The 144,179-nt window shown below is 45.9% G+C and overlaps 2 protein-coding genes across 4 annotated transcripts in view; one reads left to right on the top strand and one right to left on the bottom strand.

Moving 5' to 3' along the window:
• Positions 1-32,690, top strand: part of C10H4orf19 (chromosome 10 C4orf19 homolog) — a 77,252-nt gene extending 44,562 nt beyond the window's left edge. Inside the window, exons 2-5 of one of the 2 annotated variants that reach the window (XM_036201088.1) lie at positions 10,404-10,453; positions 11,779-11,959; positions 28,834-28,887; positions 30,650-32,690. In XM_036201088.1, the coding sequence (XP_036056981.1) occupies positions 28,856-28,887; positions 30,650-31,547 (930 nt within the window). In that variant the 5' untranslated portion in view covers positions 10,404-10,453; positions 11,779-11,959; positions 28,834-28,855 and the 3' untranslated portion in view covers positions 31,548-32,690. The remainder of the gene's footprint in view (positions 1-10,403; positions 10,454-11,778; positions 11,960-28,833; positions 28,888-30,649) is intronic. The other variant, XM_036201087.1, reaches the window with a different exon arrangement.
• Positions 32,691-47,492: 14,802 nt separating this feature from the next.
• Rell1 (RELT like 1) lies at positions 47,493-113,826 on the bottom strand. Of its 2 annotated transcripts, none has more exons than XM_036200853.1 (7): positions 113,607-113,826; positions 80,065-80,292; positions 78,265-78,336; positions 71,760-71,817; positions 68,499-68,735; positions 66,235-66,373; positions 47,493-49,507 (listed from the first exon to the last, which is right to left on the bottom strand). In XM_036200853.1, exons 1-6 carry the CDS (start codon positions 113,692-113,694, stop codon positions 66,238-66,240), a joined length of 819 nt encoding a protein of 272 aa, XP_036056746.1. In that variant the 5' UTR covers positions 113,695-113,826; the 3' UTR covers positions 47,493-49,507; positions 66,235-66,237. The 2 variants fall into 2 exon arrangements, with proteins under 2 accessions (XP_036056746.1, XP_036056747.1); XM_036200854.1 differs by having other exon boundaries at positions 47,493-49,504.
• Positions 113,827-144,179: the final 30,353 nt, after the last annotated feature.

Genomic DNA, 144,179 nt, shown 5'->3' with positions numbered 1-144,179 from the left:
ATTTCTTCCTTTGTATTTTCTTCCAAACAATATGATTGCATATTGTTGATGCCCGACATATAATAAACTTACTTTATTTACTTATTTTTTTCAAATAAGTCATCAGGTAGACTCCTGGTGTTTCCTTTATTCCTTTTGTGTTTGAAGCTTCTACCATTTGCTGGGACTGTCCAAACTATCAGTGAGTCCTGGACATCCTGGAATAAGATCCATAAATATATATAAAATAAAGGACAAGTGAGAACTTAGAAGCTCTCACTCCTTTGAGCTTTAGTTTGGTTAATAACAGTTATAGGTGGGCTATTTCCTTTGTTGTTTATTCTTCGACTGTGTTCTAGAAAAGAGAATTGAATCAACTTGCTTCAGGTGCGTGAGGCGGCCTCTTCGTCCTCTGGGTTTTGTCTATAATCACCAGTCAAGCTTGAGTTGATTTAAAGCAAAAAGAATGTATGTACTGTCTGCCACGGGCCCACTGGGAGTTTACCCGACACATTCCATGACATATCAGACAGCCACGGCCCTGACTTCACATGCTAATGTAAGCTTTTTGGTTTGTTCATTTTTCCGAATTGTTTTTCTTTGTTCCTTAAAGCTATGCTATTAAATTGTTAATAATTAATAAATAAATTTAAAAAAGATTAAGAAAAGATCCAACAAAGTCTGCAATCCCCACATTAAAGATATATGTAGCACAGGATACTTTTGAAAGTTTTAGAAACTCTTTAGTTTTTTTGTTTTGTTTTGTTTGTTTTTAATCTAATTTGGATCCTGTTGTCTGTGTTGTCTACACAGAAAACCACTGAATCTTCTTTTGTGTTTAAGATTGAAAAAAAAAAAAAAAAAACAAAACTATGTGTGTTCCTGTGTGCCTGGGTGTATGTATGTTCACCATGTGGACAGAAGAGGCTATTCCAGAACATGCTGTTGGCCTCTGAGCCATCCCTCCAAGCCTGTAACTGAGTCTCATCTTCCAGCACCTAATGGAAGCCCCTTGATCTCTACACAAAACGTTGATCTTGGGAAGTTACTCTGGATCTGTACTGAAACTCACCTGTACATGCTAACTTCCGGAGAAAGAAAGATGAAATCAGTGATCCTGTGAGCCAGGTGTGAGAATTCCATGTACCAGGCTTTCCTCAGAATTATAGATCAGTGAGGCACGCCTGAAAACCACATCTCTGTTTCAGAGAGGCAGCCGCTCCCCAACTGACCCCTGTATGCCCAGCATTGGATTCCTACATTTCTTCTGAGGTCTCAAGGCCTTTAGAGTGTTTAGCTACTGAGCATGGGCTATATCTGGGGCACTATTCCAGCATCTTGGCATACGTCACCTCCCATCCCATGGCTGCCCAGGAACTGTATTCTGGCTATTCTCTTGTCTGCAGGAAAGGCAACTGAGGGCTTCCTCAAGGTCACATGACCTAGAAGTGGTTTCCCTACATGCTTTTCAACTACTGTTAACCTTCTCCTGGGAACATCCTACCCTCTTGAGACTGATTAACTCACAGCAGGGGAAGTTGTGACTGTTAATGGGAGGTTAGTGGCCTGTGGCTGAGGGGAAACTGCCCGGGTGCTTTTGCCCTTCAAGCACTGAACCCAGAAAGCTTGTGCTACAGCTAGCCAGGACTGGCTGTCGGGTTCTGGAATTTCAACAACTTGTTGAGATTTTAGTAACATTTACAACTGAATTATTTAAAAGTAGAAATAAATAAATTATATTTAAAAATAAAGCTAGTAAATACCAGAACCTCATCATTTCTGAAATGTTTTAACATATCTACTTAGGGGTTTTGTGTCTGTTGAGCCTGTTGAGGGCAGTCTTCCAGAGTGGGGTACTTTGTGTTGTCTTAAACTTTGTGTTCAGGGGTTCAACATGATAAGCTTCAAATCAGCCACCCCGGCAACTTTTACACCACAAAAATTGACAAATGTTGTGAATTAGGACTTGAATTTTTTATTGTGTTGCCTGTCTGTGATTAGGAATGTAATGAAGAACCATTATTTTAAATTAAACTTGAAAGTAGATTGACTCTCTTGCCATCGAATGGGGAAAACACCCCCCAAAAATTGCATGAAGAAATTTTTCTTCTAATTTTTAAAAATGATCTGACTTGGGCTGGAGACATGGCTCAGAGGTTTAGAGCACTGGCTGCTCTTCCAAAGGTTCTAAGTTCAATTCCTAGCAACCACATGGTCCCTCACAACCATCTGTAATGAGATCTGGCGCCCTCTTCTGGCCTGCAGGCATACATGGCAGCAGAACACTGTATACATATTAAATAAATAAATCTTCAAAAAATAAAAATGATCAGACTTAGCAAAGACCTGCTCATGTTATCAACAAGTGAAGTTTCTGCCTGTGGCCATTCTTTCTGTTTATTCTAAACTATTCAATGGAAACACCAACTGGCATTCATATCAGAACTACACCTGTTCTATCAGTTGTGGCCATAGGGTTGTGTGTGCATGGAAGAGTGAGACAAAACCTTCCAATCATATTATGAAGATTAAATCAGTGTGTGTGTGTGTGTGTGTGTGTGTGTGTGTGTGTGTGTACATGTGTACGTGTGTACATGGTACTTGTGTGTGTGAGTATATGTACATGGTACATGTGTGTGTGTGTATGTATGTGTGTGTGTACATGTGTACATACACATGCGGGGGCTACATCCATGGCCATACCTGGCTTTATATGTGTGTGTTGGGGATCTAGACTCAGGTCTCCATATTTGCATAGCAAGTGCTCTTTCCCTGTGCAGCGCCCCAGCCTGCAGTTTATTTTATGGAAGTGTGTTTATAGTTGTGTACCACATGCTTTGTGCTCCTTATTTATCTTCATCTTTCTGTCAAACCAGTTGTTAACCATTTGCCAGCACACCACACCACTGCCTGTAAAGTATAATTGCTCTGCAAACTTTGCACCTGCCTGAGCCACAGAGTGAAAAACCTTTCCAATAGCATCACTCTGAATAGAGTTGAAACAGCAATGTGGTTAAAAACAACAAGAAACAAACAAACAAATGTATGCTGGCTGTGTCTCATGTGGAACTTTCTATATGTTTCCTCTATTAAGAGTGAACACTGTCAAGAGATCTACAAAGAACCCAAAAGCAGGTAGCAAAGAGGTCTTATGTTTTGCTGCAGTGTACACAGGCACCCCCAACATGAAGATTAGAGAATCCCTTTCCAGCCATCTCTGGCTTAAGGAATAGAATTTTCCCATGAAGAACAGTAAACGGATACGCTTCACAAATTAGTGTGTTTGGCTAAGAAAATGTTAAGGATTAAAATGTAGTCATTTTTGCCGCGCCTATGTTTACTGAGAGTGAACTAAAAGAAGAGCTGATCAGTTCCTAGACTTGGTTTACTTCCACCCTGAGCCACTTTCTGGAGGTACCCTTGTGATCTGTGGGTTGCCATGCTTGTTTTTATATACTGAGTGATGTGTCTACCTGAATTCCTTTTGAACGGTTCCCACAAACTGTTTCCACATCCACATTCCACACCACACAAGGTGGGGCTATTGGTTGCTTTTCCCATATAAATAAGCGAATGTTCTTTGACCAGCAGAATTTTGAGAATTTCCCTCCTTCCCAGTTTGTACTTACAAAAATCTAGTATTTGTTATTAAATGAAAGCGGGGGATGGAGTGGATGGGGCGGGGTAGGAAAGAAGTCAGGAGCAGGGAGAAAAGGAGATGATGGAGAGATAAACAGCCAGGAATTCGTGCAGTATTTTCTGGGAAATTGCTTCCCTTTCATGGGAGTTGAATTCTTAAGAGGGAGGGATAAAAATAATACCTGAGCAAGTTTATTTGATTCAAGGACGACAGGCTTCTAATGGAGACAAACGTTATATGCAAAGCTCTTGGTTCCCTTAGAAAAGCAGTCAGCTTGCCAGACTGTGAGTAGAGAGTACTTACGGCGCACGTTTCCTACTGGTGACCAGGCAGAAGTTTTTTTCTTCACGTTTTAAATATTCAGATTATGTCAGGCTCCTTATTAGGACAGCCATTCTTACCTAACTCATCACAAAGATGCTAAAAGGCAACTTTAGCGAAGTTTTGATCTCTTGGGATTTTGCTATTGGAGAGGGGCATGCCATGTAGGATTTTTGATTGTTTATGTGCTCCCCTGACATGGCATCTGAGGTGAAATACTTGACCCATACAGAAATGGAAATTTTTTATGTTTTGTTAGAATGTATTAATTAGATAAGTGGCTTTTATTATGGCATTTCATACTTATACATAATATACTTTGATCATATTTGCATACACATAACCTTACCCTTCCTTGTCCCTCTCCCATTCCCAGAAATCTTTGTCCTAAATTGTTCTTCAACTTTCGTGAGTTTTTTGGGGGGGGGGGGGGGATAGAGAACTGACACACATCAAATACACATAGTAGTGATAGCCTTATAGACTCTGAGCTTGAAAGGTGCAAGAACTTTACCAAAACTGTCAGGGATAGCCCTATAGACTCTGAGCTGAAAGGTGCAGGAACTTTACCAAAAATGTGAGGCTCTAGAGAAGAATGGTTAATGAACTGGCTGGGAGTCGCCCTTGGAATAGTTTGTAGTTGCTTATAATATTCATTGTAGCCATCATATGTTCTCAGGGAAATAGACAAACGTGCCATGTTGAATGAGGGGGTAGGACATGAAGTCACATATATTATAAAAAATTAACCTGCAATTGGATATAAAAATATACGATTTGAATAGGAAATTCCCCCTCACAGGCTAAATGCTTGGTCCTCAGTTGGTGGCAGTGTTTTGAGAGTCTGGAAATTTTAGGAGGAAGGGTCTAGTTGGAAGAAGTAGGTCACAGGGGAGGGTGTTTGGATGTTATTCTTGGTCCCTTCCTCACTCTGTCCATTATGAGAAGATCAGCCTCTGCCATACATCTACCAACATGATGTTCTGACCAAGCTGCCAGAGACTGAAGCCCCTAAAATTGCCAGCCAAAATGTAGCCACCTTCTCTGCAATTGTTCTTCCTGGGATTTTGGTCATGGCTTCATAAAAATTACATCATGGGGAGAAAATCGAGCACATATCACAAGATTAGCTTGCTCTGACTAAGGCTAAGCCTTTTTTTTTTCCTTTTTCCCAAACTTTGTGTGCTTATTATGCATATGTATATATGTATGTGTATATGTGTCTATTTTATATGTATATTGGTTCTATCTATAAATATATACATATATTATTTTCGCTTTTTGAAGCAGGATGTTGCCATGTAACTCAAATAAGTTCTTTAAGACTTTTGACAAGATTTGAGATGTTCGGGAACAAAACAGAGGATTTTGTGCTTAAAAATATATGCATGTATGTATAGATATTTGTTACTGGAGGAAGCCAAAGGAATGAGGAGGGAAAAAAAAAAAAAAAAAAAAAAAAAAAACAGATTATCTAGGGCTGGCCAGCCTAGCCAATCAGGAAGCTCAGCAACCAGAGACCTGCTTCCAAGAGAAGTGGAGGATAGTAGAAGACACTAACGTAAACCTCTAGCCTCCACACCAATGCACACATGAATGTATATTCACACATGTACACACATAAACACACATACACTCATACCACACACATGGACACAAGGAAAAAAGACAGAAAATCGAATTGTACAAATACTGAGGACTAAACTTTTAATATCCATCAGAGATGGCTCAGCAGTTAAGAGTACTTGCTGCTCTTGCAGAGGACTAGGGTTTGGGTGTCACCCACATGGCAGCTCAGGACCATCCGGAACTGCACTTCCAGGGGACCAGACTCCTCTTGTAGCTCCTCCAGGAATGGTGCGCCATGTGGTGCACAAACACAGAATGCAGGCAAACACTCATACACACAAATTGAAAATAAATACATCTCAAAAACTGAAATCCATCAGTAGATGAGTGAAAGGCAGGCTCCCTGTTGAGACGATTGGGCTCTGCTCTAGGAACAGGGCCCTTCTTTGCACTGTGGCAATTCTAGATGTAAATCACCACTTTGTTCTCCTGCTCCAGCTCACGGTCCCCTTTGATCATGACTTCACACCATGAAAAGATACTTCCTTGTGCGAGGCAAGCAGTTAGCTTCTCATAACCCCGGACAACAAAGGCCCCTCTGTGAGGAGCAGGAATTCCTCTTGGAATACGGAGAAGGCCCCCAGCTGAACCGTATCCAAGGAAGATGTTGCAAAGCTTGCAAAGCTTGTTGGGAGAAAGGAGCCCTGCATGAGATCTTTTCTTTCTGCTCAGATAATGACCTTGCTTAGGGTTGGGGGTGGGAAGCCATCAAAGGAAAACAGAGGCCCAACCTGAATGTGTTTGCCAATTACAAGGAAAAGCACCCCCGGTGCCAACTCAGGCTTATCATGTTCAGAATTTAATGCCTTTTAGAAAGAAATCGGTTTCCCTCTCATGAAGCGAACAGAAGGTTATAGGAAAAGACTGTCCACTTTGTGATACAAACTGAGGCAAAACCAATCTACAATTAAGTCACGGCTGGCTCAGTTCCCCTCCATCATGCCCACCAAGGAAGCCAGCATGGTGCTACCAGTTATATGCTAGTCTCATGGCCTGGCATTCAAGGCCCCTCCTGACTAACCTGAGCCCATCTTCTAAATTTAAATCCTACCCAGCTTCCTTTTCGCCACCCACAAACCTTCTCCATGCACCATCCTCGAATCCTTCCACTCTTCCCAGGCCTTGTGGGGAGGGTCTCTGGAATGATGATACACTTCCTATGCGTGAGTCGGCCATGTCCCAGGCCTCTAGTAAATGGTAGCTCTTCTTCGGCCCTTCTCTAAGCAAAAATCCCCCTTCCTGTTACAAGTACTTGAGCCCTCTGGTAATGACATGAAAAAGCCAGAAAATTGGGTAGTGATGAGCAGGAGAGGTAAGGAGTGCCACCCCTGTCCCATAAGAGGGCCTCCTGGAAACCAACCTCTTCATTGCATCAGCAAAGAACAGGAGCGGAAATGGTGGCTGCCATATCTGCACCTTATCGCCTGTCAATCCTGAGTTGCCCGTGAGCTGCATACCTCAACTGAAGGCACAAAGGCTCAGAGACATTGCGAGATCTGCTCCTGGCAACACAGCTTGTTAGTGGTGAAGCTAAGATTCCAATTCAGAACTTTCTGGCTGTGGGGCTAGCCCCGTCTTTCCAAATGAAAATGCCTTTTCAAAGATGTGCAAACTTGGAGCCACATTTGCCCCTGACATCTGTGGGGAATCCAGTGGTGTCGGGAAAAGTAAGAAATTCCCCTTCTGAGATCAGATGTGGTTCCTTCCACCTGAGAACCACACAGCAAACAGTACAGACTCTATTCTGTCTGTGGGCAGTGGCTGGGGAAATACCAGCAATACAAAACTGTTTACCAACAGACAAGGGACGTGATGCCTGTAGGGGTTTAATGTCCTCGAATGTGCTGGGAGGAAAAAAATATCACTAAAGAGCTCTAGCCAGTAGAATATTCAATGTGCTTTGTCCCCAAAGGCTGATATGTTAGAATCTACTCACACACGTATTTTAAGAACATGCAGTGTGGCTGTGTAGTGCCGGCGGGGAACCAAGCATCTAACTATTTAATTCTCAGTAATTTAAATTAAAATAGCCTTGTATGGTCAGCAGTTATCATTATTGGACTGTGTAGCTCTGGAACATTGCAAAAGGTTGACAGCACTTTGTCCATAATCTGTATCACATCACCCACCGGGTCTCACGCTAACTTATTTATGTTTTGACTGTAAGCCTTATGTCTTGAAGTGTAAAGGGAATTTTTCAGGGTATTGATGAGCAAGGAGGCCCCGAAGGAAATGAAGCCTTTGAAACACTGAACACACCAGGCTGACTAGAAATAGAATTAGATAGTCTCAGAAGTTATTGGGGAAAGCTGTGGGTGTTGCGTAATGGAGGCCCTGGAGGGTGGTAATGATTTGACAGACAGCCCCGAGCCACCCAAGGCTCCCTGCCCGGAGGAGCTGGATGAGAACTGTGCATTCTAAGACTGGTCTACCCGTGTATTTGGATCCTGGCTTCAATTCATTTTTTAGATTTGTTATTCTTTTGAGTGGTGTGACGTATACGCTATGGGTGTGCAGGTGCCCATGGAAGCCAGAAGAGGGGCATCAGACAGCCCACCTAGAGCTGGAGTTACAGACCATAGTGAGATGCCCAATGTGGGTGCTAGGATCCCAGCTCCAGCTGCTCTCTCACTGCTGAGCCATCACTGCAGGCCTTGGTAATGTCAATGCTGCTCTCTCAAGGGGTCTGTCTATCCTTCGCTCAGATGGAAGCATACCTGTCAATCACTTCCAGCCATTTCCTAGGCCATTCTGTCTCTGGTTGCAGTATCTGTCTAGCCACCATGTGACACGCCCAGTGGTGGGTCCAGGAGAGTGACCTATTGACCTTTCATGGTTTTAGCCCTTAACACCCACTTGACTCCGTCACATCTCACTGTACACCTGTGAGCACGGAAGAGTAGCCTCCGGCAGGATAGTTCAATATCTTTTTCAAAGCAAAAGCATCAATTCCCCTGGGACAGCACACCAGGAAATAAGACTGGCATCCTCGGCACTGAACCCTTGCTGGGCCTCCTCTCAAACATCCCCACTGCCCCTTCTGTTTCTTCGGCCCCAAACTTTCCAGTCCATCCATGTAGAGGTGTCTTCCCTCTGACAGTCTTTCCTCACGGAGTGTTGCAGACCTCCAGGTAAACCCTTGGCCTGCCCAGGCTCCTCACTGATTTGCTCCTGAAACATCAAGAATCCAGAATACTCATTCCTCCTCACAGGAGGACTGGAGCAAGCCGCAGAGTATTTACCGCAGCTTCCTGGTACCTAGACACAAAGCCGGAGTTCAGAATTCTTTGTTGGCTAAGTAAACAGCACCCCTTGCTTCCTCTTTGTCAAGCTCGGTCTGCCTAAAGGCCTTCCTGTCATAACTGGCCATCACTAGTTTCCCGTCTGCCTGACTCAGAACCATCAGCATCTCAGAGCTGCTCTGTCCGGTGGTGCCGGTCTCAGTGGTGAGCCTCTCCAGGATATGTCCAGTGTTATTTATTCTATGCACCACAGACCATCTGAGTTATGTGTAAGCACTCTTGCCTCCTTGCTCTCCCAGTATAGGTGGACCGCTCCCTGAATGCATACACTTCACCTTACTCCTGCTGTGCTTACCAAGGAATATGTCCACAAAATGCTCATTGGTAAATAATGAGGAGTGCAGTAAAAATTAATAACAATCGGATGAGGGATAGTCAGTGAATGTGTTCAAGTTTTAGGGAACTGTTGCATAATAAAAATAGATACTGACTGGAAAGACATGGCTAACAATGTGAAACTGAATCACTGAATGTATGTAACTGGTGTTATATGGAAGGTTAGAGCTCATTATCTTGTTAGTTACGTGAAAGCAGAATAAAAGCATGTCTTGAACGTGTCCGTATATAGTGAAGTATTTTACTAAATAGAGAAGTGAAAATCTGAACATTTCTTTGCCTTCTAAATTCTATACATCATTTTCATTATAAGCAAAGATATTTTCTAAATTATGTATTTTATTGAATGGCTATACTTTTACTCGTTGAAACATTGCTTGATATTATCCCCAAAGAGCAAATTCATTTAATTCCTCTCCCTCCCTCCTCCCTCTCTTCCTTCCTCCCTCCCTCCTTCTTTCTTTAGTTGAAACTCTGTCTATCAGAGTGGAGGCATATTGCTAAGCAGTGTTTATGAGCACTAACCACAAGAATGTTAATATGTTTAAGCTACTATAACAAAACACCCTAGACTGGGTGGTTTATAAACAACAGAAATATCTTTCTCATAGTTCAGGAGACTGGGAAGTCTAAGGCCCTAGCAAACTGGTCTCTGCCAAGTTCCTATGTCCTAGATAGCAACCTTTTTATTGTGATTTGCTTGGTGAAGGGCCAGAGGAGCTCCCTAGGGCCTCTTTGTAAGGACCCTGCTCTCATGATCCACCTACCTCTCAAAGCCCCACCTTTTGATGCTGGGGATTGTTCCAACATCTGTCTGAATTCTGAAGGGAATGCAAGCATTCATGTCTTCAGATGTAGTAGATAGCATTAAGAAGTCCAGCATGCCCAGTGTGTGATGAACAGTTTACATGTAGTGACATTTAAATCTCATTACAATCTCATTTTATGAATGGGAACACTGAGATGTTAGTTAATTGTTGATTGATTGCTAAGTGCCCAGAGCTGGGCTGCCAAGTCAGGCCTAACAAGCCTCAGACCTCTTGCCTGCCTGGGCTGTTTCAGACCAGAAACCCCACGGCAACATCACTGCCCTGCGCCCCTCAGGAAATGCCATCTTCTGTCATGTTCTCCACGCAGCCCCGCTGTGAAAATGTGGCAACAAGTGTCCCTCAGTTTTCTGCTTTGTTTTGTTTCAGGAAGAGAAGTTAAACACCCAGAGAAGCCTAATGGGCGAGCTCCCCGGCAGGTAAGCTGGCATTTTCCATTTTATGCTCTGTGGGGTGGTCTGTTCTTTATACTTTCCATTAATGTTATACCACTCAGGATAGAGATTCTCTTTTGTTTCCTGTAACACTGAAGCCAGCGGACAGAGCAAGTCTCCAAGTCTGTTTCTTTCTGGCTCCTTCAGATCTCAGTTCAAGGATATGATTTAAAGTTTTTTATGTTATTCTTGTTTTAACATTTTTTTAATCTTTACGTTATTTTATATGTGTGTATGCACATGTGCCTGTGCAGCAATCAAAAGACAACTTCTAGGAATTGGTTCTCTTCCTCCACCACATGAGGCTTGACCTGGGCCTTGAACTCAGGCCCTCAGTCTTGGCAAATGGTGCACTTACCTACTAAGCCATCTTGCCAGCTCCCCTCTGCAGCTCCTTGTAATTATTATTATTTTTTCTTTACTTTTATTGTTAGGAAGAGAATTGAAAATGTGTGTGATAAGACAGCAAACCAAATCTTCACAGTGAAAGATTCCCACTTGCCCAAGGAGGTTGGAGCATCTCTAGTGACGTTCACATCCCCCAGCACACTGGCTCTAAGTGTCCATCATCCCTGGACTGCAACCTCAGCCCCCTAGGAATCTGTCAGGAATGCGTCTTATTTAGGCCTCACCCCAGACCCCTGAATCAGAAGCTACCCCCAATGCCCAGACCTTGGGCGACTCTGGTGTATCAGTCAGGTGAGGGACCAGGTCCTGGGTTTCACCTTCTGCTACAGTTTGAATATGAAATGCAGCCCTCGGGCTTGTGTATTAAGGACTTGGCACCCACCCAGCTGGGTGGGAGTGTTTTGGGGAGGTGCTGGATATTTTAGGAGGGGACTCCTAGCAGGAGGAAGTAGGTCCCTAGGGGCATGTCCTTGGGGACTCTATCTTGCAATATGGCACCTTCCTGGCTCTCTCTGTGTCCTGGCTGCTTTGGGGCACGTGTTTCCACAGCCATGATATTCTGCCTCACCTCACGCCCAGAACAGTGGGTCAGCTAACCTTGGCCTGAGACTGGAAAACTAAGCCACAGTAAACCCTTCCTCCTTTTAAATAATCACCTGGGTATTTGTCACAGAGATGCCCCCAAGGAACCCATCACATTTTCCTCCTGTTTATTTCTGACTCTCCTCCCTGTACCAACTAACTTGCAGGACCATCTCCTACATTTCAGCTGCTGGGCACTCAGCCTGTTGCTACCCTACTCCGTGTATCTCAGCCATGGTGCATCCATTATCCTTGTTCCTTCTGGAAAGTCCTAGACCATCATGCGGTCCCATTTCTGCAGGGCTTCTTTATCCTTCCAGATTTGTGCTGGCTGCCTGTCTACCCTGCCTGCCACTGAGTTGGATGGTGTGAGGACCTGGCCTTCTAGCCACCCTGCATCCCTCACTACTGTGGGCCCACATGTGTCCAGGGACACATTTCAATCTCCTTGCATGGCTAAGTCCCGGACCGTTCCATCAACTGTGGGTTCTAAATAATAAGGTCAGGCCACCGGCTCTTAGTGCACTAAATTTCTCATGCTCAAAAGTGTCGTGTGACTGGTTCTGTTTGTTTCTAGCTGTGTTATAGACTCTCCAGCCCCTAGGACTCTCATCTAATAACCAATAAAGTCAATCTATTTAAGTTTATGCTAAAAAGTACACCGGGAAAATCACAGGCAGACATGATGATAAGTGTCTAAACTGGGAGGTAAGATCAAAAAGTAAAGAAAATAGCCCCTGGCCGGGTCAGGAAAGAGGTGAAGAAAGCTGTATGGCCAGGAAAAGAAACAGGCAGTGGTGCATTAGAGGGTGCAAGTGTCTGCGCATGCCCTTTACTCTCCAAGGCTCTTAGCTTGAAGGAGTCCTTACAGTCAGGGCCTTCAGCTCACTACAGTCCCGTGCCTTCCCTGTAAGGTGCTGTAAACAGGGCCTTGGTGGATTCCAAACCACTGCTCCCAGGTCGCCATCCCCCTCCCTCACATTTTCAGAGGCTTCTCGGTACACCCGGCCTTGTTCTATGTTTCTCTTTCAAGGCACCTTATTTGAAAATGTGGCACATTCACCATGTAAGCTCATTGTAGGCTAGCATCACTCCAGGATGAAACTTAGCTCTTGCATCTGTTTCTTCTGTGAGGCACACCACAGCTTTCTTTAACTAAGCACCCACGGGACAGCACCTCGGGGCTGTGCTCAGGGGCCTTTAAACAGTGAAACAAACAAAAAAGGGAACACAAAATGGACTGTAGAGAATGCGCTTATCCAGAATAATAATTCAACCAAGGAGACAGAAAACTACCCTGTATGAGCTTCACGAGAAGCACAGAGGCCAGATGGTTCTCATTTTCGCTGCTTGGCCCGTCCGTGCCCGTGTGTCTCTGCCACACAGCATCGTATAAGGAGTAGTGTTTGAGTTACTAATAAATTTTGTCACATGAGCAACATTTGAAAATATGGGACCACAAGAAATGAGGATCAAATATAGCTGTGTCACTTAGCAGCTGGTATAAGAAGCGCTATGTAAACCTGGTGTTTTGACCATCTTCATTATTACATGGTATTAAATATCCTGAGGCACTGGGCATCTCTGGGGAGGTTTTAGGTGGAGCAGTGATGGTAACTGTGCAGACGTGTGGTCTGAAAGGTTCTTACGGCTCTGTGTGGCTAATGTGTTGGAAGGGGACATGAACAGTTGCGGAGACAGACTAGGAAATGGTACTGTAATGGGGTAGTAACAAAGAGATGATACTGCCTTAGAACCGGGCATAAGAAATGGCCATGGCTGGAAGGAATGGGTCAAGGAGAGAGCCAGGCCAGATGGCATGTGTCCGTAATCCTGTCTGAGGCAGGAGGATTGACATGAACTTGAGGCTGGACAGGGATATATAACAAGACTCTGTCTCAAAGGATGAGAGGGTGGGAGAGAAGAAGGAAGGAAGGACAGAAGGAAGTACAGATGGACAGCTTCCTTCCTACTGCATTCCCCTTGGGATGTGCTCTGAAAATTCACCAGTACCTCCTGCTGCCTCCAGCCCTGGTGGATAGGTCGCTACCCTATGGCCTCATCCAGCCTCAGAAAGGCAATCACATTGGATAACAGCTTCAGCACGTTAATTTCAGGGACACACACACAGGACTCTGGAAATTACGCATCATTTATCCCAAACATGTGGCCATGTATCATTGTATCTTTGGAGACTTTAAGACTGTGACCTAAGCTTCTCTCCGGGTGGCTTCCTCCAAAATGTCCTCAGAGTTTGCACGACTTGGCTTTTCCCAGATGCTTCCGGATTCCTCCATAGTGTCTGCCTTCTCCCAGATAAAGCAGAAATTCCAAAATGAGACAGAGCCTGTGTTGGAGACGCACCCCAATGCCCGTGTGGTTTCGGGGTGGATGTGGTAGAAGGGCCAACTGTTTCTGTTCAGGGTCTATGTGACTGAGCACCCAGCAGTTGAGGGTATCCTCACAGTGACCACAAACATGGCAAGAGCTAGCATATATCAAGAACTCACCTGCCAAGCACACTTGACCGGGTGTCCTAGCCGATGTCCTATTGCTGTGAAGAGACACCATGACCACAGCAGCTCTTATAAAAGAAAGCATTTAATTAGAACTGGCTTACAGTTTCAGAGGGTTAGTCCATTATCAACGTGACAGGAAGCATGACGACACACAGGCAGATGTGGTGCTGGAGGAGCTGAGAGCTCTACATCTGGATCCTCAGACAGCAGGAAGAGTAAGTCACTGGGCCTGGCTTGAGCTTCTGAAACCCCAAAGCCTACCCCTAGTAAGAAACTTCCTCCAACAAGGCCACACCTCCTGACACCTTTCAAGTGACACCACTCCCTAATGGCCATGCATTTAAATATATGAGCCTATGGGGTCATTCCTATTCAAATCACCACGCCAGGCCTATCATGTGTTTGTATGGAGTCATCTTCAGAACAACCCTATAAGACTGGATGTTACTCTTTCCCCCACCTTGATGTTGGCAAAACTGAGATTGAGCGAAGGTTTGTGGTGAACTCAAGGCCACCCAGCTTCTAACAACCCATTCCAGAGCCCACTGACTCAACTAGAGCAGCAGACCATCTTCTGTGCATCACTGCTAGGGCCCCTCCCCCTCTTCTAAAATCCATTAAAAAGCAGCACACTGCTTTCCCTTCTCTGCGATCTCTCCCAGAGCACCTCACTTCTCTCCCAGAGCGCCTCACTTCTGAAGTAGTTGTCTAAGTTTACTCATCAAGCAGTTCTCCACCTCTGCATACCAGCTGGTGCAACACAATCCAACCAACTTCCTGCTTGAGCTGCCCCGAGATAGCACCAGATGCCACAGGTTAAGGGCCAAGGCCACGAGACTGCCCCCACTTCACATGCTGGTTACAAACCTGGACCCTGACCATGTGGCCAGGCAGACATAAATCAGGGTTTTCAAGGTACCCTCCTTGGACTCAGTAGTTTGTTTGAATGGCTCACAGAACTGAGAAAAATTGAGTTACATTTACTGGTTTGTTCAAAGAATATTTGAAAGAATTGGACGAGCAGCCGGATGATGCAGAACAAAGCCAAGGTCTAAGAGGACCACAGAGCAGAAACTTTTGCCCTATGGAGTTGAGGAGCACCACCCTCACAGCACCCAGGAGCATTTATACACTACACAGGGGCATTTATACACATTTTGGCAAACCATACTGCCTGTGGGATTTGCAGAGTTTAATCTCTATCTAATTCTAATTTCCAGTATCTACCATCACTTCTAACACATGCATGCGCGCACGCGCGCGCGCGCGCGCACACACACACACACACACACACACACACACACACACACACACGCACGCGCGCGCGCGCACACATGCATACACAGAAACAGATAGAGATAGAGACAGAGACAGAGACAGAGGGAGGGAGGGAGGCGAGAGAAGAGAGACAGAGAAACAGAGATATCAGTGGATGATATTGAACCAACCCTAACCTCTCCTTGGTGCTGCAGTGAGGGTAGCATCCTAAGGCTATCCAGGGAACCCGGCCTAAATCATCTCAGCATAACCCCATGTGGTCAGCAGGGTTCCTTATGTCAAGAGGCCACTAGGACTTGGGAAATTCCAAGGGCTTTTGGAGCTCTGTGCCAGGAACCAGAGATAATGATCAATTCTATTTGTCATAACCCCCTATATGATTTTATGTGCACCTTGACATGCCCTTCTGGTGAAGCAGCCTTAGAAGTAAAGTTGATCATAAAAAATAAAGGCGAGGGACAGGTGCTGGAGAGATGGCTCAGCAGTTAAGAGCACTGGCTGCTCTTCCAGAGGTCCTGAATTTAATTCCCAGCAACCAAATGGTGGCTCACAGCCATCTATAATAGGATTTGATGCCCTCTGCTGGCATTCAGGCATACATGCAGACAGAACACACATGGGGGTGGGCAGGGCAGGAGGAAATGGGTCAAACAAAGCAGGTGCTGAGCTTTTTTTGTGACTTAGTTCAGAAGCTGGATATGTGGTACTTGCCCGTAAACTAGCATTTGGGACCCTAAAACAGAGATGTCCTGAGTTCAAGGCCAGTCTTGGCTATACAGTGGGACCATGTCTCTAAATAAATAAATAAAAATGAAAACGTATAGCAAAGAATCCTATTTGAACTATACAGGGTAAGTGGGAAACAAAGCAATATTTCTTTCAGATTTTAAAAATTACCTCAAGAAAACTATTCTCTGAAGACTCTTCAAAGTGTATGAGTCTGTAGTCCCAAAGATGAAATGTCATCTAGGGGGTCATGGCCTGGGTCTACCTAAAGCTGCACTTTTATCACCATGGTGGGTGATTCTCTCTAAACATCCTGAGTTTGGATGCTGTCATTTCTTGGGTCTTCTAAGCAACAGGGTTCGTCACTGATGAAAGTCCATGGGGGTATATGAAGGTCCGTGATGATCAGCTGAGCTCTCTATGAGAGCTTTCTGTGGGACTTCCACAGACACATTTGGCTCTTTGTGTCTGTGGGGTGTAGAGCCAATTGTGTCTGTGGAGTGTGTGTCCATAGATTCTGCCACCTGCTGACGACGGGAAGTATTCAGGAAAAGTCGTCACAGGGCTGTTGACACATACTGTGTAGTCACACCTGGAATGGTAGTGAGCATGTGGAAACCTGTCCAGTCTTCCCTAAATAACACAGAGCAATAACTGCACACAGCATTCCCATTGTGCTGGATGTTATAAATTATCTCCAGATGATTGAAATGCTAGAAGCAAGGCCACCACCAAAGAATAAAGGATATAGGAGGATGTGTGTGGACTATACGTAACTACTACACCATTTTGTGGAAAGGACAGGAGCAGAAAGGGGTTTGAGGGACATCTCCCATGGATACCAAAGGACAGCTGTCCATCAAGGCCAGTGGGAAATTTGCATCATCCACTCTAAGAGCTGTAGGTATTTATCTTAAGCAACTGAGTTGGAGCTTCACAGAGGCTGTCCTGTGCCTAGTGAAAACCAGCCTCACTAATAATGGGGCCCAACACCTATACCAGGACCAGAGTGCCTTCCCCACCCCAGCAGAGGTAAGGGGCATCTAAACTTGTTCACTAATGTCTCTCACACCTGTTGATGATATTGGGGATTCCCTAAGATCACTAAGCATGGTATGAAGGTCCTATGTCCCTTACACTTTTTCTAGAGGGAAATTTTGGGTGTCTACTACTAAAGGGAGTCAAAGGAGGTTGGGAGGGGTTGAGGAAACCTGTCCTGAAGTGACTTTACAGGGCAAGCGGGCTTGGGTGGGAGACAGAAGACAATAGAGATAAGTAGTCCCAGACTAAAGTCCTCCATCACCACCCTTGGCTCCGCCCCTGTGACCCGCCCTACACAAGGCACGTTACACGTGCCATGCACGTTACACGACACTGGTTCTTTCAGGACCCAAGACCAGCGATTGTCACATGACTAGGATTTAGTCACATAGCCAGTCTTCCTTTGACAGCGAGACTGTGCGTAATAGGTAAGGTCCTGAAGGGAACGGTCACACCTCCTTTCCAACCCAGGAAATCCTACGTGGCATGTAGTCATTTGGTTATGCAGGCACGGGAAGAACTGGGAAGCAAATGAGACGAGGAAGTGACACAGATCATCCACGCAGGTAGATCTTTCCACCTGCTGTGATTTGAATAGTTGTCCTGTCCAACTCATGTTGAACTTTATCCCCAGTGCCACAGTGCTCGGAGTTGTGGGATCTAGAGAGGTGCTGTTAGGGGTAGTGGAGTCATAGGAAGACCACAGGAGAGGGTTCCTAATGAGGAGGATCCTCTCCTCCCTTGCCTGCACTCACCCTCTTATGCACACTCATCTGCTGCATCACTCCCATTTTCTCTCCAGCGTTCACCATGTAAAACCTTCTGCCATGCGCTGATGTAGCCGGAAGGCCTCTTTGTCTCCCTCTTTGTCCAGTCCAGCACTGCCATGGGTGGGCTCTAAGTGCAGGGGAGCTGCAGGAATAGAGTTCCCTGAAAAATAGCTAGGCAAAGGAAGGAAAGGAGTCTGAGAGCAAGCCGACCTTCCAAGATGTGCTCTTCAAATGAATTCCACATTTTATGGAACTTGATTTTCTTAATTCTTTCCGGCTACATGCCAGGGAGAAGAGGCCACCCATAAATTAGAAAATGTGCTAGGATGGATCTCAGTTGGTAGGGTGCTTTCTAAGATACACAGAGCTCTGAGCTTGATCACTAGCACCATGGAAAACCAGGCATGGTGGTACGTGCCATGGTACAGTGGCCACTAGAACTAACACGACACATGTGCCTGGAATATTCACCATGTTCTTTGCTGGCCAACCTTACCATGGCAAGCACCTGCACTACTTGTAACCTGACTCTTGTGTTTCTGAGGCCTTGCCTATACCAAGTGAGTGCCTCCCTTGAAATTGAACAATTAGTAACCACTCTAGCCTGCCATCTGGTGGTAAGCAGATGAAATGACAGTTGGAACGTTCAAGTCAAGAGAAAAGCAAATTCCATTTTGCAAAAGCTACTGAACACAAGCTGAGGAGAAGGTGTAGGAAGGCCAGAACCTACCAAGATAGATAATAGGAAGTGGTCATGTGGAAAACAATAACCACTTCATTGGTAATGGCTCCACTATCTCACCAACCTTTATAGCATTTATTCCCACTTGAAAGGCTTGTAAAGTGAAAAAGAATTAAAATCAGAAAGTCCTTGAGCCAGCATTGGATGCATAGCAATCACACACATGTTACCTGCGGTGTTTATTACATTTTATTTTTAATTACATTTGTCTTGGGTATGTGTACATGAGTGTTTATACCCGCAGAGGCCAGAAGAGGGCATCAGATTACCCCAAGCTAGAGTTACAAGTAGCTGTGAGCCACCTGATGTGGATGGTAGGAACCAACCTCAGGTCCTCTGGAAGAACAGCAAGCTCTCTCTGCCACCTGGAACCACCTCTCCATGCCTTGCATGTTTATTCATAAGTACTGGTGGTCCTCGGTCATGATAGGAAATGCTCTGTATCAGTGGTTCTCAACTTATCAGTCATGATCCCTTGATGGAGATTGCCAAATGACTGTTTCACAGGGGTCTCCTAAGACCATTGGAAAACACAGATGTTTACAATATGATTCGTAACAGTAGAAAAATTACAGTTATGAAGTAGCAATGAAAATAATGTTATGGTTGGGGGTCACCACAACATGAGGAACTGTATTAAAGGATCGCAGCATTAGGAAGGTTGAGAACCACAGCTGTCCATGCTTTCATCTCATTATCAACCCTGAGAAGCGAGAACCATTGCTCTTCCTGGTTTGCTGATTAGACAAGTGACTCTCAGAGGTAAAGAATGTTGTGGAAAGGACTCCTCCGTGGAGCAAAGGAACTGGAGCTCAACTCTGACCCGAAGCTGTTCACTTGTGTGTGCATTCAACTGCCAGGGTGATGCAATCAGTGCTTGTAGAAATCTGATACCATTCCATGCTCTTTACCCACTTCCACCCTTCATACATACCTCACTGCCCGCACCCCCACAATGCACACAGGGTTGGGGGGAAGGAGAGCCTGAGAGCATGAGAGACTATAAGCTTTCCCAGGGAGCATCTCACAATACCGTTGTATCCCCAGACCCTAACATAGTGCCTGGTAGATACCAGAGGCTTGGTGTATACTTTGGAAGAAATGAAGATACTGTACAATGCTTATCTGCCAATGGTTCGTGAAATATGTATCATTTGTTTTTACTTATGTATATGTGTCTGTGTAAGTATATGCCATGTGCCCACAACCCAGAGGCATCAGATTGTGTGAAGCTGGAACCACAGTAGGCAGTTGGTAGCCTCCCAGTGTGGCCACTTAGAACTGAGTTTAGGCTCCTGTGGGAACAGCAAGGGCTCTTAACCATGAACCTTCCGCCGCCCCAGTCAAGCATTTGCCTTAAAGACAGTGAGCTAATTACTAAATCAGAAAGGAAGGTGACATCAGATTTTAAACAGAAGACTAGACCAAATGAAATGTTTTTAAGATCTGTCCAAATGACTGCCATAGAGTAAAGAGCACATCAAGACAAACAGTGGTATTATCAGGATATTTGAAGAGAATGTGTTCCCACGTGCAACATAAACAGCCAGGGTCCTGTGGACCCCGCAGCAGTAAAGCCGGGGATCAGGACCTGGCCTGTTCCTCTTGAGTTCTGAAAGTGGAAGCATCACAGTGGTGGTATAGACACCTCCTCATGTGGACATCCCTGCCGAGGCCAGCTGTGGAGGCAGCCTTCTGAGTGATGCAGTTCCAACAGGCCCAAGGCAGCCTTTCACTGAGAAGTGCCCATGAAAATCCAGCTGTGTCTCCTGAGGAGGTAATGGCATTGGCTTCTCAGTTTCCTAGTCCAGATGTATGGGGGTTTGAATAAAAATGGCCCCCATAGGCTCATAGGGAGTGGCACTATTAGGAGGTGTGGCCTTGTTAGAGTAGGTGTGGCTTTGGTGGAGGAAGTAGGTCACTAGCAGGTGAGCTTTAAGGTCTCAGAAGCTTAAGCCAGGTCTAGTGTGACATTCAGGCCCACTGGCTCACTCTCTTCCTACTGTCTGCCAACCTGGATGTAGAACTCTCAGCTCCTTCTCCAGCACCATGTCTGCCTGCATGCTGCCATGCTCCCCACCATGATGATAATGTGTGGGAGCCTGTTTTCAGGTTCCTTGTGGCTTTACCCAGCAGGTCTGCATAGAGGATGATTAGGACCACGGGCCTGAGTGCAGGTATCTGAAATGGTCTGCACTTGGCTGTGCTGGGGGAAGAGGTCTTTTGCTCAACCCCTTGGTATCTCTATAAATACCCTGGGGCAGAGACAGTCGGGGGCCATTGGAAAAGGTTCCAGGCCCTCTCGAGGCTGTCCTTTATTTTCTATCTGTTTATCTCCACACTATAAATCCTTCTATCTAATATTTCCTGCTGCTCTCACTCAAGAAAACTCTGGGGAACTGTGGGGTTGGTGAGTAAACACCCCACAATAATGGATTAAACCTCTGAAACTGTAAGCCAGCCCCAATTAACTGTTTTCTGTCCTAAGAGCTGTCATGGTCACAGTGTCTCTTCACAGCAATAGAACCCCTAGTTAACACAAGGTGTTTCAGAAGGCCCAGATGTCTGGACTTGTTTCAAGCTCCCAGGTACTCATCACCTTCTCCAAGGCCCACCACATGAAGAAGAGGGTCCATTAGATGCCCCCCACCCTCAGAGGGTTTCCTTAATCTGAGATGCTCATTCCTTCCAACAACTCTGCTTTTTTGCACCTGTGTCCTTATCTTAGAGTCCTGGGGCCTGAGTTGAAGAGACCTAAGTCAAAATACAATAACGTTAGGGAGTAAGACGGAGAAGAGGGGCTATAGGAGAGGACCCTGGAACAAAGCCTTTCTCCACTGGGTCAGGATCATGATTTGGGACCCAGTAGGTCTCATTGTTCTCTCCATGAGGTTATGGGCTCCTTTGCAACCACTGAGCAAGTTCCTCAGTGCAGGGTAATATAGATACCACTAGGACTCCACTCCAGCATTAACAAGTGTGTATGCCAAAGCAAATCACAGGCAGATGGTGGTGTGTGACGGTTCTCCTCTCCCACTGTCACATCTGGATGGTGAGATCTGGAAGAGATGCAATAGGTTCCTGGTGACAAAGACATTAAGGACTCAAGAGAAGAAGCATCCCTCCCATGTCTGTGACACTGGAGATGGAGTTGTGCCTAGGGTGCAGACTTCTGACGTCCAGGCATGAACTACACCTGGCTAAGTGTGTTAGCCCCACAGTATAGCATTGATGTGTAAGACTCCTGATGATAAGGGCCATCCTCTCCATCATATTTTTCCCAAAGCATCCCACAGCATGGGTTCTAACAGTTGTTAATAAGCTTACTATGAAAGTAAGTTGTGTGAGCTAATATTTTAGGGAAATAATGGGTTAACTAAGTAACACTCTTGTTGCTGAAGCTTTTCCTGTGTCCTGCCCAGTCAGCAGCCACTCAGACCCAAGTAAACACACAGAGGCTTATATTAGTTAAAACTACTTGGCCATTAGCTCAGGCTAACTACTGACTAGCTCTTACACTTAAACTCAGTCCATTTTTGTTAAGCTATATGTCGCCACTTGTTCTGTGGCTTTACCTGTGTGCCATTACATGCTGTTCCCTGGGTGACAGGCTGGTGTCTGTCTTCTCCTTCCTAGAATTCTTTCTGCTAGTCCCGCCTATACTTCCTGCCTGGCTACTGGCCAATCAGCATTTTATTAAACCAGTGTACAAAAGCATCATTCCACAGCACACCATTCTTTGTTATAACTCTGAATGTATTCATCTTTATCTCTGCTCACCCCAAGCCTGTTTGACCAGGGAGCCTCTTTGGGGGAGAAAACCTAAGTATGTCTGTAGATGGAAATTTCTCCTGTCCTGCCTTGCCCAGCATTCCAGATGAATCTCTCCCACTTGTGATCCTGCAGCTGCTTATAAATTAATCACTCAGAGGCTATATTAATTACAAACCATATGGCCCCTGGCTTCAGCTTCTTACTAGCTAGCTCTTTCATTTTAGATTAACCCACTCCTATTAATCTGCATGTTGCCACGTGGCTGTGGTGTTACCAGTCCGCCGACATCTTGTTGCTCCTTGGGCAGTAGGGCTCCCAGCTCTCTCAATTCCAACCTTCTCTCTGTATCTCTGCTTGGATTTCCCGCCTGCCTCTAAGCTGCCTTGCTATAAGCCAAAGAAGCTTATTTATTAGCCAACCAGAGCAACACATATTCACAGCATACAGAAAGACATCCCACAGCATATGTCTCTCTATACAAATGCCCCATCCAACCCAATCTTCAGCAATACTTACTGATATCTAAAGCATGCCATCTAGCGAAGGTGTAAAGTGGAGTATTTAAGGGTATGGATAATAGTTGCCCTACATTCTTTCAACTTCTCAATCGTAACAGAAGCTTGATGCCTTTAGGTAGGAAAAAGTCATCCCTGTGAGATTCTGAAGTCCACAGCTCATCTTCTAACCCTTCTTCACATTTGGAGTCAGCGTACTCTCACATTGGGCTAGCTTCTCTTGTGTCCTCTGTGAACAGCCACACCTACTGATGTTTCAGCTATTCCTCCTGAAACAGAAGCTCAGGACCCAGGAGTGGCTCCCTAAATACTTGGCCACTTTGCCCTCTGGCCAGGTTCTGGGAAATCAGATTTAGAAAACAGATTCTGTTTTCAAGTTATTAGCAAGTTTTCAAAACAGAGTTGAAATGTTAAGTGTATCATTTTACTACAGGTTTCTCACAAATAGCCTCCCCCCCCCCAAAAAAAAAAACCTCAAACTATTTCTTGGGAGTGTCTTTAAAGTCTCATTTTATAGGACCCCTGAAGCAACATGTCCTTGATGCTTGGGAGTGTACCACAGAGGAAGACAGTGACTGTGTCCATCCCGCTCAGTCTATGACTTGTGATTTAGGACCACTGGGTAGGGACTGTGTGTGATCTGAACCTGGAAATGAAAAGACCCTCTGTTGGAATGGCTTATCCAATGTGATATCCCAAGGTAGTACACATATGGAACCCCAGCACTCAGGAGGCTGAGGAAGGACCATAGTGAGTTCCAGACCAGACTGGACTACATAGCAAGACTCTGTTTCAAAACAACAACACACAAGATAGCCAGCCCCTTTTTCCCCACCTGTCACTCACCGGTCATTCCTCCATTTGACTAGTGAGGATGAAGTGTTCCATGCATTTGTATACAATATTTGAGGTAGATGTCTAGGGCTTCCCTCTGAGAGGAGGGCCAGCCTGAGGACAAGGGCCCCATCTCTGACTGTTTGGTGCCTCTGTCTTGTGTAGGCCCGATGCAGGTAAATTTATAAGCTCTGTGGCTATGACATGTCCAGATAGTGTTTCACAGCCCTGCTCCCCATCATCTGGCCCTTTCATTCTCCTAACCTCTCTCGTTCTCTGGGCCTTCATTAGGGAGTCTTACTTGGATCCACTATTACTAGGAGGAGTAACAAATGGCGATCTTCCTAGTTCCCTTACCCCGTGTATGTTTGTTAGCTGCTGGCTTCCTACTTGCGGGACAGACCTGGCCCTTTCTCTTTTGAATTCATCTCACTGTGGTCTTGTTGCTCACGTTTTCTTCAGTGGGCTAGAATTCTTGATAGTCTTATTTGTTTTCATGGTCTGATGACTCCAGATTGGGCCAGTAGAACCCCCGTAAGCTGGCTCCAAGCAATCACTCTCTACACCAGCTCTTACCCCTTGGTGCCCCGATGAATATGGTCAATTTCTCTTTTAGAAAACTCCAAGGCTCCCCCTGTCCTGCTCCCCCCACCCCCATCCCCATTGTGAAACAGGATTTTCCTGCCTGGAGATTTCACCACTCACTAATGCAGCCCTGACCGTCTTCAAACACAGGGCTGTTTAATTTCAACACGAAACACGGGACAGAGTCAAGCAGTATGTGGGAGTCCAGGAGCAGGTGGCGCCAGCAATAGGTAGACTCAGCCATCCTAATGGTATTTGCTTTTCCCCTGTGTAAACCAAACCCTGGCTACAAAAGATGTGCCCTTTGCTTCCCTGTAGCTGTTTATATCACTCCAAAGACAAAGCAAATTTGGATTCCCCTTAGCTCTCCAGGGCTCCCACTGTAAGTCAGGCAGCTGCTTCCAAAAGACAAGCAGGAAGAAGGTGGGTAGCTTGCTCCTTCAGAACTCAGTCTTCCTTCAAGGGCTGGTATTTTTCTAATTCCATGCATGATGCTGGAGGAGGGATGTTTCCCCTTTGCTCAGAGAGTTCCTTTTTTCAGGCAAGAGGTGGATGGGATATTGATATAGGCACGGGGAATGGATTGAACTTGATCTCATGTGTAGAAGGGAGAATAATTGCAGATATGGGTGTGTGCAGGAGGGGGTGGGTGAGTACATTCGTCCCCACCCTGTTTACCTGTGGGTCATAGAACCTTGCACATTAGAGCCAGTTGAGAGAAGGAATGTCACCAGGAAAGGAAATCACCAAGTGGAAAGAGAGGGCAGGCAGGACCTGAACCGCGAAGCATTTCCCACAGCTCAGGCTGGTACCTGATTCAAAAGTATGGTTCTCAGGTAGGAGACTAGACGTGCAGGAAAGCCAAGTGGTGGACTCTAAGGGAGGAGAAAAGACAGGAAACTGACCCTAAAGAGGGAAAAAATTACCCTGTAATTGCAGGGTTTGGGAGCGCAGTGTGGATCCTATCTCCCAAGGAGAGATGGGAAGCCTGAAGACTGCAGGAAACATACACGCAGTCCAAGGGCTAGGCTTCAGGCTCTAGTCTGCCCTCCTGGGGATGTCGGTGGTTTTGGAGGAGTGTTAAATCCCAGCCATTGCATTTCTAAGCAATTTACTCTGTGGCCTGAGCCCAGCAGAAGGTGAGAAAAGGCTTTCAAGCTTCACTAGGTAGTAGATCCCCAGGATCCAAGCAGCTACTAGGAAGCTGGGATGGACCAACACCCCCAAACCCCGGCCCCCCCCCCCCCCCCCCCCCCGCCGCCCCTGAGTGCTTCTTTCTCCCTCTCTTCCGGCTGCTAAACTAGAACTCCAAAAGCTGACCTACTCATCATGAATATTCATTTATAGGGCTGCCTGAAGTCTGTCCTTTGTGGGTTCTCAAACACTGCTGAGCCCCCCTTTCCTTTTCTTCTTTGTCTTTACTAGTTACCTTCCTGTCTGGATTCTTTTTTTTTTTTTAAACAAGACTCCAAAGTAAGCACAAGTACTGCAGTCAGAATTTCAGCACCAGTCCTGAAATGGGGAGGGAAAGGTTGGAGGAAGGGAGAAATGTGCATGGTACTCTCCAATCTAACCTATTTATCCATCTCATCTATGAGTTAGAGCAGAAAGTGAGGCAGTGGGGAGCTAGAGCTAGGAGCATAATCCTAAAAGTCATTGTGTGTACATGAGTGTGTGTGTGTGTGTGTGTGTGTGTGTGTGTGTGTGTGTGTGTTTACATGCTGCTACTTAAGCATCCCATCCCTTCTTTCTCGGAAGGACTGTTGTACTTGGGTCTATGTATGTTTTGCACTTGATGTCATGATTGACAGACATGCACCATTCATTGGTCTTTATTCCAGAAACAGCTGCTTCTTGGTGTGGCTAATGCCTGTGTCGTGGCAACTAGATTGCACGTCTTGTGAGTCCAAGATGTATGTCTTTTAAAAATACAAATGAGGCTTGGAGAGCTGACTCTATTGGGAAGATGGATCAGAAATGAATCTGTGACATGTCTAGAAGGACAAGTGAGAGAGAGTCGAGAGGGAAGCTGAAGAGAGATGGCTGTGTGGCCAAGCTGACCTGCACAGTCAGGAGCTCAGGGATTTGGGGCTTGGGAGAAGTGGGGTGGGTCTGTAAGCACTTCCTGTGCTGCTGGAAAAAACTGCTACAAACTTGGGGTTTTCAGACAAGCAGCCAGAGCTTGTAGAGCTGGCATCAGTGGGTTGCATTAAGGACCCTGAGTGTTACCAGGGCCCTGTCCCTATCACTTCTGCCTCCATAATCACATCGTCTCTCCCTCTTCTGCCTGGGACCAAATCTCCTGCCTTTGGCTTAGGAGCACAAATATAACTGAACTTTGGAACCTCCCCATATTGGGGTCCTTAACTTGACCTTAAATTACCTCCACATTTGTTTGATCGGTTGCTTTGGCTGTGGTAACATTCACAGATCCCAAAGATTCAAGTGTGTATATCTTTTAGGAAACGACTTTTCTACTTACTCCATAGGTACTGATTTTATCACCATAGTAAATTGAAACCCCTGTAACTAACCAACCAACCAGCCTGTAGCTCATAGCAGCTGCAGATGTTTCCCCTACTGATTGAGTACTGTTTATTATATTAGTATATTATAGAGTATCATCCTGGGGAGTCTATAATTGAAAGAAGGTAGGAAGGAAGGAGGGAGGGAGGGAGGGAGAGGGAGAGGGGGAGGGAGGAAGGCAGCCACAGGCAAATCATCTCTCCTCCAAATGAACTTTGCAGACAAAGGAACTAGGTTGAAGGTCCTGGTGTCCATTTGTCTTCTGAAAGGCTATACACATAAGAAACAGAAAACCACTAAGAGGTCCTTCTGTTTCAACACTTGGGATTCACTGAGGAATCCAGCAGGCCAGGGTGGCCAGTTTTGCATGAAAAGATTTTGTTCAAAGGGAAGTGATGGAGAAAATCCAACCTGGGAAGGAGCAGGGCACAGTGAACAGGTGGGAAAGGACTCTACCACCTTCACTAAGAATCCCCAGGGAATGGTATTGCAGGCATGGTGTTGACTGGCAAGCAAAGGGAACTCATGAATGATGACTGGGATTGTCCTGGCTGTGGAGATGGCAAATCAGGAGCACACTGGTTCAGGCTAAGCTAACACTGGTGTCCTGCTCAGGCTGTATCACTCCAAAGGGCTGAATCAGGAAACACATGGTCAGCCATCTTTAATACTCACTGTCTATGCTAGTGAGCTTTCCATTTCTCTGACAAATCCCTGATCCAATCAACAGATAAGAAAGGATGGTTTATTTTGATTCCCAGAAGGGATGGTTCATTTTGGTTCGGAGTTCTGGAAGTTTTAGTTCATAGTCACCTGGCCCTGTTATTTGAGGTTGTATCAGTATGGTACATCATGGTAGGATCATGTGACAGAAGATACTTGGTCACCTCAAGGCAACTGAGAAATAAGAAAAAGAAAAAAGAGAGTACTAGGTCCAAATATTCTCTAGGTATACCCCCTAATGATCTACCTTCTGTCCACTAAATTCCACCTTCTAAAAGGCCCACCACCTCCCTATGTAGTACCACAGACTGGTGACCAAACCTTCAACACATGGGCCTTTGATAGACATTCAGGATCCAAACCATTGCCATCTTAATACCTGAGGAGGTGACAAGGAATTCTCTAGGAATGTTTACACCTCCTGCTGTTGAGTGGTGCTGTATCCAGAAAGATTCCTGGGTCACTGGGGAAGGCCACAGGTCACTAAACATCATGAGTCCCTGTGGTGGTATTGTGTTCCCCAAAATATTGTGCACCCTAATAAATTTATCTGGGGTCAGAGACAGACAGCCACTAGATACAGAACCAAAAATGGTGGCTAGAAAATGAGTCAGAGCAAGCTATAGCAGAAGCTGGGCGGTGATGGTGCACGCCTTTAATCACAGCACTTGGGAGGCAGAACCAGGTGGATCTCTGTGAGTTCAAGGCCACATTGGAAACAGCCAGGCATGGAGACACATGCCTTTAATCCCAGGAAGTGGAGGCAGAAAGGGAAAGATTATATAAGGCGTAAAGACCAGAAACTAGAAGCATTTGGCTGGAGAAGCATTTTGGCTGGTTAAGCATAGGCTTTGGAGCAGCACAGTTCAGCTGAGAGCCATTGGGATGAGGATTCAGAAGCTTGCAGTCTGAGGAATTAAGACCAGCTGAGGAACTGTCGAGGTGAGGAAACTGTGGCTTGTTCTGTGTCTCTGATCTTCCAGCATTCACCCCAATAACTAGCCTCAGGTTTGTTTTTATTAATAAGACTTTTAAGATTCACGCTACAAGTCCCTTTGCTCCCTGACATTATCCCATCATGCTTTTCTCATCTGCAGATGCGGGTGGAGTATAAAGCTTGGATGGCTGAAAAGGAGTTTGTGTGAGTCAAGTGTAAAGAATGTTTGAGAATTCTGAATCCATGACTTCAGAGACATGAGGGGGTTCTGTCTTCATGATTCATGTGCTATCCTTGGACCAGAACTTACAACTCTTCATTTTGAGCATCTAAAAAGGAAAAGTAAACTTGATTCTCACTAGTAGGACTAATGACATTCTCTTTTTCTTACTCTTTCTTTTTCAGATGGTAACAAAAAATAATCCAGATGGGGTGCAGGTGTTGTAAGATGATACAAAGGTAAAGTGAACAGAGATTGGCAAGGGGCCTTGGTAGTCAGTCATGAGGAGACTACACTCATAAAGTAAGACATAAAGGTAGAAGAGGGACTCTGGGGAGAGAAAGGGACAGGTGGAGGTGGGGAGGACACACTAGAGGATGGGCATGGGTATAGCCAAGAGTCAATTATATACACGTGTGAAAATGTCATCTTGAAACCCATTGTTTTGTCCAATGGCAAATGCTAAAGCAATAGTAAGACCGATAGAGATAAATAAATCCATAAAGACAGGACATGTGACAGCAGCTCAAAAAGTAACAATGGGGCTGGAGAGATGGCTCAGAGATTAAGAGCACTGACTGCTCTTTCAGAGGTCCTGAGTTCAATTCCCAGCAACCACATGGTGGTTCACAACCATCTGTAATGAGATCTGGTGCCCTCTTCTGGCCTGCAGACATACATGCAGGCAGAACACTGTATACACAATAAATCTTAAAAAAAAAAAAAAAAAAAATCAAATTGTGACACCGTCAGGGCATTTAGCCAGCTCCGGTTTGACCCACACTGCCAAGACATGAGGACTTGGCTCCATCGGATCACATTTAGAAAACTAGATTTTTTTTTTTTTTTTTAAATTTTCTCATTGCTCAGAACTGTTAGACATACCATTACTCCCGAGGTCAAATCCCATTTCGGTCAAATTTACATTTCTCACAAAGCCTTCAATGAAAAGAAAAAAAAAAAGCTCAGCTCAAGTTATCGAGGATTCCTGAAGTGACATTGCTGACAATAAAGAGTCCAGTCACCTTTCTTGTGACATTTCATAAAACTTTGAGTGATGTGAATCATAAGACAGATTCACTGGGGACATGACTTCCTGGGGGTGGGGGGGAGAGGCAAGGCGGCGGGAAGCTCTGACTTTATTTGAGTCCAAACACACACTTACAAGCATTACTCCATCACAACCATGTGATGTTGGGCTTTATTCACAAGTGTTTATTATCTAGAGTATTAGTTCTCTACATCCATGGACTCTAGCCCTGGAGTCCACCAACCATAGATTCAAATATTCAGAAAAGAACCCAAGTCTGTGCTGAACATTTGGACTTTCTTCTTGTTGTCCCCTAAGCAGTCCAGATTGAAGATAATCCATATGGCATTTATCTTTGCCTTAGGTAGAATAGAGAATCTAGAAATGACTTGAAGTGTAATGAGGTATATGCAGATATGCCATAATTTCATATGGAAAATTTGAGCATCTACAGATATTGTTATCTATGAGGGTCCTAGAACTAATCCCCCAGTGATTGTTTCTTTTACTCTACCACATACTTCATATTTGTCATTTTCATGACTGCATAATATTCCATTGGAGAAATATACAGTTGATACCTTTTTTAAAGATTTATTTATTTATTTATTGTGTATACAGAAGAGGGTGCCAGATCTCATTACAGATGGTTGTGAGCCACCATGTGGGTGCTGGGAATTGAACTCAGGACCTCTGGAAGAGCTGTCGGTGCTCTTAATCTCTGAGCCATCTCTCTAGCCCTACAGTTGATACTTGACATTATTTTTTTAATTATTTTCATTTTTAAAGTCCATGAACTACTTTATAATCCACCTATCCCTTCCTTTGGTGTCTTTTTAGCTCTTTTCATTAGCCAAAGATTTCTATGCCAAGCATATTTATTCTTTTAGACACAATCACAGGAGCTAGTTCTTCCCCAGCTCCTCTGTCCCGAAGCCAACTTAACTGATGCCTGCTCCTCTCACCCCCAGCTATCTCTTTGATCCAGTTCAAGTGCCCTCCCCTGGTTTTGTCAACGAAGTGAACAACTGCAGGTTGGAGGAGGATGACACTGTCAGACTAAAAGGCACCCAGAACAGTGAGGTTGAGGTGCCCAGGAATGCCCTGCACGGTGGGAGCCTGACCAAGACTGAGAACAGAGACGGTACATCTGGTCTACCTCGCCAAGGCCCGCTCCCTCAGGAGGACTCTGAAGAGAGACACTGTGCGGAGAAGCATGGTATTGTCAATGGTATCAGCCCCACCGCCACTCTGCATTTGGTCAGGAGTCCCAGGCCCCACCAGGTCGATGGTGGCTCCTGGGCCAGCAGCTCCTGGGCAGGCACCATAGACAGCACTCACCCAACTCAACCCTTCCTTGAAGGAGAGGACTGCAGGAAGCAGAGCTGCATGGTGCCCACTTCGGAAGACACCCAGATGGTGGGACATGGAGACTGCAGAGCCCCTGCTGAGGTCTTGGCAGGGGCAGACCACGTCCTACACATACCAGCCCCGGATTACCCCCAGCTCTGGAGCCCCACACTAGACAATGCAGACCCTGAAGAAAAGGATTATCTCTTTGAGAACCACTCTGAGCCGGGAAATCACCCCAGGGTGAATGAGCAGGGTCTGAGCCTGCCCTTCTCCCTGAAGAGAAGCTGGGACTCCCTGAATGAGGCCGTGACTGCGGAAGTTCTGAATGTCTACTTTAAAGAGGAGGGTCCCACTCACCCTCCACCAGTGGTTGATTCTCGAAATGAGCCGGAAGTCCCACACACTTACAATGAGGCCAGAGATGGAGTGGTGGTAGATGAGGACGCTGAGGTGGCCGAAGCCCTGGCAGCTTTAGAAGCTGCGACTGCAGGAGAAGATGCAGAGGAGGCAGATTAGGGGAGGGGCTGGGTGAGAGGCCGGGCGGAGCCGGGGTGAGGAAGCTGCAGTCACGCTGCCCCGGCAGCCTTACCAGCCACACCACGTGTTTACATCTGTTCCCTTCCCATCGCCAGGACCTGTGCCACCCTGCCAGCTGTGTGCAGCATCCTCTGGGTAGCTGGACCCTGATTCAGAATGCTAGAATCAAAGTCAGCGTGGGCCTCTGTGTCCACGTCCACCACACATGCAGAAGTTAAGCAGCTTGCTTGCTGGCCCTGGAAAGCTCCCCCAGAACATCTGTCCAGATGTGCATGAGAATGCCCTGATATCCCCACACCTGATCCCCAGGGGGCACACAAACATGCTGTTTGAATGTATTTCTTTACCTTGTTTTTGAGAGCCAAATACTTCACCCATCCTAGAAAGGGTAACTATCCACTTAAAGTGCCTACTGTGCGCCAGAGCTTAACTTCAGGGACAGACCACCCAGGGATCTACTAACTAACCACTTTGAGAATGTCAGGTTAAGTTTTGTGGCCTTGGGGATGGAACAGATGTGACCAATGAAAAAATGGTTAGGCCTTAGCTGTGCTATGAAAACACCTTGACCTTAACTTTTTTTTACACTATTACTTTTTAATCTCCTTTGGGATGCTGGAGGCTGGCCAAAATACTTCTTAAAACTAGTGTCATGTTTCAGTTTCAAGTTCATGAGTGTCTTGGAACAGCAAAGCCATTTACGGAGGGGTTTGGGTCATTAAATGTCGGGTTCCCATTAAAGCAGCATAGCATATGTGTCTCTGTCTTGTCTCAAAGCTGGGTAGGATGGTCCCAGACCATCAGCGACCATTGGTGTTTCCTCCAGGTTACACAGGTAGACATTCATTCATGGTAATAAAACAGGAAGGGCCAGACATGGCGCCCCCTCTGTGTTAAGGTGGTATAGTCCCACTTTCTTTTAACACCAGGTTGGTTAGCATCTGGTCACTTGGCCACGTCTCGCTGGAGAGAAGGGAGAATAGAAAACATAATCAAGCTGTGTATTCGGGTATCCCACATCAATCTGGGATCTAATCCCTGAGGATAGGAGAGAAGGACATTGGTGTCGAGGTGAGCAGCTGTAGATGTAACCGTCTTGTTAAATAAGAAACACAGAACCAATTGCAGAGTTAAAAACCACAAGGTCAGAGCAAGAGCGGAAAACCTTACCCTTCACTGCTTCTGCTGTCCTTCCCTCTCCGCAAGAAAGCTACTTCTGTGTGTCCTATCTTTTTATAGACTTTCTGTTCTGTTTTCTCATTGGTTGTAAACCCAGCCACATGACCTCCTTGTCACCGCCTGTTTGTACAGTCCTCCAGGTCTTCTATGGTTGGTATTGAGATTAAAGGCGTGTGTCTGCCATGCTGGCTGTGTCCTTGAACACACAGAGATCTACCTAGCTCTGCCTCCCAAGTGCTGGGATTAAAGGCGTGCACCACTACCACCCAGCTTCTGCTCTGGCTTGCTCTGACCTCAAGGCAACTTTATTAACATACAAATAAAATCACATTTCAATACAAATAAAATATCACTATAAGCAGCCAACAGTCTCTGCCACATCAGAACTCCCAAACCCACAAGCTTATGGTACAACTGATCCATGAGAGGTCCGAGGATGGCACTCGGATGCAGTGTGACACATAACATCCTTAAGCCTTTGGAGGAAGTCCAGGAGAGGGAAGTCTCAAGAGCTACCACCAACCCAGCTTCAGTCACATCCCCAAAACGGACCCAAAAAGGAAATTCAGACAGGGCCAAGGTACAGAAGGGATTGATGCAGACGAGGCTGTCTGTGTGTCCTGGAAGCACTGTGATGAGTGTGCACATTTGTTTACTCTCGGAATGGCCGCTGAGTTCCCCAGCACTGACGGCTCTCTCAAGCTGGGAGGCCTCATTTTGCCAAAAGCCGCTTTGAGAAGGTTAACAGATAGCCAACCTTTTTTATGAAACCATCTCGGCCCTGTTCACCTTTACCCCCACATTCAGACTTCACCAGAGCACCTCAGAGGGGACGCAGAGCTCTGAGATTCCCGAGTCTGGCTTTTTCTATGAGGTGCTCTGACAGATGCCAGTGTCATGGGTGTAGTGTGTTCTTGGGGACACTTAATCACAAGAGTGATGCTGAAGACAGCCCTTTGGAACATTCTGAACATTTTGAAAGCACAGGCACACCCACTGTGAGGCACCAACTGAGGTCAGGGTCAGACATCATGGGGCTCTACAATCCATAGCTAATTGTAGCACATGGAATTTACAATATTAAATCTCAATTTTGTTTTTTTTTCTTTTATTATTAAGACATTTTCTATTCATTTCACATGCCAATCACAGATCCCCCCCTCCTCCCTAATCCTCCCCTGCATCCTTACCCTCCAACCCCCCCCCCATTCTCATCTCCTCCAAGGCAAGGCCTTAAATCTCAATTTTGATTTAAGTTTTTTTACACTGTGTGTGTGTGTGCGCGTGCGTGCGTGCGTGCGTGCGTGCGTGCGTGTGTGCGTGTGTGTGTGTGTGTGTGTGTGTGTGTGTGTGTGTGTGTGTGTGTGTTTGCATGCATATGGAGATCAGAGAACAACTTGTGGAACTCAGTGCTCTCCTTCAACCTATATGGAGGCCAGGAATGGAACTCAGCTCGTCAGGCGTGGCAGCCAACCCAGGATTATTTTATTTATTGATGATTACATACTGCTTGCTCTCTTGAATTGAGACTTGCATTTTACTTTTCGCTGGTAGAAACTGAACTTCCCTGTATATGAATTGTCACTTCTCGGTCGCCAAGGCAGAAGAATTATGGATGTCTGTCAAGGCAGGTCCTCAAAAGAATGAAGAGAATTTAGGTGTCTTGCATGGCACAATCCTATTTGTCAGTGACTGATGCCACCTGTCACCTGCCATGCCCCTTTGGGCCTCTCTCATCGGTACATCCTTTCAGCTTGAGAGAGCTGTCGGTCCTGGAGAACTCAAGCTGAAGTTCTTATGTGGAACAGTCTGTGCACAAGGAAGTACCAAATGCAGGACTATGAGCAAAGATCTCATGACTTGCCTGGTGTAGTCACCACTGACACACCATAGCAGGTAGGACAGTCCCTACTGTAGCCTGGACTTGAGATGTCTTCCCACTGAAGGCGTGCTCATTTGCACAGGTCTTTGTTTAAAGAATATTATTTTTGACAATTCATATATGTTTGATATACACACACATTTTTCTTGTTTTGTGTTTGGAAACAGGGTCTCCCTTCATAGCTCTGGCTATCCTGGAACTCGCCCTGTATTCCAGGCTGGCCTCAAACTCACATATCCACCTGTCTCTGCATTCCGAGTGTTGGGATTAAAGGTGAGCACCACCACACCAGCTTGTTTGTAATATATACTGAACATATCCAGCCAGGCCTCCATCCCACCCACTGAGACCCCACCATAAATCCCCTCCGACCTTCACATCCTTTTCTTTATTTTTTTTTTTTAATTAAATAACCCACTGAGTTCAGTTAGTGCTCCTGCACATGCATAGGTGTGGAAACATCCTTTGAAGACTGGGCAACTGCCAAGTGGCCACACCCCAGAGGAATCCTGACTCTTCAGGAGCCATCAACTGCCAATAGCTCCTTGGCTAGGCATGGGGCCCCATGAACCCTCTCCTGTCCATGCTGGAATAGGGACTGGCTTTACCTTGCACACATCTTTATGATGGAAAAGAGAATTCTCCCTCTCTGGTTTTATGTAGCCCAGGGTAGCCTTAAATTGACTGTGTAGCCACGGCTGGCTTTGAACTGCCGATTCTCCACCTCTTGAGTGCAAGGAATCGGGTGTGTGTCACCTGTTTACTTATGTACTGCGTGTGTAAGTTTCTCACATGGGTCAAGTTCTAGAAGGTTTAGGGAGCAGACTACAGAAGCTTACCAGCCTCTGGGGGAAAAAAATTCTTTGGGTATCAGCCAGGATGCTGACTGAAGCCAGTCACCTGCATATGAAATTCAGCCCCTTGAAGTCAACCATCTGCTGTCCTTCCCACTAAAGCAACTACCAAAGATCAGGTGTGGCACAAGTGGAGACTAACTTCAGTCTTTGCTGAGTGAAAGAATAAACACTCTGCACATGGCTTGAGGAGACGTCAGTCAAGACTGCCGAATGACGACTGTGTGCTCATGTACCAGTGGTATGCATGTGTGTTTGTAGCCTGGAGGAGCTAAGGCCCACATGAATCAGGTTCCCTGCAGGCAGCTCACCCCACACTGTTGGCTCTGTTTGAACCAGGCTGTTTGTGAGCTAGGGAAGGGTGGCCACACAGAGTAGAACATTGAGACCCTATTCACCTGACAGTGGGAATCCCAGACACAGTCAAAAACCTTAAGAAAGCCAATGTTTAGGCCAAGCTGATAGGGGTTTGGTGACTTCAGTTTTCAGCCATCTTAAATTTAATTTTTTTTGTTTGGTTTTTGGTTTTTGGTTTTTCGAGACAGGGTTTCTCTGTGTAGTTTTTGCGCCTTTCCTGGATCTCGCTCTGTAGACCAGGCTGGCCTTGAACTCACAGAGATCCGCCTGGCTCTGCCTCCTGAGTGCTGGGATTAAAGGTGTGCACGACCACCACCCGGCAAATTTAATTTTTAAAATCCTAAAGAAGGAAAAGAAAAGGACAGGTCCTGGTGGAGAGGCCACACACACACATACACACACACACACACTCTTTCTCTCTCTCTCTCTCTCTCTCTCTCTCTCTCTCTCTCTCTCTCTCTCTCTCTCTCTCTCTCTCCTTTCTCTTAATTCCAAATGGTGAAGAAAGTACCATGGGCTGGCTATTTACACAAAGCTACAGCCAACTGTCATTAGTCCAGATGTTCTGACCCCAGGACACTTGCTCAGTACCTCACACACACATGGGATTTAGCCACATTGCTCCTGGAGTCCCCTGTGTGTCTTGCGATGAAGCAAAGGTTTAAATTTCTTTCTTTTTCTAAGCCTCAGTTTTCTTGTCTCTAAAGTGGAGACCATTACTATTTTCTAGCTTGAAAACAGATACTATCCGGCTATAGTGTGCCCTGGAAGCATGCACTATGCTTACCTTTAAGAAGAAAGGAAAGGAGAAAGAAAACAGATTTCTAGACCTCAGAACTTAGACACTTGATAGACCTTGTGTAGGTCCCTAGCATCCACACTGTTGATACTGGCAGGTCCCTAGGCTTGTCTAGCCACACTGAGGTGGTGGCATCGATAGCCGCCACCTTGTTGACTTTATACTGGTCATCAAGAACAAATACTGTACACTCACCCTTACATAGACATGTTATAAACAAATGTACTGTCTTATGGATGCTATTTACAGAGCAATAGTAAGAGGAAGCAATAATTAAAATATCAGAGTTGAAATTTTCTTTCCCATAGCACCGGGACCTGTGAAGCCTACTTAGGAAACCACTGATTTAGAAGACCAAATGAACGCACATTTATAAAAGCACTCTGTAAATAAATAAAATGGGGCTTATCTGGACAGAATATACAGCACCCGTGTGTGACAGCCTCAGCCTGAGCACACGCACACTTGAAAACACCCAAGGCCAGCTGCCTGTAGTCGCTGAGGCTGCTGGGGAGCCACTTTCTAGCATCTGGAAAAAGTTAATATGAAACCAGAGTGAAATGTGACCTAAAGGCCAGAAAAGGGGCAAAGAATTTCACTCATTTCCCTTATCAAAACTGCACATTCCAAACCAAGGTGGGGGAGGGGTGGACTAGTCTAATTAGAGCGCTTAGTTAGAGCCTTGCCACTTTGTGCTTTCCACTCTCCCAGAGGGAGAATACCCACCCCCCAGCACCCACATCCGGCCACCACTCTAACTCAGCTCCAGTGGGTCTGACGCCATCTCCTGGCGTCCAACTTTCCACAGGCACATGCACACACAGCACAAACATAAAAATAAATCTGGAAAAAAAAAAGGAGAATCTTGACACTTTGAAATCAATACAAATACAATGAATATCTCCTTAGAAAATAACAGCTTGGGCTGGAGAGATGGCTCAGGGGTTAGGAGCGCTGACTCTTCTTCCAGAGGATCCGAGTTCAATTCCCAGCACCCACATGGCAGCTCACACCTGTCTGTAACTCCAGTTCCAAGGGACTCTGACACCCATGGCAAAACCACAAATGCACATAAAAATAAAGAAATAAGAAGTATTTAAAAAAAGAAAAAGAAAATAATAGCTTAACTGCCAGGTGGTGGTGGTGCACGCCTTCAATCCCAGCACTCAGGAGGCAGAGGCAGGTGGGTCTCTGTGAGTTCAAGGCCAGCCTGGTCTACAGAGTGAGTTCCAGGACAGCCAGGGCTGTTACACAGAGAAACCTTGTCCTGAAAACCAAACAAACAATTAAATAATAACCTACCAGCTTGGCATGATGGTACACATCCGTAATCCCAGCTCTCAAGAGGATGAGGCAGGAAGATTGTGAGTTCCAATCCAGCTTGGGTAATAGAATGAGATGTTGTCTCCAAATTGAAGGAAGCAAGCCAGGAAGGAAGGACGGACAGACATAGATGAGAGGGAGGGAAAAAGACAAGTCTGGGATGTAGTTCAGTTGGTAGAGTGCTTGCCTAGCATCCATTTCGGAACCTAATAAAAGCAGCCTGTGGTGTACACTTGTGATCCAGCCCTCAAGAGGCTGAGGTAGGAAAGGCCAAACATTCAAGGTCAGGTTTATAGAGATGGTAACTAGTAACTGCCTGGGCCTGCAGGTCCAAGGGATCCGATGCCTCCGTGGGGAACTGCACTCAAACATGCACATACCCAAATACAGATGCACATACATACAAATAATTTTAAATAAACATTTTTAAAAACTCAAGGTCATCCTCAACTACATAGCTAGTTTGAGGCCAGCCTGAGCTTATAGGACATCCTTTCTGAAAAAGAGAGAGAGAGAGAGAGAGAGAGAGAGAGAGAGAGAGAGAGAAGAAGAAGAAGAAGGAGGGGAGGGAGGGAGGGAGGGAGAGAGGGAGGAAGGAAGGAAGGAAGGAAAGAAGGAAGAGGGAGGGAGGGAGAGGGGAGAGGAAATCCCAGAAAAACAAGCCTGATCTCGAGGTTATAGTCATCCTTTTCCATCTTCCAAAATATTCCTAAAACTCTAGGAAAGGATGCACATGGCCCTCAGACAAATATGAAGGAGGGTCTCTCATGTTCAAGAGAGGCAGTCTGTGGCCTCGGGTCCAGCTGAGCAGCTCTCCCTGTCTGCAATGTTGATGGCTGAAGAGAAACAAAAGGTTTAAGTGACGAATTTGCAAACCCATGAGACCTGGGCTCAGAAAGTGTCATGACATCAGCCACAAGCCAGGTGACAGTCTAACAAAAACAAGTATCATATTTAAACCATAGCTTATTTATTTGCTTAGAGCTTATTATTTATCGCAAGATGAAATAACTACATAGGCACTACTTCAAAATAATGCAGTGACTTAGGTGGTTATTGACTGAACTATGGACTGAAATCCTCTTCATCTGCCGTCTCTGGGAGCAAATCCTGCCAGCGCATGTTGAGAGTCATTTCCCCATCTCATCCATCACCTGTATAGCAGAGGTGATAACCAGGCTCCCCCCACCCCCCGCTACACCGTAAGACCACACTGAGACACGATCCAAGGAGAATGTCAATACTAGCTGTCATTTGGACACTCAGCTAAGGTCACTGGCTCACTTTCATGAGTTGCATTCAACATCTTTTTAGTAACTAAGTCTTAACTGCCATGCACTAAAGCTCTCTGAACCACTTTTGATGACATTCATCTCTAAAGTGATAAACCCTTTCCCACCTACATCACCAATTATCACCCAACGTTAAAAATACAACACAGAGCCAGGTGGTGGTGGCCACTGCCGCCGCCACCACCGCCGCCGCCACACACCTTTAATCCCAGTACTCGGGAGGCAGAGGCAGGTGGATCTCTGTGAGTTCGAGGCCCGCGTGGGCTACAAAGTGAGAAACCCTGTCTCAGAAAAAAACAAAAAACAAAACAAAAAATACAACACAGAGGCACTTGTCTGGAACATACTTTATTCTCCTGTGGTGATATATTGTGCACCCCAATAAAACTTATCTGGGGATCAGAGGACAGAGCCAGCCACTAGATTAGACATTGAGGCCAGATAGTGATGGCACACACCCTTAATCCTATCACTCAGGAGACAGAAATTAGTCTGGGTCCCTGTGAGTTCAAGGCCACACTGGGAACAGAGCCAGTGTGGTGGCACACACCTTCAATCCTGGCACTTAAGATCTCATGCCTTTGCTTGGGAAGCACACGTGCCTTGAATCCCAGGAAGTGATGGCTAGGCAGAGAAAGATATACAAGGCGAGAGGAAACAGGAACTCACTCTCTTGAGGCTGAGGATTTTGTAGGTATAAGCTAGTGGCTAACTGTTCTGATCTTTCACCTTTCATCCCAATATCTGGCTCTGGGTTTTTATTTTAAGACCTTATAAGATTTGTCTTACGTTCTCCTTCATTTCATCCCTGACTAGCTAAAGCATACATAGAGGTATATGTCCGCTTTAGTCCCATTGTCCTTGATGTGAGTGCCTTATTAAAATGGATCTCTATTTTATCCTTCCTTGCCCCCAAATAAAATTTTATACAATCAAATGCATATTTGATGCATAACAGAAACCTTGAAAGAGCCAACAGGGTTGGATGGATACTCTGAGGGGTTACATTTGGTTTGGTTTTTATTTAGTGTGGCTTATCTTTGATATGGTCAATGTTAAGATATCCATATACAATACACTAACCCACCGTTCGGTTCTCACTGCTGTGTGGCCTCTAGCACTGAGCGTCTGTCACCATGCCTCGAAAAACTGAGGAAATCAAGAACACTAACCCATGGTTGTTGCAATTTGAGCAGTGTCGTAACTCTGAGGACCTTCTGCTTACGGTTTCTCAGGTGCAAGAATTCAGAAGTAACAATAAATCCAGTCATTTCCAATCCTACTGACATGCTCATCTCTTTTTAGTGATAAAATAAAATTACAGCTAGTCCCTTCTCTCATACCTATGAGTCTACTCAACCTCAGGGAAAGACAATTATGTACTCATACAAGGTGTGATCTGCACTAGAAGACTCAGACCCAGCAGGGCTGGAGTCTTGCCTTCCACCTAGCCCTCCCCTCAAGTCCCCAGTCCATCTTCAAAAGCAAAGCATTGTGGTTGGGAAACAAACATCCACTGGCCAAACTCTCAGCATTTAGTCTCAAGAAAGAAGGTGGGAATCTAATTTTGTGTAATTTTGGTATCAAGTGAGTTGAGTGCCAACTCTGTCTGGCCCTATACATGACACACTCAAGTTCAGGTAGCTGAAAAATGCCATCCAAAGAGCACATTGTCTTCACACAGTTTGTAGGATGGGCAAACACATCTGGATGCCCAACCTGTGCTCTTACTGGATGTTTAATAATGAGCCCCGTGCTAAATCAAGGAGAGAGCACATAGAGAGCTTGTGCTAAAGTCGATGGCAGGGAGAGGTATTTGGTTTGCAAGAATTGTGCATGACCAGGACTCCTGGAGATGGACCCAAGGCAGCTCTGGAGTCTGAGCTGCTGAGGACTTCTGAAGGTATGTGGATCTGGGACTCCAAACTCATCTCCCTTTCAGGAGGTAACTATATTAGTCACCCACTGTCTCAGTCAATGCTGTGAAGAGACACCGTGACCACGGCAACTCTTGTCAAGGAAAACATTTCATTGGGGCTGGCTCACAGTTCAGAGTCCACCGTCATGATGACAGGAGCATGATAGCAGGCAAGCAGACATGCTGCTGGAGAAGGAGCGGTGAGTTCTACATCCAGATCCACAGGCAGCAGGAGGAGAGAGACATTGGTCCTGGCTTGGTCTTCTGAAACCTTAAAGCCCACCTCTGGGATACTTTCTTCAACAAGCCTACACCAACTCCAAAAAATAGTGTGCTACTCCCTAAGGATTCAAACATATGAGCCTATGGGGACCATCCTTATTCAAACTACCATACTCACCATATTTCAGTGAATAACCCCATTGCTATTTGGGGTCTATTGTTTGTATGTTTATGGCTGCAAATAACAAGAACTCAAACTATGTAAGGCAAACAAGATGCTTCGTTGAAATGTTCCTGAAACTCAGAACACCATGCCACAAGGCCAGGTAAGTCTGAGGTTCCTGCCTTCCCTCTGTATTCTTCCTTCTATCCCTCACACCAGGTCTCTCACAGGTCCCTGGGCCACACCTTTAGCTCCAGTTTGTAAACATCTCACAGAGGGGCTTCTTTAGGCCAGGGGTCTACCCTGAGCTTCTCTGGGCAGCGGAACATGGTACCCCACTAAGTCCAAAGGAGGAACCATCGGTCCCAAAGGGACAAGGGTACCGTTGATGAAGTCTGGGTGTCCGCTGCATACTCTGCCTTTCCCCCTCAGCTCCCCGTTGTATCCTGGGCTTTCAGCATCGTCCACACTTGGTCCCTTCTTTGGCTTTTCCATGAGGCCCAGGAGCTCTAACCTGGCTCACTTCAGAATAGGGAACTTGTTGGCACAGCCAGACTCTAGACAAAGCTGTGTGCACTTGGCCAATAGACAGATGTGCACAGACCCACAACCAAGGTTCATGGTTTGGCTAGGGTTTATTGCCACCCAAATAACAATGACTTGCAATGTAATCATGTTAGATGCTCATGGGACTTTAGGACATTGGTAGGTTATGAGGATTCAGCCCACATGAATAGACTATTTCTTTCTCAAGTAACTGCACTGGATCTTGAGACAGGATTAAGGAATGAATTGGGTCTTGTGGGGCTGCTGAGAGCAGACTGCTATACAGCAAGGTCACCCTGGAGTTGGGCCTCTCTGCATCTTCCTTTACCCTTACACACGTCCCTGCCATAGTGATGGTGCACCTGCCATGTTACAGTGACCATTAAGGGCTTCACTAAATGTGGCTGTCAAGTTTAGACTTTCCACCACCAGTAGCAGGAATCTTAGATGGTCTTATTAATAAAAATCAAACCTGGAGCAAGTTATTGGGGTGAATGCTGGAACATCAGAGACACAGAACAAGCCACAGCTACCTCACCTCACCAGTTCCTCAGCTGATCCTGTTTCCTCAGACTGAAAGCCTCTCAGTCCCCATCCAAATGAATCTTAGCTGAACTGCTGCTCAAAGCCTAAAAGCTTAACCAGCCAAATGCTTCTAGTTTCTGGCCCTCATGCCATATATACCTTTCTGTTTTCTACCATCACTCCTGGGATTAAAGGCTCACTTCCTGGGATTAAAGGTGAGAGTCACCACGTTTGGCTGTATCCTTGAACAGATGGATTTCTGCCTCTGGAAAGCTACGATTAAAGGCGTGTGCTACCACTGCCTATCCTCTATGTTAAATATTGTGGTTGTTCTGTCTCTGACCCCAGATAAGTTTATTAGGGTGCACAATATTTCGGGGAACACAATACCACCACAACTACCACCCCCAAACTCGGGACCAAGTAAGCCTTTTCTCCTTTTAAGGGATTTAGCCCCGGCTTCTGTATTTATAGCCGCCCAAAATGCACCAGGAGCCTCTAAAGTAGCAGTGCCCTCTGGGAGTGGCTGGGGAGACTATGGCAGGCATCATGATTTTGCATGCATTTTTAACTCCCCATAGGGGATCCCTGCAGCAAGCTGGCCAGCTAGACTAGCCGAATCAGTGATCTCTGGGTTTAGCAAGGGATCCTGCCTCACTCAATGATGTGAAGAGTGATTGAAGACTCTCAATATTAACATACGCATGCACATACTTGGGTGCTCCCCACCACCACAGGAATGCACAACACACAGGCATACTACAAAACACACACACATGCATCCACATCACATCACATATGCAAAAGTAAATCAATAAACCCACTGTGAGAGCAGTGGCTCAGGAAAATGCTGAGCCTCCAAGAAGCCAAGAGCATGGTTCCCAACACACAGCGTGAGTGGTGGAGCTAAGGCTTAACACCAGGGCAAATACCAGGCTACCTCTCTGAGTCTCAATTATTTACAATAGTCACACCATTTCCATGACAGGACTAAGGGCCTGAAGTTTCCTCCAGAACGTGACACGGTCATTCCTACCTTCACCCAGTGCAATGCATTTTAGGAACGCAGGAGTCCATGTAAGATAACGAAGCATTTTGATGGGAAAAACAAGATAGACTGACAGGATCAGAAAAAAAAAAAGAACAAACATCGTCCTTTACTCTTACTAGACAGCTAGTGATATCCTTTATTTTTAAAGGTTTATTCATTCCACAAACACATCCTGGGGGCTCTGCACACCAATGCTTGTAAGATGCAGCAACAAATGGCCAGACCATTCTCCCTGCAGTTCCTACATCCAACCAGAAGAGGGAGGCAAAGTGCCAGCCCTGTGTAAGGCGGATGCTCATAGCCAAACATTTGCTATAAACCTACAAAGTTGTGGGGATCCCACTTCCAAGCCACCAAACTTTTCTATTTTGGACTGTAAGTTTTGGATAGAGCAAGGCTGGCCAGCAAGACAGGCTTGAGAAGGGAACGCACAAGTGTGTAAAACCGCGAACAGTCGCCCTTCTGAATCCACAGATGTTCCAGGAGCCCAGGTACAGAGAGCACTAACCAGCGTGTCCGGGCTGGCCATGGTTTGCCACATTCCCAACATTAACCAACATAAAAGCTAAACAATGTCTTGGCATCTCCAATCTGCATCACATGTGTACCCAAAAAGGCTGATTAAAAACAAAAAATACCACCCCAAGTAACCCCTTTTGACTATGGAATGAGGAACCTGGGCCATTTCCAGGATCTTCCCTGGTGCACACAGTCCAGGCTTCTGCGTTTTCATGGGGCCTTTCCATTTCCCCAGCCTACGCAATGGACCATTTTCCACACTCCAGATCAAAATCACTCAACTCCACAGAGTGAAGTTGACTGAACAGTCATTGGAAACTTTTAGCCTGCATAGAAAGGAGAACTGGAGTGTGGGCAGTGAGTGACAAATGCCTCTCTGTGTCCCAAATGAATCCTAGAACCACACTGGGGGACAGGCACCAAGGGAGCTGACCCAAGGAACCAGCTTTGTGGACACCCAAAGTCCAAAAGGAAAAAGAGCTGAACCTAGCACCGTATTCTGTTAGTAAAGGTGGCTCTCCCGGGCTCCCCCAACTATGAGTATGCCTGCAGTGAGGAAGTATATAAAATTATTGTCTAGTAAGAGCCACATGACCTACAAAGTTGAAAATAACAAGTTAACATGAATATCATAGAGCAAGTCTAGAGTCAAGGGTTTCATGTGGACTTGGGCTCTTAACACACAGCCACACAAAGATGTGTACAGACATACAGACATGGGTTACCATACAGTCAAGGCTAGGGCAACCAGCATCAATGAGCAGCACATCCTGCGGCCTCATTTTCATCCCCCCCCCAAAAAAAAATCATTCTCTAGTAAAATGATTTAAGGCTCCTTGGAGAAGTAGTTGGTCCCAAGACAAGAACAAGAAACATGAAGAGCCTGGAGCATCTTCTGGGGTCAGAAAGTAATAAAGGGTTAGAAAAGGAGGAACAGAGGCCTGTGAAGGAAGAGGGAGGGGGTCACCTCAAAGACACCAGCCTTAAGAGCTTTCATTACAGGCACCATTCCCTAGGGAACGGAACCATTCCCCACCCCCAAAACCTATGGAGCAGGACTCATGTGACCGTACTTGGAACAAGGGTCTTCGCAAAAGTAATCAAGTTAAGAAGAGTTCTTACCACAAATACCAACCCCCAGCGGGCCCTAAACCCAAGGGCAGATAGATGGCCTTACAAGGAGGGGAAAAGACACCCAGAGACAGACATCTCCAGACACAGATCTTCAGTGACCCAGTCTCAAACCAAGAAATGCTGAGAACGTTCTAGCAACCACCTGAAGTTAGGAAGGAGGCATGAACCACCTCCCTGAGAGCATCTGATGCACCCAACCCTGGGGCAGACTTGTTCCAGGCTCTAGACTCTTGATCTGAAATGGCCTCTTGTTGCTTCAGTCACCAAGTTCTTGGTGACCTGTTGATGGGAGCCCTGGGGGAGTCAACTCCAGTGCATGGTAAACTATCAGATGAAAAGTTAACCACAGGGAAGTTACTGGCCTCTCCTTTTCATTACAGAGGTAAAACAACAACAACAAAAAAAACAAAAAACAAAAAACCCCCTAGTAACTCTACTAATGTGTTTATCTAATTCGTTTTGGGGGGGAGGGGCGGTTTTTAGAGATGGGGTTTCTCTGTGTAGCTTAGCTTTGGAGCCTCTCCTGGAACTCACTCTGTAGACCAGGCTGGCCTTGAACTCAGAGATCCGCCTGCCTCTGCCTCCCGAGTGCTGGGATTAAAGGTGTGCACCACCAAGCCCAGCATTATCTAATTATTCTTTATCAATAAAAAGATGAGCCAGGGCCTGGCGGTGGCAGTGGCGCACGCCTTTAGTCTAGAGAAACCCTGCCTCAAAAAAACAAAATAAATAAATAAATAAATAAATAAATAAAATAATAGGGTTGGGGATTTAGCTCAGTGGTAGTAGAGCGATTGCCTAGCAAGCACAAGGCCCTGGGTTTGGTCTTCAGCTATATATAAATAAATAAATGAATGAATGAATGAATGAATGAATAAATAAATAAATTAAGTAAGTAAGTAAGTAAATAAATAAATAAAAAGTAAGTAAATAAAAGTTGAGTTAGATATTGGGGTAAGAACCTGAATGACCAGAGCAGTGGAGAAGTGACTAGTGACTGCCTATCTCTTTTGTTCCTCTATCCAAAAGGGCCAAGGGCCCAGACCCTCTATCAGCCCTGCCCTACTACTTCCTGTGTCTATCTGTCCTCAGTCCTCCAAAACCTCTATGGTTAATTTTGGTCAGCTAGTAGCTTGCTCCCCCCTGATTCAAAACAAACTTTATTGTCAGTCTTGGGAGCGTCAGAATGCAATCAAAGTATCATACAACACTTTACCATCGTGAAACCTGCTGAACACATCAACCACATGACTGGAAATCACAAAATGGCACACATCGGCTACATGGTCCCTGACATGTGCTGTGGGATGTCCTGTATGCTGTAAATGTATGTTGCTGTATGCTGTAAAAATATGTTGCTATGATTGATTGATAAATAAAATGCTGATTGGCCAGTAGCCAGACAGGAAGGATAGTGTAGGCGGGAAGAGGAGAGAGAATTCTGGGAGGTGGAAGGCTGAGGCAGGGAGACACTGCAAGCCACTATGAGAAGCATGCCGTAAGATACCGGTAAGCCACGAGCCACGTGGCACAGTATAGATTTATAGAAATGGGTTAATTTAAGATATAAGAACAAGCAGCCTGCCACAGCCATACAGTTTATAAATAATATAAGTGTCTCTGTGTGTTTACTTGGGGGACGTGAGTGGGCCAGGCAGGACCAGGAAAACCTCAGCTACAGACATGAAGCATGGAGAAACACACATCATCCAGGTAGCGTCCTTCCCGATGGAAAAGCTCAGTCTGTCCATGAGAACCAGCTATGAAGGACGCTGTACAAAGCTGAGCAGCTTATTATCAAGTGTCATGATCAAGACACTAGACAAGTGAACACTTAAGGTGATACAAGGGGAATAGTAGGGCGAAGTGAGGAGGCCCCTCACCCCAAGTTCTGGTTTATTCATCAATCTTGAACCTATGATTTCCTAGTCCTGATCATGTTCCTATGGAGACATAAGATGTGGATGAACAGTAAAGGTAGCAGAAGGGAACATGCCAACTGCACACTATATTTACTTCCCCATGTCCAAAAATTATCCTCAGATTAAGAAAGAAAAAACAGTTGGGAGGCAGAGGTGCTATGAAGGGAGAAATCCAAGGAGGACCAGCCTAATGATCTTTCAACAAGCCAAGACTTAAGATGTAGCTCACTCAGACACACTGCTTTAACGCTTTTATTTTTAATCCTGCTTTGGTAGTACAAAATTCATAAAAAGTACAAACCAGACAGTTAAAAATACATTTGACACTGGAAACAGTGAAAATTTTACTTTACAATGTTTTTTTTACATCAAGGTGGCCACTGACTCCTTCGTCACACCAAGAAGCTACCCATCATTAGTGTTGTGGACAGTGAGCTTGTCTCGAATCCCCGATCCTTCTCAGGAAGAAGGTAGGAGTCATAAACGTCAGCGGTGCTGGGAACACTCAAGATCCTCACCCAACGGTATAAACCAGTACAACGCTTACGTACTGAAAAGTGTTGAATGCTGAATTTTTGGCATCTCTGGAAGCCAGTCACCCAACTGCTCAAATATTTAAAAATGTTTAAAATGTACTCTTGGTATATAAATACGATTTTAAATATCTTTGCGTATTCTTCGTTTTTTATTGCTATAGAAAGTGCTCTCTAGAGTGAATAAAATTAAAAAATAATTAAAGCTGAAGAGTATCTTACATACTAGCCCATCACCTCTTAAAGGACATTATGGTTTTTTTTTAAATGCAAAATGATGTTTTGTTTACGTGAAAACATTGGCTTAGCTGCACAAACCTAACTCCAACCAACACACAGTCCTCTTCCTGGACCACGGTGAATCCTGCATCCACACTGGCTTCTCTGCTTTGTAGACACCACATGCATGCCAGTCAGCTGCCAGTGTGAGTCACATCAAAATGCATCTACCACTCACATAAAACGTTAGAAAAAAAGTTAGCTTGTTTCCAGAAACAGAATCAATCATATCTACAGAAAATGCCCTGTGGTATACCTTTACAAAAATCTTTTTTCCCCTTTTTTTCTTATTTCTGTGGAGCCAAACAAACACAAAAACAAACCCTTTCTCTTTGAAATCAATGCATCACACCAGTGGAGGCAGGGCATGGAGCTTGCCCCCCCCCCCCCCCCCCACAACACAAACAGTAGCGGCTTCTGTGTGCTTCCAGGCTAGGAGTCGCTAAGAGTGGCTGAGCATGCTCGGAAAGTGTTCTACCACTGAGCTACATCTTTTCACTTTCTTGTTTTGAGACAGGGTCTGGCTCAGTCACCCAAGCTATCCCTGAACTCTCTCTGTAGCCCATGCAGGCCTTGAACTTACAGTCTTCCTCAGAAGCCTTTACTGAGCATCAAGATGAACTGCAGGACCCAGAGTAAAACTCACAGAGGTCTCAGCAGGGGCTCGTTTACTTAAGGAGTGTTTTGTTTTGGTCTCTGGTTGTCAAAACGGATTTTTTTTTTTTTTTAGAGTGACTTTAAACCATTTCCCCTTTTACTCAGATGGACTAAAGGAGAACTGTTTAGATTAAGTTAAATAAAAACAGTAAGAGTCTCTACATTTTCTAAGTGACCCAAGAGCGACAGGCGTGGCCAGATGGCAGCAGGAGTCAATGCTGAATTCTTGGTCCAGGAATCCCAAGTCTCCGGGGCTGTGGTTTCCATCTGATTCCATGATCTCCTGGGGGATGGGCTTCTGCAGGGAAGGGTCTTCTGTAACAGCCCAACTGTATACACGAAGACTTATAACCAGTATCAAAATGGAATCTGGCTAGAGTAACAGACGTGAACACACCAGCAGAAGCTCAGGCTGTGAATGACTCCGCTGTTCAAAAGGCTGTGATTCCAAGGGAGAAGCCGCTTGTGTACAGAACAGCTGGGAATGTGCAACTGGGAACCATGGTGGGCGGCTAGGGACGGTCCACAAGTACAAAAAAATAAAATGAGCTCTTTCCCTCTGGGAAACTCAACTAAAATTTTCATCAGACTTTTGAGTCCCAAACGTCTTTCAAAGCAAACTGAATTCTGTGTTCAGCCTAGCAAAAATACTCCCTTTTGGGTTTGAGCCACATGCCCATTGACTTCATGATAGAAACAGTAAAAAATATATAAAAATATTATCCCAGTCAACTTCATATCTTGCAGGTTTGGAGTCTCTTAGAAGGCTTCAAGAAAGCCACTGCTGCAAGAGAAAACAAGAAGAAATGTAAAACTGTGATAAAAGGGAAACATACCACAGGCTGATCTGCCTGAGGGTGTAAACCACAGGAAAGCTGTGGTCCCTCCTCACCCCAGCTGACCACATCTCACCTCTCCCTTCCCCATCACACCTTCCTTCCAGAAATTGGTCTAAGGATGTTTAAGTACCACAAAGGGGTCGCCTAAAACCATCTGAAAACACAGATATTTACATTACAATTCATAACAGGAGAAAAATGAGTTACAGAGTAGCAATGGAATAATTTTATGGCTGGGGGTCACCACAACATGAGGAGCTGTATTCAAGGGTCGCAGCATTAGGAAGGTTGAGGACCACTGCCCTGGAGTCTGAGAAGCAAAGAAACAAGACCATTTTCACACCAGCTCCCCCACCTCTGCTTCCCGTCTCCAGGGAAACAGGCTCTTAAGCCCTGTCCTGTGCTGCTATACCAGGAGCTGCAGCGGGATGACCTCAGCCACACTTATAAAACACTTTCTATGTCCCAAATATCCCCTCTAATTGACAGCTTTATACCCTTTGATTCTGAAGACTGAGGTAGCCCAGGGCAGGACTGAAATTCTAAAGATGTCACTGTATACTGAAACATGCATACTGTGCAAGAAACCTATGCAAGGTTAAGGAGCAAAGCATTCTCTCATCTACCACACATAGGCCTATAAACACTGAACAAAAAGAGGAGGCTAGCTTGCAGAAATATGAAGGACTAACAAGAATTAGCTGCTAAGTCTTAGTTTAATAACATACTATTGCCGGTCGGTGGTGGTAGTGTACCCCTTTAATCCCAGCACTTGGGAAGCAGAGGCAGGCCAGCCTGGTCTACACAGTGAACTCCAATGCTGCAGGCCGCAGGAATATATCATAAGAACTCACTGGTTATGGCAAAGTCACTACCTGGAGGGATCAGGGAATTCCTCCAGAGGAAGCCAAATCCCAAGGAGTTTTTGGTGTTACTTGGCTTGTTAGATATCAGCTCTATTCTGTTATGAAAATCATATGTGCCTTTAGTTTTCCCTATTGACTTTTCCCTAAGAAGGGCTAACAGTTCGGACTGATGATCACTCTCTGGACATACACATTCCAGGGATTTGGAGAACAGCCTCAGGAAAGGCTTTCTCTGGAATCAGATATCTCCCTTAGCCACTTTCAAGGACTACAGGAAACACCACCCAGGTGGGCGCCCAACTTCCGAGGACTAACAATAACAGCCCAGGTGCAAGTCTCCTGACTTAAATTCCACAAGGAGACACCACCCAGGTGGGCGCCCAACTTTCAAGGACTAACAGTGATAGCAGCCCACGTGCAAGTCTCCTGACTTAAGGTAAATTCCAGAAGGGGACATGGCTTAGGTCAGGTGGACATTAAGTAATAGCTTTACAATTTAGCTCGGACCCTCCCTTCATATACAGGGACTTCCAGGGCAGAGAACTGAGAAGAGAAAAGAGAATGGAAGAACTAGATGGGTAAGAACTTGAGAGGAACAAACTGAGATGGGGAAGAACTAGATTGAAGGACTAGAAGAGAGTACTAGAGGAATGAGATGGAAGATGAGGAAGAGCCAGATGGGGAAGAACAAGATGAGAGAGTAGGAGATGGGAGAAGAGCTGAGATGGGAAAGAATTAGATGGATGAGAACCTAGAAGGGACAGAACTAGATGAAGGAATTAAGATAGAACCTAGAGGGGACAGTAGATAAATAAATAGAGAAATCAGGCAAGAAAGGAGCTCGGCACGAGAACAGAACTGAAGCTGTGTAGATAGGATGTTATGTCAGAGGAATTAAAGTAAGTGGACTATGGAGCTCTGTGTGCTGAGATTCTATTTCCCGAAAATAGTCCTCGCCGTTAGTAGTTCTCTGTCCTGAGCCCCTGGGATGTATAATATTGAGGCTGGTCCCTCCAATATTATACAAGACTCCAATACAGCCAGGGCTACATAGAGAAACCGTGTCTCTAAAAACAAACAATAACAAAAGCATATTGTTGACAAAGCAGATCTGGGAGCACAGATTTATAATCTGAGCTAGAGGGTGTGGGCTACATAGTAAGTTCAAGACCAAACCAGGCAGCTTAATGAGACCCAATGAAAGGTCAAGAGAGAGCTGGGTAGGGGAAAAGCATTTGCCTAGCATGTGTAAGGCCCTGGGTTCGATCCCCAATAACTAACATACAGGAGGAGGGGAAGAGGAAGAGAAGGAGGAAGAGAGGGAGGAAGGGGAGGAGGAAGAGGGAGGGAGGGGGAGAGGGGAGGAGGAAGAGGGAGGGAGGGGGAGAGGGGGGGAGGAAGAGGGAGGAAGGGAGGAGGGGGGAGGAGGAAGAGGGAGGAAGGGGGAGGGGGGAGGAGGAAGAGGGAGGGAGGGGGAGAAGAAGAGGGGGGGAGGAGGACAAAAATTTACCCTTTAAGATATGTACTCTAAGATGATCCATTATTTTAAAGATATATTTATTTTTATTTTATATGATGAGTGTTTGCCAGAATACATGTTTATATACGGAGCTGGTGCCCATGGAGGGCAGAAGAGTGTTAGATATCCAGGAACTGAAGTTAAGGATGGACACGAGCCATGCTCAGAACTGAACCCAGGTCATCTCCACGAGCAGCCAGTGCTCTTCACCACTGAGCAAGGAAACACAGTTAAAACTATATTAGAATTTTAGGACATTACCTAGAAACTATGCATTGGGCTGTTTCTATGTCTCCTCTGTAAAGTGGCATTTTTATATCCAGGAAAGTAACAAAGTCCAGGGCAAGAGGGTCAGGCCTGGAATGCAAAATTTCATCAGAGTTAAGAGGGTGTGGTAACTCATGCTTGTAATTTCAGAAAGCTGGGGCAGGAGGATTGCCACGAATTTGAGGTCATCCTGGGCTACAGAGACCTGTGTCAAAGAGAGAGAAAGGAAAAAGAAAAAAAAAAAAAAAACACTCCAACCCAGGATTCATCACTAAAGGAACCATACAGTAGATTCCACTGACCTCTAGGGGTGCCCACTCAAGACCCAGGGCAGCCAACAAGAGTGAAGAGACAGAGGCCTAGGTTCAAGCCTAGATCCTCAGCTCAAGCTGCTGAAGGTGTGCCGTCCTCTGGCCTCTCCAGCAGGGTTACTGGGATTTGACCAAAACTGACTGTCGGTGCCCAGCATGGCGCCCAGCAGTCAGGTCAGCATCAGGCCCTTTGGTCCCATTCCCTGCTCTAAACCATCTGTTAGCGTTCTTCAACAGCTGTCTCCGCAGCTGATTACAACTGCCCCGTGCAGAACAAGGACGTGGAAAATCCACACTGCTACTTAGAGACCTCAGAAACTACAAGCAAATAAGGAAAGATATCTGTGGTGGGTATTGTGTTCCCTGAAATATTGTGTGTTCCCCGAAATAAACATATCTAGGGTCAGAGAACAGACAGCCACTAGAACAGAGCCAAAAATGGTGGCTAGAAAATGGGAAGAGTAAGCCCTAACAGAAGTTGGGCGGTGGTGGTACACACCTTTAATCCCAGCACTTGGGAGACAGAGCCAGGTGGATCTCTGAGTTCAAGGCCACTTTAGAAACAGCTAAGCATGGTGACCCACGCCTTTAATCCCAGAAACCCAACCTTTAATCCCAGGGAGTGGGGGCAGAAAGAGAAAGGTATATAAGGCGTGAGGACCAGGAACTAAGTGAGTAAAGCGTGTAGTTAGTTAAGCATTTGGTTGGTTAAGCGTTCAGGCTTTGGAGCAACACAGTTCAGCTGAGATTCATGTGGAGGAGGACTCAGAAGCTTCAGCCTGAGGAAACAGGATCACCTGAGGAACTAGCAAGGTGAGAGAGCTGTGGCTTGTTCTGCTTCTCTGATCTTCCAGCATTCACCCCAATAACTGGCCTCAGGTTTGTTTTTATTAACAAGTACCTTTAAGATTCATGCTACAGATATCTTGACAAAAACCCGTGCAGTCTGGTCTTTGCTCACTGAAGGGCAGCTTTGAGTTTCCAGGTGAACACCTGTCTCATCAGAGTGACAATTTGGAGGGGGATTGGGGGGAGACACCACACAATCACAGATGTGTCTGTCCAGCCTACGGCCCAGAAGCCACAGGCAGCTCTGTCCAAGGATGGCTATGGATGGTCCAACGTAAAACCATAAACTTCCTTAAACATCAAGATGGTGTGTCCTGTCTTGTTCTGGGCACCATTCTCAATTATGAGTTGCGTCAACACCACCATGCAAAGTCAAAAGGTTGGACCCGTCACACCTGGCATGGTTTGCAAATGTCCAACTGTGGGGGAAATGAGGGACCTAAAAAAATGCAGATTGCATTCAGCATGTTTTAACAACACCAAATTCTTTCCATATGTTATTGGGGGGACTGGATCCTTTTCGGCAAACAAACCCACTCTGAATCAGCACCTCTTTACCACTAAAAACCAACGAAAACATTCAAGGTGCTTTCCACACTGTCCAACAGAGACCAGAGCCTCGTGTGGCTGCCGCAGGAGCCCGAAGAGCCCACCAGGAATGGGCAGAGGATGGAAATGTGTGCTGTAGTTCATGAGCTACCTGGCTTTGGGGGTAACGTGATGACAGATTTAGACAAATAGATGCGCAAACTGGAAGAGATGGAGTAAGATTCTGCTGCATGGAAAACAAGCCAGAAATTCCAAGAGGAACCACTTCCCTTACAAAACAAGACTGGTGGGAAGAATGAAGGACTTCATTCACTGAAGACTCACCGGAAGCAAGGGAAAAGATCGCCTGCTGCTCCGAAGCTTGTAGCATATATGTATATGTATGTATGTATGTATATGTACACACACACATATCTTAGCTGTAAAGACGACGGCATAATGACGTTATCAAACAATAAGGCATAGCTCACAGAACTGAGCCTCCATTGACGGATACACTTAAAACTCTCTCTAGTGGCTGGACATTAAGGAAGCTAAAAGGAACAGCTTCCAACATTTATCTTCACACCTCTGCGTGTCATCTACAATTGAGATTCTTTGGTCAGAGTCCACCTTTAAATTTCTGCCATTTCTAGATTACCACCACAAAGATCTCTCTATCAGGGAGGCTCTCTGTGTGATTCCCACCAACTCCCTTCACCCTCTGAACCAGTGGCCAAGTTAACTGCTGGCAGCCAGACACAGTGACACATACTTATAATCCCGACACTAGGGACTCAGAGGCAGGAGGATACAAGTTCAAGGCCAGTCACAAAATAGAACAACCAACCAATCAGCTTGACGAGGGGGGGGGGGGTCTCATTCTGATATGTTCATCTGGATTAATTATTCATTCAGTGTCCTCTTGGACCTCAGAAGACTCTTTGGAGTGAGTTACATGGTCAGGCTCATGTTCACATCCACCTTCATTAAAAGAAAAACAAAACAGAAGCCTTTTGAATTTCATTACTAAGAAAGCTGGGCTCTGTGTGTGTGTGTCTCTGTTACTCTGGGTCTCTGTGTTTCTGTCTGTCTCTGTCTCCCTTTCTCAGACAGGGTCTCACTGTACAACCCTGGCTGGCCTCGAACTCACAGAGATCCACCTGCCTCTGCCCTCCGAGTGCTGTCATACACCACCACGCTCGTCCTAAATTGGGCATTTTTCATGATTACTGATCACTGTATTTTCAGTAACACACAGCACTCAGATTTTGGTGAGGGGTTTAAGTAATTAAGACCTTAACTTTTAAATACCAATAGGGAGCAAGTGTTTACATATTTGGATTAGTTTGGGAGAAAAAAAGCACTTATAGATTTTTTTTCCATTCAAAAATGAAATTAAAGCAAACAAACAAAACCTAACATGGACCTCAGTGAATACTTCTGCAAATTCTACTGTCTTCTTTTCTGGATAATGTCCACGAGAAATCAAGCCTTATCACAGCCTCCGCTTCTGGTGCTTTGATCATTCTGGGAAGTCCTGAACTGGGTAATACGCTAGTAGCAAATCACGTACTTAGCAACACGGGCTTACTCAAGTGATGAGTACAGGACACTGAAGATTTACCAGCCCTTGGGCAAGGGAAACTCAAGGAGGAAATTACACTATGTGACATGCCACTGGTGTCTAGGTGGCTCTGGACCTGGAGGAATAAGGACTGAACAGTCCTCAGAGTCTCAGCTCACCTCTGACCTCAGTCTCCACTGAGCTACCCTTGGACTCCCCAAGGTCTGTCTTTAGGGCCTCCAGAGTCCCTAAGCCTCTGATGCTCCGGAGTTTGTGGTGAACAGAGCAGATACTATGAGCCCTTTTCTGTGTCTTGTCAGGGCTAAAGGGGAGGCCAGATGAGCTCTGTGTGTGGCAATTCATGGCCAGTTAAAGAGAAGGGCCTAACGCAGGCCTACCCAGGAGATGGCTTGCTTTGTTGACAACAAAACAAAAACTTCTGGTCTCTCAGATCCTCTGACCCAGAAAACACTAGTAAATGTGTCTCGGGATGTTCTGTGAACAGAAGCAACCTGTTGAAGAAAGGCTTAGGAAGAGCGTTGACATGGATAACCCCAAACTCCCAGATGATGGCTGTAACTACCGGGAAGGATCTACCTCCAACCTAAAAGACAGTGCTAAAGGTACCCAGCGTGCGCGAGCAGCGTCATGGCCCCGGCAAGATGGAAGGTGAGGACTGGCTCCTTCTCACGTGCCTGTTGGCAGAGGAAAAGTTCAACAGCTGGACCACAGAGCCTAAGCCAACAGTTGGAACCACAGAAGCCAACTGCCAGGGAGCTACCAAGGGGGTTTAGTTCACAGACATGCTGCCCAAGCGTGCACATGCGCACGGTACACAGGACACTCAGAACCACAGCCCCTTTTGGGGTACAGGATGACGAAATGAGTCAGGGCTATAGACGAAGATGGTAGGAAGGCTTTTGTTTGTTTTTAAGATTTTTTTTTCTCTAATCCTACAGCTCTATTGCTTGACGACTTTACCAAGGGTACGCTTAGAATTTACTATTTCCATTGCTTTAAAAAAAATGACTGCATCTGTAGGCCGGAGCCTAGCACAACCATCATCAGAGAGGCTTCATCCAGCAACTGATGGGAGCAGGTGCAGAGACCATCCCCCATCCCAGCCAAACAACAGGCAGAGCTCGGAGAATCCTGCAGAAGACGAAGAGGAAGGATTGTAGGAACCAGAGGGGTCAAGAACACCACAAGAAAGACTCACAGAATCCACTAACCTGGGCTCACAGAGACGGAACCAACAACCAGGAGCCTGCATGTGAGGACCTAGGCCCTCGGCACATGTTACAGTTGCGGGGCTACTAACAGAAATGGATCTGGGGGACAGGGGAGATGGGGAGGGGGACTGGGAGTAGGGGAGGGTGGGGCAACTGCAGTTGGGACATAATACATGAGAGAAGACTAACCACCAACAACATATGACTGCATCTTACAGAGACAGTAAAGGGTCCAAGCCGTCAGAGAACCATGTGTGGCCCCGTCACCATGACCTTAAACAATACCAGGGTCCCATACTGCATCCCAGCAGTCCAGTCTCTTAACTCTGAACCCAATGGATCAACATGCGAAGGGAGAAAAATCTACTCTAAAACCAGAACAGAACCACAAGCAGAACGGCATGTGTAGTCATACCCACTGCTGTTCCCTATGGCCCAGCCTAGCACAGTGCCTGGCACCAAGGAGGGGCTGGATAGACTCTTGAAAGATAAAACTGTGTCTGAGTTGAACTGTATCCACAATCGCTGATCCTTTTAGATCTAAAGGTCTGTGACCATGGTGTCCCTGGGTGAGGACTGAGTCAGGTGCTCACAAACTATCGGCCACCTTGTCCAGGCAGAGCTCTAAAAGCGAAGGACATGAGATGACTCCTTGGGAGGCCAAAGGAGGCTGCCCATAGGCTCCTATGTCTGAGTACTTGGTTCCCAGTTGGTAGAACTGTTTGGGAAGGATTAGGAGGCGTGGCCTCGGGGTGGGCTCTGAGGTTTCAAAAGCCTGTGCCATTCCCAGTGTCTCTCTCTCTCTCTCTGCCTCATGCTTGCAGATCAAGATGTGAACTCCTAGCTGCTGCTTCAGTGTCTGCCTGGCTGCCCGCCTGGCTGCCCGCCTGCCCGCCCGCCCACCCGCCTGCCTGCCTGCCGCCATGCTCCCATGATGGTCCTGGACTCAAACCCTCTGAACTGTAAACCCCTAACAAACTGTTTCTTCTGTAAGCTGCCCTGGTCATGGTGTCTCTTCACAGCAACAGAAAAGCAACTGAGACACTACCCCTTAGTCAAAGCCAGAGGGTTTGAAATGCTCACTACTGTGAGGCCATATGCACATTTCTGTTTTCTTCCTTTTTAAAGAGAGTAACATTCCCTCACATCCCACAGCTACTGAGCCCAAAGTGTGTATTTCTTCCCACCCTAAGACCTAGGAAAAGTAAGTCCTAAGCCTGGCTCCTCATCTGTAAAATGGGGGTGTTAGTACTTCCCGGAGCTCCCCAAATCACTGCTATCTCAGACCTTGACTGGACTCCTTGTCTTTCTGACTAGTCCCTGCACATTCTCCACATGGGGGCCTGGAGACACACCGACCACCTCCTTCTTCCTCAGGTAACATCATGGCCGCACCACCCACACACAGCATGCCAGACACCACACATGGGACAGCCCAACTCTGGAAACCAAACCAAGTGACCGTATCCAAGCAGTTTCCTTTGACAAATATGTATTCAATGACCCTAGAAGGCCAGTCAATTAAACTAAGGGTCTTTATACTACCCGAAACTTCTTTATTTAATAAATAAACAACGTCTTTTCCCAAAAAACTCTAGAAGCTGGGGGGAAAAGGACAAGCTGCTGGTTGCAGCTGGCATTTCCCACCATCATCTTTCTCTGTGGAATTTGAATGAATGAATGAATGAATGAATGAATGAGAAAAGCAATACCAAGAACATGAATGTTAGGTGGGGAGGGCACGCTCTGGAGAGGACCTCAAGTATTCTACCAGGCCTTTGGCAGCCAGCAGAAGGGGAGGAGAGCTGGCCTCTCTCACTGGGCGGGGTCAGCTGAGGGTCAGGAATGCTGACTTGTGATTGGCTGGATGCTTGGGAAAGCAGCTTCTCATCCCAGAGCACAGGGGCACCCAGTCAAAAGAGCCTGGGTCAGCAAAGCCTTCCCATCCCCTCCCTTCTTGGTTTTGAGGCCGTACAAGGCGTGGTGATTTCTAAGCCTCCTCAGCACAGACTAAAACGGCTCAAATTCCTGAGGGACTTGTCTACATCTGGGTGTCCTGAGAGTCCAAAGCTGGTTTGTTCTTAAGAAGGGGGAATTTACAATGCTCAAGAAATAGCCTAATAAATAACAAAGGCCCCTGGGAACGCCAGGACAGAGTTCAGTAATAATAACGATGCCAAGGACTGATTTAAGAATTATATATATTCCTGTCAAGGGAAGCCTAACAACCACCTCATTTCATGAGGAGAAAACCAAGGCTTAAGAAGGTTAGGGATGCCTGTAATCCCAGCACCCTGGACACAGAAGCAGAAGATTCAGATTGCGAAGGCCAGCCTTAAGTACACAGCAAGGTGAAGGCTAGCCTGGGCTACAAGTTTGAGGTTAGCCTGGGCTATGAGAGGGACACAGCTGTGTGAGTATGGTGAAGCACACCTGTAACCTCAGTTCTTGGGAGGCTGGGGAGGGAGAGGGGGGGAGACTGGGAATTCAACATACAGCTTGGGCTAGATAGTAAGTCCCAGGTCAGCCAAGGCTGCATAGCAAGAGCCTGCACCGAAAAGGTAAAAAGAAAGAGAAAAGGAAAGAGGGTTAAGCCATTTGCTTATAATCCTCAGTAGTTAAGTGACAGAGTTTAAAGGAAATCTATACAGTTTAAAGTCCAGCTTTTAATCACCAAAGTAAATAACCAAAAATAGAGTGCTTAAAATAATAAAAAAAATTAAAAAAAAAAAAAAGATCTCGACGGGGTGAGAGGGGGTTAGAGGATGGGGTAAGAGTGTCAGAATGCATTATACACGTGTGCAGGCCTCTGAGAACAAATTCAATTAATAAAAATAAAAACAGAAATGCCCAAGAATTAACCTGCTTTAATTTTAAAATTCTACTGTAAAACTACTAGAAGAGAACATAGGACCAAACCTCCATAACACAGTCTAGGCAGGAACCCCAAGAATCACACCCAACAAGGCACCCCCCAAGAATCACACTGAACAAAGTACCCCCAAAACTGTACTCAACAAAGCACCCCAAAGAATCACGCTGAACAAAGCAAGAACAGACAAATGAGGTTTTATAAAAGCTTCTACACAGCCAAGGGACCAACAGAGTGAAGAACAACTTCCAGAGCAGGGGAAATATTTTAGATAGATAGATAGATAGATAGATAGATAGATAGTGTGTGTGCGCGTGTGGGGGGGGGATAATATGTAGAATCTATACAGAATTCCAACAACTCAACAGCAAAAACTCAAAATAACACTAGAACCAATTTTAAAATGGGATGAACGTTAAAAACTAGTACAGATTAAAAATGTGTGAAACGTGCCACTTTCCCAGTCGGTGTTTTCAATAAGGATCACTCAGAGCGGGGAAGGAGGACACACCTCAGAGACGTGAGCCCGAGGATGCGAGCCGGGGCATCATCTTTAGAACACGCCAGAGAGCTGGGACAATGAAGACAAGGCTGTGGCATCTGGAGACTGAAAGCAATCCGATTTATTTAACTCTGAAGAACAAAAGCTTATTCTTCTAAGGGAAAAATCAAAACACATTTTCCGGGGGGGGGGGGGGGGGGGGCAGTTAAAAAAAAAAAAAGAAACCATTTTGACGGCATTGCCAAAATAAACCAGGCGGAATGTAAGTCAGAAATGCTACAAAAGGAGTTCAGGTCACAGGGGCGGGGAGGGGATGGGCAGAAGGAGAGGACAAACAGACTTTGTTTTTAAAGGAGGGAAGGAGAGAGGGAAAGAGAAACCCTACTTCGTCTGATGTGCTCTATCTAGAACACACAGGGGTCCTCGGTAGCTCTAAGGGTCAGCTCGAGGACCTCCATGGACACGAAGAGCTGAGGGTGCCCAGTCCCCTGTATAAGAAGGGACAGTATTTGCATGTCACCTGCACATGTCCTCCTGGAAATTCTAAACCATCTCTAGATTGCTTACAATACCAAACGCAAATGCAAGTAAATGCTATGTAAATTGTTACCATGCTGCGCTGTTTAGGGGCCCTGGCACGGGAAGACAGGTGTACGCGTGCAGAACAGAGGACTTGGTGAAGGATTTTCAGTTCCATACTGTATGAACCCAACAGCACAGAATCTGTGGATATGGGAAACTGACTTCTCCAAGCTTAGGTTTTCTTGAAAACAAGAGAGAAGGCGGGGGTGGGGATGGGGGTGAGCAGGGAAGAAGAACCCTATAGTGAATGTACAGTACATGAAGATACTGTGGTTAAAACCCAATTTAAACAAGGCACCTTTAAGGAGGAAAAGTACAACTTCAAAGACTAAGTCACTATATAAAAACAGGTCAGCCTTTTACTATTTTATGAGCTACTTTTTCTGCCTGCAGACTGGGTCTCACTGTGTAGCCGTGCAGGACGAGAAGACACAATGTAGCCCAGGCTGCTCTCCAGCTCACAGATCTGCCTGCCTCTGCCTCGCCAGGACTGGGAATAAAGGCGGGCGTGCATCATCACACCCAGCTACTGCTACGTTTTACGGCTTCCGTCCAGAACCAGAGATTTTAGCCCAGATGAAAACTCCCAGGTTTTCTCGGTTGAAAGTCAAGCCCAATTAACTGTCCCGAGCATATCTTCTTCAAAAACATAAGAAAATTAGTAAGAAAATGTTAACTAATATCTAATATTTTAAATTCTAGTGACTATTGCTTCCTTCCTTGTCTGGGTCCATACTCTATTTAATTCAGCATGGACACAACCCCAGACCTGTTCTTCTTGGACCAGGTTGACGTCTGTGACAGCTGAAGCCAGGCTACCTGGGTTCCACCCTAAACTCCACCAATTTGAAATGAGTTGTTTCACCTGAACCTCACCTATAAGGTGAGGTACTCAACTGATTCCGTGGATTACAAATACTCAATTACTATTCTCTCTGCTTTTGATATTTTTAGTTTCCATAATAAAAACTTTTCTTTTTAATTTCAAAATCAACTACAGTAAATTGGAGTCTCAGAGTATAAGTTTCCATCTTAAGACTACTAGGTGAATTTGACTCATTTGGACAGCACACCACTGTATGGCCACCCTCCACTGAGAGTCAACTTCACCCTAGACACTCGCTTGGCACTTGCCTCGAACCAATGCATTAATCTTTATTTCATATAAAAAGGAGGCATGGGTCTTGTATAATATTTAAAGGGACCAGCCTTAATATTATACAGCCCAGGGGCTCAGGAGAGAGATCTACGAACGGTGAGGACTATTTTAGGGAAAACAGTATCTCAGCACACCGAGCTCTTTAGTCCATTCGCTTTAATTCATCTGGAATAACGTCCTACTTATACAGCCTCAGTTCTGTTCTCGTGCCTAGCTCCTTTCTTGCTTGGTTTCTCTCTATATTTATCTACTGCTCTCTCTAAGTTCTATCTTAATTCTGCCTCATCTAGGGCCTTTTCATCTTGTTCTTACCCAGCTAGTACTCCCCCATCTGACTCTTCCTCATCTTCCATCTCATGCACATGTACTCTCTGGTCAAAATCCTCCTTATCCTTCTCCATTCTCTGTCTCTCCATTCTCTATGTTCCTCCTAAGTCTCCTAGGAATCCAGTTATGAATCCAAGCAATAACAAGTCCTTGGTCGAGCAAGGTCACTAGGCTTGAATTCTACAGGGTCATAAAGGCAGGTAAGAATTTTCCTCAGGCAGTGACCACCAGGCTTCCAGGGTCAAACAGAGGGGTGATAAGGATCACATAGAGGGGCAGTAATTGTTAATTATCATTAGCAACCCAAAAGGGAAGTGACCAATGGGGAAATGAATTAACTAAAGGCTAAATTTGGGTAATATCTAAGAAGAGGGATCTTATGTGCTCCTTTATAGTCTTAAGTGTGATTGGTAGAAAATGCTAAGAATCTGTAAGTTGCTAAGTCAATGGAAGAAAATAAAACTGCCTTCTATTTTCCTGTGGCTCCTATCTGTCCAAGCTATCTGTCATTTTTTTCTGCAGGGTGAGGGAAAGTGTGCTCAGTCGCTAGGCAACCTGTACACAGCTAGATGCCTCTGGTGATAGTTAAAGGGAGATCTGGAACTGGAGGGGAGATTTGGGAAAGGAAGTTAAGATTAATTGGCACATCCGCCAGGCCTTCTCAAACAGGTAGTCTGGATGCTTAAGTCTGTTCTTAGAGAGTACAGAGGTATCTCTGATAAGGTACTATCCTCCATCTGGGGATGGACCTGGCCGGATGCTGCCAATGACGATAATTACAGGGAGGTTTAAACTGGGGTTCTGACTGTGCATAGCTGTCAGCGCAGAGGGTTATCTAAATATTCCTTTAGTAGAGGGGAAATGGTGCCCAATCAATGATGGAAAAGCTACACTAGCACACAAGAAACTCATAGCAGGAAACAGCTGATAATCAAAAGCCAAATATCACCAAGGCTCCTTGAGCCTCCCCTTGACCTCTGGAAGGCCCTTGGCTTCTTCCAAGTGTTAGCTTTGTCACAATCAGCTGAAATCCTACTTTGTACATTTTTGCAGCTTGCAGTACATGGGCAGTTAAGAACTATTTATTTCCAAATGGACTCATGATGGAGCTTGAGCCTTCTGGTAGAACCCAACTATGTAATCCTGGTAGATGTCAGTGTGCATTGTAGAGAATATCGCATTGTAAACCAGTTCCCTGTGGTCAGGACTTCAGGTAATTAGATCAATTTCCTGAAGTCTGATATAGACAGAAGTCGGACCACAAACGCCAACTGAGCGATCTTAATTCCTTTAACCTTTCTAAACCTCGGTGTGGCTGTAACCAGGGCAGAGTGTGGCAGGAAGGTGGCCTTGCAGTCAGTTCTTGCCTGCCACTGGGCTGTGCTTCTTAAGCAGGCAACTGCTGGGGGGGGGGGGGGGGGGGGAAGAGCAGTGTCGGGTGTGTGTGTGTGTGTGTGTGTGTCACATGCACACTGTCAGCATGAGCCCACACTTCTTGCTAGGCTCTGGGCTTTCATCACCCGAGACTTCAACAACAGGCATGTCCCTTCCCAGACAGGGACTTTAATCAGCTTCTCTGATTTACCCAGGTCACTCAGCAGTCCACGTCTAACATCAAATGTACCACCACCTCTGTTCAGTACTGTTTTTCTGGGTGATGGGTATGTCCTACGTCTGCAACGCCCAACAGGGCAGACTCCAGCCTTGGCTATCATTTGAAATGTGACTAGTACAAAATCTAAATGTTTACTCTGAAGTAATTTACATGTAAGTAGCTGTGGTTATGTGAAAGAAAATGGCCCCCAAAGGGAGATGCGCTATTAGGAGGTGTGGCCTTGTTGGAGGAAGTGTCACTGTTGGGGTGGGCTTTGACGTCTCTTTTGCTCAAGCTTCCCTCCGTGTGACTCTTAGTTGACTTCCTGTGGCCTGCAAGATGTACCCCTCTCAGGTCTGGTATCATGCCTGCCTGCACGCTGCCATGTTCCCCACCATGATGATAATGGACTGAACCTCCGGAACTGTAAGTGAGCCACTTCAACTATTATTTCTTTATAAGAGTTGCCTCGGTCATGGTGTCTTTTCACAGCAATAGAAACCATAACTAAGACAGTAGCCTAGCTGACTAGAAGCTTCCCTGATAGACAAAGTTCTAGAACGATCTGTAGTAACATTCCCCAGCCCAGGGCCTAGAGCCTAGGCCTTCCTTCTCAGGAGCACCCTAAGCCGATTAGTGTGGCCCACCATCTCTACCTTACAGCCAGAGACCCGGGTACAAAGCTTGGATGTTCTCTCCGGTGACATGACCATTGATGCATGACCTACCCCGCCCCTCCCCTCCCCCTGTACCAGTTTCCTCGTCTGGGGTGACGGTGTGAGCCTCGTCAGGAAGCGTGTATAATGATGACATGGTAGACCTCAGCACTATGTCCAGAAAACTGGAATACCAAGCTAACAGCAACTGCGGCTGCTCACCATTTCATCACCCTCTGTTCCCAGTTTCCGCTCAGCTGAGAAGCCGAACTTTTCCGCCTTGCTCTTCCTCTTTAAAGAAAGTCCCTAAGCCAGGAGAGGTAGCTCGCTCACACCAGCAACCGCAGCAGGAGGCTGAGAAGGAACTTGTGAGTTCAAGGCCAGCCCAGGCTACATGGTAAGTTCCAGGCCAGCATGAATATAGTTCAGAGATTCTATCTCAAAACAATAACAACAACAAAACAAACAAACAAAAAAGCCCGTTTAGCCCCAAAAATAAGAAGGGGCCAGATCTCTCCCAACACAAGCCTACAAGAATTAGCTCTAAAGAGGAGCCAGTACCTCCAGGCCTTAGAGAGTTAAGGAACACAGCTCCTCCAGATGACTTCCAGAATGTCTTCAGCCTTCTGGACCTACAGACTATAAGGGAAGCCTCAACCAAAACCTCCTTTATCCCCTCCACTCACCCTCCCCCAGCAAATGTGAATGAACTCAGGATGCCAGCAGCACTGTCCAGCACGGCCAGGGTCACCTCAAGGCAGGTAGCCATGTCTCCACGTGCCAGTGAGACATAAAAGGCTGCCATGCCTGGCCCAAGCCTCAGTGTTAGAGTGACAGAGAGAGATTTGAACCTGGCAGCCAGATCCCGGCCTCAGGCTCAGCTCTGCCAGCTCACGGTACTGTTCGAGGACATGCCTGATGTCGTCTGCCCTCACATCCTTTATACGAGACAACCCTTCCATCCTGAGGTTCAAGCCTTGGCCTTTTACATACAACAGGCATAAAGACAAGAGACGTTCCTCAAACCAGAAAGGAAGGAGTCAGAGGGAAGCTACAGGAAGTCGGTACAGGGACATGGCTGACTAGAGAGCTCTGAAAACTTCTGAAAAAAGAAGAGAAGCCGTCACCTTGAGTTCTGAGTGCGTCAGGACAGCCCAAGGAAAGAGCAATGGTCCCAGGAGGGGAGGGGGCGGGGTCTCAGAATAATGTCATTACTGAGTACTGCGGAGTATTATCCCAGATGGGGGTATTCTCCTCGATACAAGACATGAGGGAGCACCGTTTCCTTAAACACAGTAAGAACGCACATCCTTTGCTCTGCGGCTTCCGTTTATTTTGTCTGACATAGGATCTCACTGGCCGGTCTCAAAGTCACAATCCTCCTGCCTCAGCCTCCCAAGTGCTGAGACAGTCCTGTACTACCTACCATTCCAACCTGGGTTTTGTTTTCTTTTTTTTTCTTCCTTTTAAGCAGAAAACTTAAAGAGCTTCCAACCCTTTAAAAAGCTTATTTTGTTGTACATTCTAAACTTCCGGATTTTACCCCTTTTTTTGAATACAAAGATGCCGGAGCGACACTATGGACTTCCTCCCTTGAGGTGATGCACTCCCAGCATGCTGTGTGACTCGAGGTTCACCGGTCTCGACCCCTCTCCACAAGGGGCCCTGGGCAGACAAGTAACCGTGAGGACTCGCTGCCCCACAGTCCTATCAGCTTCAGGGAAGTCCTCTTATTCCCTTCTAATGCCATTCCCACGAGGCCCCAGACCCCAGAAGGGCTCTCTGCACCTCCTCCCTACTCTCCCACACTCTGCCCCCATGCCCCCAAACCCACGGCTCACCTGCTACTCCGTGTCGCTCCGTTCCCTCTTCACGGGCGTCACGGGCACGTCACCGTTGACGCTCTCGGTCCCACCGACGGACATCAAGCTTCTCCGTTCCTTCTGGTTTGACTTGTGCTCCACCTTGGTCACTCTAAACCTGAGGAGGGAAAGGGAGATGTGACGGGGTTTGCTTTCCCAATAAGCAGGGACTATAAGTAAAAACAAACAAACAACAAACCACTCGCCTGGAGGACACCAAACAAACTCAGCCTAAAGAGAGAACGGCAACCGGCCAAGAGGGGCGCGTTCGCCTGCAGACCCTGAGCAACCACCCCTGACAGTTCACGGAGCACGCAAAGTCATCAGAGAACACTCCGTCTGAACTGCCCAGTGGCCCGAGAGCTGTGGTTTCCCACGGTGACATGGGCACTAACCACAGAACCCCGGGGAACGGGAAAAGTGGCTTACATCGCAGATGGACATAACCAAGATGGCCACCACATAACCTCCTTGAGCAAATCCACACCAGCCAGGTGGGGGAGCCCAGGAGTGTGGCTTCACTCCTGTTTCTGCTTCTCAAAGCCAAATTTAGGTTAACTGTCACTCCGAGATTGGAGAAGAAAAGGGAATAAGTTAAAGAAGAGAATTTCATGGAGAAAAGTCAAAGCTATCTACTCTCTGCTTTTCTAGAAAAATACCATCAAATCCCCAGTCTTCCAACACCAACATTTAGACAGCTGTGGTCCTAATCGCCTTTAAAATGACCTAAAATAAAAATGTCCTTCTTTGTCTAAAATGAGATCACCAGCCACCAAGAGGAGGGGCCTGGGAAGCAGAGAACTATCCTGTGGAAACTGAAAGAGCCTGAAGCAGGCCCTCTGAAAACCAGCCTGTGATGATGAAATACCCATCGTACCCAACAGCTCGGAGGGGTGGATTCTGAGCCCTGACCAATGCACACTGGACCGGAGCAGAGAACTAACTCTCCGCACATTTTCAAGGAGAAAACAGAATGTGCTTCTTCTTCTAACAGATTAAGTTCTCGTTCACTGCACGCATAACTTCCTGTGACTCAGCCCCTTAATGTGGGCCTTTATTAAGTCTGCTCATGAGCTGTGCCGCTCTGCTGTGAGTAGCAGACATTCCTCAGCCTTGTGGTTACCCTTAACACAGGACAAGACTCAACCAAGTGAGGATTGCAATAATAATGTTTAGAACTGCCAGAACTGTGTTCCTTGAATGCTTATGAGCCCCAAACTATTCTGAAACCTTTAACTGAGTCACCCTTTTTAGTTTTGACAGAAGCTCTCAGAGGTGGGTATGATTGCCTTCTCACTTTGTGCAGGGGGAAACTGAGGCACGCTGTGACATAAGAGTCTGTAAGTAGCGATGCCAGGACTGGATCAGGGTCTATGCAATGAGTCCAGGCAGCTCTCCCTAGAGATCTGTCCTAACCGAACTGCATCGCTTACCTTGCCTGACTCCTGCAGGGGTGACCTTCCCCAGTGTGACACATTCCTAGGCAATGCACTTCCTGTATAAGCTCACACTACACAAGTGTCCCCTGCAAACCTGCTCAGGTCAAGTCTCACTAAGATGTCCATCAAACAGCGGGATCTTCACCTTACATGTGGGTCACGAGGAAACGATGCTTTGGAACTGAGGTACCCAGGACACAGCAGAGATGACCTCAAAGGAAGCAGTCAGTGCCACTGGTGTGAATCTTAAGTGGCAGAGACTGGAAAGTTCTGGACCAAATCTGTCTTTCTACATTCTTGATGCATGGCAGCATGACATTTCCTAACTGCTGGGAACTCTGGTGAAGACAGGTGATCAACCGGAGCCAGTGGCATGTGAGTCAAATAAATGATACATACCACCCACCCTCAGGCCAGTTTCACTGAGAACCCCTTCAGAACAATCTCTGTTTACAAACCTGCAGAGTCATGAATGCAAGGGGCCTGGGGTCCTGGATAGCTGTGTGAAAAGCCACACATTGACCTGATCACCTGTTTTAGATTCTCACAAGAAAAACAGAAACACATGTTCTGGACACAGTTGAGAGTCTGGGCCCCAGCTATTACAGAGAGTAATTAATTGCCTTAAAACATGTTCTATATGAGCTATCCAAAGCTGTCTGGTCTGTCAGAAACATCCAAGATTCAGACCAGGACACATCTAAGAAGCCAGGCTCATGAGAACTTACTCTCAAATGAAAAGCTAAGTATAAACCTGTAACCACAGCAACCAGGTCCCACACAAGCAACACCAGGACACCTTACCTGCCAACAGAGAGGACCGTGACCTCCCCTTGACGCCGTGGCCGGCCCTCTTTGGACTTGTTGGTGGGTCTTATGAAGTGCCACCGCTTGTGCCTACAGCGCTGGCACACGTCCTGTTCAACGACACCTCCCACTGTGTGCAGATGGTGGCCGCAGACATGCTTCCCTGGGGTGCTTCCTGGTGACAAGGGCCCGGGACTCACAGGGGGGCTCCCTGGGGTGCTAGGGGTCACAGGGCTGAAGGTGGGGAGGAAAAAAGAGAAGGAAAAAAGATAAAAATGGCTGCTTAGACGAAATCCCAGTGAAGGCAGTTGCTCCCCGAGATGCAGGAAGGTTTAAGCATACGAACCTTCAATTGTACAAATGAACTTTGGGAACTGGCCCGGGGCAGCAGCACTTAGCTCTCACATAACAACTGTTCCTTCTCAACAATGGGCTGGGGAATAAGCCACTGTTTCCAAGGATGATACACAATTTGACGTCACAGTATTAGATTCTTTTCCAATACTCCCATCCTCCTTCCCATGCAATCACACTGATTGCTCACACACAGCCAGGCATCTGCCTGGAACTCCAAGCAAGATGCCCTGCGTGTGCCATGAGGGGGTGGGGGAAACCACAATTATCAGAAGACTTAAGATTGTCGGAATATAGAATCCAATCTGCCTATTACATCAAAGGGAAATCTTAGGTCAAGACATAGAAAGTGGTGCTCAATGTGTGAAAGTAGATGCTGATGTGGCTGACTACAACAGTGCCAGCTGTCTCCTAAGAATGGTTTATGTGTTGATTTAAAAACCCTCCTAGATCTTTATAGCGTATGCATTAATTCCCTCATCATAAAAATGAGGACATTGAGCCAGGTGGTGGTGGTGGTGGTGGCGGCGGCGGCGGCAGCAGCAGCAGCTGTAGCACCGCACGCCTTTAATCCCAGCACTCGGGAGGCAGAGGCAGGCGGATCTCTGTGAGTTCAAGGCCAGCCTGGGCTACAGAGTGAGCTCCAGGAAAAGGCACAAAGCTACACAGAGAAACCCTGTCTCGAAAAACAAAAACAAACAAAACAAACAAACAAAAAATGAGGACATTGGAGCTCAAAGAGCCAAATATCTTACCCAGTATAATAAATAGCACCTAAGTGGTTTGGAGATCCAAACCTAGAAAAGCAAACTGTCAAGCCCCCACACAAAAACTCCAAAGCCACACAGACAGCTGGCAGAAACCAGCCTCTGGGCTGCTGGCAGTCAGTGGACTAGCACGCATCAAAAGCAGTCTGGGCCATGCTTGAACTGAGGGCAGTCCAAACAGACCAGGCAACTAGAAGTTCCCGAGTGCTCTTTAGCTACGTCCTTAAAGTTGTTCAAATACAAACACACACACACACACACACACACACACACACACACACACACACACACACACAGTAGGAACTCCCTGGAAAAACGTTAGCTTGGCACCATGTATTTGAAAACCGAGCTCAGTTAACGGCATTCACTCAACAAGTATTTACCAAGTACCAATGAATACAAAGTCCAATTATAGGCCCCGAGTCACCTGAGTCCAGGTTCCGAGGAGCTGAGGAGCTAAGGAGCTAATATGTAGCAAGCACCAGCTATCTGGCCAAAGGCAGGAAACACGAGTCATTATGTCCTATTTTTACATCTCCAGAGCTCCCTGGGCATGCAGCCTGGTGTTCTACATGACCCCTCTAATGTGTACATCCAACACAGCCTATCTGACAAACACATTCACATTAAAGAGGTGTTAGGTACACTTTGAGAGGGCCACACAAAAAGCAGATGCTCCTTTTCACGCTGCTCCATCCCAATCCAACATACCTGCCACTTCTGCACATTCTCTGGACACCCAAACAGCCATTTGCAGATGGACTGTGTACAGGACCTGTCTACACCAGCACCTGCTTGGAACACCCGGCACACTTGACCTTCTTCTGGTCCCCAGAACCCCCCAAAGTCCAGTCTGCACCTCTCATAAGACCTTACACACCTATCTCTATGCCCCACCGGCTGAATCCCTTTGCAGCAAAGATCTGTGACTGCTCTGCTCTATCCCACACTGTATCCTGCACCCAATCAATGCTCCTGATTAGCGAAATGAAGACTTGTCTAGACATATCATCATCTCTAGAGAATTACAATGGAATCTGGTACTCCACAGCCATAACCTTTAATCAGTAATACAAAAACAGATGGTAGCAGGCATTCTAAACCGACCAGGTTATCATTTAGCTATCATTGTTCATAAAGGTCTTTTAGCACCTGAAGTGTTCTGTGTTCCTGGTAATAATCCAATGACACTAGCACAGTGGTTTGCAGACAATGGATCTGGAGCTCAGCAGGCTCAGTGAACTTGCCCATCAACAGGCGGGCACTACACACGGAGGCAGGACACAATCTCTCCACAGCTCTGAACCTAGGCTCTCACTCTTAGCCACTCACTTCACTTTCTCCAGCGCTAGCCTTTAACACAGAGTTGTCAACCAGGGTTGCTGGGAGCTAGGCCTCAAGCTTTCTCTGAGGCACTGGTGTATGGAGGAGCGTGGCTCCTCATCTAAAACCAGGAATACGCTTGGCAGAGCCAGCAAAGGCCTGGAGGCAGGGCCTTGGGGGAGCCTCAACTTCATCCTGAGAACTCAACGCTTCCCAGCCTAAGGAGCTGTGGTTAGCAGTCCCATGGCTGCTGTGTGCACAGCTGTGGAGCACTGGCGTTTCCCTTGTACGACACTGCTTGACTGGCTTCCTGCTGACTGCACCCCCATTGTATGATAGCTTTCCACTGACCGTATCCCATTCTCCCCATGGTAACTGCATAGAAGATGCTGTACTTCTTAATAAACTTGCTTGGCACGAGCCACCGGCTTACACAAGAACTCCTGGTCCAGGCTTTCTGTCTTCTCTATCTTCTAACCCCCAGCTCTTGCCCTCGACACTGAGTGGTTCTGGACCCTATTCCTGTGAGTGACAATCGATGGGTGATGGTCTCCCAAGGAAAACTGACAGTGTGTGGAGACATTTCAGCTTGTCACACTCTGAAGGCGGGGTGGTGCTCTGTCACCCAATGAGCAGAGATGAAGGGCTCTGTTTAACAGTCCTTCTTGTACCAGCCATTGCTCTCAGCAAAGACTTGCCTGACCTCAAATGTCACAGTACCCAAGGCTAGAGGCCAGCTCCAGCTGAGCAGAACACCAATGGCATGCATCTGAACAAATGAAATTGTCGCCATCCACAGGAGAGAGACACTCACCTTTCAACATCGCCCACGCTGTTGTCAGCTACCATGGCTTTCAAAATATCTGCATTCGCTGAAGAGAAAAAGAAAAAGAATTAAATGAGGTCAGTGAGTAATCACAGCCACCAGGTTAGAAAAGCTATCACTGAAAACACCTCAGGCCTTCCTTCAGTTCACAGAGGAGTTCCCGGAAGAAGGTTGAGGAGATTCCAGGGTCCCGGAAGAAGAAAGGGGAGGCTTACTTTGCAGATGGCCAACTGCCTTTGCTCTCCACTTGAACTAACAAAAGCCCCTAAGTCAGGACAAATAATTCAAACTTATGTGACATAAGAGGACTTAATTTAGACTTAGAATGTTCATTCTTTAAAATCCCAAGTATGTGAGTTGTCAACAAAAGCAAACTGAGCCTAAGCTTTCAGGCTTGACCCACACCCACGCCCTCCGTTCCTACTTCTTACAGAGTGGTCAGTCAAAGCTGCTATGAATGCCAAGTGTCGTTTGGCCGTTTAATTGCCAGGGCTGAAAGCTATTACCAACCCCTAACCTTTTCCATTGATTCTTAAAGCACTGTCCTCATGACTTATCACAATAAACTCTCCAGAGAGGAAAGAATAAAAGAATTACTGTTTACCCTGTGAGCGGATGGTAGCATGTAACATTTTACATTCAAATGACGTCCCCAGAGGACAATTACCTCTAGCTCCAACTCTGATGCTGGACGAGTTGAGAGCTAAGGATTCACATACTACTGTGCCTCGCAACCTGACTTCCTTTTAGCCCCACCCAGTTTTTGTTCCCTACCCATCCCCTCATAAAAATACAATACCGAACATCCATATCTGCTTACGACCTGTGGCGTATCTCTTGCCTTATATATAAGGGAGAATAAAGCTCTTGTTGTTTTCATTTGGGGCTGCTCCATGGTCTCCAACACCTCACTGCAACTTTTAGAAATCCATGAGGATGGGGGTTATTTTTAAGAAATACTTATATATGTCACCCCTTTCCTAAAAAAGTACTTTTTTTGCCCTTCACAACTGTGAGGGTGTCTAAATCACTGCCAAACGTAAGTTTTGATATAAAACCAAAAGCTTTTTTTACTTAAAAAAAAAAAAAAAAAAAGACTGAAATTAGATCCAGAATATCTCCACCCACACAACAACAACAAAACCACATTGACTCCGCAAAACACACTTCATAATCCTGTGATACAAGTCATTTTCCCTTTTGAATGTTCATGAGGAGTCAGAAAATAGTTTTCTTTCAGGTAACAGGCCAGGGTGTTGCTTTGGTTTGGATGTGGCTCGAACCCCACCTGTGTTGAGAGCTTGGTCCCCGGGACGGCTTCTGTAAGTGTGACCATTGCTATCCTTGGCTACCTACCCTTTGATGCTATTCTCTCTGGGGTTTGGTACATGATGGCAGCACCCTGGCCACGTGGGAGGTGGTGCTATGGGAAGTGGTCCATTCTTTGAAAATCGAGTGAAGGTGATTAGGTTACTGGACACTGCCCTCAGAATTCAGACAGCTCTTGAAGTACCCTCTCTCCCTCAGTCCCCAAGAAGGGGTCAGTATATCAGCGCAGAGTGTGCACTTAGCTTGCACAAGTCCCTGGATTCGAGTGAGTCCTAGCCTGCACAAGGAGGGAGTCAGTCAGTCTCTCTCTCTCTCCCCACTCTCTCTCTCCCCAGCTCCCTGGTTACCTGTGTTCTCTTCCTTTCACCCACTCCCAACATGCTGCTGGCCACTAGGACGGGACCCAGCCAAGCGGACCCTCAGCAGAGTCAAATCAATGAGGCTGCCTGATCTTGGACTGCCATCTTCCAAACTGATCTTCCTTTAACCAACACTAGCTTTGTATGCTTCCTCATAAATAACAAGATAAAATAACAAGGTACCTACTCTCGGCTACGGCGTCTATAAAATGTACAGTAAGTGGCCAGTTTGTACTTTGCCATCATTTATTTACCAAACTTAACAAAAGAGAAAAAAATAGTCGGGTGGAGGCAGTGGTGGCGGCGGCACACACCTTTAATCCCAGCACTCAGGAGGCAGAGGCAGGCGGATCTCTGTGAGTTCGAGGACAGCCTGGTCTACAGAGCGAGTTCCAGGAAAGGCGCAAAGCTACACAGAGAAACCCTGTCTCGGAAAACCAAAAAAAAAAAAAAAAAAAAAAAAAAAGAGAGAGAGAGAGAGAGAGAGAGAGAGAGAAATAACAAGAGGGAAAGATGGCAGTGCTGGCTGTAATAAAAATTATAATGATAAGCATTCGTAAGAGGATTGTCTTAAGTTCCCTGAGAAAACAAGAACCTGTTAAGTAAAACATAACTGCATTGGCCCATATGGGGGGGGGGGCGCACCTATAAAAGCGGGTTCCACCTATTCCTCCCCACTCTTCCTGCATGGTCATTCCACAGGCCTATGCACCCCCTTCTGTTCCCTTCCCCTAATAAACTCTTAGAGTGGGTTATGTTGTACCTCGTGGCTTTTCTCACATGGTAAACAGCGCTGCTTAATGAATAACATTGCACCCGCTGAATAAATAACACTTAATGCTTTCCAAACTTCTCCACAATGCAGGAAAACCCCACTGACCACACAGACATGGCTCTGTTCGGCTCTATAGGGCAAGATAAGTTCCGAGACAGCGCCAGGGTTGCTCTAATGCTTGGCATTCGGAAGAAAATGATCAGTGTGTGCGGGTGTGTCGAAGAGCTCTTAAAACCCTGAGAATTTCCTGAGTGAAATTTCCTGAGTCAAAGAGGAGTGCCCTTTGTTATTCATAATAAGCTACTGGATCAGACCTGAGTGTATGTTAATGAGGTGAGTCAGGGTGCAGTCGGTAAAAGGCCCTGTGATTAGAGGGCGGTAGGTAGCTCTCAGCCCCGGCCCCTGGCTCCCAAGCCTCTCTTCCATCCTTTGTCCTGTGTTCTATCCTTTTACCAGACTGCTAAGTGTAACAGTATATCCCTGAGTTCTGTGAACCATTCTAGCAAACCAGCAAACCCGGGGAGGGCCCTGGAGGGATTCTTAGATTCTTAGCGTGTAAGTTAGAGGAACAGAACTGGCCGGTAAAGTCGGGCAGCCCCGTGGAACTAAGCTCAGCCTGTGGTAGACCACACTCACTCCCAGGCAGAGTCAGAGGTGAACTGAATGGGTCGTCTAGCTGGCTTTCAGAGGTGAAGAGCCGCTTGGGTGGGAAAAACCGCACACCCTGTGTCGGAAGCATAGTGTAGTTTGGAGCTATGACTCAGTGGTTAAGAGCGCACACCGCTCTTGCAAAGAACTCGTTTGGTTCCCAACATCCACGGCGATCAGCTCACAGCTACCTATAACTCCAGTTCCTGGGAGGTGAAACACCACCTCTAGCCTTTCCAGACATCTGCTCACTCCTGTTCTCTCTCTCTCTCTCTCTCTCTCTCTCTCTCTCTCTCTCTCTCTCACACACACACACACACACACACACACACACACACACACACACACACACACACTTAAAATTTCAAAATAAATCTTTAAGAACTATGTAGTGCAACAATGACTGTACAATAAAAATGTGCCTGCCCAGCAGGTCAGCCGCTAGAGCCGACCCCGAGGGACAGTGACCTAAGCCAAAACTGATTTCTAAAACTAAAGGCACATGCTTAAGCCCTAAGCAAGAACGCCGCCGCAGGACTCTGGCTTCTCAGCGTGTATACCTTTGGCCTCATTTTTCACCCCTTCCTGAGGCTTAAGTCTATATTAAATGTTCTTAAACCCCAGCTTTGCTTCATTTGAAAAACATCATGACTATAGATTAAATTTACCCATCTGACAAATTAAAAAGTCAAGGCAGAAAACTGCTCATATCAATACTGCAAATGTTTAAAACTATATGATACAGGGGTAAAAAAAAAAAAAAAAAAAACATGGGAAAACGTTAATGGAGAGAGTGTGCTTCATGTTATTCCCTTTTAATTTCTTAATAAAAGTTTGGAGTATGGTTACATTTTTTTTTTAGACAGGGTTTCTCTGTGTAGCTTTGGAGCCTGTCCTAGAACTCATTCTGAACTCACAGAGATCCGCCTGGCTCTGCCCCCCCCCCCACCCCCACCCTCAAGTGCTGGGATTAAAGGCGTGCGCCACCACTGCCCGGCGGTTACAATTTATAAATATAGAGAGCGTCAGTTTTGGAAAGTAACAATGAAGTTTAAATTAAAATAAAGTTTGAAGTTGGGCTAACGACAGAACCCAAGTTGGGCTAACCATGTGCTTGTCCCTTACAGCGGAGAATTTTAGCTCAGAGTCAACATGAAAAAACACTAGGTTATAAACTAGTGTGCGCAAATCCAGTATTGGCAAATCCTAGGCCCTGATGAGAAGCCTCAGGAAGACAAATCCTATGTTGTCTAAGTTTGTTTATCTTTTTTTTTTTTTTTTTTTTTTTGCAAACTATCAAAACTGAAAGCGAGAAACAGCGTGGCTTGCGTGGCTGAACGGGGCACTATGGCTGGAACTCGACAGAAGGCGAGTTCTGACCACGAGAACCTAAACCCCTGCAGCCTCCCCTCCCTCACCTGTAAACTGAGTACACACCAACTTGACATGGAGGTGTTGACAATCAGGTGAGAACCCAGAGCAAACTACTAGATTTAAGCTAAAGACATAAATCACGGCTGGAAAACAGGCGAAAATCTTAGGCTGGACCAGGCGGGCACGCTCACTGAATACTGGCGTGGGGGGTGGGGGGTCCCAGCAAAGGGCCGATGGCAGGAGGGTGTGCTGGCGGAAACACACAGCATGTCAGCGAAGGGGCAAGGAGTGCCACAGACCTTAAAAATTACTCAGAGCAAAGAATCTGCTCTGGCTCGGGTGTGGCCTGAAATTCATTCATGTGTTGGGAACACAATCCCCCAAAGTCACACTGATGGTATTTGGAGGTGGGGCCTCAGGGTGACTGCCCTGATGAACATTCCGGTCTGCTCACGGATTCTTGGATTCATGGATTACTGAGGGAGTGGCTTTGTCATAAAGGCACGTTCTTTTTGAGATGATTGCTCTGTCTTTTCAGGTCCCCAGGTCAGAATGCAGCGATGAAGGCCCTCCCCAGACGCCAAGCAGATGCTGGCCCCACGAGTAGATTTGCTAGCCTCTGGAACGGTGAGCTAAATAAATTTCTGTTCTTTATAAACTACCAAGCTTGTGGTACTCATAGCAACAGAAAATCTTAGCCTATTAAGATAACCCCCAGCATTCAGAACAACGTCCCTAACTTATTTAATAACAATTGAATTCTTCACTTTCAAAGTTGGCTTGAAATACATTTCATAAGTCTGAGCATAGTGGCATGTGTCCATAACCCCAGCATTTAGCCTCCCAGGGGAAGGGTGACCTGGGTTCAGGACCATCCTTAGCCATTAATACTGAGTTCAAAGCCAGCCTGGACTACATGAGACCCTATCTCAAACAAAACAAAACAAAACAAAACAAAAAACCAAAAACCACTTAAGTCCTAGTGCCTAAGCTCTTCTTAGAAGACACAAACCACAGAGGCAGCAAGCAAAGCGGCGTTTGCAAGCAGTTTGGGGAGGAAGGAACAGGGAGAGAATCATGCATATTTTAGTGCGGGATATTGAGGAAGTTCTGGAAGAGGAGAGACACACTCATGTAGCACTTAGAATGGACACGGATGCTACTGAATTCTCCACTTCCAGATGGTCAAACTGGTAAAAATGTGTGTGTGTGTGTGTGTGTGTGTGTGTGTGTGTGTGTGTGTGTACACTCGAGCACTTCTCTCACCCCCCACCCCCGAGCACACATGCACACACATACACACGCAGGTGTGGTATATGGGAAAGTGTATGTATACGTGTGCACACATGGAGGCCGAAAGTCAAGGGTGTTTTCCCCAATCACTCTCCTCTTATTTGAAGACAGGTTTTCTCACTGAACCTGGAGCTCACCAATTGGCTAAACCAGCTGGTCAGTGCACGCCAGGACCCTACTGTACCCACCTGCCTAGCACCTGTGTTACAGGAACTTGCTGCCACTCTCCACTTCTAACCTGGGTCCTGGGGATCAAGATCATGTCTCATGTTCGTGAAACAAGCATTTACCCACTGAGCCATCTCCCTAGTCCCTTAAAACAGTCAATTTTATGTTTTATAGATTTTACAATGTTTAAGTGTGGGTCAACCAGGAACTAGGTAAGACGTGAATCCTTATGACATTGAGCATTTCACGTACGCTATTCCACAGTGCTGTGTACCAAGCATGAGTGTGGCTCTCACTGTCTCGGAGGAAACGGAGGCTTTATAAAGTCATGTAAAGCATGGTTTGACCAGAAGTTATCAACTTGAGGGCTGGTCCTCTGCGATGGACGCTGAGGCCACCAGATACCCACAGAGGCCAACGCCTGCCGGGACAATGCTAGAAGCTGAGGAATTACCGAGCTCAGATAAAAGCAGTGAGAAGCCGTTCAAATTCGGACTCTAGATCTCTAATGAGATGGACACGCCCCGAAAGAGGAACATGTTCCTACCTTCATTTTTCATGATGTAGTGGACAATCTGCCCGACGGTATCACTATTTTCATTAACGCTGTCATTCAACTCTGAAAGAGAAAAAGACAGGGCAGTGCTGTAAATGTCACCAGCGACAAGAGCAGCGAACGGACTCGAGACATTCACCTTGGAGCCCAAGACCTCACTGGACAACTTCCAGAAAGTTCAAGCACCCTCACACAGTGCTAAGATTCTGCCTTTGGTCCTTCGGCCCCCACCTTCCCGATGTCACAGCTTTGAGTTCCTCGGCAGAACACATTTAATACTCAAAAGAAAAAAAAGGCTCAGGACTGTACATCGATCCCTCCTCAAGACCACATACCCACTCACTTTGTGTGACAATACAGGGATGCATACCTGTCCCGCTGCTCTTATTTCTCCTTATTACCTTAAACCCGCAGGGGAAACAAGAAGGCTAATTAGAAGAAACACCCTTGTCCTTAGGTTTCATCTAGTTGCAGACTTGCGGTCTAAAGTGGGTCTACTGGCCTATGTTTTCAGCTGCCTTAGTAAGTATTCATCCATGTTTATAAATGCTCTTTTCGTTCTAAACAAGATACCTAAATTTGGGCACTTGTTACTTGTTTACAAGTGCAGTTGACATGGAGAACTCAGTACCAGCAGTACATGTGACAGTCAGCAGGAGGAGGAACAAGCCTCCTCTTGGAAACCATCTGTATAATTTATTTAGCAGGAGAAGAAGAAAAGACTGAACAAAGACACTGCATCCCACTTGGGAAGATGCACCGAGTAGGGCAATGGCACACCCATGTACCTGCAAGAATGTCCTCTGCACCCCAAAGGAAGCTGCTCTCCCATGGCCCAGGGATGTTTGGACAGGCAAAGTGGAAGCTGCTGGCCGAGCCAACCTACACCAGTTCTGCTCTGCTGACACACACTCAGGGCTGGTTTGCTCACTCGCTGCTCGTGACTCATCATGTTCACCCGTGTTCCTCAGCCTCAAAGGTCAGTGTGGGTGGAAAAATCAACAGTCCAGCAGGCTGGCAAGGACTGAGAAACCTTCCCTCACGGGCCCTGCGGGTATGCTCCACGGGTGACCTGCTCCAAATATCACCTCTCTGCAAAGATGCCACAGAGGGGCTGAGCAGGATGTAGGGAGTGATTGGCTAGCCCTCGGGCCCATCAGGAAACCTCCCTAAAGCAGGACTGGAAAGAAGGGGGAAACAGGATCTGTGGGGTTTATCCCAACACTAACTATCAACTCATATGCAGAGGAAAGGGTGAGCCGCGCTGACGTTCACATGGAAACACCGGCTCTTGCCACACCTCCACTGCACTATGCCCACATCCATTCGCTTAATAAAGTCCAGTCACTCGGATTTTTAGCAGAACCCCTCCCCCCCCCAACATTAACACCAGAAACCTGTTGAGACTCATTTCGTGTTCCTTATTGGACTCTTACTCAATACGGAGCTGCAAGGATTAAGGTTTATGAGTGGCTATAAGTGCCAATCACCAAAACGCCTTGTCTCAAAATTTCACAACAACCCTTCAAGATGGAGATTATCCTCATTAAAGTGAATGTCAATAAAATTAGAAATAAATACACAACAGCAAGAATAACAGGCCCAAGGCTACCAGGCTCTGAAGTAAATACTCAGCAAGTATTCAGTAAATGTAGGCAAGGTTTCAAATTCTGATTACTGCAGAAAATTCAGTTTCCTCATTCAAAAAATGAATTATAAATGAAGTTTTTTATTTAGTATCAGTTCCTTGACCCATTTGAAAAAAAAAAAAAAAAAGCAGAAGTTACTTACCTATCTTCTCTACTTTTTCCTCTTCAACTTCCTGTTCGGCCTCTGTCGTACACCGATAGCCTTTCTTCTTAAGCAAGTGGCAGATGAGGACACCAAGGAGACCCATGATGAAGAACACGGGGACAAGCACATATGCGATATATTCCGGGTGTCCATTCCCAGCGTTGTTGGTGGGTGAGGATGGAGTCGTCTCTGCTCGGGAGTGTAACGTGTGACTGCCAGTGTTGTCTGCAAAGAGGGACACATATGGTTATGTCAGATGTTTGCGATGACCCTCTGGAAACATTTCCATTTCCATTCATCGTGTACTCCAAAAGCTGCAAGCTACACCCAGGTCTGGGGGCCTGCTGCACGGGAACAAGAGGTGACATCACTGGCTAGGGCTGAAGCAGTCCAAAACCACCTGAACTACGAAGTCTCTGTAACAGGACGGAGAAGGCACAGGACTTTAGTAGAGTGCCGCTCACAGAATATGCATGCGCATGTTAAGGGTAGTACAGCACAGTACTTAGTAGTTATGGTGTGAGGACTCGAGACACGGGGTGAATGCCCAGCTCCACCTTTTAGCAGCACTCTGACAAAGAACAATGATCTAACCACCAAATGTCTCTGTTTCTTATGAAACCAATTATTGCGGGTCAAACACCCACAAGTATTTCTGCCGTGGCAAATGTTTACCCTCTTGGCCAGCACTTTCCAGGGACGCAAGTGCACCACACCACGTCAGAGAGACTATAACACGTTACAGAGGGATTTAGTGAACGAAGATGGTTAGGGTATAAAGAAGAGGGAGAAAACCAGGGGTGGCCTCAGATTTCTGGCCAGACATAAGAACAGAAGCCCAGGCGCCTGGTCATTCATTGATCTAAATAATTTGTTCTGTGTGCCTGCTGTGTGGAGAGCTGCTGCTGGGAGCCGGGGCAGGAGGGACGAGGACACTAGCCCGCTCCCATGCGGGAACTGGGCAGGTAGCATCAAGGTAGGCATCCAGACCAGGTCACGTGGAAGGAATTTATGTGTGCTGAGAGACAACAGCATTAGGACCCATTCACAAGAAAAAGGAAGCTGTGGTTTGGAAAAACGAAGTTTGCTTTTCTATCTATCACATGGACTTCTCCCAGAGGCCGCCCGGAAGGGCACACAGTGCAAGAGCCATGTGGACTCTGGAAAGGAAGACAGAGAAAGCCTGGGCACCCCACCATGACAAGTGCCTAGGAAAGAGAGAAAGCAGATTGCAGAGAAAATCGGTGGGACACACGGGGAAAACCATGAGAACACGGAGAGGAAAGGAGCCTGCCTCTTCACTCCAGAGGCTGACTGAAGCCTCTCCCTAGATGAGAAGCAAGAGCTACAGCATAACTAACATTGTGTGGGCTGCTGACCTATGGACGGACGGATGGATAGACGGACGGATGGACAGATGGGTGGATGGATGGATGGATGATGAGTGCAGTGATAGACGATGGGTGGATGGGCAGGTGGGGGGTTGGATAGATGGATGGGTGGATGAATAATTTTAACTTGAAATAACCAAGAATCAGACTTGGGGCCTGAAGGTATATGACCCTAGTCCTCATGACCCCCCTATTTTCTGGGGATCTCCAACAAGACTGAACTCTACACAGTGAGTCTGCTTATCTTCTGGTATCCAATGATCTACAGTTTCTCCTTATTAATTGTAACTCTGTCCACGCCACTCTCTGAAGATAATAGTTTCAAAACCCACCCAGGCGGTCTACAGAGGCCCACGCCCATACTCTCCTCTATGTTACTTTCTTCTGAGCACCTCTCCTGCTTTAAAATCTGTGTAAAAGTTCTTCTAATAAACTCTGCCTCTGCTTCACACCAGCTCGGCTTGAAATTCTTTTCTGAGTTAAAGCCAAGGTCAATTTTACCTGCGTTGGGGTGCCTAAAAGATTATGGGAATTCAGGATGCCACCAGTAACAGAGCGGAGCTTGAATAGGTGGCAAATGAGAGGAGGAGGAGGAGGAGGAGGTGAGGTGGGTGCAAAGCCAAGGACGATGCAGCATTTAGCTGGAATGAAGTCTCAGCTCGGACTCTGATGTGACAGAAATGAAGCTTCCTACATAGAGTGTCACCCACCCTGCCAAAGAAACCCCCAAGTCCAAGTCAGAAAGACAGCATTCTCGAGAACATGTTGGTAAGAAGAACGAGTGGTGTGTGACTGCAGTCACTCGGTAAAACATGAGCAGCGGCCATAACAGCAGTCAACAGTATCGAAGTGAAGCATAATTGTGCAAACCGGAGCCCAAGAAACAAAGGGCAGCTTCTTTCTCACATGGAAATATCCATTACCTTTGAGTAGTAAAGGAAACAGCCAGTTTCTTCGGTTTGTAAATGGTTGCATTCATTACTTTATCAGGCAATGTCTAGAATTTGAGATAGCATATTGCTTTTCTTATTTTTCAAATGCGCGCGCGCACACACACGCAAACTGCACCTGACTTTTCCTAAGAATGCATTGCACATATAATAGAGACCTCGTTGATTATTACAAAATTTTTAAATACCTTTTGTAGTTAGACACATGGATACCACTGTCTAAAGGATTCGGTGGGGTGATATGTGGTATAGGTTCATAGCCTGGGGTCAACAGACTATATCATGTCAGTGACAGGCTGCACCATCTAAGTTTAGGTAAGTGTACTGCTGTCCGATGAAGTATTTCTTAGAATGTATTCCTATCACTAAGCAATGCAGATCTCTATATATGTGCCGGACAGTGGTGGCGCACGCCTTTAATCTCAGCACTCAGGAGGCAGAGGCAGGCGGATCTCTGTGAGTTCGAGGCCAGCCTGGGCTAAAGAGCAAGATCTAGGACATATGCATAGACATGTCCAAGACCAGAAACGTTTATTTAACTTCTTTATAGTTCTGAGTAAGCCAGGTTGGTTGGCTGCCTGCTTTGCTTGCTCCTCCCTCCTTCCCTTTCTTCCTCCTACCACACATTCACTTCATGTCCCAGGGGCATCTGAGGACAAAACAGCACCCCACCCCACCCCCGTCACTGCCCATTTCAGTCAGAAGGTGAAGATCAGTTAGCAGTTGGGAAGCAGGTTAGAGAGCAGCGGGGCTCAGAACTGGCGTCCAACAGCGTCTCTGAATCCTGAATCCGGTGGCCGAGACCGTCTTCACTGTCCACGTGACATCTGGTAACCTCTCTGCCTGGACAGGGATGTGTGATTTGCAAACAAGAACCTTTTCCTTAATCTCAATTACTGTACAATGAAAGAGCTGCAGATGTTAGGCATCTAAATTTGTGAGCCGTGCAATTCTAGAGATACAAAAAGCACTGAAGTTAAAAGCTCAGGCTGCCGGGCGGTGGTGGCGCACGCCTTTAATCCCAGCACTCGGGAGGCAGAGGCAGGTGGATCTCTGTGAGTTCAAGGCCAGCCTGGTCTACAGAGTGAGATCCAGGAAAGGCGTAAAGCTACACAGAGAAACCCTGTCACAAACAAACAAAAAATCTCAGGCTGTCTGGAAGATGGAGCAGCTCAGCCACTTAGGAGACATATCTTTCGTGAGCAAAATGTCAATGTTCAATGCTTGGTTTCCTCATCTGTAAAATGCAATCAGTGACCGCAGCTGAGCCGGGGCAGGGTGGCACACACCTGTAATCCCAGCACTGAGAAGACTGGGACAGAAGGACTTAAGCCCAAAGCCAAAGAGAGCCTGTCTCAAAACAAGCAAAGTACTGACTGCAGCCTCAATGATGTTTTTAGATGCCGCTCTCACCGACAGGGGCAGCCACCCTCTATCTCCTCTCCTTAAAATTCTCACTTCTGACACAGAATTGGTTGGGAGTTGGCGCACTGTCACTGTCTAGACCCCAGGCCTTAAGGAACTGACCTCCTACTTCCTGTATCTTTAGGCATTTGCTCTTGGCACTCAGCCACTGGCTGTACAGAAGCCCAACCTGTCCACATAGAAAGATTAGCAGCAGGCATGTTTGAATGTGCACCACATGCCTGTATCTGGCTCCCAGACCTTATCACAACTGACGCCATGATGGAAGTACCATTCAGGCCTATGAGGAGCCCAGCAGGTACAAACAAAGGAACAAAGACCTAATCCATCAAAGTCCATACATAGTTCTGGGAAAGTCCATAAATATACTAAATTTGCTGTTTGGTTCTGTAGTTCTGCTTCTGGCTAACTGCTTCTGCTAACTTAGTTATGTCAACCCAGGATGTGTTTTTTGTGTTTAAAAGCTCACTGTGAGAAAGGTTCTGAGCTACACTGGGATCCTGAATGTGCAATGTAGTTGCTGGCCAATTAATAAAAACTTTCTATTGGTTTAAAAAAAGAAAAAAAGAAAAGAAAGAAAGAAAGACCAGTAACAGGCATCAACTTGCCCCAGTAAACAAGCTGGCTCGGAGGTGGATCCTGTAGCCAAGGGATGCTGAGATGTTGCATGTAGCAAAGATGAGCTGTCCACAGCCCAGACTGTAGATCCTTACACCAATCAGTGTTTTAAGACACTAAGCTTTGAGGTAATTTGTTATGTAGCAACAGCAAGCAGAAGCTCTACCCCAGGAAGTCACAAAGAGAATTAACTACATTAACATGTGAAGCTCAGAAGGTAAGTAAGCATTATTAAAGATGGTTAGTGGTCATGACTGACCTGCATACCTGGAAAAGTAGCCACCAGCCATGTGGAGCAACTTAAATGTGAATTTAAGGTAAACGACCTTAAAACTTCAGCTCCTTGGATGCATTAGCTGCATCTTGGGTGTGTACCAGTCACGTGACTGTTTGCTGTCCTCCTGGGCAACTCAGATAATGAACAGTCAGTCCATCACCACAGAAAGTTATGGAGCTTTCAGATTTCAAGGAAGCATTAACAAAAAAAAAAAAAAGTATTGGCTGGAGAATCCACTGCGATCTACCTAAACAATTCTATGAAGAAGAACTTTTAGAGAGCACAGTAACTATTAACTAACAGAAAATAGGAGTGAATGCTGCTGAAAGCATGTAACTGGTATATATAGGGTTATCTGTCAACTAACTGATAAATTGTCTAGAGAGGTAATGGTGATCAGAATTTATGAAATTTTCAAAAAGTAAGTTTAAAATGTTATTTTAAAAAGCTCCCCCCCAAAAAAAGCCGAGCAGTAGGTGCATGCCTTTAATCCCAGCACTTGGGAGGCAGAGCCAGGCAGATCCCTGTGAGTTCGAGGCCAGCCTGGTCCACAGCTGGGCATGGAACGAGACACAGATGGCACCCGAGATGGGGAATCATCGGGGAAGGTGACTGTTTGGTGCCATGGATGAAGTCTTGTTAGGGCACCTCTCGAGTCCCTGTGGAGTTCTCACGGGTGCTACAGGCTTGACTATCGCCCTGACGTTTAGCTGCCACTGTAACAATACTGAGAAGTAGGTGCTAAAGAAAGGGCTAGGCCACGGGGTTCCATCTAATGTATGAGTGCTCTTATCCTGGGAATGGGCTGGTTATCACGAGAGTTGGTTATCCCAGAGTAGGTTAGTTATCCAGGAGTGGATTAGTTACCATGACTTAGTTATCCAAGAGCAGGTTAGTTATCTCGGGTTCCTGATGAGAGGGCACATGTGGCCTCCAACTTCTCTCTCAAGCATGCTCCTTCACTCCTTACCCTTCTGCCACATAAAGCAGCAGCACGAAGGCCCTCACCAGATGTCAACACCACGTTCCTCAATTCCTGGAAACCAAATAAATGCCTATGGTTTGCAAACTGCCTAGCCTGTGGTATAGCGATGCTGGCACAAAACGGGCCAAGAAAACTCAGACCTAGAAGCTGTGGGCAGGAGACAATACCGAGCCACTGAGTCTGCTCCCTGAAGAGCTTGGCCAAAGAAACCATGGTCCCATGCTGGGATCGGGTGGAAGAACTTTCTAGGTGCTGTGAGTGGCAAGTGCTCCAGGGAAACTAAAGCAGGACAAAAATGAAAGAAAAAAAAATTACAGAGGTTCCTCAAAAAAAAAAAAAAAAAAAAAAAAAAAAAATAAAAATACAACTACCATTTTAATTTGGTAGCAGTTAAATGGTGGCACACGCCTTTAATCCCAGCACTTGGGAGACAGAGGCATGTGGATCTCTGAATTCAAGGCCAGCCTGGTCTATGAGCAAAAAATCTTACAACTCTGTTTACATCCAAAAGAATTTTAAGTAATGACCTTGAGGGTCTCTATCTGTGCTTCCCATGGTCATGAAAGTTCTGGGAGGAAGAAACATAAATGCTTTTTGATGGACAAGGGGAGCGAATGGGCCACCCCTCCACTCTTTTAAAAGAGGGGGACTGTCCCTAGATGACAGCATAGCTGAGCCTGAGGATGCTACACTAAGTCAGTCACAGAAGGACAAATATCACATGACATTGTAGTGGGTAGTCATCCCAGCATTGGCCTGGAAGTTCCAACCCCCATTGAGGCTTCGGTAATGGTCACGCCCACAAGGCGGGGCTGAGGGAGGAAGCAGAAGACCCAAGATCGAGAGGAGGGCTCTCGAGCTTGGTTCTGGAACGCTGGACGCAGGAGGTAGACCGAGCAGAGTTCTCCAGAGAATACCACCAGACTGCGCCATACCTTTGCTAGACCCTACAACCTATCCCTTCATTTGTAAGTTACCCCACAAAATAAACCTCTCTTTTAACTACGTGGAGTGGCCTTAATAATTTCACCAATATGACATCACTTATATGAAATGTCTAAAATATGCAGTCCCCACTTATCTGCAGGGATCCCCCAGAGGATGCCTAGAACCACCAGGAGTACCCAGCCCCCATCTACTATGTTCTTTCCTATATGTGCATACCTGTGGTGATGCAGTGTGACTTTAAAACTGAGGATAAAATTTGCATGAATGCTCCCTGTGGCAGTTTGAATGAGAACACACACCTCCATAAGCTCATATATTTGAATGCTTGGTCACTAGGGAGTGGAACTGTTTGAAAGACTTAGAAGGTGTGGCTTTGTTGGAGAAAGTGTGTCGCTGGGGGTGGGCTCTGACATTTCAAGGCCCATGCCTGGCCCAGTGTCTTTCTCTCCCTGTCTGTAGATCTGGATGTAAAGCTCCAAGCTGTTGCTCCAGCGCCATGCATGCTACCATGCTTTCCACCATGATGATAACGGACTAAACCTCTGAAACTATAAGCCAGCCCCCAATTAAATGCTCTTATAAGAATTGCCGTGGTCGAGGTGTTTCTTCATAGATAGAACAGTGACTAAGACATGTCCCCTAATCTTTTCATACTCTACTTTCAACTTTTCAGGCAAAAGAAGCCCTTTTATGACTTCTCTTTAGCACGTAAAAATTCCCAGTGTCCTCCTTGCACTTTGGGGACATTATACTAAATAAATAAAGATCACCTGCAAACAAGGACTGCAGTACAGTTGGTTGGTCTGATGACCGAGATGGCTACTAACAGGTTGGCAGCCAGCAGCATGGAACTCTGGACAAAGGGATGATTCAGGTCCCAAGCTGGAAAGAGCAGGAAGGAGCAGGAAGGAGCAGGATGGCTCCAGGTTTCAGGGCACTAAGCAGAAGATACACAATTGAACAGGTACGAATGTTTCATTTCTGTAATTTTCCATTTAATATGTTTGGACCGCAGCTGATCATGGGTAACTAAAACCACAAAGAGCAAAACCGTGGCTACGCAGGGACTTCTGTGGCCAGAGCCCTAGAAAGAGAAAGCAGACAGGGCTGGGGGAGGGGAATACGAATGGTTGCTGTACAGAGGGTATAAAGTCCCGATTATGTAAAATAAGTAAGTCCTGACAATACTACACTGTGCAATTAGTTTGTTGGGAGGAAGAACACACGTTAGGCATTCTTACAGAGGAAGGAGGGGAGAGAGGGAGAGCACATTAAAAAAAAATGGTTAGAAGAGACCTTTCAGGACCACAGATATCAGATCAGATCACACACACAAGAAACCTTTCATTTCTAATTTGGGAACTGGCGCGAAATCTTTTAACTTCTCTCTTGCTGGATTTTACTCCCTATTTCTTGATAGTTTCTTGAAGTAAACATTCTTTGTAAATCCTAGAACAAAGTCAAGCATGGCGGTGTACACCTTTAATCCCAGCCCTCGGTGGATCTCTGAGTTCAAGGCCAGCCTGGTCTACAGAGAGAGTTCCAGGACAGTCACAGCTCCACAGAGACACCCTTATCTGAAAAACTAAAAATAAATAAACATATAGATAAAGGGAATAAAACCTAAACTAGAATCAATTGAGGAAAGATAAGACAACAGAAGAAACAGCAAAGCACAGGAGGTCTTTGGTGGCCTTGGACAGCAGTGGCAAGGGACCAAGGTAAGGTGGACAGCAGGTCCCCAGGTGAGGAGCGGGCCCGGTTTGCAAGGTGAGCAAGCGCAGCGGGAGGGGAGTCACACTGGAGGCAAAGGGAAGAAAGTCTTCTCTGAAGGTTTTTCTTTTTCGGTACAAGAAACCGAAGTGATGTCCGGTGCCTGGATCACTAGAAGCACCACAGAACCTAAAATCGGGTTATTTGTAGGAAAAATACGCTTACTTTAGCTCCAGGTTCTGGACGCAGCAAGTCCAAGAACTTGGCAAGTCTCCCGTGACTCTGGAGGGGTTCAAGTGCAGGAAAGCGAGCCCGAGGCGGCCCTCATTAATCAGTGCTCTACACCATAACGAATGGGTCTCGGGGGCAGCAAGAAGTGGCACAGACTAGCCTTCCATCCACACACAAGGACTCCCCTCCCACGCCAAGAGGCCCACCTTCCCCAACACGGGGACGTTAGGGACCTACTCAAACCCCAGCGGCACTTCTTAACGCACTAAAGGAAAGGGGAAGAACGACGGAGTGTTGAACCTGAGGTGACGGCCACGCGGAGGAAACGCCCCAACACTTAAACAGGAAGAGCTATTTCTTCCCGGGCGTTCCTGAGGTAGGTGGAAGGAGCCAAGGAAGCAGGTGGATGACATCCTCTATTTTTCTATTACATAAGAAGCGACAGCGTGTATTAGGAAAGGGGGCGGAGCAGGCTCAGCGGGGCGGGACTGAGGAATGGGAGAAGCTGGTGGAAAGCATGCGCAAGGGCGCACGTGCTGGGGCGAGCGCTCTCCATCCTTCCATGCATGCTGACCACCAGAGGTACACAGGGCAGGCTGCAAGGCCCAGCAGGAGGATGACAGCAACTGGGGTAGAGCTATGGCCAGGGAGAGAACAGCTGACGGGGAGATGGCTGCAGGGGTGCAGAAAGCCTGGCTGACCACTCCTCCTACCTACAATCGATACCACTTCGACGCCAGGCAACCCTGGGCCCACATCACAGTAAGCACTGAATGACTGCGCAATAATCCTAAGTTTACCAACATCGTGCAGGAGGCCGTGATCCACAAGCTCCAGATTGGGAAACTGAGACACAGGAAGGCTAGGGAAGTTCCAAAGCACACTTCCTGAGAAAGTAGTAGTGCCGGGATTGACCCCGTCAGAGCCCACCTGTGCCTTCAGGCTTCCTGTTCCCCTCAGGTGTCTGCATCAACAAAGTCGTCTTCCTGCTAAAATGCTGAATGCTAGCCTGCTCTCTCATCTTCTCATCTACTACTTCACAACTCAGTTTTGTTGTTTGGTTTTTTTTGGTTTTGTTGTTGTTGTTGTTGTTGTTGTTGTTGTTTGAGACAGGGTTTCTCTGTGTAACTTTGCGCCTTTCCTGGATCTCACTCTGTAGACCAGGCTGGCCTCGAACTCACAAAGATCCGCCTGCCTCTGCCTCCCGAGTGCTGGGATTAAAGGCGTGTGCCACCACCGCCCGGCCACAACTCAGTTTTAAAGGCTTGCAAACTTCCAAAGTTTGGGTTCCAATCAGGACAGCAAGAAATCGGGGGTGTTTTGAAAACTGTCACCCATTTTTGTCAACGATAAAGCAGTTTTCCAAATGAAGGACTGCCACTCTGTTCCCAATCTCCTTTCTCCCAACTCTCAAGTCATGGCCCACTCTATCCAAACCATAGTCTGGGGGACCTCACAGCCTTGCTGTGTCTCCAAGAGTAAGCTATCACCTCACCTTGAGAACCTGTAGTGCCCTGGAGCAAGTCAAACAGGCCCTTCTCAGCCCTGCCTTCGAAGGTGATCCCTTCCACAAACAAATACTGCCCAACAAAGACCAGCTTCTGTCAATATTGTTTGGGGTTTTTCTTCCCCTAGGCCTGGCCAGCTTAAGCTAATTCACAGTTCTCTAAGGGCTCACTGTGTGTCTGTTTGGCCAAGAGCCTGCTGAGCAGATTACAAAAGAAGATGTGAAGGAAAAGTGTCTGAAAATATGCAAGAGTAAGGAAGGGTGAGTCAACCTAAAACGCCAAAAGCAATTTTCTACTGTTTCCAAAGTATACTTGTATTTCCAACTGGTCGGGGAAGCTGAGACTGAACAGAACAGAAATGGCATTCCTAGAGGCCACCGGGCGTAGCCAGAGGGCTTCAAAAATAATGAGAAAGAGACAGCAGGAACCAGAGATGCCAGACAAGCGGCCCCTGTAACCAATTCCAACACAGCTTCGGCCAATTAAGGCCATAAGGAAGCAAGCATTGCAAGGGCCTGGATAGCATCTCCCAACATCTCCTGCTTGTGCACGGGTGTGCAGTCAGAAGTCCGGGTTTCCTGCACAGCCACCAACAGGCGACAGGAAGGAGACCCCTCCCCAACACACATTCGATCAGCTGCCACTCCAATCACAGTGTCCAAGAGCAATTATTTAAAGTCTAGAAAACTGACTGAGATGGCTACCCATTCACTGTGCTGAAGAGGTTTTTCTACGTGCACCTCTGTGACAATGAACAGGATACTCCACCTGTCTCAGCCTCAGTTTGCTGATCTGGAAAATCCTGTGTTCTTTGTGGGTCTCAGTCTCACAACTCGACAGCTTTCTCTACCCGCATCCATCCATGATTCTCTGGGTTCACGCTACTGGAGACAGAAAGGTCCTCCATGTCCAGAGGCCCTCAAACACCAGTTCTTTTACATCTGACTTCATAGCAAAGTGAAATCTTACAAAAGCATTCCGTGGGAAAGCCAGTACCGACGATCTGAGTAGCTTACGATCTCAACCCCACTTACTCGGCTGCACAAATATTAACAGACATGATTAGACCGTGGATAGGAGAGCCACAGCATTCAGAGTGCAGACCACAGCTCCAAAGACTTTCAATCATGTGGAATCTCTATGGGGCAAATGCTACTTCACAGGAGAAGAAACAGAGGGTCAGATATGGGATAGCACTTGCCTAAGGTCTCATAGCTTAAAACACAAAACTGGCAAGAAGTCTGCTTTGGGCAGTACACCCACCACCTCTAATCCCAGCACACGGGAAGTTGAAGCATCACAGAAAAGTTGGAGACCAGCCTGATCTACACAGCAAGCTCCAGGCTAGCCAGGACCCTGTCTCAAAAAAAAACAAACAAACAAACAAACAAAAAAAAACCCACAAAAGCCTGGCAAGGGCCTAGACAACACCCCAAGTCCTGAAATCCTGAATCAGAACGATGATTCTAACAATCCATTTTCTCCCTCACAAACTCCGTACTTCCAGAACTTATCGGCTAGCCCCAAGACATGGGGCTAGTACAAGGCCTCTGAAATTTTTCCCACTTGCAACCCCATTTTTTAACCTGCAACCTTGTGTATGTAGATATATAGAAAAGGATACACAAGTCAAACATTTACTTTATAATATAGTGAATCATAAGGAAGCTTCAAACAATTCTTCTAAGCATATCATCTTTCCATTTAGTGACGGGAAAGCAAATCTGTATACTAAAGAGATGAATTTCGTTTAGTTTTGCATGAAGAATTAAATCTTGGCTGAATATCTGACACTATAAAGAACATCTTCAACACTTTTCAGAGTTTATTAAATACTTTGATTTTTGTAATCATCATTGCTGATAACTCTGATTTGCATGAATACATACACACACACACACACACACACACATACATACTACCAAATCACTTAAGTATAGTCATTTCAGAAGTTATTGGAAGTTCTGCCCCAATTTCAAGGCAAAATTCACTTGATTTTTTCCCTGAAACTCGTCAGCGACTCAAATAGCAATTTTTAAGACAAAGAATTCTAATGCTGCAATCCAAAGATACATTAATTTAATATTTACATGATGAAGAATGAATAAGGCCCCTCCCATAATCACATCGTTGTCTTCTGCCCAGCAGAACGCTCGTATGTACAGTCAGAGTGCACAATCCATAACATAACATAACATAACAGTCGCCATCTGAGCCAGGGGTCCCAAGCAGCATTCACCAGTACTGCCTGGGATAGCAGCAGGTACCAGGCAAAGCATTGTTGGGGGGGGGGGGTTCTAATCAAGGGTGCAGTGAAGCCACAGAATCCAACATGGAAGAGCTCTGCCAGAAACTCTTCAGGTTCATTGCACATTTTATTTTTAATTAATTTTTGGTCATTGCCATAGTTTTCATGACACCACATTCAGTGTGGAAGTCCTTATGAGGTCACTACTTACAGGGGGAGAAGCAGTGAGGTATAGTTGAAGTACAGTCAAAGCTAGTTACCTGTACTCTCACAGGAACTTAAAGCAAATTCTGCAAAATGAAACCATCCCCCAGATATTTCTGTGTGTCTATGGGGACAGCTAAAGCCACAGAGCCTGTATGACTGCGTCCTGCTCTCAGGGCCAGTGCTGAGATGTCGCCTTCCTTCAAATTCAAGAAGTTTAACAATGGGTGAAATGTAGAACGGACAGCGAGAGCAAGTGAACCCACGTGGGCGCTGGAGAACATGAGTCTAAACAGCAACGCGCTTATTAAACTGTGGATCGGCTCCTACACAGATAAGTAGCTACGGGAGCCCCACCCTCTGCACCGTGTGGCTGAGATGAGGGCAGGGACTAAGGAGCACCTCTAGCTACCCGCAGAATCCTCCCACCCCACTGCATATAGCCAGCCCCTCACCCACCCTTACTGTGTCAAGCCCTCTGAGAGGTTGTATAATGCGTGAGCATCAGTCTGCCTTGGCAGCAAAGACCACTTTGGAATCGGATGGAAGCCTAGCCGGCCTCCTCAGTAAACCAGATGGGAACCGACACTGCGGGGATCTGAACCACTGACTTCCCGCTGCACCGCGGGGAACCTTGCACTACTACATTAAGAAGTACCAAGGACTCAGAAAGGATGAACACTTAATGCAAGACCTACGCAGAAAAACCGAACCTGGCTACACAAAAGAGGAACAAGCACGCTCTACAGGAGGGAGGCTGGGAACAAAGCAGAATCACTGCGAACCCCAGATCAAAGGACCGAAACTGGGGTGACGTCAATATAAAACAAGTTTAAAAAAAAGTTAATCTAAATATTTGCCATCCCTGGTTTCAATCTAAACTAAGGCTGGAGGCGTGATTTTAGAGTCTAAGAAAGTCCTTAGCATTCTCTAACACTGGAGGTCATCTCTTAATGCCATAGAACTCCCCGACCAAACAAGTCCCTTCCAGGGACAGAGAGGCTGACCCTACCCCTAGCTCCTCCTCGGGAAGGGATTAACTCCAGGATCCCAGGGCATCTAGAGAGGTCATTTGCTTAAGTTCTGGACTCTTCAGGAATCTTCCAGCCTACCGCAAACAATGGCTAGCATTCAAGATACAACAGAAGCAGATCACACCAGGCCTCACCTAAAATGGAGCACAGTCAACTTACCAGACTTCTGCCCTGGCACAAGGGCCCAGAAGCCATCAAGCATGCCTTTAAGGCAGAGAAGGCTGAGGAGTCCCAGAGGCACCCCAAGAGGAAAGGCACATCAGTGAAGTCACACAAAGGATAATGCCAGAATGACATCAGGGCTGGGGACGGTACCTCTCTTCTTGTTCCCCTGCCCTCTTCCCATGCCCATCCGCCTTCCCATGCACCTGCCCAGCCGCCTGCCCAGCCACCTTTAGCTATTTCCAATGCTGTCATTGGAGGATTTTTTTTACATCTTTAGTTTTTGGTAGCACTGTCTGTCTTGCTGGAGAAGAGTTGGAAAGAGACTTCCACTGTAAACCTATCTGACCATTTCAAGTTGTGAATCACACACATGCACAGGAGAGGTTGTCTCTGAGTTTATTTTTGAAACATGCCTTTCAAAAAAATACATGGTCTGCACTGTAGAGGTGACTCAGTGGGTTAAGAATACTTGCTGCTCTTTCAGAAGACTCAGATTTGGTTCCCAATAACCTCATGGCAGCTCACAACCATCTGAAACTCCAGTTCCAGGAGATCCAATGCCCTCTGCTGCCCTCCATGAGTACTGAACATACACAGTACACACATATATTCTGGCAAAACACCACTATACACATAAAATAAAAATAAACCTTAAAAAAACAAGCAGGTGGGCTACACCTTTGTCAACTGACCCCAAAGATGGTCAGTAGCCTAAGTCAGCACATGCCACCCCAGTACCTCTCCGAGTGGCTGAGAGGTGCCTCCTTCCAAATGAGCTCACTATGTATTATCCACATATACATGCATCTTCCTTCAATGTAAAAATTCTCTTTAATAAGAAGTTAGCTGTGAGGAGATGGTACAGGCAGTATTAAAAAAAAAACAAAATTCAACATCATAAAAAGCTCCAACATTAACTATGAAAAGCAAAGAGTCATTCAGAAGCCCAACTCCAATGCACTGCATCACAAGCCTTAGAAAGGCAGAGGACAGAGGACTTGTTTCATCCACATGCCTTGACCCACATATATGTTCACATTAGTCACAACCTAATTTTATGCAAAGGGAGCCACAGATATGACTTGTACCCTCCATGGTAATGGTGTGGCATCTAAAACTCTCTCAGGAGGGAAGACAAGAGGGAAAGAGGGAAGGAAGGAAGTGAAACACAGTCATACACATGAGCTAGAAACACAGTATGTAAGATACGAATGTCCCATTCAATTAACATGGTGCTGTTCAATGCACTTCTACACTCGAAATTGGATCTAGACTCCATGGCGGAAAGGAGTTAGCCAGAGTGATTACCCATATCCTGATTTGGTAAGTACATCACAGCCTTCCATGCATCACGGTAGTAACGACAGGAAGACAAGGCCAGCAGAAACAGCAAAGGTCAGGCATTTTGTCCCCTTCCCCACCCACTCACCACACCGGCCAGCCCCACAGAGATACTGGTCAAAGGTACCAAACAGAAATGGGCACAGAAATCAAGAGAATCCCTCAACTTAAGTCTAACACTTTTGAATGCCATGCGGAGGGCAGGTACCAGTCACAGCTTCTGGGTTCCACTGATGACACCTGAACCCTAGCCACATGCAGCCCGTGACAGCAGAGCCATTCCTTGAGAAGGTCTCCCAGATCATCCACGGAGCACATGCACCCCCACTTTTGACAGGTACTTTTGTTTTGATCTTATTTGAGTCTGGTACAATTAGCTTCCATTTGCCAAGTGCCCGTGGTTCCCAAAGACATGAATAAGCAGGTTGTGTTCAAAGCTGAACAACTGGTATGCCTCAAGTTGTGCACACTGGTCAGGAGGCCTTTCCTGAAAGACAAAGGATGCTCACCTACACCAACAGAGAGCTCCAGTCTGCAAGGATGCAAAAGAAGGCTACAAATAGCAGTCCATGCCTAAGCCAGCTTTGCGAGTTGGCCCTCAACGTGATGGTCACAGGACTCCAGCCCTCTGCAACTCGCCAGGTCCCCACTGGGACACTAAATCCAAGTTTATGTAACCTCACCAATGGCCACTGCTTACTTTTCAGAAGACTGTGATCCTAACAGATCTATTCATGTTCCTCTCAAGAAGCCAGGCAAGACGAGGCTAGGAATTACTTAAGCTACAGAAGGCGGCCAAGTAGTACAAGCCAGAAGAAAATGCTCAAACAGGAAGCAGAAGACAGGTCCAGATGGCCTGTTTCCTTAAGAGGGGAGCGCTGGATATCCCTGAAGCAATGAGTGGCTCCCCTTAGCTGATACAGAGGACCAAGCCTTTGGGGGCTGGATACCTGGCTTCTGGGTACAACATCCCTGCCAGGGTTAGGAGGTCAGCCAAATCCTTCCAGCAAGCACAGACTAGAGCAGGAACCACCCACACAGGAAGTCGGGGTCCTGAGCAGAGCAAAGGCTTCCCACAGGAGCTGGCGCACCTCCCGTCAGTGGGGACAGGGAGATTCTCATCCGCAGGAAGGTCTAGGAGCTGTGATTTCCATGCTCTGAGCCTCTGGGGTGCTCAGATACTTTGCCACCAACTGCTAAAAGCAACCCAACTTCAGTGACAACCTCAGTGTTTTTACCTGCCTGAGTTTTCTTTAATGCTCGAAACTCTGAGAGAGATGTTAGTACTGAACATGGGTGTTGCACAGGTGCACCAGCATGTGTGAATGTGTCTGTGGGAGCCAGAGAGCGGTATCAGGTGTCCTCTCCAACTGCTCTCCACCTTGTTTTCTGAGACACAATAGCTCACTGCAAGGAAGCTACCTAACTAGAAAGCTAGCCAGCACGTCCCACAGATCCTCCTGTTCTCTCTCTCTCTCTCTCTCTCTCTCTCTCTCTCTCTCTCTCTCTCTCTCACTCACACACACACACACACACACACACACACACACACACACAAACTCACACACAAAATGGGACCATAGTTATCCAGTGCCTGGCTGTTTATATACAGGTGGGTGCTAGGGATCCAAACTCGGGTCCTCATGCCTACATAGTGAGTGCTTTACTGAGCCAAAGTTATTATTTTGTGGGGGGGGGGGGGGACGGGGGGTGTGTGTGTGTGTGTGTGTCTTTTGTTTATTTGCCTGACTGGTGTTTATTTGTTTGTTTGTTTTGTTTTTGTTTTTGTTTTTTTGTTCTGTAGCAGTGGGCAAAGAACCCAGGGACTTGCATATGCTAGGTGAGTGCTCTACCACTTACCCAGCCAAACAGATGGCCAGCCAACAGATGCTATTATTAAACCCACCTTAGAAAGGGAAACGACACAGAAGAAAGCATCGGGTCAATGGCTCCTCTGGACAATGGCTGGGTAGACTTGAACCTAGGATCACTGCAGTAGAGACAGATTCTGAGTCAAAGATGCTCCTCAGCAGGGCAAGGAAGCAACGAAGAAACAAAATCTTTCTTCTATGCACTGTTCAAATTGCCTGCAGGCTATGAGACCCCAGGGCATGTTGATAAAAGTCTCTGTGACTCAGTTTCTTCATGCATAAAATGTGAACTAAAGTTGAAAGGTTGCTGAGTATTCTAGGAGATTAATCTGGCGTTATCCCAGTGTGTGCTCAGTGTAGGTGAATAGTAGCAGCAGTTACAGACATACAAAGCTAGACACACAGGAAGACAGTGAACCCCAGGAGCCTGACTAAGAGGGGGCACTGTTCATGTGACGTACAGAAAACATGAGCCCTTGATGTGAGGGAACAGCAGCCATGCGCACCGCCATGCCACACAGCAGGCTAAGTAGATTCACAATTAGCAGAGCCATGAGCCATGGTGGTCAGTCAGGACCACGGTGCCTAGAGCTGGTGCCCAGAGCCAGAGCAGGCAGGTCCCCACACAAGGCAGAGCCAGAGCAGGCACATGCTCTCGAAACAGTCACATACAGCCAGGCTTCTCTTCCTTCCAGGAACAGGAAGGAGAAAACAATTAAACAGAAAACTACAGAAGTCCTAAATAGAGGGCATTCTGATTAGTCACAGGTTCAGTCAGGCAGTTCCCACACGCCAGGCACGTGGGTCTGGCGTCAGAGAACCTGGGAACTGGGAAGTGATGAGGAACAGCCAGGAAATCTCAAGGTCTGAGCCCACTGAAGTCACCTGATGTGAAATCCCCTCAACTACATCTGGAGAAAGAGCCAAGGGAAGAGGGACCAAGAGGGAAAACAAAGATCAAATAGGGAAAATGTTGGAAAGATGAAACAGAGGCAATCAGGAAAACCCCAGACGGGAGAAAATAAGAAAGGTCATTAGCATAATGCCCGATGGGGGACTCTGAAAACCTGGCACAGGACTTTAATATCAGAATACAGAAGCTGAGCAGGACGATTGAGTTCAAGGGCTGCCTGAGCTACAGAGCCACATTTTTTTTTTAATTTTTAAAAAATGAAAATCTGCAAAAATCTATACATAGAAAAAAATTACAATCATCACATATTGCTATGTATTTGTGCGTTTTATAGAGATAGTAACACATTTAACCTTGACAATAATCCAGGGAGGTAGATACTATTTTAGACCCCATTTTACAGACATAAAAACTATACCACAGAGATGTCAAATACTTTGTCCCAGGCTGCACATGTAGCAAGAAGTGGGCTGTTCAGTTCTTCCTGCTCCGAGTAATACAATGCAGAGTTAAGGCAGAGTCTTAAGTAGACAAGTAAAAAATGGACTCATAAAAGAATCCCTCACTGACACATCTGTGCAATGACATGCGAACTTCCAAATACATGCATATGAACACACATATAATAAAAACTTTAAATATAAAAATAAAAACATATGTGTCGGACAATGCTTCCTCAATTTAGTTAACATTTACTTTTGATTAGTAGAGCATTAACGTATTTTTCTCTATTTCTTTACATTTTCTAAAAATATGTTAGCGATAATCAGAAGAGTTGGACTTTTCCACTACAGATGATGAAATCAGTAAGGAGTCTTTATTACTATTGGGTCAAACATGAAACTGCCGGGAAAAAAGGTGGAAAAAGTTGAATACTGGCGTTTTCACATGGTCTGACCTAACAGTAGTATTCATTCTGCAGAGGTAAACTGGAATACAGAACCAGAATCCCCCACTAAGGGGACTGCCCAAAGCTACGACCCACAGTGACGTCCCAGGTATTTCCTCTGGAAGCCAATGCTCTGACCTCTGATCCACACCACAGGAATCAACAGTCAAAGAAAACCAACCGGTGTGCCTTGCACCTTTGAGTATGATAAAGCATGATGCAAGCTTTATCATGATGAACAGTACGGCAGTGACCTGATACTTTCGCTTTCCTGTTATTTTGTGAATGCCTTTGTGGTGATGTATTGTGTCCTCCAATAAAATTTATCTGAGGATTGGAGGAAGAAGCCAGCCACAATAGTAAACATAGAAGTCAGGCAATGGTACCTCACGCCTTTAATCCTATCATTCAGGAGGCAGGGATCTGCCTGGATCTCTGTGAGTTCAAGGCCTCACTGAGAACAGAGCCAAGTGTGGTGACACACACCTTTAACCTCAGCACTAACCATAGAGGTCTGGAGGTCTGAACAGACAGGAAGTGACAGAGCTGGGCAGGAAGAGGAAGTGATGTAGCCGGACAGAGAGAGCAAATGATATAGCAGAACAGAAAGGCATATAGGCATGGGTAGACAGGAAGTAGCTTTGGAGACTGAGGTGTCGGTGAGGTGAGGTTAGCTTATGGATTTTCCTATTTCTCTGACTGCTCAGGTTTTTACTCCTATATCTGGCTCCAGGTTTTTATTTAATAAGACCTTTTAGAAATCCGTCCATATGCCCTTGAGCCTTTCTCTAAGTAGAAAGCAAGTGTGTAACTACAGAGATGATCCCAGGCATGTTTTAATGTTGGGACATATGGCTCCCCAATGAGATTCGACTCTTTCAAGCTTTCTAACATCCACCGGGTGTCCTAGGGTTCAGTTACGTTCTGATGCTAACAGCCTGGAGTTGGTGCAGACCCCCTGATGAAGAGCTATCCCCACTGGACAATCCGCACTTCAGAGGCCAGCCTCCAAGAAGTCTCTTGGGTAACTTCTCTCGGTCTGGTTACAAATTTGGGGGTTTCCACAATGGCCCCTCAGTTTCAATCATTTCCTGGAGTGACTTACAGCTCTCAGAAAACAGTCTTCTATGACCACAGGTTTATGAAGAAGATATGGAGCCAGGACACCCAAGTGGAAGGGATGCAGAGGGCAAAGCGAGGCCAGCTTCCACACCCTCTCCAGGGGTACCACCTGCCAGCACAGCCCTGAGTTCACCCCTAGAAGCCCCCTCACTGCCCTGGTACAGAGCTTTGGGGAAGACGACTGGCTGACTCATGTCCATTGAACCCCAGAAATCAAGGAAAGGACAGAAAGTTCCGGCCCCTCCACCGCATGGCTGGTTCTCCTCATCACCAGCTCCATGCTGAAGCTACATAGGGCGCCACCCACAGTCACCTCACTAGTGGAATCTCAAGGGTGGTCAAAGGGGCTCTTTATGTACAAGAGAAGCTCACACATCTACACTTCCTTTCACAGGTTAGTGAATTCAGGGGGTTTTAAAAGACGTCTGCACAAGAGATGGGAGGCACGGACTAATCATACTGACCAAAGTCCAGAGCTCTCTACTCAACAATATTTCCAGGTACAGCGCTGTCTCAGCATGGGCCTCAGCATGGAGAAGACCAATTCTCCTATCACTCTGTTCAACAAAACAGTTGCCCCTCCCTCCCTCCCTCCCTCCCTCCCTCCCTCCTCAAGTCCCCTCTCATCCTTACCAGAGATGCAGTCTACTATCTGCGTAACGACTGTTGACAGAGCACACAGACACCAAACACACCATGCTAGATCACTCACACTGCCTTCTCCCAGCCTGTCCAGTGAATTACAAAGCACTGGAGAGCAGAGAAACAGACCTGCAGGAGGTGACAGAGATGGAGCCCTTGGCCAAGCTAGGGCTTTAACTCACCCCCGAGCTGACTGGTGTTTACTTTATAGACACTGCCTTAAAGGTGATAGCACTCCAACCCAGAAGGAGAAGCAAACAATATGTACTTGAAGAACAGCGGGGCTGAGAAATACAAACGTCCAACGGGCTCCCAAGAATAAATGTTTAGCAGATAATGATCCTGTAGGCGAGCCGAGTTGTATGATTTCCGAGGAGTGGCCTGCTGAAGACAAGTGGGTACCATGATTGCTTCTTGGCTGTCACATGACCAGGACTCCACCCACTACACTGACTTCATGATTCTTGTACCCTGCATTCCTTAAACTGAAAGATTCTTCCTATCCACACATTACAGAAAACCTACTTATTATATATAGATTATGGTTGTGTCACTTACAAAGGATGGCATTATTTACTCAATCCTGCACATGATGTATAAAAAACAAAACAAGCATTATTTTGTACTTGGGCTCCCTTGAGCTCTCCTCCCTACCCCTACTGTACAAAAATACAGGAAAAGCAACCCAGCCACCTTGCTGACAGTATGGGATCTGCTCCAAACTCAGGTTCTATTCATATCAATGTCTGGGGCTCTTCCATCTCACGGCAATGACCAGGGCCCTTCTGGCCCTCCATCCTCCACTCCCTGGCCTGACCTCCGCTTCCACAGCCTGCACAGTAAAGAGCTTCAGGAGCTCAGGGGCCTCACCTTAGCCTCCCCAGTGGAGCTTCCCATCACACGACTATCCTGAGAAGCTCTCTGCTTCTCAGTGAACTGCAGTAACCTTTGTTCCTAGCCCCCGTGCCTTTACCCAGGCTATTCCATGGGGCTGGTAGGTACAGTCCACTATAATTCCCTTCGTGGATCACTTCAATGCCCAATTCTGGGCTACAGAGTCCTTTCCGTCCTTCACTTCAGAAAGGAAGTCTCCTCTTGTGACCCCAAACAATACTTAAGTCTGCGATTCTGACTACACCAAACTCCCTTTTCCATTACGCCACTAGGACTCCCATTCACGGCTTATCCACACTTCTCCATTGTAAGTTTCACAGGACAAAAACTACACTAGTTGTCCATCAGTTACCCGTATGCAACAGCTACCCAGCAGTACCTTAAACAAAGAAAGCCCCATGTTGTGATTAACTACATGGACAACATTATCTACAAGTTTTAGCTGCAACAACCATCATCAGACAATCTACTTGGCAGACTCAGGTGTGAAATGTGTTTCCCCTGAAAAGCCCAACTTCCCTGCCCAATCCCCCAAACTTTAGCACGGCCCAAGGCCTTCGCTTTTGTCCTGGTGGCTGTTTTCCATATTTTGCCTTTAGCAGAGGCAAGAAGGTGGAAATACGAGGGGAAAAAGTGAAGCAAGTTCAGGCCGTGCTAGCATAGACTATGTATGTGCAAAGAAAAATGAAGCCAGTCTGGGCCTGGCCACCGCACCAATACCAGGAAGTCATAGCTGCGGCTTTCTATAATGTGGCTAAGACAACAGGACTGTGCTGGGAACTTCCAGCTCCAGAGGGCCATGTGAATGGGGGAACCGGGCGCCCTCCCTCCCCCACCTCATACTGTGAGACAGAAAGTCCAGGGGGCGCCTCAAACGTCCACTCCATAGAGGAGTCCCAGAAGGCCATGCCATGTCTTCGTGTATGCAAAGAGGAGGCGTCTTGGCAGGTCATCAGCACTAAAAGTGGTTCTTCCTCCTGGGCCCTGTGTGGCATGCCACACACAGGTCCTTCATCCATGACTCCGACCAACTGAACCAGCTGGCTAAGAAAGGTTACCTAATTGGTGTCCTTTGGTGAATTAAATGCAATTTTTCGTCCCTCATATCTCCATCACGCCAAAATTCTAGAAAACATAACTTCTATGCGGGGAAGGGATGTCTCACTACGTAGTCCTGGCTGGCCTAAAGCTCACTATGTAGAGCAGGCTAGCCTAGGATGACCTGCCCTTGTCTCCTGAGTGGTGAGATTAACGGGGAACACTACCACCCCCAGACAGACGACCATTTCTGAATCTAATCAGCTGTTTATTGCATTACCACTTTTAGAGGGCAGCACACGCCTCTAACCCCAGCATTTGTGGGCCTGACGCAGGAGGACGACAAACACAACTTTTTATTTTATGTGAACGGATGTCTCACCTACCTGTATGTATGGGTATCATTTGCATGGCTAATCCTGTGGAAGCCAGGAGATTCCCTGGAACTGGAGTTAAGACACAGTTGTGAGCCATCATGTGGGTACTGGGCACCAAATCTGGGTCCTCTGCAAAAGCAGCAAATATTCTTAACATGTGAGCCACCTTTCCCACCTCAGGATTGTACGCTGAAAGCCTGCTTAGACTAACAGCGTGAGTTCAAGGCCAGCATGAACTACAGTGAGACCCTGTCTCAAAAAGGGAGGGAAAGAGGGAGGGAGGGGGAGTAGGCAATATCTGAAGACTCCCTAGGTTAATTATCCGTTTTTGACTAACAACAAAAATCTATATTCACTTACTAAGATGCCTTGGTCTCTTCTTTAAGTAATGGAGCAAGAATAAAAAGTCAAATAAAAAACTTTCCTCCAACTGTTGATAAGAGAGGGAACATGTCATTTCACATCATACAAGGGACATTTGGAGACCAGGAATACCAAACCAGCTTTGGCTTCCCCTCTTCTGTGATGAGCAACAAATCTTGCTTCTTGTCCTGATGACTCCCTGGAAGTCTCATGACCCTTCACTCCACAAAAGAGACTATGGTGGCCTGCTCCTCACAGTGAGTGCAAAAGTTCAATCTGATCAAGCAATCAAATATTTAACACATCTCATACACTTGGCCACCACAGAGTTCTAGTTCAGAGGGAGCAGCCAGTGGAGACGAGTGCATATAACTGAGGGCCAATAACATGAAAGAGACAGCACACCTGACCTGCATTCAGGTCATCACAGGAATACAGTCTGAGAGGGGTCGCAGGAAAGGTTTCCTGGAAGTATAAGCCTTGATCTCAGCTGGAAACCTGGGTACAAGACAGGACAGGATAGCCCTAGACAATGGGGGGCAGGGTGGGAAGAGCTCTAAAGTAGAGGGGGAAACCCACCATCTCTCCTCCCCAACACTCCCCTGCTCACATCAGATACTTAGCTAACATCACCAGGAAATGTGACAGAAAAGCAAACTCTCCCTTCATCTCGAGCCTATTTGTACTGTCTTAGTTGCTCTGGGGTGGGGCTGGCCACTTGGGCCATGACCAGCCTCCGGCGATCGAGACACCCAGGTTTGAGAAGCACTGCCACGGCTTAGCTTGCTCTTCCCTCCTGTATCAGCGCAGCTGCATTTCAGCTGCCGATAACAGCTGGGCTGGGTAACTTCTTAAAGGAGAAGCTGACGTAGCTCACACTTCTAGGGCTCCAGGGACCCCATCAGATGATGGTCTTTTCACTGGCAGAGTCTCAGGGTGGTACAGGGATGCCCATGCAGACAAAGGGACCATGCACATATGTGTGTATGAATAAAGAGAGAGAGAGAGAGAGAGAGAGAGAGAGAGAGAGAGAGAGAGAAAGAAAGAAAGAAAGAAAGAAAGAAAGAAAGAAAGAAAGAAAGACAGACAGACAGACAGACAGACACAGATTACATATCTACCTCTCTGGTCTCTCTTCAACTATGAAACTATGAGCATTTAATCATGAGGATACCTCACTAATGGCTTTATCTAAAGCTAATCACTTCTAAACACGGCATCCAGTAAGTTTCCAGCCTCCTAAAGCCTTATAATGTGAAATAAATGAGAACATATAAGCCCTTAGGGAACACACTCAAACCATATCCAAACCATCACATGCGCGCGCGCGCGCGCGCGCACACACACACACACACACACACACACACACACACCTACCTCTCTTCCGCAACCACAGGTTCCTTTCACCCAGCTACTGCCTACAGCTGCGCAGTGGAAACTTAAACCTTGTTTGCTCCAGTAAGCTTGCCCAACATGGCCTGGATTCTCGATTCTGCACGCATCCCACTCCCACCCCCAGGGTAGCACTCTGGCTCAGTGCCTCTCTTTCCTTACTAAGGTGCTAAAATAGTTCTCATCTTTTCTGACTGCTCCATGGGACAAGGATTCCATAGACCCTGTTCCCATCACTTCATCCTCAGTGCCTTTTGTGTTGTAAGGTGCTTCGCTAATATTTGGTGAATGATGAAACCAATCAAAAGAACTTAGTGCTATGGTTTGAGTGTGCCGAGACTAAACTCCGAAATCCATGTTTGTAGTGTATCAAGGTGGGGCTGTGGTTGAGAGGAAATTGGGCTTAGATGAGGTAATGAAGATGAGGCTCCACTGTGACATTAGCAACTTTGTAAGCAGAGAAAGAGAGACCCACAGTAGCATGTATGCTCTGGCTTACCACGTGATGTCCTCTACTATGCTGTGATGCAGCTTGGAGGTCTGATCCAGATGCCAAGGAGATGTCAGCAACACGCTCATGGACTTCTCAGCCTACCAAACCACGAGCCAAATGCACTGCTGGTCTTCTTATAAACTACCCAGTCTCAAGCATTTTGTTATAGCAATAGAAAGCAGGCCAAGCTGATCAAGAAATGAATGTTTTTAAAGACTTCGTGTGTTGTGATATCTAAAATGTGATACACACACACATGGCATGGCTGTCAGAAGACCACTGACTCATGAATAGATTTGGAGTTTAAAAATCTTTACGCTAAGAATGCTCACTAATACCTCCCCTCAACATCTCAGTTTCTCCTGGTCTCCTTGTGGCTGGCATCCTGGCTCCATGACTACTTTTGTCACCTTTAGGGGGAAACAGAACCCACAGAGGTTGATAGAGAACAGACCCTCCAATCAATCCAGAGAAGGGCAGAGGGACTCATGGCTAAGATCTGAAAGTGAATATTAGGAAGAATAACTTCCCACACTAATATAAAGAAAAAGGGGGTGGGGGGGGGCAGAGAGATGTCTTAACTGACCTGAGCTCAGTTCCCAGCACCCACGTTAGCCAACTCACAACTGCCTGTGACTCCTGGTCCAGGGGATCCAACACCTTCCTCTGGTCTGTACACACATGAACATACATGTGCGTGCACACACACATCAAACACTTACACAGATATACACATAAAAAAATTTTTAAAGAGAAAGCCTAGATTCTAGTTCTAGCTTTCTTTATTCACATTTTAAATACCTATTCTAGGGCGAGAGACGGTTTGGTGGTTAAGGGCACTGGCTGCTCTTCCAGAGGTCCTGAGTTCAATTCCCAGCAACCACATGGTGGCTCACAACCATCTGTAATGAGACCTGGTACCCTCTTCTGGCCTGTAGGCAAATACGAAGGCAGAATGAATGAATGAATGAATGAATGAATGAATGAATGAATAAAAAACAAACAAACAATTCTATTCCTGGTCTCACTTTAGCCCTGGGCTTCCAGCAGTGAACAAGATCCACACATGATATCACCCTAGTGGCTGCTAGGGATGAGCTACCCCTGAATCCTGCGGGCCACAGAATCTTTCTGGGCTCAGTTTCCCCATATGCACAGCAAATAACAAGATGAGCATCTCTAAATGCATGTGACTAAGAACAACAGTCACTCCTGTACCAGCCAGTCAGTCATTCTGCTGAGGTCAGGTTCATCCCACATCAAAGAGCTGGAGAAGCACACCTTAGAGCGTGGGCACCAGGAACTGGAGTGGACTGAAACCTGCCAGAAGCAGAGATGACCGCTGGGTCCACGTCACCGCTAGGACACCCCAACCGGATGGGAGGGGCCCAGAGGGAGCGAAGGAGCATCCTTAAATCTTGGTGGTGCCAGCTCAGTTTCCTCTCCACTAAATAAACTCACCAGGGACATCACCAGGGACCCTTCCAGCTCCTAATACCACACCCTGCTTTCCTGTCATGAGTATTATTTCATCCAAACATCCCTGGGAGTAAAGAGAAGCCTAGTAACCAATTAGACCCTCCATAACCAACACATGTAACATGATCACTACATCAAGTCCTAAGGAAATACAGGAGCATTTTTGTGCCTACCACTACAGATTGGCTGACTGGATTGATTTATCAACCCCCTCCCCCGCAAAGTTCTTCTAAAAGAAACCATCAGGGACTATCTTTATAAAGGTAGTGAATGGTTCCTTTGTGTCCTCTTTCCTTCCTTGTATTAACATGACTACCAATGGCTTTACCTCTACCTCCCAGGAGAAGGCACACAGTCAAGCCCACACTGTCCCCTATTCCTCCTAGGATGGAAGTATTGCCCCATCCTGCTTCCCCAAAGCTGCCTCTTATACCTTCCATCATCAGCACCAGAACCCAGAGCCCCGTGGTACAGGACAACGGATGCTGGGGACCTGGCAAAGAACCAGAAATGACACTTCCGGAGTCCTTACGGTCTTGGTTGGTTTGATTCGTTCTGGTTGGTGTTCCGCTTAAACAAAGGTTCACACTGTGGCCCAGGTTAACTTGGAACTCACTAAGCAGCTCAGGCTGGCTTTGAACTAACAGTAATCCCCTACCTCAGTTTCCTAGTGCTGGGGTTACAGGCTCAAGACCAGTTTGGGAGTGTTAGGAACTTGGTTTCAACCTGTCAGTGTGAAATGTTAGTGTCTGACGATGAACAAATAATAATAGCAAACCCTTTCAGCACACCTGCACAGCAAACACTGCCCCAAGCACTCGAATGCTTTACCTCACATAATTGTGATAATCACCACAAAAAGCCGCTTAGCCTTATTTTCCCCAACATACAGGTAAGAAAAAGTGGTTTCGAGATTTGTTTTCTCTGTACAACGGGCACATTTATTTATTAGTGGCTGGAATGTTGTCACATCCAGGAGTTTGCAAACCAAAGTGAGGGAGGGAGCTCACTCGAGGCTCCTCGGGAGGGCTGGCAGCTGCCACAGGAAACAGGAGAACCCAGGCTGGGCAGTTGTTTCTTTCTGGGATCCCAGGCCAGTGCCAGAGGAGGAAAGACAAGGAGGCCTTGGGGTATTGCGAGCGGGAATGGAAACTGGGTCTCCTGAGTTCAAGCAGGCTGGGAAGGAGCCTCAAGATAAGATGACTGGCCCCAAGAACTCAGATTGCCTGGGGTGTCCACCACCGTCCAAAATCCCGTGGTGGATTCAGTTTCTCTCCCTTACAAAGAGAGCCGTGTCACCAACTGGCAGAGAAATGCAGAGGAGAAAGCCAGCCTCACCTCTCGACTTACCCATCAAGGTCCCATTACAACGAGCGCTCACCCATAACGCTCCCGAATAGACAAACCCCCAGCTGCATCCAGGCGGCTTGATTAGCTGCCACTCTAGGGTGGCAAGGCAGCCTTTCTCCTCCTGAATTCTGTGCAGCACAGGGGTTATTCCTGGGCATTTGGCTGTTTTTAAAACTCTTTACTGGCTATCTGTCATTTTCCAAATCTCTAAGATTTTAAGATGGATTTTTTTTTTATTTTTATTTTATATGTGGAGGGCTTTGCTTGTATGTATATGCGCTATGTTGATGCCTGGTGCCCACGGAGGACAGAACAGACCTGGGCCTAGAGTTACAGATGTGGATGTAGCTATGTGGATGCTGGGGGTCAAATCTGGGCAATCTGTAAGAGCAGTCACGACTCTGAAACACTGCGCCTTTTCTCCAACCACTCTCTACAGAATTCCTGCTATTTCTCCATGGGATTTTTTTTTTAGATATTTGCATGGGATACTTATACTTGGTTCCCAATAAATGTGAGAAGAAGTGGATAGGTCAGGAAAGGCAGATAGATGCAGGACCATGAGTCCTTGAACTGAAAAACCTGGAAGCCGATGTGTGATTGCAGAAGGCAGCGGAAGGCATTCAATGTACACTGGTTCATACTCAGAAATCAAATGTGCTGGATTACTGCAGCAAAGCACATGGCTATTCAACCTATGTGAGATCAAATATACACTTACACACCTCACGCTGGGGCAGGCTGTGTGTTACCACCACTGGAATATATCCAAAATCCTCAATTTTCAGAGCTGTTTGCATTTGAAAAATCTCCAGAGAAGATTACAGCAATGTGTAAATGCCTCAGTACTTGGGGGGGAGGGGCACACAACCTGATAAAAAATATTAGAAAAGTAGCTAATCTTATAAAAAAAAAAAGATTATAACAAATTAAATAAGGTACCAACACTTGCCTTAACAAATTAGCAAGTACATTTTTATTTTCAGGGGGAAAAAAATACAAAGAGCGAGAGATGATGATTGCCTTAGACCACTACTATAAAAGAACACACCAGGCCAGCCTTCAGACCAACAGTGCAATTGTCAATGGCCTAACCGTTGTAGCCCATCTAGATTTCCTGGTGGCTCTATCCAGCAGGCCTGCATGTAGAGGATGATTAGACCAGGGGCCTGAAGGCAGGTGTTTGGAAGGGTCTACCCTTGGCTGCATCTAGCAAGGGGGTGGTCTTTGCTTGTCTCCTTGGCATTGTGATAAAAAACCCTTTGGAATAACATTCTAGGCCGTCGGTGGGTCGAGACCCAGGCCCTCCCGAGGCTGTCGTGTGTTCTCTGTCTTTCCTCTCGTCGTCTGGGTATCTCTTTCTAACTCATTTTTCTCACTTCTCCCTACTCAAGAGTACCCTGGGTCATAAAAGTGGTGGCTGGTCCACCACGCCTAACAAGGGTGAACATCACTGGCCTGCAAGCTGCTGTCCCAAGAACCCATTTTCTATGCAGGTCATCAACTATTAGACCAAGCCTTGTAGACAAAGGTGTTTGCTGAAACAACCAAGTTTTAAGTCACATTTTTAAAACAATGACTAATAACTGCAACCTCCCCGAAAGGAGGCACAGTGAGGTAAAACACCGGGAAGCCACATGAAGGAGCATCCCAAGGCACCTCTCCAGTGTATCGGAACGGGAGATCGCATATAACAAAGGTAAAGGGGACCAGGGCTAATAAACTGCACGGCATGAAGATCCTATCCAAGGTCGAGATGCATGAAGACAAGGAAGGAATGCTCACTGAGGCAACGGCCTCTAGGTAAGAGATCAGGGTAATTCTCTCCCTCTTCCCACACGAACTGTGGGAGGAACTTCTCAAAACTCCCTACAACACTGCAGAGGGAGTCACACTCCTGTGACTCTCCATAAACATTTCAGGATGAAAAGAGTTTTTTCAAAGAGAGAGGGGAAAAAAGGGTTTAGAATGCACTTTGGAACTGAACGGCTATGACAGAATGGCAAAGCCGAGGTAATACCGTGGGCCTTTGCCACCTCTTGGACACTCCATTTCTGCAGACATAAACATGGGAATGAAATCAGTCCCATGGAATCATAAGTATTAAATGATCTGAGTACAAAGCCCACTACCTGCCAAACAACACTGAATTCCCCTGTCCAAAAACAGTAAAGTTGTCACAATGCACTAACACCAGCTTTCAATTTTAGCCCTTCAGTCTTACCCCAGATCCTTGTGTTGTTGTTTGCTTTTTGTTGGTTTGTTAAGACAAGGCCTCACTCCACAGCCCTGGCTGTCCTGAAATTCACTATGCAGACCAGGCTAGCCTCAAATTCAGAGATCAGCCTACCTCTGCCCCCAGAGTACTAACAATAAAGGCATGTGCCACCATGCCCAGCCTCCTTACACCAGATTCTTTTACTAACTTGGCTTGGCAGCCCCAAAAACTTTACCAACTCCTTGTTGTGTATGACATTTTACAGAAAGCTCATACAGTATTAAATCTAAGTAAATTGTAACATATGAATGATATGTTATAATTCCTGGAGTAAAGACCAAAACTACATCAATGTCATGTACATGTAAATAAAAAAATGAAATTTTAAAATCTTTACCAGCTCCTAAATCACAAACACAAAGATTACTGAACATCACTAAGAATAATAGTTTTAACTAATGACAATTTGGATTATTCTTTTATTTCCATTTCTCTCTTTTTTTTTAATTCTTATTTTTTATCTTATTTTAATTATTTTTTTGGGGGGGCTATTTGTAGCGCTGAGGATTGAACCTGGGACTCTTGTACATGACAGGCAGGTGTTCTACCCCTGAGCTACACCCAAAGCCACAGTGCACTGATGCCAAGTTTCAATTTCAGTCCTTCAAACTTATTTTTATTCTTATTTCAAACCAATTTTTTAAAATAGTATCATTTTTTAATGTATGGGTTTTTTTTAAATAATGTAATTAAAATGACCCAACATGTAATAAGACTTCAACATCAAAGCCGAAGTAAAAATGAAAGTTTTCTGACTGAATCCCCTGGACCGTGGCTTCTCACATTCCAATCTAACTCCTCCCCAAGTTTACCCGCCTCATTCTTTTCTGAAGGGCTAGGAAATACACTGAGAAGCAGAAGAAATGACAGTCCCTCGGTACATTCTTCATTTCCTCTTTAAATTTGGAGTAAGCATGAAATCCCAAGCTCCAAACAGCGTAAGTTTTCAAAACACTGCACCCAACGTCTGCGTCTTATGTGGTTATTCAGTCAGGAGAACCCAGAATTTAATCAAACCTATCTTCAGCATCTAAATGCAGAATGTGAGGCTGGAAGGACGCCCACAGAGCCCAGGGACTGTGCATCTCTCCAGCACCAGACCCGGAATTGTTTCACTCACCTCTCCATTCAAGGGCTGTGCCCACTGCCCGACAAGAAAACTGAGAAACCGCTAAGCCCAGAGGCTGAGTAACCGGAGAACCTAAGTACATAAATAAGGCAAGACATGGAAAAGCATCTCGGGGCTGGTAGAGTAGTTTCTAATGCCACTTCGTAGACAATTTACAAAAAAGGAAGTGAAAGAGACTTCTTTCACCACCCACTGTGAAGCTGTCTGTCCTTTCTCCGCTGCAGGGCTGCACATAACTACATGCTCCCGAAAAGATGTTTGGGTATCTTAACACTATCCTACCATCCAAGTCATGTTGCTGAGGGTGACTTGTGCTCTGTTTTCCCTGGGAAGCAGTGGGGGGGGGGGCAATAGAAAGAAAATGAGTTTAAAATCAAGCAGGCTGTATTATCCCAAACACAGACAGACAGACAGACAGACAGACAGACACACACACACACACACACACACACACCCCTTATCCAATGCTTACTGATACAATACCTATGTGATGGCAGGCCTCAGTTGCTCTACTGAAAATAAATACATCTTGGTTTATGAGGAATAAGTTTTAAAATACACATAAAGCGCCCAACCAAAGCACACAGCAGGCTGTCTATAAGAGTCCCCATCTCTTACTTCTCAGCTTTGATTCCAAAGAGATCAGAGAAAAGGGTTCATCTCTTGCTACAGGCCTCAAAGCCTGCTAGCAAATTTGAATCGACACTTCGTTCTTCTCAAGCATGAATTTTCTCCAAAAGAAGTTACTAACAGCACCACTAGGTAAGACTTTCTTCAGTCACAGTGCAGGCCTGATACCCAGATGTTCAGAAATCCAGCAAAACATAAACCTACTGTAGGAATGGATGAAAGCTGATTACATGCCTCCTGAACTAAATTATAACAATCTGACTCCCAAGTTAAGCTTTTTTTTTTTTTTTCAAACTCTGCAACAAATGATTCCAGCCGGATACTACCTGCAGCTTCCAATCCCATTTGAACCTATTTTGTATTTACAAGCCCCAACAAAGAAACACAGGATGCACATGAAAATGTCCCATCCAATGAAATTTGTCACTAGCTTCCCATTCCCCTGGGGGAATGGCTGAAGGAAATGTGAACCTGCTAATCAATACTCAAGAGACACATTTCTATCTATCCTGTTCCCTTCCTAACATGTTCCTATGAAAAAGTAAAGGCCAAGTGATAAGCCAGTTTCAGAACTCTAAGTGACTGGAAATGTTCAGGACTGAGGAGCAGCGCGTGCACTTTATAAAGGAGACAGTCGCCGTTGGAAGCCTTCCAGCTGCTTATTATTTGGGCCTGAAGAGGAGCCACCCCTGAAGGCAGCTTGGCAGAGCCTGCTGACGTAAGAATCAGCCTGTGGTAACCCCAAATGGCCAGGAAGGCTTAAGTCTATTTTTTTTTTAACTACTGCAGTGAGGTGGCAATTAAGAGGGGGGAAACAGTGATTAAAAATCCCTGGTGTGTGTCTTATAAAAACAGAAGTGTGAGACAGGGCTTCCTTAAGTAAAAGGTAGACCTCAAAAGAGATTTCAGTCAGAAGAAACTCCTGCTGATCGCTCCTAGTTGAGCACAACACTCAGCGTCTCAGCTGGTGGCTTCCACCCTGACCACGGAGGGTTCCTTTTGTGATGACAGAAAGTGATACAAAGAAAAAGCAGTGTGCATTACAGATGTGCCTTTCATCTTTCCCGATCTAATTTATCCAGGATATACGGGAAGGAGTGTGAAATTACTGAGTTACTACAAGAATCCGTAACCACCTGCAAAGACTGGAACTTTCAAGGCTTTAACATAATAAAAAAGAAAATGGGAGAGCGAGGAAATCAGCCGTACAGCAGCACCCGGTCCCGGGTAACAAGACCTTCGGCTGGCGAGGCCTTCGGGGATCAGGACGGTAGAAAGGGGGTCCGCCGCCGGGCACCTAGGGCACGCGGCTGGGGAGAAGACGCCCCAGCAAGGCGACATTCTGAAGAGTTCGGGCTGGGGTCCCGCGGTCCTCAGAAGAGGCAGGGGAGGGAAGGCGGGAGCCCGGCAGGAGGGTGGGGAGGGACCCAAGCCGCGCCGCGCGCCGCACCCTGCCCGGGCCACCCCGGGACACCCAGATGTTCAGAGCCGGATCCGGTAGCCGAGTAGGACGCGCGCAACTCAGGGCGCGGCGGGGCTGCGGGCTCAAGCAGCCCAGGACCCGCCATGCTCCCCACTCCCTTCCTTCCGCGTGCAGACCCGACTCAGCACCCGGCGTCCCCGCCAGGACCACGCACTCACCCGGGGCCACCAGCGGCGAACTCACGGCGCCTCCCACGAACACCGCAGCAGAGAGGACAGCCGACCCCGGGAGACCCCACGGAGCCATCGCCGCGTCCCCTGTACCCTCCACTCCCCGGCCGCCGCGTCCCGGCCCAGGAAGATGGTGAAGCTCCAGAGGCGCCCCGCAGATTGAGCCGGGGAGCTCGGCCTCTTCTAGCCCCTACCCGCCTAGCCTGGACCCGCCGAGGCCCCGCCCACAGCGCGAAAGCCCCGCCTCTGCCCGCCGCGCCCGGGTCCCCGGAGGCCTGGCCCCGCCCCCACGTGCATGACCCCGCCCCCTGGAGCCTCTCCCTGTCACTCCCCTTTCCCCTAAGAACACTAACGCCGCGTCAGCCGCGTGGATTAGCCGTGGCCACGCCCCCAAGCCCCGCCCTCCGCTGCCCCGCTCCGCCCTCTCTGGTTGGGCGGGCTTCCTTTCGAAACCCTGCCCTGCAAAGTGGCGGGGCTACGCGGGAGCCTTGGGCGGGGGCGGGTTGCTCCTTCTTCTGGGTAGTGCAACTGTGCATGGAAAGAAGAACTGAGGTTGGGCCTGGAAGCCCAGGATGGACCCCAGACAGAGCGTGCAGTGGATTGGCGCGATGTTTTTATTCTCTATTAGAGTCTCTAGCCAGTTAATTAGCCTAGGTTAGTGGTCTAGGAAGGAATGCTGCGTTAAAAGTCACCCTTGGATGTTTGAAAATCAAGGGGGGGGGGGGGGGGTGGAGACGAAAACTTTTCATTGTTCCCATCGCTGCTTCCGTCTAAGCTACTTCTGTTGAGGAACCCTTCTCCACACATTTCCAGGAATAACTTACGGGGCTTTTGTTTGATTGGTCGGTTGCGTTTTGTTTTAATCATATGCCTACCCTGCAGCTTGCAAACACTGCCCTGAAACAGCTCTTCAAGTTATCTGGTCACTTCTTAAGTCTTTATATCAGCTCTGTAAGACGAGAATTATCCCCATTTCACAGGCCAGGAAGTGAGCCCACAGTTTAAGCCACCGTGCTTACAGTAATTAACTCTAGTGTTTGCTCACCGCGGTAACCTCAGCACCTGACTCAAGGACACCATGCTGTCAGAGTAGTTTTTAAAGGGGAATGGGCCTTTTCTGAATAGCTCGGTCTTAACTAACCCTTGGAGACTCCACAACAAGGTCCTTAAAGCCTAGAGTTGACAGATTTGAGTTGAGCAAGCCCTGAGCAAGAGCAAAGGGCTGAATGCAGACTGGGTCTTCAGCCTCTTCTGTAAACTGACTGACTGATGGCCTCTGGGTTTCAAGGGAGGGTTTTGTTTTGTTTTTTCCTAACAGCCTCTGTGCATCCTGCTTGTCTGTTACAAACATCTCTGATGTGAGTGTTACCAGGGACAGTGGCTGAGGCTGAAGGTTGTGCCCTGCCCTTTGAAGCCAAAGGTAGGCACTGTGGGTCCTGTGCCCTGTTTGTGGCACATCCTGTAGTCTGGCAGACTTAGAAGAAAGCCTTTCCTACTTGAATATCAAAGGGAAAAGCCTGTGAATGAATGCAAAGGATGACTAGTTTTATGTCAGCTTGACACAAGCTAGAGTCATTTAAGGACCTCATTGAGAAAATGCCTCCATACGATTCAGCTGTAGGGCATTTTTTTAAATTAGTGGTTGACAGGAGAGGGCCCAGCCCATGGTGGGTGGGGCCACCCCTGGGCTGATGGTCCTGGGTTCTATAAGAAAGCAGGCTGAGGGTTGGGGATTTAGTTCAGTGGTAGAGTGCTCGGCTCAAACCCCCAGCTCCCACCTCCAGGTTTCTGCTCTCCTGCTTGAGTTCCTGGCTTGACTTCCTCCAATGATGAACAGCAGTGTGGAAGCATAAGTCAAACAAGTCCTTTATTCCCTGCAGTCTTTTGAATAGGAACTGCTTCCATGGACTCATTGTTTGAATGCCTGCTCATCAGGGAGTGACACTGTTAGGAGGCGTGGCTTTATTGGAGGAGGTGTGGCTTTATTGGAGGAGGTGTGGCCTTGTTGGAGGAAGTACAGTAGGCTGTGGCATGGGCTTTGAGGTTTCAGAAGCTCAAGCCAGGCCTAGTGGTTCATTGTCTCTTTCTGCTGCCTGAGGATCCGATTCAGAACTCTCAGCTACCTCTCCAGTACCATGTCTGTCTGCATGCCACCATGTTTCCCTCCATGATGATGATAATGGACTAAACCTCTGAGCTGTAAGCCACCCAATTAAATGTTTTCCTTTACAAGAGTTGCTGTGGTCGTGGTGTCGCTTCACAGCAATAAAACCCTAACTAAGACACTCCCCAAGTTGTTTTGGTCATGATGTTACATCGCAGCAATAGTAACCCTAAAAAGTGAGCAGGAAGACAAACATTCAGTGGATATCTAACTATTAAAGGAGAGAATCCCCGGCTTAGAAATTAAACTAAATTATCAACATTGCCAAGCCAGTTATGTCATTTGCTGGACCCAATGCACGTTGAAAATACAGAGCTAACTGTTAGAAATGTGTCTTGGGTCCCGCGAAAATGCATGTGATCCAAAGTATTTTGGCAAGGCAAAAAGTTTTGCATTTGTAAAAGGGTGTGTGGCCACACCAATTCAGACACCCAGTGGGTGTCCTGCGGGGGTTTTTATTCCTAAACAAAAGGGGTCCTGTGCCTCCCTCTGGATAGTCAGAGCTCAACTTCAGGTTATTATGTGATTGGCTAGTTTTAAGTGACCAAACTGATAAGCAGGATGCAGTTTTCATCAGGAAGCCCACGGGGAGAGCATATTTTGATTTCAAGGACTGCTGACCCTGGAGGAATTTGAATTTCTGCTACACAGCTTCTTTAACAATTCCTTTAAGTGAAGATTTGTCTTCTTTAACCCTTGGGGAGAAAAGACAGTATATTTCTATTACATTTCCCAAATAATGAAGGAAAAGTCTATGTTGTTTGCAGGAAACGTGGATGGCACTGGAGACCATCATGTTAAGCATAATAATGGGTTGGGAAAACCAAACATCGCATTTTTCTCTCACGTGGAATCTACCTTTAAAGAAAAAGAGGACATGAAAGGAGAAAGGGACCAGGTTGGTGGGGGTGACTGTAACCAAAGGACAAAGGTCCTATAAAAAGCCATTATTTTGTACAATTAATGTACGCTAGTAAAAATACATGCAGGGCTGTTCATACAAACATCACCAAGAATTTCAAGAACACAGCATCAAACCATTTCTCCGGCTTTCTTTTTTTAATAAATATTTTTATTTTATAATTAATTTAATTTTACATATCAGCCACGGATTCCCCTGCCCTCCCTCCTCCTCCCACCCTGCAGCCTTCCCCCCCAAATCCACCCCCCATTCCCGCCTCCTTCTCCAGCTTTCTTAAAACACATGATCACATGTGTGGCTGGGGCCTGCAGCTGTCAGAAGAAGTAATCAGATCCCCCTGAAAATGAAGCTGTGGTTGTGAGCTGCAGGTGGATGCTGGGAACCTGTCGCAGCTCCTCTGCAAGAGCAACCAGTGAGCAGGAGCATGGCTGCTGAGCCTTCTCTCCCCAACCTTGCAGATTTGTTTACCTGAGGAAAAATTTTCATAAATGAATCTCTAAAAACCTACTGTTTCATTTTAAATGTGGATGACTCAAAGGTCCCTTCTGTCTTACATTTCTTCTGATGACATAAAGGCAGTACAAAACTAGCAATTTTTGTTGTTGTTGCTGTTTTCAAGACAGGGTTTCTCTGTGTAGCTTTGTGCCTTTCCTGGAACTCACTTGGTAGCCAAGGCTGTCCTCGAACTCACAAAGATCCACCTGGCTCTGCCTCCCGAGTGCTGGGATTAAAGGTGTGTGCCACCACCGCCCGGTGGTATCCCAGTTTTTTTTCAGCAATGTAATTAAATGAAGAAATAGTTGTAACAATAGCCTTCACTTGTTCATCTCCTGGACTTACCGAGAGAACACTTTTTCCTGTGTTTATTTCAGTAACTCCTCAGAGCAGTGTTTGCTTTGGAGAAGTATCATTGGTGAGCCTCACTTTGAAGCTATAGAAATTTGGAATTAAAGAGGTGTGGCCTCTACCTGAGTGACAACAGCTGCTGCCTGGCCCAACCAGGATACAAATCTACTCACCCATGCCGGGGCTTGTAACCTGCACACACACAGTTCTGCCAATGAAATGCAGGGCACTGGTCTCTCAGCTCTTCCTTTTTCCAGTAAGAACTTTCTTCCTCTGGATTTGTCACTGCATGTTTAAACTGGGCTTTTTGACTTTTCCCAGGCATTCTACAGCACTATCCTCCAAGCCAAACAGCCTCCATCTTTATGAATTCAGTTGTGCTTGCTTGTATAAAATCACAACAGCGGGTGTGAGAGCTGGAATTATGTTTTAAGTTAAGATCACTGTGCTGAAGAGAGCTAGAAAACAAAAATGACTAACCTATAAGCCCCACTTGCCCAAGGACAGATAACTTTCTAGAATGCTGGGGGCTGATGTTCATGTAAGATAACCAGCCACGGATTTTCGCTTCTGTAAACCAGGTTGGCTGCCCCAGCTGAGCAGGCTATGCATGATCACACACAGGCAGGAATTACGTCAGGATGTATGTGTGCTCCTGATTGGACTAAAACAGGAAGTATGTAGTGAAAGGGAAAAATCAGTAGCCATCTTGAGAGATGCTTCCCCCTCCCCCTCCTCCTAAGGTATTTGCTGAGCAGCAGTTTTAGAAGTGATCAGAAATTGAACGTAATAAGGCTGGGATAATAAATCTATGTATCCTGGCCTTGGCAAAACAAGATATGGGGAATAATGGGCTCAACTGACCAGAAGTTGACCTTAGAGTGTAGGACTGCAACAATTAATCTGAATGTGTTAACAAAAGCAGGACATAGGAAATAAAAATGTATGTCTCTATAGATACCCTGAATCCTGTTAGCGATTAGTAACCTTGTGCTTACCTCACCCCTAGCCCCTTCATCCAATCCCAAGCTGCATGTAAACTTTTCCTATATAAGTTGTTTATTATTATTATTATTATTATTATTATTATTATTATTAAGACCCCTTAAAGTGAGTGCTCGGTGCTGTTCTCCTCCACCCACTGTGTTGGATGTTGGATAGCAGACCAAGCTTTTGTTAATAAAAACCTCTCTGTGCTCGAATCGGATAATGGCTCTGTGGTGGTCTTGCGACCCGGGGAACAACAGTAAGTAGCCTGTGGATTTTGCCTTTATAAGCACCTGACTAATGTAATTTGTGGCCATTCTCTGAGAACCCCAGATATGGGACACCTAGCCAGTGTCCATCATCCTGACCAGTATTGAATAAAGTTTGCTTCTAATTTGGCTCAGAAATTGTGGTAGTGGTCTTATTCTTGCCTGGTGGGATTAACACTGGGTTTTTGACTATTGGTGTTTCCCACATAGAAGGGGATGTCAAGGGTCACTGGACCCTTGCCTGAGTTTTCCACCCCTACCCCCAACCAGATGTATGAAATTCTGCACTAACTGCCCTTGGCCTTGGGTTGCTGGAGAGAGGCTAGAATATATAGGTTGAAGGAGAGTAGAAGAGGTTCCATCTATGTACTATGGGCAAACCAATATGTATGCTGAATGAATATCTAGTGTGGCTGCTTTGGAATTACCCACGCTCAGAAAGTAAGCCCAGTAAATTCATTTGTTCCCCAGTAGGCAGCTTTTGCAGAACCCAACTTTGGTTGACCATTGGGACCTTAAAGGGGAGGGGAGGAAGCATTGCCTAGTTCCCCCAACACACCAGGACAAAATTTCTCCAAGCACCATGATTGCTGTGAGGAAAACACCATGACCAAAAGCAACTGAGGAGGAAAGGCCTTATTCGGTACTTCCACATTTCATCATCCAAGGAAGTCCAGACCGGAACTCAAACAGGGCAGGAACCTGGAGGAAGGGCAAAGAGGAGTGCTTCCTACTGGCTTGCTTTCAAGAGCTGTCAGCCTGCTTTCTTATAGAACCTAGGATCACCACACCAGGATGACCCCACCCACAAGCGCTGGGCCCTCCCACTTCATTCACTAATTAAGGAAATGCCCCTCATGCTTGCCTGCAGCACAATCTTAAGGAGGCATTTTCTCATTCTTCCTGACATAAAACTAGCCAGCATAATTGCTTACAACCTTTTTTTTTTTCCCAAGAAGAATTGATTTAATTGTGGGAATGGGTCATATATCAGAGTGCATGAGATGAATTTGAAAACTTTATATGCCGGGCGGTGGTGGCGCACGCCTTTAATCCCAGCACGCAGTAGGCAGAGGCAGGTGGACCTCTATGAGTTCAAGGCCAGCTTGGGCTACAGAATGAGTTCCAGGACAGGTGCCAAAGCTACACAGAGAAACCCTGTCTCGAAAAACAAAAAACAAAACAAAGCAACAACAAAAACAAAGAAAGAAAAAAGAAAAGAAAAACCTTATACAATGTGCTGTCCTTTTTGGTGTTTCATTTTCTTCTAGTTTCTCTGTGAGAATTTAGTTAATCATTCTCCTTCGTAGAAACCTTTCCTGTTTTCTTCTCCACTACTAAATGGTCATTTTCATTACCACCATGTAATGCATGAGTCTCTGGTGACTGGTGTTTACTCCAATTAACCACTGAACATTCTCAGTAGAATTTTGTCTTTCTGTGATTTAGATGTAGTCATACATCCTTATGAGCAGTTATATCTAGGAAATAAGTTTACAGGGTTTTTTTTTAAACCATTAGAAATTCAAAGGAGTAAAACAGTATTTTTAAAAATTTAGGTCTTTTGACCTAACAACACACGTACATTGCATATGCCGAGAATGGGAGACTGAGGGTCAGGATTACTGCAATAAAAGATCCCAGCATAGCTTAAAGAGATTTCCAACTTAGCTGGGAGAAAGGAAACAACCAGATGGTGAAATGAAAAAGGTCAAGGGCCCCAGGGTCGCAAGAGGGAGCCTGGCTAGTATTACTTCAGTCACTGGGTTCATTTTCTCTGCTGATTAAAAAATCAAAGGGCAGGAAGAATCTTAGATGCAGCAAGCCTCAATGGGTGACAAACTGTTAGAAGCCAGTAGAGGGAGGGAGGGAGGGAGGGAGGGAGGGAGGGAGGGAGGGAGAGAGAGAGAGAGAGAGAGAGAGAGAGAGAGAGAGAGAGAGAACAAAGCACACAGAGAAAAACTCCCTGCAGAGCAGAGAGAACAGGATCCTTTTTTTCCAGGAGGGCTGGGGTGTCAAGTGTTTCTGGTAGCCTAGGATGGGCCCCCTTTCCCTAATTGTGGTTTGGATAGCTTAGACAAAGAAAGGGAAGCTGGCAGGCCACAACTTCAGGTAGACATGTTCAGGCCAGGCTTTGAACACAATCTGACCAGCCTGGAGCGGGTCAGCCAGAAGGGCTGCCCTGCCCTCTGCCCTGCCCTTGGGAGAAAAAGCCCTGCCTGGCCTTTTTGATTGTCTGTGACCCCTTTCCTGATCTGTCCACCTGTCGAGATCTGTCTAACTCCCAGTTTCTCACAATGACTCACCCTGAGCCAAACAGCTCTTCTTGAATGAGTGGCCTGTAAGATTGGAGGGGCGACAGGACGATTTCTAAGATTCTAGATGATTCTACAGTCTAACGGACAGCCACATGATAGGATGCTAGAGTTTGGCTAGACTACAGGGTTCTCAGCACGAGGAACCTTGTGTTCCAAAAGGCATGTCCCTGTCGCTATGAAATAAATGCCAGCAGCTTCCAGACCAGTTGTGATACCCAAAAATGTCTCTAATGTGACCAGGTGTTTCCAGGGTAGGAATGGGAGACAGAATTTCTTCCCATTGAGGATCAGTGAACTAGAGAAAGTCCAAGGAGTGTAGCTGGTCTGCCACTGGTCACTCAGAAAGGTGACTGAAGAAGGTGTAACCTGAGCAGACTTGTGAAGGAAGCGTGGGACCAGAATTGATAAAGAGGAAAGTATAAGAGTGACGGACAGCCGAAGAATGTGCCAGTGTCGGATGCACAGTGATGTCATACTCAAGAGAAGAGAAAGGCCGGCTCTCACTGAGTCAGAGCGGAGCATGACAGCCGATTAAAAGAGAATGGAGAGTTTCCATGTCTCACACATCGTTACCTATTATAATAAATAGCCGTATCTCCAAAATAGATTGGATCTAAGGAGAATGTATAGTGTTGAATGTTGAATTAGGTTCTTTTTTTTTTTTTTTTTTTACCCCATTGTGAATCAGATAAGTCAATCCTCCTTTTACCAATATGCTCCATAGAAGCCAGGGGCATATGAATTCGCACTGGTGTCCTTAACCACTGTCCGGTCTGCCTGGATCACATCAAGGTGTTCTTTGTGGGCCTGTAGTTTCCTAAGTGTTGCAAGTAAATGGCTCAGACCATTGGCTGCCTCGTACTCAGGAAACATAATATTGCTCTGGTGATCATCAAGACAGAAATACAGGGCAAAAACCATATGGCTCGGGAAAAGACGTATGAGTAAACATTTCAGAGGATAGATGGACTCCACAAGGTACAAGGTGCTATTGGACACACCCCCTGCAGATTACCACCAGCAGGAATGTAAACACTAGCTCTTTAAAGAGTAAAGACAGTAGAGTAGAAAGGGGAAACTTCCACAGGTGTAAACAGAGCTCGCTCTCAAGCTCTCCAGCCAAGGTGCCCATGGTTCCTTCCCACCCAAACCCTGCTCAACGTGACTGTGACCTTTATCGACAGACTGTGAACTAGTCTTTCTTAATTCTGAAGAACATGAAGCCACTTGCCAGGGGCTTTAAATATAGCTGTTAATCCTAGGCAGGGAAATTAGACATAGTTCTCCCACCAACAGACTAGGTAGGGGTATAGAGTGTGCACAAGTGCATGATTGGGTTCTATGTCAACCATGCTCTAAGCACCCTTGATTTTCCCTCTGCTGCCCTAAGAGGCCTCATTTTGCCCCGGCAGTAGGGTAGAGATAGCTACAGATGGCTAGAGACAGCACCGGATGCAGGTTGCTGACACTGTAGGGTTACAGGCAGAGGTGGAGAGGTTAAAATATGAGCACAAACTTCCCTCTAGAACTGCCTTATGGGGAAGGCTGAAGCCTCCATTACAACTACATTCCACTTATGATCTTCCTCCATCCAGCCCTAGCCTTCACCATATGCACAGGTGTAGCCAGTTCTAAAGAATCACTTAAGGGCTTATATTAATTATAAATGCTTGGTCAATTGCTCAGGCTTATTACTAGCTAACTCTTACATTTAAATTAATCCATTTCTATTAATCTGCGTATTGCCATGTGGCCATGGCTTCAGTTTGAATGTACCACATAACCTTATTCTGCCTTGCCATTGGCCAGACAGCTTTATTTATCAACCAATGAGAGCAACATATATTCCCAGCATACAGAACGTCATCCCACCTCCATCAAAGCCCCCTCTCAGAGTCTGCACCTGAGGAACCTGGCCTTTTTCTCTCCTTCCCTTCCAGGTCCTCTTGCTCCCCATTGCCCACCCTATTGTCCATCTGTTTGGGGTTTGGGGTTTGTTACTTCCCGGGGCTGTGAGGAAAAGAAGGGGAAAGAGCTGAGTTTGCCTGAGTTACTCTCATGAGAGCTCAGCAAAGCTGAAAGGACTTAGAAGCAGACTCACTGCCTGAGAATTCTCTTTGGAAGCACATCCAGCACCATCCCATGCCCCATATGCATTGGTCCTCACACTAGGAGACATGGCCTTTCCTGCATGCTTACAGAGTGAGGACATTCATTTCTGCCCACTCTTTCATCCTCAGGACTTCCTCTACCTTCTATCCCCCAAGGAACAAGCCCCGTTTCTGGCACACTGATAACCAGATCTGACTTCTTACATACTTAAGGAACACCATCATCATCATCATCATCATCATCATCATCATCATCATCAAACTATGGGATACACTTCATGATTCCTGCAGGAATGAGGATCTGGGTTGGCATGGTAGACAGAAACATCCAAAGTTGTCCATGTCCTGATCCCTGGAACCTGTGAATATGGGTGATAGCATAGTAGAGGGGAATTAAAGTTGCCAATCAACTCAAAATAAGGAGTATGTTCCATATTACCTGAATCAGGTCAACGTGATCAGAAAGGTTACTTAAAGTAGAAAAAGGAACCAAGCCAAAGAATTATGTGGAAGAAAGACACTGAGAGACAGTGTTGCTGACTTTGAAGATGAAGGAAGGAGTCACGCCCCGTGGATGCAGGAGGCCTCTGCACACTGGAAAGAGCACAAAATCCAATTTCTCCTCGAGCCTCCAGAAATAACCAGAAGCCTATGCATGCTTTGGTTCTAGTGCAGTGACACCCGTTTCATGCTCCCATCGTACACAGCTGCGAGGTAATAAATCGGGGCTGCCTGGGCTGAGGACTTTGTGGTAACCTGTTCCAGCAGCAACAGGGAAGGCGTACAATAGGGTAACTCAGGTCCACACAGTAACTCCTCGAGGGCTGCTGAAGAGATGCTAAAACTGCCCGATGTCTTGAACCCAAGCTCTCAGCTGCTGCGCTTCAAGTCATCCCTGGCTGCCATCATGAATTCGGAGTGACACCCTTTGAGCCACATTCACATGGGGCTCAGGCGCTAGAGATGCCAGGGGATTCAGGGATCCTGGGAAAGCATCCACAACCTGTAAGAGGTCCAGTTATCATCAATATGGCAGCAATGTCCAAAATATAAAATAACACAACATAAACTAAAATAAAATAAAAAGATATTGGTACACTGTCCAAACCTTCTCCCTGCCAATTCTCTCTCATCCAGGGCTCAAAAATGAGACCATCCCTGTATTGTGTCAGCTTAGTTACTAGAGAAAAAAAAAAGAGATTAAAAATATTGAAGCTGATTACATCTGGCTCAGTATTGTTGGCAATGAACAGTCCCTGGTGTTGAATCTGTTACATTTCAATAAACGTGTTTACCAGCATGACTTTCTTTACGATGTAAATAAATTCAACAGTCCTGTGATAGTCATGTGAATTTAGATGACAGTCTAAGCCAAGATCAGTATGCCAAGAACTGAGGAAGTGAAAATCATGAATTGGAGAAATAGCCTAACACACCCTCGTTAAATGCCATAATGAAAGCCATGGCTGTGTGTGCTGACTTAGAAATTAGTAATAAAAAGGAACAAGTGAGTGGTGCTTTCTTCCTGGGGACCCTTGGCATGCTCTCTGAGTTGGGAGCATAATGAAAAGATTCGCATCGACGTTCCTGACAAAGCGTGGTGTTCCAAGCTGACATCTGAAAACAGCACCATTTGTCTCTTCTGTTCCGTCTCTTGTAGTCGAGGGCTGTCAAAAGTCAAAAGCAGTTTGGTCATGGTCGAGAGGGAATAGATTGAAATGCCACTGGAGGAAATCTGTTCTGGACTTTGCGTAAGCAGTTGGCAGCTAAGTGGGAGAAAATATTGGGTGGTTGTTTGACATTTTTTTAATTAAAAAAAAAAATTTTTTTTAATCATGGAGCCAATGCTGTATTTGTACTACTCTGAACTCTCTATGTAACCTAAGACAGCCCTGAACTTCCTGTCTCTACCTCTTGAGTGCTAGGATTGTAGCCATGTGCCATCACGGCTGACATATGCATGTGCATGCTAGGCAAGTACTCTGCAGCTCCAACAGGTGGTTGACTTAGATGCCAACTATGAACCTCCTCAAATATTGTCTCAATGGAAGGTATTAAAATAAGAACTTTAAATTTCATCAAATTACCCTAAGGTACATTGGCAAGGATCAGTAACAAAGTCCTAATTCTGATCTGTACCATGTTCAAGCAGTTTAATATGGATGTTCTGAGGCAAGAGGACTTTCAAGACTTTGGCAAGGTATAGCACGAATCCTAATTGGCCTTAATAATAAAAACCCAGAGCCAGATATCAGAGCAAAAGCTGAAAGATTAGAGAAGCAGAGTAGCCAGACACTAGTTCTTACCTCTACCAAATCCTCAGCCCAGAAGGGCCTCAGTTCATGTCTCTTCCTGCCTTATATTCTTCTCTCCACCCAGCCTTATCACTTCCTGTCTCTACCTCCCAAGTGCTGGGATCAAAGGTGTGAGCCACCACTGCCTGGCTCAGTTTCTCTTTTAGACTGGGTCAATCTCGTGTAGCCCAGCGTGGCCTTGAACTCACAGAGATTTTTCTCCCTCTGCCTCCTGAGTGCTGAATTTAAAGGTGTGTGCCACCAACGCCTGGCCTCTATGGTAAATTCGTGGCTTAGCTCTGCACTCTTATCTTCGGGCAAGCTTTATTTGTTAGATCACAAACAAATTACCACAGCAGGGGGTGCCTCCATCATGACATTGGGCGATTCTACCAAACAAATGAAAATCTGGGCTGCCTCATTGTTTAATCCATTCTCTTTTGATCCTTCTTCTACCTAACCCTCAACAAGTGTCCACCTTACTGGACCTGGTAGTTCAGGTTGGTGATTCCAATTGGTAATAGGGCTGAGGCAAGAGGAATGAATTCAAGGCCAGCTTGGGCAACTTAGCAAGATCCTGTCTCAATATAAAAAGTTAAAAACAAACAAAAAAAACAAAACAAAATGAGGATGACAGTGGGGTTATAGCTTAGTGTTCTTACTGACGAGCCCTTGCCAGGGAGTTCTCTTAAAAACACTTCAGTGAGGATGGAAACATCCTGTTAACGCTAATATGTAGCCTCTAGCCACACACATGAACACCTGAAATAAGAACAGTGAGAATGAGAAATATAATTTCATTAGTTTGTATTTAGTTAAAGCTAAATGAGGTTAGTGGCTGCCATGCTGGACAGTACAATGAGGAAAAAGCACGGCACCTTTGAATGCCCCTGGGTTTATCGAGAAACATTTTTAAAGAGAAACCACTTTGAGTGAAAAATCTACACCTTCTCTAATTATTAGCATGTTAAATATTGTTTTATTTATTTATTATTTCCCTATAGCACATCTCCCCTGCCCATTATTTTGTTTGACAATTAGTTTTGATAATAATAACATATAAATGATATCTAAAAGTCCAGACAACTGGTATTTTTATTTTACAGAAGTCATGGTGATTTTAATTGCCACAAAAGACAAAGACTATTATTATTATCATTAATTTGAGTCAGGGTCTCTTTCTGTAGGCCTTGCTGTCCTGGAACTCATTGTATAGACCAGAGTGGCCTAGATTCACAATTCACAGAGATTGCCTGCCTCTGCCTCCCCAGTGCTAGGATTAAAGGTGTGCATCACCATGCCCTGGCCAATTCAAGGACTTTTTTTTTTTGGAGCTGAGGATCAAACCCAGGGCCTTGCAGTTGCTATGCGAGGGCTCTACCACTGAGCTAAATTCCCAACCCCAGCTTAAGGACTTTTAAGAAAGTGTATTAACACAGATGAATGAGGTTATGCCATTTTTTTAAAAGAAGTTTGAGATGGAGTGAATCTTGGGCAAATCTGAATACCCACACCCACCCAGTCCTACCCCTCTGAGCAGGAAAACTTACTTTACATTCCAAAGCCTGAGAACAGACTCGTGTTGCTCAGTGCTCCGCCCTCACTGGCTCTTCCAGCAATGATCCTGCCCTTTCACCCTGTGGCAGTTCTCAGCCAGGCTCCGGGATCCATGGCTTCTGCCTAGGAGTTCTTCTTCCTTCAAATCCTTCTGTGTTCTCTTCCGTGCATGCCAGAAGCATTCTGCTGGAACTGCATTCTTGGAATCCTTGTCAAGCTGTGGAGTCCGAGCCATCAGAGTCTCCCACATAGCTTTCCTGAATGACCACATTTCTGTTCTGGCTTCTGCTGAGAAGTTTGATTGGCTCTGAGTCACACCTTAATCTTTTCAGCAAACAGCTTTCTAACCACGTAGCTTTCTGCTCTCACAACAGGATATCTGGACAGCCTGAAAAATTTCCGGAACATCAACTGCAAAATCCTTTCTTTCCCTTAACAGTTCATCCCTTAATTTTCACTTTTGTTAACTATAAAGAGCAAAGAAAAATCAGGTGGTGCCTTCCATTCTTTCCCTGGCTATTTCCTCTGACATAGGGTGCTTCCCCAGTGTGGGAACCAATTTCACAGTTTTCTGCCACTTTGTAAAAAGAATTGTCTTTCCTCCGGTACCCAAAAGCATGTGTATCATTTTCCTTCTAAGACTTCACCAAGAACCCTCAATGTCCATCTTCCTGTCCACCGTCTCTCCAAGGGAATCCAGGCTCTTTCTATCACAGACTTCAAAATTCTTGGTGTGTCTACTGAATACTCAAAGTAACTTCCATTTTAAAAATATGCAGTGTTATAGAAATTCCCCACTTCCTAATGTTAAAAATTTGCATGAATGGCTTAGAGTGTCTATAACAAAATGGTACAAATTGTTTGGCTTGACATCTGACATTCCTTATCTCACAGATCTGGAGGGCTATGCTCACTCTGAAGCCTTTAGGAGAGGATCCTTGTTTCCCCCAGCCTCTGGCATCCCCAGGCATCCTCGGACCCGGCCTGTTTCTTCTCCCTGTACAAGGGCACCAGGTCCTACGGTGTTAACTGCCTACTCAACTCCAATATGACCTCATGTTAGCTAATTACGTCTGTAATGAGTCTATTCCTAAATAAGGTCACATTCGGAAGTTAGGACTTCAACGTATCTTAGTGGGTGTTAGTATTTATGTGGCGCTAGGAACACGTCCCGAACACGACAAAACCACAGAAGAGTTTTATTAAAGAGGATAGAGGTGACAGGCCTGTGTGAAACACACGTGGGGGAGAGAGAGAGACTGAGAGACTCATGCAAGATGGCACCAGCTTTTTAAAGGTTGGGCCGCGCATGCGTACAGGGACTCCTGTGGGTACTCCACGCATGGGCGTAGATTACATGGCTGCGTGTGCGCTTTACGCAACCACGTAAGGCCACAGAGTCCTGGTCCCGCGAGATGTCTGACCCGGAGATGGCTATTCTGAACCAGAAATAGTTAGGCGGTCTGCTGGGCAAGCCCAACCGTGTGGACATGTAATTCTCTATCAGTGGGGACACAATTCAATCTGTAACTAGATAGATAGATAGATAGATAGATAGATAGATAGATAGATAGATAGATAGATACATACATACATACATACATACATACATACATACATACAAACATACAAACATACAAACATACATACATACATACACACACACACAGATAGACAGACAGACAGATAGACCAGTCTATGGAAATGTATACTAAAAGGCACAGGCCGAACTCCAAAGTTCATGTAGCCAACACCTGGGTCAAGACACAGAACATGAACAACACCCCAAAGCGCCCTCAGGCCCTCCCTCTTCTAGTCACTGCCTCTGACCATTGTCAGTAACCGCTTCTGTGACTGGCCTAGTCTGAGTAGCTCTATTTCTAACAGATCAGTTTTTCTTTTAGCTGTATTTCCCATCCACAACATTCATGCTTTTGGAGAACACAATTCAGGAGTTTTTAGTATAGTCACAAAATTGTGCAAGTCTCATCATACTCTAATTCCAGAACATTTTCATCATCCAAAAAGAAGCTGTGCTCCCCATTACCATCCCTCCAATCATTCCCCACCCAGTTCCTGGTCATCACTAATCTACTTTCCGTTGCTACCCATGTGCCTGTTCTGGATATTTATATAACACAACCTGAACCATACTACACACAACCTTATGCTTCTGGCTTCCTTCACTTTTAATGTTTCACAATTTATCAGTATCTCATTTATTCTTTATTTTTTGGTTTTTCAAGACAGGGTTTCTCTGTGTAGTTTTGGTGCTTGTCCTGGATCTCGCTCTGTAGACCAGGCTGGCCTTGAACTCACAGAAATCCACTGGCTCTGCCTCCCGAGTGCTGGGATTAAAGGCATGCACCACTACCGCCCGGCCAGTACTTCATTTTTTATGACTGAATAACACTACTATGTACAAACGTGTTGCACTGACTTTTCTTCAGTTGATAGATATCTGTGTGAGCTAGTTTTCTAGTTACTGTAAATAATGTTACTATACACGTACTAAAACATGTGTGGGCATATGTTTTCATTCTTTTGGCTACACATTTGTATTCTCTTGAAGCCTAATCATCAAATACAGTCCAAGACTTGGTGTAGATGTCAATTCATTGATTTTAAGTTAAACATCATCTGGTCCTCAAGGGCTAGAGAGAGGACTCAATGATTCAGAGCACTTACAGAGGACTTGGGTTTGATTCTCAGTACCCATGTGGCGGCTCACAACTGCCTGTCACTCTAGATCCAGGGGATTTGATGTCCTCTTCTGGCCTCTGCAGGCATCAGGCATGCACATAGTGCACAGACGTACATTCAGGCAAAACATTCTTATACATAAAATGAAAATAAATAGATCTGTAAAAAAAAAAAGCGAGGGAGGTGTTGGGGGGGGGGGGCGGAGACCAAAACTCTCCTACACCAGCAAGTAACTTGGACTCCTGGGAGATCTATAGCTTTCTTGGTTTTGATGTACATAATCACTTTCTGTGCATCCTTCCAACCACTAAGTGATTAATTGCTTTCCACATCAGTGTTATTGCAGAAGCAAGATTCTGCTTTTGTTTTTAAACAGCAGCATATAAAGTTACAATAAAATGATGCCTGCTGAAAATGGAATGTTGGAAACTGCTGATTTTAGGGACAGTGGTGGGGTGGGGGTATTGAGAAACAGAGCACATCCTCATCCTCCTTCCCTGGTAAGGATGTCAAAGAAGAACAGTGGAAACAAAATCCCCAGGGGTCTGCTGTATCTGCTCTATGAATATGGCAGCAATGATCAGAATATGGTATAGTATGCCTTCCTCCCTCTCTCTGTCTCTCTCCCCCTCCCTCTCTCTCTTCCTCCTGCCCTCCCTCTCTTTTCCTCACTTCCTCTCTATTCCCTCCCTCCTACCTATGTTTTTAATATTTTAAAAGGAATGAATGGACAGATTCTTCTAAAGGGCCATGCAGCAAATAAGATATAGAAGATAATAAAATGAATACACACGTACAGATCAGCCCAGCTGAACAAACAGTGTCACCAGCACTTGTGAAGTTTCGCTGTTTTTCTCTCAGTGATTATAGTAAATACACTACTCAGTTTTGGGGATGGTTTTTAGTCTAACCATCGCACATCTGTATGTACCTCTAAACACCACATTTCCTTCCATTCCTTTAAAATTTGACGTAGTAGACCCCATTGCTTGTATTGTTCACAGGCTTGTTTGTATTTCACTCAGTGTAGCGTTTGAAAGGTTAATCCACATATATGCACCTTGGTTTATTCACCGTTACTACTCTATTCTATAGGAATAGTGTAGATCATTTGTTCTTCACGCTGACAGTCAGGGGGGCAGGATGTATTCTTTCCTCTGTGAACAACCCCTATTCTAGGTATTCTCACCCATGTCTCTGGAATACTCTCTTCTCTAAGCTGCATTCCTTAGACATGGAACTGTTAGACACGAAACGTTCTGAAGATTTTGTTTCGTTTTTTTGAGACAGGGCTTCTCAGTGCAGCTCTGGCTGTCCTGGAATAAAAATAGGAGGATGAAGGCGGCAATCATGGGGCCTGAGCAGCTCTCTCCCTTTGCCCAGTGATCTGCCTTCCAGGCTACGTCTGTCAAGAAAGAAGCTTCTGTAACCATGTTGTCTGTACTCAGCATTTAAAAATCACTTTTCACATCTATGACGGCAAGTCTCTGTGTGTTTTAACATCAAGTCATCAAGTTCTGTGAAAAGGCCTTGGTCAAGGTTAGAGTTTTCTATAGAAAAACATAGGGCAATCTGATGTTTTCACGTGTTATAGTCTCTCTTTCCATGACCTTTTAGACATCTACGTTTGCTTAGGTATATTTTTTTCCCTTGTACGTTTTAGTTTCCTCTACAGGCTTACTTAACTTAGTGAGTTTCATTCAATGGTGCTCTAATTTTCTTTCTATGATGGTTAAAAAGGTCTTTTTCTAGTGTCTATTTTTTTCCAACATAATATTTTTTGTTGATTCTTTGGGGATTTCACATGATACACCCCTATCACATTCCGATCCTTCCCTGTCTACCCCCACCTTTGTGACCTCTTCCTAGAAAAAAAGGTTCAGTTTGTGCTATCCATACACTCACTGGAGCGAGGTGAAACTCAGTGGCCCGCCCCTTAAATAGAACTGAGTCATCACGTCCATAGTCCCATCCTGTGTGTCCTCATCATCGTCCCCCCCCCCCCTCCCCTTACAGCCCTGCTGGAAACCATCTCTTACAGAGAGCAACACTTCATACCATCCCAGTTTTTAAGAGTTCTCCTTGATGGCTTTCGGTTTAGGCTATCACAATTTTTTTTTTTTTTTTTTGGTGGTGGTGGGGAGGTTAGGGTGGAGGTAGGGGATATCACAGAAATCCTCCATGTTCCTCTTTCTCAACTGTTCATCTGCAGTCATTGATATCACTGCCACAGCAGCTTATTTGCTCTTTATTGTCCTTGAGAGCATGGCTGTGGCTGCCACAAGTTTTCTGGTGTCAGCACAGACCATGAATAGGGTTCCTGGTTGCAGTAGGACTATAGACCCAGACAAGGTCCTCCGAGGCAGCAGGGATCATGGACATTAACATGGATTCTGGCTGTAGTATAGACCACAGACATCTGTCCAGCTTTTGGTGGCAACATGGGCCATGGACATCAACACAGACCTGGCCTCAGTAAGACCCTGGACCCAGACTTGGCTCTCTACGTCAGCACAGACCCAGACATCACCATAGCCTTAGGTCGCAGCTCAGGCCACTCAGATCAGTATGGCCTTGGGCAGCAGCACAGCCCAAGAACATGAGGCTGGCTTCAGGCTAGAACACAGACCGTGGATACCTGCATGGCCATGGACATCACCTCAGAGCCCAGCTGCAGCAGGACTTCAGACCCAGACATAGCCCTCAGCGGCAGCCTGGACCCAGACACCACCACAGTCTCAGATGGTAGCACAGGCTACCCACATCAGCATGGTGCCTTGGGGACAGCACAGCCCAGCGACATCAATATGGACCCAGGCCATGGCACAGGCTATGAACATCCACTGCCATTAGGTGATAACATGGCCCTCAGACATCAATTTGGACTCCAGCCATATCAGGGCCCCTGACCCATACATGGCTGGCCCTCAACAGCATCATAGGACATTGTGGTCCTTCAAGGAGATTCAATACAGAAAGTAGACCATTCCTCATCTTGGGCCTCCATCACGGCCCAGAGCTAGGGTGATCCTGCACTGGGCAGCTTGTTTGAGGGCTGAGTCTGCATCTGTTAAGCTGCAGGTTGCTTTACACCATCCTATGGACCCCACTGGGCAACAACATGATCCACCACTGACCTCAACCCTCTCTCACCCACAGCACACACTGTTCCACTCCTCCATCACTCCCATCTCTCTATCAACTGTTACCTCCTCACAGTGGCACCCGCCCACTGGGCCTACCACACTCAGACTAGTACAGAAATATAATTAATGCTGTTCCTTTTGTTCCCCTAATAATAACAATATTGGACTGGAGAGATAGCTCAGTAGTTAAGAGTCCTTATTGCTTTTGCAGAGAACCTAAGTTTGTTTCCCACCACCTACAATACATGTACACATGCAGGAAAAACACTCATATACCCCCTTAGTAGTTTAATGCTCTTCTGGAGTTTTACCTCTTCATTTATCAAGGTTAAATAGTTCGCACATCAGCTGGGCGGTGGTGGCGCACGCCTGTAATCCCAGCACTTGGGAGGCAGAGGCAGAGGGATCTCTGTGAGTTTGAGGCCAGTCTGGTCTACAAAGTGAGTTCCAGGACAGCCTCCAAAGCTACAGAAAAACCCTGTCTCAAAAAGCAAAAAAACAAAACAAACAAAAAAATAGTTTGCACATCTCCTAACCTTTTTCAAATAATAAAATGTCTATTTTTATATTTCTTATCATGTATTGGGTCATATATAATAGTGTTTTTCAAGCATCAAAGATTTTAGAAAAATAAATTGTGGTCATTTGAATAGGTATGTCCCCCTCCCAGACTCATGTGTTTGAATGCTTGGCTTATAGGAAGTGGCACTATTAGAAGGTGTGGCCTTGTTGGAGGAAGTGTGTCACTGTAGGGGTGGGCTTTGAGGTCTTATATGCTCAAGCTATGTCCAGTGTGGGAAACATTTTACTTACTGTTGCCTATAGATAAAGATGTAGAACTCTCAGCTCCTTCTCCAGTACCATGTCTGCCCTCATGCTGACACGCTTCTTGCCACAATGATTGTAAGACAATTGCTAAATGGTCTTCATAGTAAAAAGAAAATGAAGCCAGATATTGGGGTGAAAATTGAGAGATCAGAGAAATAGGACAAGCCACAGCCAACCTCACTTTACCAACTCCTCAGCCTCCAGACTTACTTACTTCCTGTCTACCCACACCTATAGGCCTTTCTGTTCTGCCATCTCACTTCCTCTCTGCCCAGCCACATCAATTCCTGTCTGTCTGTACAGGCCTCCAGACCTCTATGGTTAACTAGTGCTGGGAATTAAAGATATGTGCCACCACGCCTGGCTCTGTTCCCAGTGTGGCCTTGAACTCACAGAGATCCAGATCAATCTCTTACCTTCTGAATGCTAGGATTAAGGGCGTGTGCTACCACTGTCTGACCTCGATGTTTGCTATAATGGCTGGCTTTTTTTCCCTCTGATCCTCAGATAAGCTTTATTGGGGTGCAAAAATAAAATATCACAGAAGATGATAATGGACTAAACCTCTGAAACTATAAACCAGCCCCAATTAAATGTTTTCCTTTGTAACAGTTGTTGTGGTCATGGTGTCTCTTCACAGGAATAGAAACCCTAGGTAAGAAAGAAATAAACCAAAAAGAGATGGAAAATATTCAATATTTTAAATATTTTCTTTGTGGCTTAATATATATTCTCTCTTTTTTAATCACACAAGAGTAGGCTCTTTTAGGGTAGCTATGGCTTCATACTTCAGTGATACTAAGCCTGTGCATTTGTTCATATTTTAGCATCTCTGGGTTAAGGATCTGTCTTTCAATCCTTATGATCAGAAAGGACACCATCACAGTTCTATTAGCTGTTTTCTTTCCACCTGGCTCTAAGCTTTTCTTTAGTCCCTTTCATAAATTAGAAATCTAGCTGGGTGGGATCTTGCCCTGAGGGCACCACTCCCTTTGTTCCATTTCTTAATCTGTTTATCTCCTTGAAAACAGGACTTACCCTATTCCACTTCCACATGCTCTTTTTCTCTTCAAAATTTTCATTTTGTAATTTACTCTGCTCAGCTTGCTCCTTTTCTTTATAAATCTTTATTAGAGTTACCACTATTAACCACAGGACAGAGATTATACCAAGTAAACTGTTTTGAGATTTCTTCTGCCAACAGAATTAATCCAAAATTAGCCTCAGGCAGACTCTTCAGACAAGGGCAAAAGACAGCCATTTTCTTCACCAAAATATCACAAGATGAATATATTAAACATTTAGGCAACATATTAAAATTCTTCAGGGTTGGGGATTTAGCTCAGTGGTAGAGCGCTTGCCTAGCAAGTGCAAGGCCCTGGGTTCGGTCCTCAGCTCTGAAAAAAAAAAGACAAAAAAAAAATTCTTCTCCTCTGAAACCTCTCTAATGCAGCCCCCATAGTTCAAATGATTCAGCACCACTGTCTTCCATGCTCCTACTAATATGGCCCACTAAGCAGTACTTAAAGCATTCCATGCTTTCCAAACCCAAAGTCCAAATTCCTCCAGACAAATACATGGTCAGGCCTATCACAGCAACACCCCAATCCCTGTAACCAACTTCTGTCTTAGTTAGGGTTTTCATTGCTGTGAAGAGACACCATGACCATGGCAAATCTTATAAAAACAAAACAAAACAAAGCACTTAATTGGGGCACCTCACACCTACTAGATAAGGTTCTACCATTGGGCTACTCTATCAGCCCAAGAAATACACATCTTTCTCAAGATGCCTTTCCCCTATTTGAGTGTTTCCAGTTGTTGGTCATGATTCAGCTAGCTCCAAAGTGGCTTTTCAATATTGAGTTAACATTTAATCCTGTATTTTAGGAAGAGACTATAATGTAAAGTTCTAAAGGCAGGCTTGGAGATACCACTCTGTCGGAGTCCATCTCTCTTTGTGTCTTCTGTCTCTGTCTGTGAGTAGGAAAAGTGGTTACCACATGGAATTGGAGGTCAAACCTAGGGCTTTCATCTCTTAGACAAGTGTTCTACCAAGAAGCACCACAAAGTCCTGTTCAGTACTTAGAAAGTTACCAAACAGCCCTCAATAAATATTAGCCACTTTTCAGTTTTCCCATGATTAGAGTTTATAATTTCCTCTAATATTAGGATCTTTTTTATTTTGCCATTCAGCAATTGCAGAGCTTATACAAAATGTGACTATATTGTCACTTAAAATAAAGCAAGAAGCTTCAAATTAACTGTTTAGGACTGAAGATGGCTCATCAGTTAAGAGCCCATACTATTCTTGCAGAGGACCCAAGTTCAAAACCCAGTGCCCATATAGGGCAGCTCACAACCTCATAACTGCCTATAATAGCAGCAATAGATAATCTGATGCTTCTGGCTTCTCTTGGCACCCAACTCACATGCATATACCCATACACATAGATATAATTAAAAATAATAAAATAAATATTAAAAATAAACCATCTGCTTTGCAGTATACCATAACTATTAGGGACAATTGTTCTGAAGTTAAAAAGACAGTCAGCTCAATCTGCAATGGGCATAGTAGAGCACGCTTGGAACCCCAGCATTTGGAAACTGGGGCAGAAGGATCTTAAGACTGAGGTCAGGCTGAGCTATGCAGGAAGACCCTTTTATGAAAACCAATAGTGAGTTCCAGGTAATCTGGGGCTATGTACAGAGACCCTGTCTCAGAAATTGAATAAATAGCTGCAGGGGGTGGGGGCATAGCCAACCAGGAGTCACTCAGTACTTTCCAGGCCTGAGCCAGCAGAGGACACAGATGACTCCCCACCGAGACCTCTTGGTCTAGGGGCTGCACAATCATCACGAGCCCCACCATACCAAGCTCTACTCATGGTTTCGAGGCCTGGACACATGAGAGAAGAAAAGCAACAGCTGCATGCCATGTCTGGTGGGACGGGGCCGTCAGAACCCAACCAAGTGCCACTTTTGACTCAACCAGGAGCCCTGACACTGGGCGATGTGGTACCACCATAGTGAGTGGGTACAGGGGATGGGAATGGAAAAGAGAGAGAGAGAAACAGAACAGCTCCTGGGCTGGGGAGAGAGGCAGTTCAGGAGAGGGGAGGATGGTGAGGAATGGGCTGATGTGAACGGCCTACTGGCCACTCAAGTTCAAGGAGATGTCCAGGCCTGGGCTATTGCCAAGGGCCAGGTCTTGGTCCAAGGCGTTGAAGCAGCCGAGGGATCCTGTGGTGATATCTGTGGCTCCTGTTGCTACTGAGGGCTATACAGGGGCCTGTAGTTCTGGCCACCACATGGGGCCATGCCAATGCTGGTATTGCCACTTTGCCATGGTTACCTCCAGGCCTAGGACCATGTCTGGGTCTGTGGTCCTGCCACAGCCAGGGTTTATGTTGATGTCCTTGGCCCGTGTTGTCCATGTTATCAAAAGCCACATAGATGCCCAGGGTCTAGACTGCAACCTGTGGCCATGTTGGTGTCTGAGGGCCATGCTGCCACTGGGGACATGTTGATCTGGGTGACCTGTACTGTCACCTTGGGCCATGGTGACATCTGGGCCCAAGCTGCTGCCTAGGGCCATGTCTGGTCCATGGTCCTGCTACAGTCAGGGTCTGTATTGATGTCTGTGGTCCATGTTGCCATCAAAGACCATATGGATGCTCAGGGTCTAGAAGGCAACCTATGGCCACAAGGGTGTCTGAGAGCCTTGCCACCACTGGGGCCATGCTGATCTGAGTGGCCTGCACTGTCACCCAGGGCCATGGTGTTGTCTGGGCCAGGGCTCCTACCAGTGGCCATGTCTGTGTCCATGGCTCTAGAGCAGCCTGGGTTTTGGTTGATGTGCATGGCTCCTGTTACCACTGAGGGCCATGCAGATGAATAGGGTCTGTTCAGATACTTGAGACCATGCGGGATCTAAAGACCAGGCCACTGCTGGGGCCATACTGATCAGGGTGGTCTGTGCTGCCACCTAGAGCCATGGAGGAGTCCAGGCCTGAGCTGCTGCCTAGGACCATGTCTGGGTCTATGACCCTGCAGTGGTCAGGGCCTGGGATGATGTCCATGGCTCCTGTTACCACTGATGGTTGTGCAAATGCCCAGGATCTTGTCAGCCACCTGAGACCATGTTGTTGTCTGAGGGCCATGCTGCTGTCAGGGCCATACTGATCTGGGTAGCCTGTGTTGCCACCAAGGCCATTGTAGTGTCCAGGCCTGAGCTGCTGCCAAGGGCCCCATCCAGATCCATGATCCTGCTGCAACTGGAATCTATGATGATGCCCATGGCCTGTGTTAGCAGAGGGGGTCATTGGAACCAGGCTGTGCTGAGCCAGTCCCTGTAGTGGGTAGCCATCCCACCTTTGGCCTGGAAGTTCCAACACCCATTGAGGCTTTGGTAATGGTCACGCCCACAAGGCAGGGCTGAGGGAGGAAGCAGAAGACCCAGGATCGAGAGGAGAGGTTTCTCTTGGTTCTGGGACCCTGGATGCTGGAAGTAGACTGAGCAGAATTCTCCAGAGAACACCGCTGGACTGTGCCATACCTTTGCCAGACTCTACAGCCTATCCCTTCATTTGTAAGTTACCCCACAAAATAAACCTCCCTTTTAACTATGTGGAGTGGTCTTAATAATTTCACCAATATCTGGCGCTCAATGTGGGGGTCTGAACCCACGACCCTGAGATTAAGAGTCTCATGCTCTACTGACTGATTTCAACAAAGGACTTTAAAAATATAAAGGAAGCAGTAGTTACATATGGGATACACTCCACACATGTAAAACAGATGTTAAATTCGTGGCCTACCTCACATAGAATCATTCCAGATGACTGGCATCAGTTAATTTCAGCTGTTCTAGAATACAGCCAGCAGTTACAGTGGAAAAGCTGGTTGAGAGAAGAGGCAAGAAATTTAGAACAACAAGGTAAACTCAGAGGTTTTGAGATTTCCCAAGATCAAATACTTGGTGAGGGATGTCTTGCTGACAGGAATGTACAAGCCATTTATGATGAGCATACAATATCCCTATGCCATACAGCAGCTCTAAATGCTTGGGAAAAAATTCCAGAACCTGGAAAAGCAACTGAGGTATACACGCATGAACCCTTCACTGATTTTTTACAAAGGCTGAACACAGCTATAACAAAAGCTGTGTCAGATAAAGAATTAAGAAAATTATTAACTGAGTCCTTGGCATTCAACAATGCTAATGCAGAATGCAAAAGAATACTTACACCATTAAAGATCAGATCAGCTCCTCTGGAAGAATGGATTCAGTATACTAATGGTGTTGAATCTCTTAACTACAGTAATGAGGCTTGGATAGGAGAGACAAATCCCAGAGGTGAAAGAAGGCCCCATGGTACCAAATGTTTTAAATTTGGTACACCAGGTCATATAAGTAAAAATTGTACATGGGGTAATCCTAGAAGTAATACTCCTCCTAGGAATAGCCTAAACAGGAGACCCCAACCACCTCCTGGATTATGTATAAGATGTAGCAAAGGCTGAGAAGGAATTGGCTCTAGTAGAAAAGACAATTCGAGAAGCACATGTGGATCATGTGGATCCAGAACTTAAATGCATTCTTGTCATATTCCCCTCCAGACATTCCCCCACAGGTATTTTGATGCAGAGGGAAGATATTATATTGGAATGGATATTCCTACCACATAAACCAAATAAGAAATTAAAGACTTATATAGAAAAGATCTCTGATTTGATTCAAAAAGGTAAATTTAGACTTCGCCAGTTGACAGGAATGGACCCAGCAGAAATTGTAGTACCTTTAACTAATGAGGAAATTTCATCACTATGGAAAGATAATGAATACTGGCAGAGAGCCTGCAGTAACTTTTTCGGAGAGATTAACAACCATTATCCCAAAAGCAAGAGGATAGAATTCATAAAGAAGACTGAATGGGTCCTTCCTCACATTGTACGACACAAGCCAATTTCTGGAGTCCTCACATTCTATACTGATGCAAATAAATCAGGGAAAGCAGGATACAAATCAGGAGACTTAAGTAAAGTGGTACAAAGTCCATACAGCTCTGTACAAAAGGCAGAACTGTATGCTGTTCTTATGGTACTGATGGACTTCACAGAACCCCACAATATAGTCACTGACTCTCAATATGCAGAGAGACTTGTTTTACATATTGAAACTGCTGAATTTATTCCTGATAATACAGAATTAACTTCATAATTCATACAATTTAAGGAAATCATCAGGAAAAGGGAACATCCTATATATATAACACATATCAGATCCCATACAGGTCTGCCAGGACCTCTAGCACAAGGTAATGATGAGATTGATCAGTTACTAATAGGTAATGTGCTAGAAGCCTCAGAATTTCATAAGAAACACCGTGTAAATAGCAAAGGTTTGAAGAAGGATTTCTCCATTACTTGGCAACAAGCTAAGGATATTGTGAAAAAAATGTCCTACTTGTTCCTTCTATAACCAAACTCCATTACCTTCCGGGAGCAATCCAAAAGGTATACAAAGAAATGAAATTTGGCAGATGGATGTGTTTCATTTTGCAGAATTTGGAAGATTAAAGTATGTACACCATACCATTGACACCTATTCAGGATTTCAGTGGGCAACTACCATGAGTTCTGAAAAGGCTGATTCTGTGATTACACACCTATTAGACGTTATGGCCATCATGGGAGTACCTGTACAAATTAAGACAGATAATGCCCCAGCATATGTCTCCAATAAAATGAAACAGTTCTTTGCTTATTACAATATAAAGCATGTTACAGGTATACCACACAATCCCACAGGCCAAACAGTCATAGAAAGATCCAATCGAACTTTAAAGGATATGCTAAATAAACAGCAACAGATAACAATGACTCCTAGAAATAGATTGCATAGTGCTTTATTAACCTTGAATTTTCTCAATGCTGATGAGAAAGGAACAACAGTTGCGGAGAGACATTGGACGACAGACAAAACTCCTGAGCTAAACTAACCGGTTTATTTCAAAGATGTGTTGACCTCAGAATGGAAACCTGGATATGTCCTACGTTGGGGAAGGGGTTTTGTTTTGTTTCCACAGGAGAAGAAAAGCTATGGATACCAACAAACTTAATAAAAATTCTATTCGAACAGGAGAAACCCCTTGATGAGGAGAAGTAAAAGATCATCCACCAATGTGACATCTCTTCAGGTTGTAAGAAAAATTTAACAATCAAAGGTTGGGGTAGGGTTCTGTTTTTGTCTTTCCAGGATAATGGAAATACCCATCTTCCAGAAATCATAAGGCCTTGGATATCCGGATTTTTACAGCAGAAAGAAAGAATCTATTGGTACCAATCTACACAGGGTAAGATATCACTGTCTAACATCTATATCTCTATCAATCTACAATGGTTGTGGTTCCATTTCAATTATAAACCAAGCTGGCTTTGGAGATGGAATTGGCTCACTCCTTCTCTAAACCCAAGCATATTGATAAAAGAAAAGGATGAGAGATTCTTCAGTCCCATATCAGAGGAGCCCTGTGATGTGAGACAGAAGGAAACCAATTATAAGGGACTATTGTCTTCAAGATTCTAATTCTCTCCATGCTTACTCTTGATTTCTTGGAATCCTTTCTTACATGTCATGACATCTTTAAATCCAAACCTTCCACTCTGATAAAAAATAAGTTTTTCCAATGCAATCTCTGAAGTCTCCAGAAGGAAGATGGGGCCCCAACAACAACAACTCTACCCAATCCAGAATGATGCCTTGGTAATCATCATCATACTAAACTTCTTGCCAGAATTTCAGACAATCTTACCCATTACTCTGAGAGTTGCTGCAGAATCTACAGTTAGTCTAATTGAGATTTAACTATCTGAGCTTTCTCACAATACCCAACAGAGATACCATCGCCCCCTAAGCAGCAGGAAGCAATTCTAAGAAAACGATACCCCTTATCCCTAAGGTTTCATATTTCTCAGGGTTATGGATAATGGTTTTAGGGTTGGGGGTGGAAAAAACTGTTAAACTCAGTACTCTCCTTAAGGAAAAAAAAATATGCCTCAAAAACAAAAAAAGGGAAAAGAAGAAATGGAATGGATAGGTATAAGATATTATGGTAGACTATCATATACATTAGTAAACAAATTTAGTAATATAGCAGCCTTAGATAATTTGCACTGTAATTTGCACTGTTATGAATTCTTAAATGTTGATACAAATATAAACTTTTTATATTCCTATTTAAGATGATTTGTATATTGATAAAAATGTAAATTTATATCTGTCATACTGTATGTATGTTCTACTTCTGTTTAAGATATTCTGTACACTGATATATATTTAGGATTATTATCATATTGCATATTGCACTATACATTCCTACCTCTGTTAAAGATATTTTGTGTATTGTCACAACTTAAAGTCATTGTCCTTTTACTGTACATTTGCTTACAGACTGTTTGCCTTATTTATAGGAAGCCTTAGTCCTTAGGTTGTTTAGGTAGATAAGACTTATAGATTTATTGTCACCTATGCTTGTCATCTCTATAATTATGTTAGTTAGGTTATCCAGATTTATAAATACATAGGTCAGATGGACAGGTAATCTTCAAACACTTCATGGACCTAGAGAATATGGCATTTAAATAACTTAGAATTCTGTTGATGTGAGACACAATTGCTCCTGGCAGCACCAATTTGATCCTGAGAGAATGTTGGGCTTCTAAGACATTTCCATTTGGAAGTCTGTCTTCTTGGCACAAAATGGCCTACTGGGCAAAGAACTGCCCATGCCTCAACTGCTGACAGTATAAATGCTGTCCTTTCTGGACAAGCGGGACACAAGGAAAGCAACCACTGTACTTTGCCAAGACAGGGTAAGATGGTCTTTCAGAATTCCTGCTTCTGAAAATGGTCTGTCAGATACTCTAGGCCTGTAGCCAATTTGAATGCACCAACGATGCTGAGAAACATTAGGTGACTTTCCAAGCTGCTAGCTGTCTCTGTCTGCTCTTGCAAGACTCCCAAAAGTTGTTTGCGTCCTTCTCCCATTTCTCAGGTATTATTATATTCCTTCTCAGGATTTTGATGACACTGAAGATTAGCAGTTATAGTTATAACTTAGTATATATACATATATAATATCTTAGATAGAACATATGAAGTATTAGACTCAGGTTCTTTAGGATAGGACACCTTTTGAAATGATCTTTGTAATATGCCACCTACCCATGCCCTAGACTTCCCTGGATTTTACTATGTGTTTTTTGCTTGATATTGTTTGTACTTACTGTAATTCCAACTTATCTAGGTCATTATCCCTCATTACTCCTGGACAATATTTGATAACCATCTCTTTGTATATAGTCTTGTATTAGGTTAGAACTTTCTTATTTAGACAAAAGGGGGAGATGTAGTGGGTAGCCATCCCACCTTTGGCCTGGAAGTTCCAACACCCATTGAGGCTTCGATAATGGTCACGCCCACAAGGTGGGTTTGAGGGAGGAAGCAGAAGACCCAGGATCAAGAGGAGAGGTCTCTCTTGGTTCTGGGACCCTGGATGCTGGAGGTAGACCAAGCAGAGTTCTCCAGAGAACACCACCAGACTGTGCCATACCTTTGCCAGACTCTATAGCCTATCCCTTCATTTGTAAGTTACCCCACAAAATAAACCTCCCTTTTAACTACGTGGAGTGGCCTTAACAATTTCACTAATAAGTCCTACCTTGCACTGGACCTAGGATAGCTGGCCATGCCCTCACTGGATACTACAGCAGAAGAGCTGGTCTCACCCCTGGGGGCAAGGTGAGAAGCTGGCCCTATCAAAACCTGGGAAAGATGGCCTCATCCCTTACCACAGGCATGCTCCTCACCTGGATAGCACACTGGAGCTGACCCTGTTGTTGGGGGGTGGGTACAGGTGAATCAGCCCTGAGGGCATGAGAGCAGAAGAGCTGACCCTGCCCCCCATACCCCCTACACCAATAGAAGGAAAGGGTCCTGTACCTCACCCAGGCAAAACAGTGGAGCTGGCATTGGTGGTGTGAGTGTGGGTGGGATCTGGATCTAAAGACCCGAGAGCAAGAGAATTGGCCCTGCTCCTTGCTGCAGGGTACATTGGGTGAGTTAGCTGAGGCAGTGCTGGAGAGCTCGCCCTGGTAAAGACGATGAGGGAAAGTAAGCAAGCTGACCAGCCCAGCTGCCACCCAGGCCTAGAACCAGGGCTATGAGTTGGCCCACCCCAACATTCACCTCATCTATGAACTTTTGGGGCATGTGAAGGGGATGAACCTACAGATCCAAAACAGCAGGACCTCCACGGCACAGGACAACAACAGGATATCCAAGGGGGATCCCCAGTGAGAGCCCAGTATCGGTGTAGCAGAGACCAGCGGCCTCAAACCAGACCAGTG

This window comes from Onychomys torridus, chromosome 10, assembly GCF_903995425.1.
Source record: "Onychomys torridus chromosome 10, mOncTor1.1, whole genome shotgun sequence".
Lineage (NCBI taxonomy): Eukaryota > Metazoa > Chordata > Mammalia > Rodentia > Cricetidae > Onychomys > Onychomys torridus.
Note: the sequence above shows the minus strand (reverse complement) of the source record. Positions and strands in the feature narration are given on the sequence as shown.

What these genes read in the sequence shown, in the direction of transcription:
- Rell1 (XM_036200853.1), bottom strand. Translation starts at nt 113,694, where the DNA reads ATGGCTCCGTGGGGTCTCCCGGGGTCGGCTGTCCTCTCTGCTGCGGTG. An exon ending in TTCGCCGCTGGTGGCCCCGG is followed by an intron (nt 80,293 to 113,606) that starts GTGAGTGCGTGG and finishes CCCTCTTTGCAG; the next exon opens with ACAACACTGGCAGTCACACG. An exon ending in GGAAAAAGTAGAGAAGATAG is followed by an intron (nt 78,337 to 80,064) that starts GTAAGTAACTTC and finishes TTTCTCTTTCAG; the next exon opens with AGTTGAATGACAGCGTTAAT.